This window comes from Rhinolophus hipposideros, assembly GCF_964194185.1.
Source record: "Rhinolophus hipposideros genome assembly, chromosome: 2".
In the NCBI taxonomy this organism is placed as follows: domain Eukaryota; kingdom Metazoa; phylum Chordata; class Mammalia; order Chiroptera; family Rhinolophidae; genus Rhinolophus; species Rhinolophus hipposideros.
The window spans coordinates 77495892-77640070 of NC_138048.1; the positions used below are offsets into that span (position 1 = coordinate 77495892).

Genomic DNA, 144179 nt, shown 5'->3' on the forward strand with positions numbered 1-144179 from the left:
AATAATTGAATGTGGAACGGAGATATGGAAGAGGGAAAATAAGTTTTTAGAGTGGGGCAACTTAATATTTGAACTGATAGAAAATTACAGGAGGAGGGACTACTGTGAGAGGACAAAATTTATTTTGATTTTTTAAACCAGGTATTTATTAAAGCATTTACCATGGGTATTCTAAATTCCTATCTGGGTGTATATCTCTGAATTAAGATTTATATAAAAATCATAGAACACAGAAGTGCCATAAAAACTTGAAGACTAGAAAAGATGAGAGATGTATATGGTCAAAGCTAAATTAAACAAATAAATTTAAAGACCGTTACTAGAAAAGACTCTTCCAAATCTACATTTAGATACCCTCTGTATGCTAACTCAAATGCATAATCTTATCTTAAAATAAATATATGTTTTTTTGATATCAGAGTTTGGTATATTTTATTTGGTATTTGCGGAAGGAACTTGAAGATCATATAGTTTGAATTTTTTTTAAAGCTTCCTAAGTATATACAGCATATATACACATAATACATATTATTTTTTGCAATATTTTATATTTACACTTTCACATATTTATATTTCCATGTTTTCATACATATTTATATTTATAATCATTCCACAGTTTTGTTATAAGAAAACTGTTGGAAATCGGGAGACAATAGTTAGAGTAGGGAGAACTGGATTGTCTGACTTTGAGAATAATTACTTATTTTCTCTAAGTTTAAAGTTCCTAATGAGTAAAATGTGAATAACAGCATCTCCTTTATATAATGGGTATATGTGAGAATTAAGAAACATAGTGCTAATGTGAGGTTTGTTTGCCTTGAAAAATGCTCCAAAATGAGAGAGCAAGACACATCTGCTTGGAGATCTTTTATTTTCTTTATGTTTCCATCTTTGTACTACAATAATGCAGATTCTGAATCCACTCCTTTTATTTAAAATTGAATGTGTTGTTTGCATTGTTCCAATGTATATTATTTTGTATTATATATTTATTTCTTTATTTTAATTGCTTATTAAATTTATTAGGGTGATACTGATTAATAAAATTAAATAAGTTTCACATATACAATTCTATAATACATCATCTATATTTTGCATTGTCTGTTCACCACCCAGAGTCAGTTCTTCTCCCATCACCATATATTTGACACCGTTTCCCCTTCTCCTTCCCCCCCATCCCTCTTACCCTTTGGTAACCACTACTGTCTTTGTGTATGCGTTTTTTGTTTGTTTGTTTGTTTGTTTTTCTTTGTTGCTTTCAGTTTTATATCCTACAATGAAGGAAGTCATGGTTCTCGACTTTTTCTCTCTGATTTATTTCACTTAGCATAAGCTGTTTGCAGCTCTTGTATTGTGTTGCTTGTGTCATACTGCATGTGTTGTGCTTAGTTAAAAATAAAGGAATGAATTTTATGATAATGATGGTGGCTTTTTGTCCCTATATATATTTACATTTCAACCATATATTTCTTTCTTTCTTTCTTTAGATGGCAAGGAGGAAATTTAGTGGATTAGAAATCTCCCTGATTGTCCTCTTTTCTATAGTTACTATAATAGCTATTGCCCTAGTTGCTGTTTTAGCGACTAGGACACCTGCTGTTGATGGTAAGTAATGTTAAAAATACTTAAACATTAGAGTGAAGTTAAGATAAAGTTTAGGCCAAGATAGTTATGGATTTGGAAAAGTAATCTATATGAGATGAAATATGAAGAAAGATCTTGGGTAAGTTTCATAATTACTCAAAACAGTTTTTATCCATAATATTCTAGTGGTTTCAATGAAGAGCCTTTGTAATTAAGAATTTATGTGCTTTGGCAAAAATTGTCTTCCTCACATTATGCTTCTTGAGAAATAGCAAAGAGACAAAAGGATCAAGCTGTTAATGGAAGGTGGAATAAACTTACTGTTACTAGTGAGGTTCTTCTAATTAGTAGGAAGACCTAAGTTTTAGCTCTGGCCTTCAGAAACTTGCAAAACTGAGGGGTTGGGGGTGGGGGGAGATGGTTCAGTGGGCTGGGTTTGGGGGAATAACCTCTTTGTTTTAGGCTCAAGTTTCTTTTCTTCTCTTTTCTTTTCTTTTTTTTTTTTTAAAGAAAGAGGCTGTATGAGAAAAAAAGGAGGGAGCTGGGAGGTGAAACAAGACTTGCGGTGGTTATCTTTTTTTCTAAATTATTCTGTCCTAATTTAGAGTCCATGCATACTACTCTGGTTCACCTAATCTACTTTCTCTTTTTTTCATCAATCTCTCTTGACTACCACAGTTAGGATTTTCTACAGTTGTTAGTCTTTTGTTTTACCTTTTTCCAGGAAACCAAAAGCTCACTACATTGTGAAGCAATCAATTTTATCTTATCCATATCTGATTGCTAGAAAGTTACTCTTTATTATATAGAGTTAGGACTTACTTTTCTTTTATTCCCTGTTTGCTCTTCTTTACACTTCTATGTTCTCCTTTCATTCTTTTTCCATCCATGTTTCTTCATCTTCTTTCTTCATCTATAAACACAAATTGTAAGTATGGTGGGAATGTACATTTTGTTACCTTTGGAATATACCTCAAGGTTTTCTGTGATTATATTTTGTTTTTCTGAAGAAAGAGTCAACAGGGCTCTGCATAATCAATTTTTAAATATCATTCAAATCTTTTCCTTTTGTGGACTAGGATTTGAATTTGTGCATTCTATTTTAATGCCAAATTTATTTTTATTTTCATTATATATATAAGTTCATGTATTATTTTAATGTAAAATATTCATTACTTGAAAAATACAAAAAAGATAATTTGGTACCATGTATATGTCATCGACTTTTTTCTTTTCTAGAAAGTAATGATTCTACTCCAACTCCAACTACTACTCGTACAACCACTGTGTATCCTGGTTCAGGAAAATGTCCGAGTGAGCTAAATGATCCTATCAATGAGAGAATAAACTGCATTCCAGAACAATTTCCAACACAGGTCTGCATCAAGTCTAATTTTTTCTTTCTTTTATGAACATATATATATATATATAATAATAATTATATATATAATTATAATTATATATATATATTATATATTACATATATATTATATTAATTATATATAATTATATTAATATAATTGCTCAATATTAGATCAGGTCCATATTTTTAAAGATGCAACCATCAAGTAGTCTGCATTTCTTCTTATTATAGTTCTGTATAAACAGATAAAACATAATAAAAATTATTGAACTTGCTTTTCTGTATCTATGTTCAATTGAAATTAAAAAGTTAATATTTTCCATACTTGACAAGCTCTTGTTAATTTTATAAACCTTCCTAAAATTTTATCCTCAAAATATTGACTTCTGAAAAAAAATAAAAAGTATAACCCATGACAATATAGAACATTTGAGAGAGAATATCTATACTTCATTTGAGTATTTGAAATGATAGCATTAAGAAGTATCTATAAAAAAAATAAAGTAATGCAGATTATTTTTGAAAATTATTTTTTTATAATTTAACCACTTGAAACAAGAAGTTGAAATAAAGTTGAAATAAACCAAAATTATTAATATATGAATATAAACAATGGGGATATACATTAAATACATATATATATTTATTTGTTTATGTATGTATGTATGTATGTATGCATGTTTGAATGGTGTCCTACAGAAATTTACGTCTACTTGGAGTCTCAAATGGGATCTTATTTAGAAATAGGGTCTTTGCATATGTAATTAGTTAAATGAGGTCATACTGATTAGGGTGGGCCCTAAATCCAATGGCTGGTGTCCTTATAATAGGAGGGATGACACACAGAGAACCACAGGGAAGAAGGCCATGTGAAGATGGAGGTAGAGATTGGAATAATGTATGTTCAAATCAAGGACTGCTCAGGATTGCCAGTAGCCATCAGAAACTAGGAACAGACAAGGAAGAAACCTTCACTAGAGCCTCAGAGAGAGCACAGTTGTGCAAACCCCTTGAATTAGGACTTCTAGATTGCAGAACTGTGAGGGAATAAATTTGTGTTGACTCAAACCATTCTGTTCACAGCTGTCATGAGAGCTGTAGGAAACTAGTACAGTATGTTTGGAGGAATTTCCTGTAACTCCATTTTACTACTTACATATATGTATACAATATACATTATAATCATACCTTGCTAAAATTATACATATATATGTATATATTCATGTATATGATTAAATATATGTAGTAGTATATATATGTATTATATATATGTATATATATAAATGTATGTAGTAGTATATATATGTACATGTATATATATATACTACATATATATAATTTTAGCAAGGTAGGATTATAATTTGCTTATCTCTGGTTTTTAAAACTTAGCACTTTTACACCTTTACAAATCAGTGTATCTATGTCTAATTCTACCTCTCATTTTGTACCAACACTAAAAAATATAAAGACTATTGTGAATGACAATTTTTATACAATTATCTCTTTGTATTGCTGGGAATATTTCTATAAGTTATATAATTAGAGATAAAATTACCTGACTAAAAGTCACAAATACTTTAGATTCCAAAAGGTCAGGTTTAATTATATTTCCATTCAGAAAATATGTTTGTGTGTGTGTGTTCACACGCACACATGCATGTGTATCTGATGCCATTTTAATTTGATATTAAATAGGAGAGATGTTAACATGTATAAGTCAGCTACTAAAAGTGGAGGTTGTCACTTTTTTTCCAAGGCAAATAGCCATTAAAATAAAAACTATAGGTTTTCAAAGTAGGAAGTGGTCGCAGTATTAAGTGTAAATATTAAGTAGATTTTTAATTACACCCATGTTAACACATAACGTCATAATATGGCTCAACTTTTTATATAACCGTATACAATTTGTCTTCTATTTCACACAATCTTTCCATATGGATCATAAAATTACTGACAATTCAGTCTTTTGCTTCATTCATTGCATGAAATGGCAGCAACTGGTTGGAACAACTGGCACATACACTAGTTTAAATAAGTATATATTGAACTAATAATTAGCTGGAAATAAATACTTTAAACAGTTTATGTAGGGCCATATATTCTCCTTTATAGCCTCATGTGCAGCTTGATACATAATTTGTACACATAAATATTTCAATTCTTGATACATAATTTGTACACATAAATATTTCAGTTTCTTTTGTATTGACTGTATGACAACAGAATAGATTATAATTACCCAGAGGGCAGGAATTTTTAAAATACATGAGCTTACAATAATGTACACTGGTATGTGAATTTGATAAATCACAATTCAGAGCATCAGTCTTTGATAGGGTGTAATTAATTCAATCCATCAAATATCTATTTATCCTAAGTGAAATAAGTGATATTTTAACATATTATGTACATGAAGAAATAATCTTATTTTTAAAAATTAAAATAGATGTTCGAATGCATGAATGTTTAAAAAGTAGAGACTGACACATATGATAATAGTATTAATCATATGATTCCTTTTTAAATGTTTTATCAGGCCATCTGTGCAATGCGAGGTTGCTGCTGGAGGCCATGGAATAACTCTGGTATTCCTTGGTGCTTCTTCGTAGATAACCATGGCTATAATGCTGAGAAAATTACAGTAAAAAATACTGGTGAGAATTGTTCTGTTGTGGTGATCCAATATAATATATTTAAATAGAATGAAAGAATCATGTGTTAAATTTTTCTTTTAAAAATATCTTAAATAGAATCAAATGGAAAGTATGTATACAAAAATATTCAGATTGTTTATATTAAGGACTTATTTTTTCATGATTGTATCTTCCAAATCAAAAAGGCCATTATATGTGATAAAGGCAATAAAATTATAAAATTAAGAAATATATTTAATAATTATTAATATTTATAAATAAAGGCATCACTAATATAATTTTTTCCCTTTCTTTAAGGACTTGAAGCCAAACTAAACAGGATACCTTCACCTACTCTATTTGGAAATGACATTAACACTGTTCTCTTCACAACTCAAAATCAGACACCCAATCGTTTGCGGTTCAAGGTTTGTTTTTTGAGATTTCTATAAAACACTTAATAATAAAAGGCACTTTATGAGCACACCTTTCACCCTACCTAGACATTTTCTTTCTCAAGAAATACTTATTCCAAAGCAAAGGACTAACGACTCGTTACTCGACTTCTCTGAACCTGTTTACTCATATGTATGAAATAATTTATCTGGCTGTTATTTTAGGAGAATTGAATAATAAGTTCAATATAAAACATTTGATACAGTATCATGAGAAGAATAAACACTCAATAAACTTTAGTAATTTTTATTATTTCAGCTACAGACTATGGTTAAGGATTAGTTTAGAATTTAATTTGAGAAGTGTTAGTTGTGCTGTATAAATGTGACATTCACCAGTTCTTTTCATTAGTATCACTTATACTCGCGATTTTAAACAAACTAATTTCTGTGGGGTTTTGTTACAAGTAGTTTACTAGTATGGTCTTTTGGATGTGGAAGTGAAAACAACACCGTATTCTTCGTACATTATGTTTTTAGTGACAATTTCACAGGAATTAAAAGATTTTAATTAAAATAGAATTGAAAATTTTTGTGGAACTTCTAAGGCAGTGAACACTGAAAAGCAGCAAGGATAATTAAATTCACAAAAACCTAGTGTTCAAGAATCAATATTTTGTAATTTTATCATTATTTTTTTACATCAGTCAATAAAAATATTTATACAGTCCTGTATAACCAACTAATTCTATTTATTCCTTAACAATTTATACAGTTAATTCTGTGCACAGCTATTTAATGTATTAAAATTAAGTTTATGACTAGATTAATAACTTATCTATAAAATTATTAAATGTATTACTTGCTATTAGGAACTTGCATTTAATACTTAATTCAGAATTGGACAATTAAATAACAGTTTTGAATCAAGTGTATGCCAATTTGTTTAAATCTTTGCAGATCACTGATCCAAACAATAGAAGATACGAAGTTCCTCATCAGTTTGTAAAAGAATTTAATGGTCCCACAGCTTCTGATACACTGTATGATGTGCAAGTTACAGAAAATCCATTTAGCCTCAAAGTTATTAGAAAAAGCAATAAGATAACTTTGTAAGTAATTATCTTACTTTACATTTATGTAAGTTTAAATAGCTATTTGATTTTATTCTATTATCATTTAATTAGAAGAATCTTAATTTTAAGCCATTTTCAGAAAATAACTTTCTCCCCCATAGAGGGCAGGTGGACATCTTTGTAAAGATATAATGGTAAAGGGGTTTTATTTCCTGTGGATGAAAGGTGCAAGAATGTTAAGGAAAATAATGGACATCGTGGCCAACTAAAGCTGAAAGTGGAGAGCGTCACTGATACAATTTTAGCCTTTCCTATATTTTTGTGCACCTAGAACACCTATTGTGTCCTTTCCCAATTATTTATCATGTACAGTAGGATCAATTTGTAGGATCAGATAGTTATTATTCAGAGAGGAGATAATTTTCAAAGTAATGTTAAAGGACTTTCCTTATTTGTGTGTGTTAAATTAAATATAGCCTTGAATGCTTTCACTATGAATGTATTATAAGAAATATTTGTGGAAAGGAATTTAGTATTTTTAATATAAATTATCTTGCATCTCCGAGAGAGGTTAACTTATCAGTTGTCAAGAGCAAACCTCAGCAATGAATTTTCTTAAATATATTTTCATAATTTGCAATTGACTATATTAAATCACAAAACTATTAGATGTTATTTAACATTTCACATAGTATAATATATGCATATATTTGATATGCATAAAATATATATAAACTTTTTCTTTTTGGGAAAATGATTTTGAACTTAATTTTAGTACATATGTTAGAGATGTGGAAGCCAGTATAATACTGTATTTTAAAACCCTGTCGCTGGAGCAAGGCAGAACTGGGTTTGAAATCTAGCTCTGCTGCCTACCAGTTTGTCAGCTTCGAAAACATGAATTGATTTTCCCAATTTGTGTCATTTGTGAAATGGGATTGATAAAAGTAGTTATGCTTTAGGATTGTGATGAAGATTAATGAGAGAATGTGCATGTTAAGGATTATATTGGTGATGATGAAGCAGATTTTGTTGATGGAATTAACAAGTTCTTGTGATGGTGTAATTCATGTGTTCCTAAGAAGTGATCGCAGCTAAAGATTAACATTTAAAATGAGCTATTCTGGATGACAGCATAGACTCTTATGTAATAGAATATTTTATATATTGCTAGATCATTTGTTTATTTCTTTCATGATACAGGTTTGACACCAGTATCGGTCCCCTGGTGTACTCTGATCAGTATTTACAGATCTCAGCCAGACTTTCCACTGAGTATATTTATGGTCTTGGGGAACATATTCATAAGAGATTTCGTCATGATTTATATTGGAAAACGTGGCCAATTTTTACCCGGGACCAACTTCCTGGTGACGTAAGGAACTGTATTTCTTGTTATAAATAAAACCATTATGTTGGAGCAATTGGTAATTTTAGCCTATTTGCAACCTTCCCGTAATACCTAATCCAGAAGCTTATTTACTGTAGGGGTGAGGATTGATAGCAAAGTCCTAAATTAGCTCAGTAAGTGACCAATGAATTTTATGAATGTTTCAGTAGATGTTACCAGTTAATGAATATTTTCTTTTGATTTTGATTTTTATGTTTTATTTCCTTTTCTTCTACTCTTATACTTCAACCTATCCATAACTAGTCATTGTATTAGAATAAGTCAAAACTCTTACCATGTCATACATGTCTTTGTGTGATATGGTATCTGCCTATCTATGAGACATCATATCAGGCATCTATGCACATTTCTTTCTCTTCCATAACATATGATAATCTTCTATAAGTTCACATATTTGCACAAAGGGTTGGTTCTCTTTGTAAGTGCTAAACACTGAAGTTCTTTATCACTTAGACAATGTCACTGAGTATTCATTTGAGGTTTCACCTCCTAAGAACTCTCAAACTCTCTCATGTAGAATTAGTATTTACTGTCTAACCATTTATCCATATTTTAGCATGAAAGTCATCGCAGTGTGATTTGTGTATGCATTTGTCAATACTTCTGGAATATGAGATCCTTCAGGACAAAGACGATACCATTTAAAAATTTATTTTTTATTAACTCATGATTGCTTTGACTTAAATGCTAGTGATTTAAAAAATGTCAATGCTAACTGTTTCATTCCCAAAAATGAATAAGTGAGTTGATCTTATATTTATGTATGTATGTATGTATGTATGTATGTATGTATGTATTTATTTATTTATTTATTTACTTATTTATTTTAAGAAGGGTACAGTTTGCAGTGGACCATGTGGGGATCAAATCAGCAACCATGGTGCTACAAGCACCACTCTCTAACCAACTGAGCTAACCAGCCATCCCAGAGTTGGTTTTAAAAGAACTCATTTGGTACAGAGCCACTAATAAATTCTCCCAATCTTTGATGCTGTTTATTACAACATCACTATCTGTAATTAACACCTAATTATTACCAGGCTGAGAACTTCATAGCTATTTTCCACACATTCTTTCCTTTGAACCTCCATATCCAATCAGGAAGAAGTCTTATTTCTTTTACCTTATAAGTGTATTTCCAGTTTGTCTCACCATTTCATCTACTCATCAGCTCTCAACAAATGATATGCAAAAGTTCTGTGAGGGTGGACATCACTGGGATTTCCCTACAGTGCCTTGGGTAGACATGGAGCAGAGTGGCTAAATATGCCATTACCATATTATGAATAGCTTATTAAAACTAATTTAATCATAATAAAACATAAGCACAAGTAAGTAATCTACTAATAGTATAATGTATAGATTTTATATCTTACTATATTACAGTTAAAATGTTAGATTTTTCTGCTACACTGTTTCGTATGAGAAAATTAGTATAGAGATGTAAGAGGTAAATTACAGACACAATTGGAATTTGTAAAGTATAATTTAAACATATAATATTTTTATTTTAAATAGACTTAAAAATTTAATTTTCTAATGTTTGCCTTATAGAATAATAATAATTTATATGGCCATCAAACGTTTTTCATGGGCATTGAAGATACTTCTGGAAAGTCATTTGGTGTCTTCTTAATGAACAGCAATGCAATGGGTAAGAGTAATTTATTTAATAATATATTTAAGTAAGATTTATCTTGAAATGTTATAATTACTCTTTTTATTCCAATCATAGACATTGTGTATCATTGTTAGTGATTTAGTATGTGAAATTATTATAAGCAGGTTTTATTGTATAGTTAGTGAGACAATGGATTTTTGCATATCATCGGTCTGTTTTGGGGAGAGTAGACTATGTTGTGATATTCAGGCACTTTTCTTTCCCTTCAGAGCAGCATTGAAACACAGCCATGCAAATGAGTATTCCCATTCCCACAGCCTTGTTTGTTAAAATAATTTAGATTGCTACTACAAATAAAAAAAAAGAAAGGTCTATATGGGGATAGAAAGAATGAAGAAATTTTTTTTTTAGTTTGTAATATTTCAAGTAATATAGAATCTATGGGTTTTTTGTTTGTTTGTTTGTTTGTTTTTATGTGAGTGCAATACCTATTTAAAATCAGTGAGAACAAAATCCACAGAGTTAATAATATTTCAGCAAGAACAATAATATTATATGGTATCAAAGCGATTACTTTAGAAAGAAATATAGAAAAATCAGATTTTTACATAGAGAAAAATCAAATTTTATGTTTTTTTCTCAGAAATTAACATGTGATAATAGGATCTTTCAAAGACTCTTTTATTAAACTAATTAAAATGCAATTTTAGAAATAAATACTTTTGTTGTGAAATGATTTATCCTCTGTCCCTTGCTATGCAATTTTCAGGGAAGCTATAGCCAACATCCATAAAAAGAATCTGGGATATCTTGTCATAAACCTCATATATATTGTCATTTTATTCTTCTCTTGTATTCTTCCTATATTTAGTATCTTATTTCCTCATAATTATTTAAAAACAATGTAAAATTATGTGGTTGATACAAAGTACTTTAAACAGATACTGCAATTATTTTATCACTATGTATCTTTTTACTATACACATATGCTTTCCCAATTTTTATTTGTAGAAATTTTCATCCAGCCTACTCCAATAGTAACTTACAGAATTACTGGTGGCATTCTGGACTTTTACATCTTTTTAGGAGATACACCAGAACAAGTAGTTCAACAGTATCAAGAGGTGTGTTTCAAATGTATTTTATAAAATATATTTTGTAGATCTATTTTATAAAATTCTCTTCTCCCATAACTTTGTTTCATCTAACATGTCGGCATATTTAAATGATTTTATTTAAGATATCCGGGGCCTGCTCGCTACATATATTTTTAAACCTTACCGTTTTTAAGATACGAGTAAGCGGGTTTTATTTGTTTTTTCTGTACAGTGAAGCCTATGCTTATTTAAATATCTATATTTCTGATATAAAATTGTTTCTTGCGTCTAGGCAGTTGAGTTCAGGAGTTCGATTTCTTTATAAGAAAGTATCTGACATTCAATACTGAAGACAGGCAATGGATGTAGATATCATATATCCCTATGATAAAAATCCTAGAGGCAACCAAATTTTGAGGAAGGCTAGTGGAACTTACTGCTAATGCACAGTAGGTAAACAAACACCGGGGAAATCGTTCTGACACTCAGGCTAAGAAGGGCAGATTTTGAAACAGTCTGGAGTCTAACATCTTAAGGTTACTATTTAAGCGACTTCCACTTCCCTATTAAATAACATCCTCGTGTACCTGAGCACACAGAATGGACCTTAGAGGGGAGAGGAACCCAGGGCTTACATTGAGCCTGATTCCGAAAGTTTTTCCGTATAATTGTTCTCCTGTAACTGCTGGCATATATAATCCCTGGTGCTAGCATTGAAAAATAAATCATTTTTGTTGGTATTAGATTTAAGCTGATGCCTATTTTTAAAATCTTGTTCTATTGATATGTATTTTGACATGTAATTTCCGTTTCCTAAAATGATGTCAAAGGAGAAGTAATTACTATGAAAAACTATCTTTAATTAGGATCCAAAAGCCTAAAATGAGAGTGGCTAGGGTTGTACACAATAGAATAATTTACACGGTCTCACAATTCCCAAGTTTATAAATGTAAATTTCAGAAAAGAACACAAAATTTACAGTCTCTATATGAAATTGTAACTCCACTGCTAGGCTGTCCTATATATAGACTTATGCTTTGCTATTTTAACAACAAAACAGGACAACTCATTTTTTGAAAAAAATTAACATTGTATTTGTGAAATATTTGTTGGGATAGTTGTCTGTTACATGCTGAGAAAAGTCTGTGATTGGTAATAGTTGATTATGAGTCATACCTGACATGTGAATAAAGCGTTCATATAGTATAGTAACACTTTATTTAGCTTACACAATTTTATGGGTAGACTACCAGAAATTTGAATATAAGCAACAACATAAAACATTGGTGTAGAATATAGCACTATTAATCACTGCTACATTTAAATTAGGCTCAAATTATGTAGAGAGTAGGCAAAAGAAATTTTGTTTCTTGTTTGAAGAAAAATAAATTGTCCTCTCTGTATAAACTAACCTATTAGTGGTCTCAATGTGTTAAAATTTAAAACATAGTTAATTTGAATATCCAGATAGTTTTAAAGAAAATGTCTACATATGAATTGTAAAATAAATAATATATAAATTAATATAATATATAATAAATATTTTATAAACTTTTATGAAATACAACTTATCTCACATATAATACCACACACACATACACTTACAAAGAAATTTCAATCACATGTCCAATTTTTAAAGGGATTTCACAGACCATTAAAATGTTTATGAAGAGTTTTAAAACACTGATTTTTAAAAAAGTTTTATTTAACGTTATCTTTAAAAATAAATTTAATGCTTAAATTGAATAGAATACAATAATCCAATGTGAGTATTTAAAAAAAATTGCATAGTAGTTTTTAAACATACATGATGGAAAAAACATGGAATACACACACACACAGTGTCAAAAAATGTATGTACATTTTAAGAAATTGAAACACTATTTAAATTGTAATCCTCAATATATACAGATAACAACAGATGAATACAAGTCACGTTTGACTTTACGGCAAACTACTGCTTAAGCAACATTGACCAAAGTGTCCACTTGTATACATTTTTGTGGCATTCTTGGTATATGCCTAAACTAAAGAATATCCATCATGCCAAATAAGATTATTTGTCTTAATGTAACATAATACTCAGCTTTTAGGGAAAAAAGTTAATATCAGTTGCACACATATTTCCATGTGCAAAATGCAAAATCATGTCCTTTGCTGGGATGAGACTCTGGTACTGTGTTGCGGGCCTACCCTGAGCCTGCTTCGGCCACTGAGAAGTAGGAGAAGGGGCTTCATTTGGCCCCTTGGAGAGAAGTCAAGGCCTACGTGTGATAAGTACCTTATAAAATTACTGAGTGGGAACCTTGTAGAACGTATACTTTATTACAACATTGTATACTTTCAAATATCTTTTTTCTTGCATGATGGTCATTCAGTTCATTCATTTTGTTGCTACAGAAGTGGAAGCATTGTTGGACAGTTGTCCTTTTCTCGTTTCTTTGATGCTATTCTTTTATTCTCTTCTTTTACTTTCCGTGATAAGTAATATATCCCTTTGCAAATGCTGCTTTCTTAAGGGATAACTTTCTAATTCTTCAACATAAAATAAAGAAGAATGACAAAATATAAACTTAGTGTTTAATAACAGAATTCTAACAGAATACACAGGACACATTTTCTAATGATAAAACTCTAAATATTTGTTTGAGATATATAATTAAACTGAAATCAATGGTAGAGATATAATAAGAAGCATATTAATATTAGTTTTTAATGTTCTGTATTGAAACTTAATAAATGTGCATTTACTTCAAGCTCGTTGGACGACCAGCAATGCCAGCATACTGGAGTCTTGGATTCCAACTGAGTCGCTGGAATTACAAGACACTTGATGTAGTAAAAGAAGTGGTAAAAAGAAATCGGGATGCTGGCATACCATTTGTAAGTTGGGTAAAGTGTTTGTGGGAATGTATACCAAGTTAAATATTGTCGCATAATAATAAATGTAGGAAACCATCAGGAATATATATACACATATTCATATATATACACACACATATATATACACACACACACACATATATATATATATATATATATATATATAATTATGCTGCTTTTTAATGATTAAGTACATTTTATAACAATACAGAATGTCCAGATGTACATGAAATTTTGAGAACTGATTATGAGTTACATTATGACAGAATACATGTTTAACTGAATAAAATCATATTTAGTTTTTTAGATTATTTTTAGAGCTTATATACTTTTCAATAAATACAAACTTAATATATTTTACATAACGTGTAGGATTTTGTTTTCTGTACAATGTGTGTCATATGTCATAATATATAATTATCATCATTGAAATAAATGGCAGTATTCATATAATGTTTTGTACTTTAGAATTAGAAAAACTAGTTTTATAAATAGTATCATTGCATATTTAGTGAAATAAGAGGAATCTAAGTTTATTTTTTAAATCATTATCTTTTAATACAAATTCATTGTACTTAAAGGTGGAAGTTATTAGAGTTATTTCAGTACTACTTATTGAAATATATTCTGCTACATTTTAGGATACACAGGTCACTGATATTGACTATATGGAAGACAAGAAAGACTTTACTTATGATAATGTTGCCTTTAAAGGGCTCCCTGAATTTGTTGAAGATTTGCATGATCATGGACAGAAATATGTCATCATCCTGGTAATGACTGATTATATATTAAAAAAATTTTACTATTTATACTTAGACTATAAGTTAATAGCTTTTCTATGTTTTTTTTTTTTTTTTTCTTCTTCTTTCTATTAAGTAAGTTATATGCCATTCAGTCAACTCTGACTCCTGGTGACCTTAAGAATGAGGGATTTCACAATGTCCTGGACTCAAGTCCTGATCAGCTCCTGTAGACTCATGTCTGTGGCTTCTTTTATGCCCGTAGGAGGACAGCTTCAGTTCTGTCATTTTTGCCTTCAGTGGTTCAGGCTGAATTTACTCTGGAACCCACCTGTTTATCTTTCTAGAAGGCCTGGTGGTTGTAGATCTTTTCTCCAACACCATATTTCAAATGAAACTTTTTTTTTTTTCTTTTCTATTAGCCTTTTTCACTGTTTAACTTTTTATATTTGCACAAAGTAATTGGGAATACGAGGATGTGGACGATCTTGGTCTAGGTCTCTAATGCACCTTTGCTCTTGGTGATCTTTCCTAATTCTTCTATTATTAGGACCCTGGAATTGCCATAAGTAATCGTGCCAATGGAGCAGCATATGAAACCTATACCAGGGGAAATGCACAACATGTGTGGGTAAATGAGTCAGATGGAACTACAGCTCTTATTGGAGAGGTAAATTATAGTGCTTATTAAAGTTGTGTTGATAAGATTGTCTATTGTGCTACAATAACGTTTTTGAGTGCGTGTATTCACTTTCAAATTGGAATTTTCTATTTTAATTGTGTAGAGAAATTTCAGACAGAAGAAATAGTTCATGTATCTCTAAAACAGTTTTTATAAGAATACAGATAACCTTTTAGTGCTATACACAGTTAAAATTAAAGCTAAGAAAATATGATAAATAAGTTAGATTATTACAAAGTTATGCTAATTTTATGTACAATAATGCATATATAAATGGAGTACATTATCCTGTGCAATAAGTTTTATGGTTTAAATTTAATCCTTATAATAAAATATTAAGAAAGATATGATTAAAATTTTTTATGTACAGGTGAAAAGTGAATTTCAGAGAGTTGAAGTAACTTTCCTAATATCACAAAGTTAATCAGATACCTAGCTTCCAAATGCAAAATTTTAACCAAGGTAAATATTCTTTTGGAGACAATTTTGTAAGACATATCAAAAATGATAATGTCTATATACATTGACTTGGTAATTCCACTTCTGTAATTTAGCAAAAGGAATAAAACAAGAAAAAGTATGAATTTATGGAAACATGTTTATTATGGAGTTATTTAAAATACTGACGAATACCCTAACCAGCACTTTTTTTTCTCACTTATCAAAGTTAAAATTTCTGTTGAAAGTTATTCTAATAATTATGAGCTCCATCAGGAAACAAAACTGATTATCCTCTCCATAAAGCCAATTAATAAGTCAAAGAATACATTTTGCTAAGATCTGCTCTGTTGGGTATGGGAAGATCAGGTGGCCAATATGCATAATTGGGATATGAAACTATTATCTATCCCAATTTATCTGAAATTTAATTCCTCTTGACTAATGTCATTATTTTAAGTAACATGTAAGTAAAATAATTTGAAGAAGCATGAATCATAAAGAGGCAGCATAATATGTGTAGTGTTTAATAGAATAGACTCCAACATGAGATTGCCTGGGTTTGGATTCCTTCTCTCCCACTGATTAGTGCTGTGACCTTGAACAAGTTATTTAACTTTCCTGTTTATCACTTCTCTCACTTGTAAAATAGTTTTGATTATAGTACCTACCTCATATGTAAAGTGATGATAAAAATAGTACTTATCTCCTAAAGTTCTAGTGAAGAATAAATGAATTAATAGTTATAAAAATGCTTGGAACAGTGCCCAGCACATAATAAATTTCATGTTTGCATTTGTTAAATTAAAAAATAAATATGCAAGGAGTTTTTCACTTGAAATTTTGGAAGCAGTTACCTTTGGAAATTAACCAATGTAGTTTCTTTTATCATACAATAAATATATTACATGCTTGTTTTTTAACCTAACCTATTAAGATGCTAGAAATAAATTTAGTTGAAGACAATATAACAGCCTCATCCCATGGTTTTCTATTTTTCCCTTCATAAATGCTACATGTTCTTCCTCTTTCTTTCTTTACTTTACTCTCCCCTATATGCATTGTAAAATAGTCCTGAGATTATTGTAAACATAGATGGTACATGGATCGTATATACCTAAAGAAGTATAACATTATAACTTTACTATTTTTTATTATTATTCTCCAATCAATTATTTTGAATTCTTATCTATCTATCTATCTATCTATCTATCTATCTATCTATCTATCTATCTATCTATCTTCAGTTTATGTATATATGTGAGTGATCTGTTCTTCTAGGTATGGCCAGGATTGACAGTATACCCAGATTTCACTAATCCAAATTGCATTGATTGGTGGGCAAATGAATGCAGCATTTTCCATAAAGAAGTGAAATATGATGGACTTTGGATTGTAAGTAGCTATTTAAACTAGTGACTTTGAACATTGAAAATAGAATTATTTTTTCAATTAAATAATTATTAAGTTGATGTGTATAATGTACTGAACACAAAATTAAGATCTCTTGTAATATTTTTCTGGAATGTATAAATATCATACCTGTAATGTTCATGGATTAGACAAGAATAAAAACTAAAAACTGCAAATTGAGATTTTTCTTTTCAGTAATAGAATAAATTCATAGAATACATTTCATTTCTATTACTAAGGTGTTATATCTTTATAACTAATAATTTGTTTGGAAAACATTTACCAGGATTTGAGGATAATCCTATAGTAGTGCAACTCCAGAAACGTTTATTAAAGTCTACAGTAGTCAAGCAATTGCAGCAACATGAACCAGAAGAAACCCCCACTCTTCAGAAACTTATTCTAAGTTATAGAATAGAACAAATCACACTGGGCAATATGTCAAGTGTTTTATCTCAATATAAATAACAACAACAATAACAACTCAAATCCTAGATTACTATACATTTATTAAATGAAAACACTAATGTTTAAAAATTTCCTTAAAGTTTTATATTTGTAAGTATGGATGGACTGCTGCTAGGTTTATTTTACAGAATAATCCTATATGGTAGTCAGTGATTCAGTGTTTTTTTTGTTTTGTTTGTTTGTTATGGAAAATATAACCCCATGAATGAAACTACTTGGTGATCCTGGAATTCTATATTACAGAAAAAAATTAACATGCATGGAAAAAGAAAACATCAAGTATTTTTTTCAAGGGTGTTATAACTGTACAGAAATTTGGAAGGAGTGATAATGGATACCCAAGAAATAGCTATATTGTCTCAGGGTGTTTGTGTACACAATATCTGTATTTTCCTGAAGTGCTTATTATGCATCCAGTCATTATTTTATTTACATATTTATCTATGTGTTTGTTTGTTTGTTTACTTATTCATTCATTCATTCATTCCAACGATTGTTTAGTTGACTAGTCTTTATTTTGCATCATTAATATATGAGGCAGGTTGTGGGGAATAAAAAAGATAGCAAATTTATATTTTCTGCTGACAACATGAAATTGAATAAAAGGTTAGCATAATCTTCAGAATTCCTATGATGGTAATAAATAAGATAGAGAGGCTTTAGTTATTTGACCAAAAAACAAAACAAAACAACAAAAAAAACAAACTAGTGAGATCACAGTTATAATACCTAGCTGCTGGTAGAAACAAAATAATTGCACTATGCTCTTGAGTTTTGTTTTCAGTCTAGCTCTGATTTCAATTGTATCATTTAATTTAAATTAAAAGCTCTTCATTCCTTTTTGTCTCGCTTATGAAACAATTTGAGTCAATTAGAGCGGAGTTAGGAGTATAAATGACAATTTAGAAAGTGAAAGAGAATCTGACTGTGCTAGATAAAGAGAGTACTCCATTTCCAACATCCTTTAAGGTTGATATACCTGATTTATATCCAAAGAGAGGGAGGGAATGGGAGGAGAAAGAGCATCGGAGAAAGGAAGAGAAGTTATTCTGATGTTAATGCAGAAGGATTTTGACTAATACTTAAAAACAAAACAAAACAAATATGATAATTACTATGATTGCAGAGCTTTCTAAATATCACTGAATTAATCATACTGTGCATAAGCAGTGGAAACCTCTTGCCTGAATAATTGCCAGATCCTACTACTGTTTCTTTAATCCTTTCCCTTCCTTCAGATTATTTTTTTTCTGATAGAATGAATATACAGTAAAAATAAGTGTTGTGATTTAACTGATGGAAGTTTATTTTTATGTCAAATTTTAAAATAGTTTTATAATTTGCTAGATTTCTAATTTAGATCCCACGTTTTTTTTTTTAAAAATTAAGTTTAAATATTAAAATCACTTTGAAAAATTATGTGAGCTAAATTGTCATAGAAAAATATTGAATATAATAGTCTAGGTAATTTTAATAAAATAACCCTAGTGTATACTTTAGAATAACTACATAACTTTGCTTCATTGTGGCTATTAAGGAAACATTTGGGAAATGGAAACATTTATTTTTAAAAATTAGTATCACAATGAAAAATGTATTCTTTTCAGTACCCTTTATTTCTCACATTAATTCCATCTGAGCATGTGTGGATGGGAGAACAGAAGAGTAATAAAGAGAATATACATCTGAGGAAAACAAAATTTATAAGAGGCTTGACTGGGCATGATTCTTTTGTGAAAGCAAAGACAACAGAGGTGTTGGAAATAACGGCTTAAACATTTATAGAAATCCTTAGATGCAATTAACAGAGAAAGACAAAAATACATATTTCTTGAGCATGTATAATGTGATGTATTATTTTATATCCATTATCTTTTTTAGTCCAAAGATTTTGCTTATATGGTTATGGTCACCTAGTAAGTGGCAAGATAAGAGTGGGGCCTAAGTTTTCATGGCAAGAAAATCACTAAACACAGTACCCCACAAATCTGTCCCCAAGAGATGTTTAGGTCACTGGTTCTCATACTGTGGTCCCCCAGCCCTAAGGTTCCCTGAGACTCTTCCAGGGATTCAGTCAGGTCATAACTATTTTCATTAAAATACTACACTACTCTTTGCCTTTTTTCGCTTTTATTCTCTCGTGTGAGTATAGAACTTGTGGTCTAGGCAGAGTGCTGTGCCTGGCTTCAAGTAATGTACATCATTATTTGAAACTTGAACTAGATAAATGTCAGCCTACATTTATCTAGTTTCAAGTTTCAAGTAATGATATACATTATTACTTGAAACTTGAAACTAGATAAATGTCAGACTAAATGAACAAACTTTGTTGAATAAATAAATGTGCACAATGGTAGACTGACAGTGAGAAGACTTGTATAACTAGTTAGAAAAGACAGTTGCTTAACACTTATAATTAATGTTTTATATGTATAAGTACAACTAAGTAAAATAAATACATTTATTTGATTGTATACAATCCCTGAATGTACAATATCTCTGTTATTTGCTCTACATTCATGAAAAAGCAAATAATATTATTTATTTTTATATAATGACTTGTCCATTCCCAAGGTAGAATCAAGTAGTGAGTATAGTTAACCAAGTTTGTGTTTAGGTCAGTAGCTTATATTGTCTTCTAAGACTAAAACAATGTCATGTTAGCCTTAGACAAAACAAACAAACAAACAAACAAAAAAACTTGCAAACAACTGGAGAGTTTCTGTTCATGTGATTTTGTAACTACTTAAAATCTGCTGTTCTTCATTTTATATCTACTCAGGACATGAATGAAGTTTCTAGCTTTATTCAAGGTTCAAAGAAAGGATGCAATGACAACAAACTGAATTATCCACCTTTCACTCCTGGTAAATTTCATCTGGTTATCTACTTACCATTAACTGAGAATAATTTCCCTCATTGACTCCTAAAGTCTAGCATATATTTCTAAATCACAAAGTTTGATATAATTTTGAGACTTTGAAATCAATATTTTTGTTTGTTTTACTTTAGGCCAAAATATGCCTAAGGAAAGGAGCATGATTTTAAATTTTGGCATAGCATATTAATTTATTTTTAACCACTGATAATTTGCCAATGATTAAATAATTAAAAGGAACAAAAAAAGTTTGAAATCATAATTTAAGTGATCAATTTTTTTCATGAACATTTTGCTGTAAGTTTACACAATATTAGAATGTACCTGATGTGAATAGTTAGAATCCATATATTCTAAAAAACATGTATTTCATCATTAAAGTGGGTAAAAAAAATACACACACATACACACAAAACCCATAAAGAAGTGTTCTAAGGGGAATACGTCTCTATAAGGACATCTGAAGAAACATGACAATAATACCACATATGCCTGCAAATTAAAGCACAATAAAAATTTAAAAACAAATATTTGAATGGTTTGTAATTGTGTGACAGGCATACATGTGTAGACTTAGATCATATTTAAGAAAACTATTATATAAAGCTTTAAAATGGGTTTATAGCTATTTGATGTACAATGCAAATGTGTATTTGCACATATATACCTGTAAAGACTATTATTTTCCCTTTGGATTTATTTATCACTGAAGTTAGGAAGCAGAGTATTTATTAAGTAAGTGCAAATATAATGGTTAATCAACAGGAGTGGAGGGTAGAGACTTAGTTGGAATTTAGCTTAAATTGTCATCTTCTGTTTTTTGTTTTTTTTTTTAACTGAGTATGGTAGTACATAACACATCATTGATGGATTTCAAAATTTTAAATGGCAAAATGTCTTTTGTTGTGAAGTTTAAAATGGCAAATAATTTCTTAAATAATATTTCTTATATCATTTCTCTAAGATATTCTTGACAAGCTCATGTATTCTAAAACAATTTGCATGGATTCTGTGCAACACTGGGGGAAGCAGTATGATGTACACAGCCTCTATGGGTACAGCATGGCTATAGCCACAGAACAGTAAGTGCAATTTCATTAAGAAATCTCTTTCATATTTATTGTCTAGAAATATATTTGATAATTTACTAATTTGTTTGAAAATAGCAACAGTAAATAAATAAAGATAATATTCATGGTAAAAAATAGCATGTTAAAAGCATTATTTTAGTAATATTCATGAAATTGGAACTTAGCTATACAGAACAAGATTATGTATGTATTTAACTGTAATTCATGTTTAATTCACAGATGTAAATCACCCTGTAAATTTTGATTTAGTTTGCTATCTCTGAATATAATTTTGTTCTAAGCATAATCTTCACAATCAGCCTGAGAGAACATTCTTCTAGAACAAGTCTTGAACTATATATTTTCAAAAGCAGAGGTTTCAATTAAAATGCAGTTTTCTAGGTAGTATCTCCCAAAGTAATTTTCTAATGCAATGTGTTACTTGTGTATAAAAAAGAAAATTATACTAAACAAAGGATGGGGACCATCGTATTTTAAGTGTCTACTATTTTGCAAGTATTGTATAAAGACCTATAATGTAATAATCAATAAAACTCAGATCCTGATCTCAGTAAGTTATTAATTTTCACATAATTAAACAAGTACAAATAATTTTTTAAAATTCAAACACACATTTGTCTCATCACCAATCATACCATAATATCAAAACTTTTATATACTGACTTCAACTATTTGTTTACTTCACATTTTAAACTCAGTAGAGCATTGTATATTACATTGTATAAGTAAATACATGCTCATTCTAGAAAGAAAAAGCAACACTATAGTTCAATATCATAAAGGTAATAATACAGAAAAAGCACCTGAGAATAATATTGTATTTTTACTAAGGTAGTCTGAATAATTTTGTACACTAAATTAAACTTTTGTAACTTTTCCTGATTATTTCTCATTTATGGAAAAAAAAAGGTCAATAATACTCAGATATCAATAGAGGTGAGATGAAAATCCTAGTAATTGTGGATGGTGAACTTCTAGAAAAAAGCAAAATGAAAGTATTTCTCAAATATGTAAGTTTTATCTCAACATTGCTTGATATTTGAAAATGCAGATATTAATATATAATTAGCATCATTGTGCCACAAAAATGTGTATTGGGTAAAGTTCAGATTACTACATTTTATATTTCAAAACATTTCTATGAGTTTAAACCGTGTATTTTAAAAACAATGTTGAGTTGATACAAAACACACCTGTTTATTTAATTTGGTAAAGAATTAATTCAAAGTATGAATCACTTCTAAAAGATTTCCTTTGTGTTTGCTAAGAATATATTTAAATAAGTAAATAGTGATAGCTAAAGACAAAGTTGGTATAAACGACTGATAAAATAGCTGCCAATATTATGGCTTGGCAATATATGCATTTAAAATTAAGATTTTTTAATTTCTAAGTATCAGTGTTATTTTAAAATAAATCTTATTTATTGATTTTATTTTATCTTTAGAGCTATACAAAAAGTTTTCCCGAATAAGAGAAGCTTTATTCTCACCCGATCAACTTTTGCTGGATCTGGGAGGCATGCTGCCCATTGGTTAGGAGACAATACTGCTTCATGGGAGCAAATGGAATGGTCTATTACAGGAATGCTGGAGTTCGGTTTGTTCGGAATGCCTTTGGTAAGCAGTTTCACCCAATGCTATTTGTGAAATCTGCGAACTACATTTAATTTTGTAATATTATCTTAATGATTTTCAATAAAATTATTTAAAATATGTTACAGAAAATTTAATCTTTATTCTGAAGTAATTTATGAGAAAAATAGGAATATGGGCAATGTCTATAACATTCAAGCATTTATAGTGAGAAAATGGAATAAACAAAATTCAATCAAATCAAAATAATTCATGAAATAAATATCAATATAAATAAGGCATAGAAGAAGCTTGTGTAATAAATATAAGGCACAAGATAAGATGGTAGGAAAAAATCCAAATATATTGGTAATAAAAGTCAATGCCAAAGGGCTACAACTATTTAATATATGAAATTGTTAGATTAGGTTAAAAAATAAAGCTTTTTTTCTCTATTTAAAAAAGGAAATGACAGAAACATTTTCAAATTTTAAAAATGGAGAATATTTATACTAGGCAATTCTAAACATAAGATATTTGGTAAGTCTATATAAAGCAAACAAAAAAAAATAGTTCAGTGTTAATATTCAACACTAAAAAGGACTACTACATAACAAAATAAATGTAAAAGATTTAGGAAATGTAAAATATTAGGAAAAAGTAATATTAGGAAAATGTAAAAAGATTTATGAAATGTAAAATATTAGGAAATTACAGTAGTTTAAATTAGTAGTTTAGGAAATGTAAAATATTAGGAAATTACAGTAGTTTACTTTTTCTTGTATTTTACTGAACAAAATGAAAACCAACAAAAGAAAAGAAAAAGAAAGAAAAAGAAAAGAAAAGAAAAAAGCTAACACACACACAAATTCAGAGTCTTGAATTTGGAAATTAAAAACATTATCAAAATTTAATGAGTCAAAAAATAAACTGAATGGAAATAGGGGATTACCCTTAAAACTGAATGCTAATAATTGTATTTCACATCAAATCTGTGGGATATCAGCTAAGTTGATATTTAGAGTTAAACTTACAGCCTTAAATACTTAGGTTAAAAACAAAGAAAGGCTGAATATTAATGAATGAAGTGCATGAATTAAGACCATAGAAAAAGAAAAACAGAATAAGCCTAACAAAAGAAGTAGATAATAAAAGTAAGAGAAGAAATTAATAAAATAAAAGGAAAGTCTCTAGAGAAAAAAAATTAGAAGTGCAAAGGCGACACTAAAAATTTGCATGACGTAGACAAATTTATGGCAAGATTTGTACAAAAGGGAAGAAAAAATAACCAATGTTATAATGTATTTTAAGATTAAGATGTTATTTATTACAGCAACCGATTAAATAATAACCAGGGGTAAATGTTAAAACTGAATGTTTGGACATTTTTGAGAAAATTCTAAATAACTAAATAATGATATACCATGTACGTGGAGAAGGCTCAATATATTTGAAATATACATTCTTCCCAAACTATTATTCCAATTCAGTGACATTCTAATTTAAACTATACAGGGAATTTGGGTAACATATGATATTATTCTAAACTTCATGTGAAAGACAACCAATTTGAAGAAGTAGAGAAGAGCATGGCGATTTGCCCTACGAGATAAACCATAATCTAACACAATAATACCTGACTGTAGCTATTCAAATAGATTAATGTGGAAAAATAAAGACACAAGCCCATGCATTAATAAAAAATTATTAAATAATAACACTATCACTGTAGATCAGTGAGGAAAGTACCAACTATTCATATGGGCAATTGATTATATGTTGGAAAAATAAAACAAAATTGATTCATGTCTCACACCATACACAAAAATCAATCCCAGATTGATCAAACACCTATATGTGAAAAATAGTCTTCAAATGTTTTAGAAGAAAATATAAGTGGGTAACTTTATGACATGAGGTTAGGGGTATAATTTCTTAAACAGAACACAGAAGGCACAAGTAATTAAGAAACATACAAATTTGACTACAACAAATTGAAAACTTCTGTTCATCAAAAGAGTTTTTTTTTTTCCCCCCAGCAAGAATATAGTGGTGTGACTCACCCCCCCAAAAAAGAAAAATGTGTTTTTTTTTTAAGTTAGAAAGTTACCCACTAACTGGGAAATGACATTTTCAATTTGTATAGCCAATAAATGATTAATATTTAATTTAAAATGCCTATTATGAATCTGTAAAAAGTAAAACTAATAGAAAAAGTAACACCAGATATAAACAGGTAGTTCTATAGAAAGAGAGATCCATTTAGACTTAATAAAAATATGAAAAAGTTCTTAACTTCCCCAGTAATCAGAGAAATGCAAGTAGAAACTTTGGTAAGATATATTTCATATATATGTATATATACATATGTATATATATATATATATATAGTGATAAAAATTAAAAGTTTGAAAATATCAGGAATTGGCCAGAAAAAGGAGTGATGGGAAATTTCATGTGCCCACTGTGCCTACAAATGTTTACAACCAGTTTTGATTAAACAATGTACATTTCCAATAAACCAGGAAATAATCATATATATATGTATATATATATACATATTTATCATGATATCAAGTACGTTTTTTAGATATTAAAAAAACTGTATGTAAATTTCATAGAATCATTTTTTTTATAGTCATGGGATCCTATACAATAGAGAATTAGTAGAGCCATATTAACATAATTAAATCTCACAAGAATAATTATTTGAAAAAAACGAAAAACTGTGATGCATACAACATGCCATTTGTATAAATTAATAAATGTGAAAAAATTATATATTGTTTATAGATACATATTTGCTATTTAGAAAAACAAAGAAATGTTTGCAAACAGTAAATACTAAATAAAGGATAATAGTTTTTCTGGAGGGTTCATGAAGAAAGAGGTATGCAATTTTATATGGGTATACTTTGCTCCTATAGTAACATGCTATAAATGGAAAAAAACAAATCATGGGAAGTGAGTTTGGGAGTAAGAAGCAACACATTTTAATATTATAATTTCACTTTATACATTGAATTAATGATTAGATCTTAAGAGATAATAAATACAAAAGGCTAAGAAAGGGTGTAAAGAGACAATTCTGAAGAAAAGAGAGTAAAATAATGCAATTAGAGGCAAGTATGTAACAAAAATGGAAAATATAGAAACAAGGTTATACAAGAGTTTATAAAGGCAGTAAAACAAAAGAAGGTAAGTAATACAAAATTCATTGAGGCAAAAAATGTAATTCTCTGGGCAAATTTCACAATCTTTATACTATAAATAATATAAATATTTGTTATTTAGGTAGGAGCAGATATCTGTGGATTTGTGGCTGAAACCACAGAAGAGCTTTGCCGAAGATGGATGCAACTTGGGGCATTCTATCCGTTTTCCAGAAACCATAATGCTGAAGGATATGAGGTATCTGACTGTTGTTTTCCTTCTTGTGAAATAAAATATTCTATTTTTAGCAATGTACTTAAATTTATATCTATAGAAGATATGGTCTGAAATTTTGTAGCATAATTGATGAAGAGTTAGAAGTCCTTTTCTGAAGGTGTGCCTATAAATATTTTGTATATAAAAATGGTCAAATGAGGAAATCATGAAACCTAATGCAGTCATAAAATCTTTTATTTAAACCTAAAGCATATGTAAATGTGTTAAAATCACAATATTTTAAATTAAAGCCAAAGACTTTTGAGTCTGGATTCTAACAATGTTCCAGGTAATTTTTATTTCATAAAATATGTACTACACTCTTGAGAATTTCCAGGTTTTTAATTTAATTTAATTTAATTTTTTCATTAAAGAAACAAAAAAATATTCGACCCACTTGCAAAGCAGTTTAAATCCAGAATCTTTCTATAATAAGCAAAACTGAATGACACGTTGGGAAAAAAATAAAACTACCACTTTTAAAACATGCATCTTAACTGATGGGAGCAGAAGTATAGGGACATACTGATTTGTTCTACCAGCCCGTAGAATTCATGCTGTGGGCTCCCATGAGTTATTTTTCAGAGAGAATGGGGAAATTAGGTAAAACCATCAAGACAATTAAGCACATGTTAGTTAAGAGATCCTTCACTGTTCACATATTGGTTACATATAGAGCTTTAATTGTGTTTGGGAAGAGAGACAACTACTCAGAACTCAACCTGAAAGGAGACAATATAGAACGGAAGTAAATGGAGATTAGTCAATTTCTAATCTACCTCAGTTGTGTTTTCACGAAGTTTGTATTTATGGGAGATCCTGATATGAATTACATTGTGCTTTGTGTTTATTTGTGTACTTCAAAAGTAGATGCCAAAGAAGACATGTTAGAGATTTATTGGTGAAATACTTATGAAGGATAAAGGGGGAAGGCCAGCAGGAGAAAGTGAAGTGAACCTCCGGATCATAATTCAGGTCTGAACCTGAGGAGATGAAGGCAAGGAAGGAGGTTTGATAGGCAGTCACATATTACCTCATAGAATTCCCGATTCTGAGGAAATTTCAGTCAGCCCAGTGGGAAGTCATGTGTCTCCCAGAAATGGGCCTGAATAATATGCCCACTATTATTAATTAGCTGTTCCTAGCTAATTGATTAGCTAGGAGCAGCCACAGGGAAATACGGCTTCAGGGTAAACATGATGGTGAATCCAGGGAGATGGTAGTTGGTACTCTCAGTTATTTCTGTTCTGCAAAGCAGAAGATCTAAGCAGGTTTTGCTCACATCACTGTCTGTTGGCTGAGAGTCAGCTGACCTAGCTTAGGTTCAGCGGGGAGTCTGTCCTTCAAGTTGCCAATCTGCAGGCTGTCCAGGCAGCTGTGTTCCTTGTGTCGCTTGACTAGCAGACTACCTGAACTTATTCTTCTAAAGGTAATGGGAAGGCACAAGGCAGCAAGTCCTCAGGCAAGAACATTTTAAGCCTTTCCTTGAATGCTTCACATGTACGAAGACTTCAATGGCCAGAGTATGTCACTCAGCTGAGTACAAAGTTAAGCAGTACAGAAGTATCCTACACCTGGAGTTATGGTAGGGGCTGCTACTTAGCAAAGGTGTGGGACAAGGAACCATGGGGATTTGAGCCAATAGTTCAATCTACTACAAATAATATTAGTGAAAAAATTCTTTGTTCAAATGTTATCTTCTCTAAGTGCATTTATTTAAATAATTAATATCCACTTTATAATAAAGTTTAATTAAAACACATATCCAAATAAAAAAGCATAAAAACTTGAAATAGTCATCCGCTTTGATGATGAAATAGGAGTAATTTCAACTCTTTATAACAAGCTAAATTGTATATAATCTGATTTTCAAAAATAGGTTAAATGTTTCTATTTCATTTTTCACTCATATTTTAGCTTTCTCATTTCAATTTATCTTTTTGTCCCATAGCATCAAGATCCAGCATTTTTCGGACAGAATTCTCTTTTGGTTAATTCATCAAAGCACTATTTGAATATTCGCTATACTTTATTACCTTTCCTCTATACTCTGTTTTATAAAGCTCACATGTTTGGAGAAACAGTAGCAAGGCCATTTCTTCATGAGTGAGTACTATGTTCAATAATTTTAATATCTTTCAGATTATGCTTGCACATATATTAAAAAAATAATGGAGATAAATCAAGATGTTATGTAGATTTCTGCTCCTTGTTTTTACATTCATATAAATGATTTGATGAACTGTAGAATGACATAGCAAATATAATTAATTTAGTCATTTTGACGAGATTAAACTACAATGTGAGACTTGAATAGAACTCATAAGGTAAAAGGTGTAAACAATATGTTAGGGGAATAATATCAGTAAGCAAGATTAAATATAGAGTTATTGAAAGCATATTGTGTATATATTGTAAAAATCATCTAAATATAGACCAAGAGGATAGTATATGGACAGCACAATGAATTGTGCTTGTTTTTGTATATCTTGACCAAAGCAGAACCTTTCCTCAAGAAATGTCTAATGACCCTTTCAAAATTAAGTCAAAATGGGAGTTTATAACCAAAAGGGTTTAAAGGGAAGAAAGTAGAATATGAAACGTATTCATATATCTTTATGAACCCTTCATACATGAAAAAATTAATTAAACAGAATAGTTGTTTATGACAGATAAAAAGTAAACTTATCCTATATAATAGATTTTTTTTGAGTCTTGGGTGAACTATTTAACTACCCCCTCCTTTCTGCCTTTTCTCCTTTTCTTTATCCTTTCTTCCTTCTCCAGTGTGAGAGGAACCATAAAGATATAAAACATACAGATTCAAAATGACATATCAAACAAGTAAAATTAAAGCTAATAATCATATCCAGGGAGAAAAACCTGAAAAGATAAACAAAGAATTTAGATAAACTTATTTTTTTAAATCTTTATACTATGAACATTGTCATTCTTAGGTTTTATCAGGATGAGAATAGCTGGATTGAGGACACTCAGTTCTTATGGGGCCCCTCATTACTTATTACTCCTGTCTTGAAACAGGTAGGTTTTGAAATTTAATGAATTTATCACTTAACGGGAAGTTTGTATATCCAAATCCACACTAAATTATAAAACATCTTCATAATAGATGTTACTCCATAGACTGTTTCAACCTGATCAATGTTGAATTGAATGATAAAATCTAGAAGAACATTTGAAAACTTACAAATAAATCAAGTAGATTTATGCTTTTCAAATATATAATGTGTAACTAAGAAAAAGAAACTTGTATAAATGTATTATTCTGAAAAATAAAACTTTATTCATGGAGTTGAATTCAAATCTTATAGTAATAACAATAAACTTTCATTTAAGTAGACATAGACATTGACATTTTACTACATTGCATGTAAAGGGGAACTTAAAAAGTAGTTGGTCATTTGAAAATATTGGAACTATAGGAGAGTGCGATGTTTGGTTTTACCTATTATTAAACAGTCCTTATGTCCATGCAAATATACAGAAACGTGTTCACTTTCACAATTACCATGTAGATTATAATAATACAAATGCATCAATGCATTATTTTAGTTGCCACCTAAATTAATTTCATCTTTGTTTTCCTCATATTTTATATTATGATGTTATCTAAAACTCATATAATAGTCTTTCAGTTACTATTTATAGGAAATATTGGAGTTTAACAATACAAAAGAAATTTTTACCCTTGACTATGAAAACCCGGCTTAGTATTTGATGTAATTATTTTTTGTTCAGTTTTTAGGTAAAAATAAGTATTTGTATATGAACATATATAAATTATATATGATATGTGCATAAATTATCTTGCTTTATCATAGGGAGCAACTACAGTGAGTGCATACATTCCTGATGCTACATGGTATGATTTTGAAACTGTAAGTATCCTTAATATATTAGTAGACTCACCAGTATTATAGTCCCAAACATCTTTACATGGAAACTTAACTCCAAACAAATACCATATCTACTTACAGTATTTCTGTTATTATAAAAAGAAGAAAAATTCCAAATTTGAATGTGTAACAATTTGTACATTTTGCTGCTCATGAGCAAGTATATGTTTTGTATACTTGTATATGCATACAAGTATGATTAATATCATGTTGTATTCTTTACATAAACAGATATGTTACTCATTTTCAAAATGTGAAAATAAAAGTTCTAGAGTAATTTTAGGAAGGAGTGGTGGTATTTTAATACTTTTCCTCAGATGAATTGAGCTTGAGCTAATTTTAAACATTTGTATTTATACAGTACAAACATTTGGGAAAGATTTTTATTTCAACCTTGACAAGGCTACATAACAGCATTCATATACACAACCTATTTTTTTAATTGACCAAGACCTTTTGAGAAGTGTTGATTTTAAAAGACATTACTGTGTTTGTCACTTGTATTTGCTAATAGACCCTTTATTTTTTATAGAAACTGATTTTTTAAAATCCTTTCTAAAGACATGGTTAACTTTAAAACAAAACAAAGAATAAAAAATAGAGCTAATTAAGAATATTAGTTATTGTAGAAAGGAAATAGCTTTTTCCTTTTTTTTTTTTTGTTTGTTTGTTTATGTTTTTGTTTTTGGAGAAAATGAACTTATTTTCTCCCTTCTTTGTTCAGTAAAGTGAAAACAAAGATGAATTTCCTTTAAAAGTTAGAAAACAACATATTAATATTGATTTAGATGACATGAATTATTTAGATAACATGAATTACTCATAATAAAATAATTTCTATGTATAAATTTTAATCTTTGTACAATGGGGTTTAAAGTCTTCACTAACAATAAAAAATATTTTTAACTTCCAAATACCAGGGTGAAAAAAGGCCATGGAAAAAACAACGTGTCAATATGTATCTTCCAGAAGACAAAATAGGATTACATCTCAGAGGAGGTTATATTATCCCCATTCAACAACCTGCTGTGACTACAACTGCAAGGTAAAATGGAAAATCATTAACTAAAATCTGAAATATAATTCAAGTTTTAATATTTCATATTTTTATTAATCAAAGATTAATGTTTATTCACCAGAAGATATTTAACATGTGGAGGAAATTCTTAAATGTAACCATCAAGGTCATATGAAGAAGAATCAAATGATGTATATTAATACAAAGTTATTTTAAAAATAAACATAATTATGTTAGAATTGTATTTCCTGTGCTAAAAATGTACGGACATTCTCCATAGAATATCTATAAAGTCAAAGACTGATTCTTAATAAAACTATGAAATATTAAAGTAACATATAATTGATAAAAGTGTCAATTGTTAAATATTTAGATTTTTAGTACCTAAACGTCACAAGGTTTTACTTTCTTCTAAAATGTTTTACTTTTAGGTTGACAAATGAGGTGGATATTTCTGTTTAGACAAACAAAAGATAGAAACTAAACTGTTCAGTAAAAATGAATTCCAGAAATACTTAGAAAAAACGAAGAAATTTGAAAATACTGATGCTCCATCTTGCAGAGTTTATTCTGGGTACGGGGCACAGAAGTCATCATATTGAGCACACATATTTCCCCATATACCTGAGCAGATAGTCAGACACTATTCCTTGCTCTGCTATATTTCCTTCATAACATTAAGAATATATGGAATTACAGTATTTACTTTTTCTTGTATGTAGTGTGTTTACTCCCCTAGACTATAAACTCTATGAAGGCAGCGGGTTGACTTTTCAATGCTTAAGTGCCCAGGCCAATAATAATTTGGGGAACGTAATCAATAATGTAAAGATTTTGTAGGGTGTCTGATGGACACGTGTCCCATTTGGGAGACCACCTCAGGGAAGATGTAGATGCTTGATCAATGTACTGTACACCTGAAGCTGAACAATAATGAATGCCAACTATAATTATATATATAATATGATATATATAATATGAATATATATAATATGAATATATATATATATATATATATATATATATATATATATATATATATATATATATATATATATATATATATAATGTGATGGCTCGGTGCGATGTCGGAGGAATAGTGGATGGGGGGGTGGGGGGAGGGGCGTCCACAGTGTGAGGGATATAAATGATGAATGTCTAAGTATTGCTTTGTCTTGTGCACCTGAAACTAATAAAAAAAGTAAGATACTAATAACTTATATACTATAATTCTCTAGCTCTATAATAAACTTAAGAAAGTAAAGATTTTTAGAATGAATTCCAGCACATTAAGTCTTAAGACAGAGTTATCTGCTTTGAAATAAACTGAATCCTACCTCAAAGAAATACTTAAGCAATGAATGACAGCATTCCTTTAGGAAAAAAAAAAAAAACACACAGCAATAAACATTTTCTCAAATTAAAAAAAAAAAAAAAGGAAAAAAGAGTAATAGTGTCCCAAAATAGCCTCCCTATTTTCTCTGAATATTTGTTGAAGGAACAAGTTAATGAGTGAGTGGATGTGTGTTAGTAATTTAATTATTTAGGCATTATAGAATTGATTATGTTAATACCGTAACTCTTTCATGACTATTTTCTCAGAAAAATTGGTTATACTCTAGAACAGTATTAAACAAGAGAAACATACCCTTTGGTGAATGCAAACTGGAAGGAATATATTCTGCATATATCAGTTGCCTGAACTGTAAAGCCTCAGGGCTACTATTAAGGTTTAAAAACCTAAAGTAATATATAACTAAGAAAAATTTTTGTAGTGATTACATCTCATTTCATATGAATTTGCTTCATTTCTAAGATTATTAGTGATTCATTAAGCACTTAAATTTTTTATATTATACTTTTCATTATTTTATATATAAGTTGTACCCTTGACACGTTGTAATTTAGGATTAATTGATATGTGGCAAATACACATTGAATTGAGCATTCATAAGATACATTTATTTTTTTTGTTTGAATTCATATATTATACTGTTCAAAATTGCTGGTGTAGCCCACAAGAAATACTGTATTATATTTATTATATTTATTTTATTTATTATAGCTATTTGTTTTATTTATTTTCTAAGTATATAAATTATTTTTCTCATTGAAAAATTATTAATAAGTATAGACATAGATTTTATTATCTTAATAACATGTTCTCATGTGAATGAAGAACTACAAATCTGTTAAGTTGAAATGGACTTATTTATAGGATATTTCACTATTGCAAATTTATTTTTAATCATATATGTACACAAACTTACTTAACAGTCGAAAGAACCCTCTAGGACTTATAGTTGCATTAGCTGAAGATAACACAGCAAAAGGAGACTTCTTCTGGGATGATGGAGAAACTAAAGGTAAGTCTTAAAGGGATAAACTTTCAAATGTTCATTCTGATGTTGGGATATTTTGCCTTTACTGCTATAAAGTTGCATGCATTTAAAACATGTCCTAAATATTAATTTTGATTTCCTATTTTTTATCTGTTTTATGAATTGAGGTTCTTTTATGAAATTTAATATTTTATTTAAATTATATATTTAATTACCATATGTAGTTTTATCTATTGGTCCATTGTAAAAGTCTTTGATGAGTGTAGATAAATTCTGAAATTATTTTTAATTAAAATAGTTAATAAATTCTCAGATGTACAAATTATATTTTCAACCTTCTTAAATTATTGTAGTGGTTAAAAATACAATTTTATTATGCTAAAAATTAAACCAACATTAAAACTGTAGTTAATAATGAAAAATTATTTGATAAATTTGACAATCTGGAAGATAAATGTTATATAAATGTTTTAAAATTTATTGCAATTGTCTTTAATCTTATTTCATGAGCCCAAACTTGAAAATTCAGTAAACCAAGGGAATTAAAAAAAGACGCTTTTTGCTAATATCTAATTATGCCATAGTAAATTTATCTGTTTAGATTTAGTCAATTACTCTTACCCTCATAAATTTGTGAAGTATTAATATCCTATTTCTTTTAATAGAGGGCTCTGAGGTATGTTTTTTAATCTATGTACATATAAAAATTATAGTTTAGCTTCTATTTTAATTCACTACTTCTCATATTTATTCAAGAATATCCTATATGCCTATAAATGTATATGAAACATCTAAATATCTCTAAATAAGATCAAGAAGAAGTCTTTTTATTGGTATATACTCTTATAATTTGAAAATGTAGAGTCTATGGAAAATATTCTTTTTCTTTAAGTTTTATCTGTGAAAATAAATTACTAAATTATCTGCTCCACCTAGAGTCTTCCCCTGTCAGTTGATTGTAATTTTATCTTTACTTGTACAAGATGTCAAAAATGTTGAGTTGACTTCTCTCTCACAACTTAGGGTTTTTTTCTTGATTCTGCGTTGATCTGGGTTTTCTCATTAGCTCCATAACTATCCTCACTATCTTTCATTTTAATTACTACAGTAGCTATCTAACGGATCTATATAGGTCTATAGTTCTTGTCAATCCCTTTTACATTCTACTTGTAATCCAGCAGATAGAGTCATTCTTTCAAAAGATGATTCAAATCGTCACATTTCTGCTCAAAACCATCTAATGAGTCTCCATTTCACTCAATTAGGAGCCGCAGTCTTTACTAAGTTCTAGAGCACTGACCATGATTTGCACATTTGTGCACGAGCATGCCCATGCACACGCATAAACACACACACACACACACACACACACACACACACACACACACACACACACACAGTTATTCCCTGCTGCTCTTTATTTGTCATCTACTCCAGCACTTCTTGGTCTTTGTAAAATACCTTGGAGCCTAAGCACACTAGAATGAACTCTCTCGTAAGAAAAGTTTCCGAGCATTTACTACATAAAAATTCTGTAAAAAGTGAGCACCAGCAGAATTACCTTATGTGTCATCATCATTAAAGGATGTTGTAGAGACAATACTATTAATAGCGTATGGGACTTGATTATATCGTTATTCTTATTTCTCAAATAATATAAATATTCCCAAATGTATTTCTTTTTCTACTTGTAAAAATCGATACTGATAATTTAGTTCTATATAAGAAGATGGTTAAAACTATGGAGACATGATTTAATCAGTTGTCTAATATGTGGCACCTATATAGTTATACGATTTGAAAAGTTAAATCAAAATTTTCTAAATAATTTGTAAGTAAACGTGCAAATAAAATGACCTCCAATTGGGTTCTGATTCTAATTTTATTTCCTAGGATTAAAATTTTAATTAAGTTCATGTTATTAAAAGTATTTTATGTAAATCCTAAGATTCCCTTTATATTTTCATTGTTTCTTCCAAATTATTTTGGTCATAATCTTAAAACTTGTTAAAGAAACACGTTGATAAAAAACTTGTTACGTGCACGGTGCAGAAAATCGTTACTTATTTCATTTTTTCATTAAAGTTTATTTCAATCTTTAACACGTCTTCAGATTCACTCTTTTTTCAAATAATGAAAAAAATTAAAAGATGCAAAATAAAATTAGTGTGCCATGTCTTCCCAAAAATGTTACATGGTTTACTAGAAAGAGATAAAATGTTGTTCAAATAATAAATTTACAATTATATATATTTTACAAGTTTTGTTTTCTCTGAATTTCCAGAAATATTTTAGCAGTCTTTGGAAAATTAAACTAGGCAAATATGCATTCATTACTTTCACTCCCTGGGAAAATATAAAACCAAGATAATTTTGTTTAGAGGTAATTAAAAACCTTAATTTAAAAGAAGAATCTTTTAAATTTGCTTTATTAATAAATAACATATGTTTTTTCAAATTTCTCGTGTTGTACAACTGAAAATAGAGTAGAGAACTTAATGTTATATTTTAATCTGACAACTTTATGTTTTTTGTTTTTTTTCTATTTCAGATACCATACAAAATGGCAACTACATTTTATATACATTTTCAGTTTCTAATGTAAGCATTCTTTTTGGATGCATAGTTAAATATATACCTTTTTAATGTCTGAGTTATGCCTTTATTGTGGATTATTTTTTTGGGAAAGATGTTACTTTCAGATTTCAATGCAAATAAATAAATTATTAAATTATAAATAAAACTGTTTCCTTAAATTTTTATATTTAAATGTATAGATCAGTTAGTGATGATAAAATTAATGCAGATAATTTTTCAAACTTCTTAAAGTGATATGTCTGGTTTTAGCAAGATGCCCTAGGAAAATAATCTCAATTTATTTGAAAATGTTTGAATGCATCAGTCAGCAATGATTGTCATAGATTTGGGGTGAGAATAAAAAAATCTATACTCAAGGTTAAATTTTGAATAATTAATAGCGATGTTTTTTGTAGATGTTGGATTTCTTCATATATTCTCTTTTTGCCAAAGCTAAGTTATTCTTCATCAACATTAGGGCTAGAATGAGAAGGCTGTATATGAGTTGCATCTTTAGTAAATTAGGTAACTGTTGATAATAAATCTTATGACATGTATACAAAAAAATTGAGAAGAGTTACTAATAAGTGTTTTTATATATGCTACTTGGATGTTGAGAGCTGGTGGGAATGGTATGATTGATGATTGCTTCTTTTCTTATTTCATACTTGCATTATTATTTCAGGTTTGTATACAAAGACCTTCTACTTAATATATAACATGATACACTTTTTTTTTTCTCAGAACAAGTTAGATATCATATGTACACATTCATCATACCAGGAAGGAGTCACTTTAGCATTTGAGACTGTGAAAATCCTTGGGATTACAGATACTGTTACTGAAGTTACAGTGATGGTAGATAATCAACCAATGCAAGCTCATGACAATTTCACTTATACTGCTTCCAGCCAGGTAAATACAATCTTTAAAAACATTTAGCTGTCATATACTGTCACATTTAACCTGACATAACCAGGCTTTGGGTTTTGTGACTTTTTTTCTTCATGATATATCTGTTTGTTTTTTTTTTTTCATTTTCTTTCCCTTTTGCTAATAATATTCCATTTTATGTCATTCAAATTTATATTTAGAGGTCAACATTAGGGAGACTCCTTGTTACTTCTTCCTCTCTGCTGAATGGTATCCTTGAGATGACATATATGTCTTATATTTTTTTATACTATTCTCCTACCTCGAACTTTTAATTTACTCATCTTTAGTATACAACAAAGATTCTAAATGTTTTAGCTTCTCATTTAAGACTATTAAATATATTGATTTAATCCATGATTAAATCCAAGAATTACTTAATCCTTAAATTATTCTTCCTTATCCTTTTATGAACTCTCATTGTCCTCAATATATCTTGTACTTTTTTCTTCAAAATTTTGTTTATACCCTCACCTTCTAATACAAGGCATGTTTTATCTTGTAATTTTTGTCTTTTTTAACAAGTGTACTAGAAAGGAGAAAGGAGTCAGAGAGTTGGGCTCAAATTCCAACCCCGCAGTCTGTGCATTTAAACATACTAAATTAATTTCTCATTATCTAAGTTTCCTCATCCACAAAATGTGACATTTAAATCATAATGTTTCTTTTGGTAATAAATTATTGTATTTAAAATGTTAAACTGTAATAATTTAAAACATTGATGTGATTTTTATTCGCATTTACTTTTCTACACTTTATATAATACTAAATTATTAGTAAAACCATAAATAAATTCAAAGTTAGTTTGGGTATATAATCTTTTTTGAAGTATTTTTTTGTCTAACTCCTATGACCCAGAATTTTTCTGTTATTAATTTTTATAAAAAATATATATTGGTTAATTATTTTTTATTTAGTAAATGTACTATAATTAATATATTCCTAGGGCTATAGAAATTAATATAAATTAAATAATACAGGTTTATTGAGAACTGCATGATTTTAACAAAGACTATAAAGAGGACATAATACAAAAAAAAATTATTTGGTTTTGCCATCTCAATTTATATCAGTGTTTGTTTTTATGCTAATGTAAGTATTTGTACAGGCACTAATCCATATACCTTCTTAATTCTGCTGTGCTTAGACTAATCTTTATGATTTTCATTTCTGAGTGCTGAGTTATGAAAATAAGTTGATATCAAAAACTAAGCAATGCAAATGTAACTCTGGGATAAATTTTACTCATGTTATTTCCATATATATAAACAATAACCAAACAAACGTTTGTAATATCCCAATAATAGAAATAATTGTGCACTAGAATATATATGTGTATATATATAGAGAGAATATATAGAATATATACAGAATATATATGTATATATACATATATACATATGTATATACACACACACATACATATATATACATATAATATGTTTCTCTATATATACACACACATATATTTGTACACACAAACACACACACACATGTGCGAGGTCTGATAATTAAGTTCAGGAATTCATCCTAGAAAAAGTGCTACATACCTCATTGCTGAATATCACTACAGTCACCTTCAAAGTACTCCCCTTGGGAAGCTATGCACTAATACCAGCTCCTAGTCCACGCTTCAAAGCAATTTTCTGGAATGGCCATCAGAGCTGTTGCCATATTACCCTCGATGTCCTGAATGTTATCAAAATGTCTTCGTTTCAATATTTCCTTTATCTTTGGGTAAAGAAAGAAGTCATTGGGGGCCAGATCAGGTGAGTAGGGAGGGTGTTCCAATACAGTTATTTGTTTACTGTATAAAAACTCCCTCACAGACAATGCCCTGTGAGCTGGTACATTGTCGTGATGCAAGAGCCATGAATTGTTGGTGAAAAGTTTAGGTCATCTAACTTTTTCACACAGCCTTTTCAGCACTTCCAAATAGTAAACTTGGTTAACTGTCCAGTTGGTACAAATTCATAATGAATAATCCCTCTGATATTAAAAAAGATTAGCAACATCATTGCAACAAGTTCACAAGCTTAATTGTCAGACCTATATATATCCATGTGTACATGCATATATATAAAGCTATTCTCCCATTTTTTTTTTTAGCTAGTAATGTATTATCTATCACCCCTCTCACTTGTTTCTCAAATATTTTAAGCAGTGGATAAACTTAGGGACAAAATTAAAGAAATACATATTCCACTCCTCTGACTCTGGGAGCCTCCATACCAATCAAGTTGGTCAACTTTTTCTTCCCTGTTTTTTCCTTGAGGGACCTTACATTTACTTAATACCTAGTATACCCCAGGTATTATACTAGGTGTTTTAAATTTCACATATCATTCATTTTTTATGCAACTCCTTTTAGTAGGGGTCCCCATTTACAGGAGTAGAAAATTGAGGATAAGCAATTTTCCCAGACTCATGAACATTAAATGACAGAACTGTGAATTGAACTCATGTCTAGATTTAAAGAAAATGCTTTTCATCTGTGGTTTACAATTCTCATCGTTTTTCTGTCTTGAGGTTCTGTTCATTTCAGTGTCATGACGTATTTTCTCCTTTCTATTATGTTCTTTAAGTATTATATTAAAACTGTTTATGAACTTGATTTGAAGAATTGGTATGGTTGCCATATTTCATAGATATTTAATATTTTTTAATTGTACAATGGTCAGAAATATTCTTTAATGCTTTCTTTGTCTTCAAAGAGTCTCCTAATTTACAGTCTCAAGTTTAACCTGGGAAAAAACTTTACCATTCAATGGAAACAAAATTTCTCAGAAAACGAAAGGTTTAATTGTTACCCAGATACAGACTCTGTAACTAAGGAAAACTGTGAAGAACGTGGCTGTAAATGGGACAAGGTAATAAGAATTTTAATTGTGATTCATGATATGCCTTTCACATAAGCATTTCAATTAAACTCTACATATTATAATTTTTATTCTACAGTATATATTCCAAATTTATCTAGATAAGCATTTAGAATTTGAAATTAGGACTTCTGATATAAAAATTTGTATCTTAATTAATGCTACAAAAACATAGCTTACTAAATGCCAGACTAAATGAAACTGTAAGTTGCTTTTCAGGCACTTTGGATAGTGTAAATTTATTTAATAAAATAGTACTATATTTATTGCACTGTATTAAATGTTGGTTATAGCTAACTAGCCTAATTAAACAAGATATTGCTGGTAGGGAACAGTCTTTCAAAGCATCATCTCAAGTTACTGAAAGTTCTAAAACTGATTGATGGGCTATATCTGTTTTACTAAGAGGTGATAACTTCTAACCAATTATTTGGGTCATCCTTTCAACAGAATGATGAAGGCTATAGATGGCAGAAGTTATTATAGGAAGGGATATAAGAAGAGTTCCGTCTTGCTATGCTTATGTTTCAAATTCTCAGCTTTTGCTTCCATCACTGGGTTTTCTCAGCAGAAGCATTTATTTTGAATAACCAGGAAATTAAATGCATGTGTGATATGACTGGAAAGAGTTAAGACACATCTACTAGCAACTTCCCAGGAATGCTTACATTTATATAAGGAAATATGTAATTGCTCCCAGAGACACTACCACCATTTTTCTCCAGTGAAATTGCCACCAGAGAAACTGTCCCCATTTCTCTCCAATGTTGATAATGCAGCATAATCTTCACCATTATGAAAGTTTATGGAAAAATTGAAGAAAGGAAGTGAGGAGGCAAAAACGATTCTGAAATCAATAGAAGACAAATAGCAAAGTATTTTTTCCATGTCTCCAATATCTTCTCTTTAAAACTCAGCTCTTCCTTCAAATCATATCCACCCCCCATTTCATTTAGTGCATACTCACTTCCATTATCAAATCAAATCTAAAGGATGAGTGCTAAAGCAGAAATAACTTCTGCTAAGAAAATGTTAAACTTTTACTTTTCCCAGAACTATTCTTAATTTTAACACCTTACAGATTCTTAGGTCGAGTAAGTGAAGCTTTTTTTTTTTAAATTAAAGTTTATCGGGGTGACAATTGTTAGTAAAGTTACATAGATTTCAGGTGTACAATTCTGTATGACATCATCTATAAATCCCAAGTGAAGCTTTAACATATGATGTTAGACATAAGAAGTCCATTAAATATGAAAATTTAAGGTATAGATAAGCTTCCCTATGTTTCTTTAGACTATGCTATTTATTCATTGATTCATTGAACAAATACTTATTGAGACCTCTTATTTTCTAGGCACTGTTCTAGGTGAATAAATCAACAAAAACCCTCTTCCCTGATAGAGCTTATATTCTAATGTGGGAAAACAAACTGTTGTAGTGCTGTAGTATTCCTATCAGTCAAGAATTGCTTGAAGCTGGCAGCATCAGAAATCTAAAATCTGATTTAGTTAATCAAAATATGTTTTTTGTTTTGTTTTGTTTTTTAACAAATAAAAATCTCAGGGATATTATACTGGACACTCAGTGTCATCAGTGTCTTATATCTATCATTTGTTTTCATCCTCAAGGATGTTTTATGGTTTCTACCATTATATATGCATTTCAGTCCCAGAAGGTGGAAGGACAATGGGTATCCTCATTAATCAGCTTATAACATTTTCCTTTAAGGCAGTTTTTGGTGTCATAGACAACTTCCTCAAAAGCTGGGAAATGTAGATGGGCACATTGCTTCTCTCAACAGTGTAATTTAAAGAATAAAAATGGAGAATGGCCTATGGTAGGGCAAGTAGCCCTCACTGCCACAGTTTATCATTCTTTTTCATAGATCCTATCTTCTACCGCTATATAAACCAAATAGTTGTGATCTTTGGCCACACTTCCTATTTCAAGTACTGGTCAGGATGTTATTGACCAATGTAAGGAACAGGCATGAAATAAGAAATTATATAGTTTTATTATAAGTAAAAGAAAAGAACTTTAACTACATGCCCTTGTGGGGTTTTCGTAGAGCTATTTAACACACAAAAGGCAGTAGTCATTATGAAGAGTAGGAACATGCACGAGGTCAAAATTTATGAGTAATATGCTTAATTGCTGTGAACCCTACATAATTATTCTATTTTTTTCATTGAAATGCTATGACATTTTATCCTTCTGCTCTATCTTTAGAGTCAAAATATAAATATTCTATATAACATTTAAGAGTATGGTATTTTGGGTTGCATAATAGATAGTTTATGCTGTTATTGAAATTTCATTGTATTAAACAATAAAATTTGTAATCACACAATACAACCTGTAACTAAATATGTTTACCTTATTTTTTTTAGAATCAAATATTACAATGCTTACAATTTCTTGCTTTAAACATGTATTACATTTTTAGATTCCTGGATCCAAAGCACCTGAGTGTTACTTTCCTAGGAATGACAACTCTTATTTAGTCCAGTCAACTCAGTATTCACCAATTGGTGTAACAGCTGACCTCCAGCTGAATACTGCAAACCTCCGAATAAAACGACCTTCTACACCTATCTCAACTCTTCGTGTGGAGGTGAAATATCATAAAAATGACATGCTACAGTTTAAGGTATGTTTAATATGAAATATAATATACATGACTTATCTCTCAAGATGAGAGATTTTGAAAAGGTGATTGGATTTTTAATGTAATTTAAGGATTAATTGGGTTGATGACACTTTGATTCTATAAAAATAAAGCTTTTTTTCTTTTACACGATCATGTCCTACATAGTCAGGTGCACAATAAATAAAGCTTCTCATTTTTGCTAACTTGTGAACATGTAGTAATTTTTAAAAAGATATTTAAATTGTTGCTAACTAGGTAAAAAATATAGAATGGACTATGTTGGTTGCCCCCTTAAAATAAACAAACAGAAAACAAAACAGGATGCTTACTATTTCCATATTTTTAAAATAGTGATCTAAATTTTCTGGCCAAAGCATTAACACATACAAAAGAAAAAACAATGTCTTTTACAGTAACACTAACCGATGTTTTGTTTTATTCAAGAGCTCCAAGGGAATCCATTAAAAAAAAAAAAAAAAAAAACTATTACAAATAATAAGATCAGCAGAATGACTAGATATAAAATAATATCTGTAAAAAATGTTTTACTGTATACTATCATTCACCATTTAGAAGCTGAAATGATAGCAAATTTCATTAGCAAAAGTGAATAAGAAATAACCAATCAAACAACCAATAAAATATAAAATATCATAGGAGTAAGTTGACTGTCTATAAGAAAAATTAACTATTAAAAAGTGTTGATAGACATTAAATAAGTACTAAAAAATCCTAAATAAGACTTAAATTTTAAAAAGTTAACTCATGTTAGACCAGTTTATGCTTTTGAATAATTTCCATAGAAATCTCAGTGGAATATTTTTTGAGACTTCATAAAATAACCTAGAAGTTCATCTTTAAAAATAAACATATGAGAATGGCAATAGTTAAAACTTCAAAAAAAAAAGAGATGGTGATAAAATTTACAAAATTGAAACAGTAGTCCTGTAGTTAGAATTACCTGACAGTTTCTTTAAAAAGAATGGCATAAAAAAATATGTGTGTTTGTGTGCGTGTGTGTGTATATATAAAGTAAATCACAAGTGAAAAATAGCTGCATATTTATCTTGTATCTGGCTAGTAAATGTCTTTCAAACCACATATTTTCTACATAAAAATTAAACATGTTTCAAATGAATGAACACTATAAATAATTAAAAGGTAAACAAAAAGTGTATAAATATCTGACACCTGTATCATAAATGGCAAGCAATTTCAAGTGATACAAACAAGAAAAATATTAAAATCCTATAAGCAGACAGTTAACCGAAGAATAAATTAAAAATGGAAATAAAAGTATTAAAATGTGCTCATTAAAAATCAAAATAACAAAAAACAAATTCAAAGAATGGGGAATCGGATTGTTGAATAATTATGTAGAAAAAGGTTCATCCTCATCATCAAGTAAACAGATAACAATTTGTAAAGAAAATGCTTTTAGTGTAACATAAAACAGTATTAGAGTACATATTTTAGTGAGAATATTAATTGATACATTAACTCTGGAAAACAGTTTGCAAGTAGCTATCAAGGGCCGTACAAATGTTAGTGCACTCTGATCTAATACTAACACTGTTAAGAAATGTTCTGAGGAAATAAAGACATGAATAAACATAAATTAACATTAGTATTCTTCGTAGGGTCATACAGATGACAAAATATTGAAACATCATATGGAAAAATGAATTACAAAATATTTTAAAAAGATAAAATGCAATACATACTTTGATCCCATTACCAAAGTATGTATGTATGTGGAATTCAATAGAGGTATATAGGCCATAGAAACAGAATTAAGAATTACATAAACAAAAATTCGAAATATTCTTATTTAAACCATTATCCAAATTATTTAATGATATTTACATATGTCAGCAATAAGAGCAAAATGTTTTCATCCTTTCTCTGTAATAGATTTATGATCCCCATAATAAGAGATATGAAGTTCCAGTACCATTAAACATCCCAACTACACCAACAAGTTCTTATGAAAGTAGACTTTATGATGTTGAAATCAAGGAAAATCCTTTTGGTATCCGGATTCGACGGAGAAGCACGGGACGAGTTATGTAAGTGTTTGAATTATTTGATATGAACAATATTTTGATTTTAGACTAAGAGGGGAAAAGTACGATGGTTATTTTCACAGCTTTCACTGTGCTAGAGTATCATCACACTAAAAATGGTCTCAGTTGTCTTAAATAACTTGGTCTATTTGAAAGTTTTTAAGCAAAACAATTAACAGCACATCATAGGACTGCCATTAAGGATTGTCTAAAATTCCATTTACACTTTGGATATGATTAATTTTATTATTAAATATCAAACTTATTTTTGTAATCAAGTTGAGAATCAAACCAAGACTCCTCTTGAAAAGCAGGATGAGTGTTTGCAAAATGAGTAATTGGAAATGTGTTATGTACCTATTTTATTAGTATTGTTGAAATAGGGTTTATTGGTCCTAGAATCTGATAGAGTTAACACTACCTCTGCCAGGTATCGATGAAAGGAAATTGTTGCATACTTCTAGATATAGGTATTTTTATGCCATACTGAATAAATTTAAGCAAAAGTTATATTTATTTTTGTGAAATGCTCTACACACTATAGTATATTAAAAGATACTTTTATGTAATTTAATCTTCCTATGTTATCCTTTAGAAGATGTGGTCAGGAGGTTTTCAGGAATTGTCAGGAACATTACCCTTGAAACTTATATAATTTTACTGACCAATGTCACCCCAGTAAATTTAATAAAGATAAAAAAATATGAAAGCATTTATTATTCTCTTTAATCAGTTGGAATTGGAACTCCATTAAATTGAAGAATCTTAAAAAAAATCTTTAAAAAAATCTTAATCTTCAAAAAAAAGGATGGTGACAAATGAAGAAAAATATGTTTGTATTTTTTTTTAGAAGTTTTGTTGTTTGACAGTATTTTTGTTCCAAAGAATAATAAGCTCAGTCATTTTGTAAAAAAAAATTCTGGTACAAAGATATACTTATTGTTATTTGGGAATCATTATTCTTTAGTAAACACTATTCCAAATAGTTAATATAAAAATTTAAATATGTACCAAATTCTTTGTAATATTTATGTTTCCTTATGTTGCTAACTTTATTTTTTTCCCTCCTGTTTTATGTTCTTGCAAGTATCTAGAAAAATAATACATTCTCTATAACACATTTCTTCTGGATTTTTGTGTAAATACTGATTTTCTTATAAATACAAAATAAAAGAAGAAGAAAATTTTCGGGAGTATTAAATAAGGAGAGTTTGAAATTCAAATACCCATTATGCTTTAGAGTTTATTTTAATATTGATTTATTTTTATTCTATATGTGGAAAATAGCTTACTGTGATTATCTCCAGGGAACAGGAAAATGGATAACTTTCAGTTTCTAGGACATATATTACTTCCAGGTCATACATTATTTATAACTTCATATTAATTTTATTTTTAAAAGGAATGTGTATCTAAATGTAAACATATGTAATCATATTAATCACATTATAATTCATTATAATAATGCTGAATATTTGAAACATATTTTAGATATTCCTTAACTTAGCCAAAACAAAAATGTATTAGAGTCATTACCTATTTCCATTTGGCATCTTGGTACAACTAAGGTACATAGGGAAAATATCCCTGATTTTTAGATCACCCAAGAAAGAATTACCATTGTTATTTGTGATACTACTTTGTAAATGTTTACAGAAGTAGAATTATTTTCTTGTGTTTTCAGTTGGGATTCTCACCTACCTGGATTTACTTTTAATGACCAGTTCATTCAAATATCTACTCGCCTGCCATCAGAATATATATATGGTTTTGGGGAAGTGGAGCACACAGCATTTAAGAGAGACTTAAACTGGCATACTTGGGGAATGTTCACAAGAGACCAACCCCCTGGTGTAGGTATCGATATTTAACTACCTCATGAGGAAACTAAGACCATGATTATGATCCCAGTCAGCATGTCGGCCTGTACTTTAGTACAAAAGTAATGATAAAGGGGCTAATGATCTCCAGAGCTGTTATAGTGATTTTCTGAAAAACACACAAAATACTTACCTTTTTTTTTTTTTTTTTTTTTTTTAATTTTTTAAAATAAAGTTTTATTAGAACACAGATACACTCATTCATTTCTGTAATAACTATGGCAAAATACTTACCTTTAATAACTAGTGAAAGTAGAGGGTTGGATCAATAACATTGAGTGCAGCGAGAAATCATGTAGTTACCCAATTCCTTACCTTCTCAACTACGTAGAAAGGACATTCAGATTCAGTCAGTATTTCCTGCCAAATCCATGTTTATGCTCAGCTTTTAGAAAATAACTGACTAGGATTTTCCTAAGTTTTTTTCCACTTTTTCAATAATGATTTGATGCTTTTTCCTTCATGTCACCCAACTGTAGTGCATTTTTATGAGTCCATACTGCAGATTACATCTTTAGAAAATGTTTTTATGGCTAATGTCACTTTTCTAAATGAGCATCTTATTAATGGAATACACTTCATGAATATTTAATGCACTGCACAACTAATATTAACTATCATTATTTTAGACATATCATGAAAAAATACGTTTTAATAAACATACTGGCTTATTTCCACTTCCCACATGTGTTGCATACTTAAAGGATATATGAAGTATGAAATTATAAAATGTTTATACTATTGCACCCACTTTATATTGTTAGGTGCTCAAACAACTTTTATTTATATCACAATAGTTCAAACTTAGGTTATAAAAGTGTGTGTTTTTTTCATTTATAACAGTTTGATAAAATATGTTTTACCACAGTTTATCTTTAAAACCCTTTAACATTAGTATTGGTATTATTAGGTCAATATAATCTTTATTCTCAATATGTAAATTTTCCTTCACATGCTATTAATTTACTGGAACTCATTGTTGGCCAAAGATGACAATATGATTGGGGATCATCAACTTACAAGTTTTGTTACCTTTGGCAAGTCAGTTCATGACCCTGAGTGTAGGGTTTTTTTATTCTAAAAAAATAAAAAGATATAGCTAAAAAAGAAATTAAGCACTTTATAAATATGAACTATAAGTTATATATAGTATATAAATATACTATATATATTTATATATAGTATATAAATATACTATATATATTTATATATAGTATAAATATTTATATGTTTATATTTTATATATTTGTTTTTATATAGTTATAAATATTTATATATTTACATATAATGTATCCATATACTATATATACTATATACAATAAATATATATAGTATATATATAGTAAATATAAATGTTATTTTAAATATTATAAGTTATGATATAAACTTAGATATTACCACATCAAGTAATTAAGATGTTGAGCATCTTAATCACTTTAATTATTTTTAGGAAATTATGTTATTGAAAAAGAAGTTCCGATTTGTAAAATAAATTAGGACACATAAAATGTAGAAAGAAATCCAACTACTCTAATACCAATGGTTTTACATGAGTTATGAGGCAACATTTGTGCGTGTTAGAGCATGCCAATATTATTGGCATTCTCTAAAGCAGTGATAGTTCAAATAATGGAAAAATTAATTTCTAGTGGAAATATGTTTAATTAAAACAGTTTGTGTGTGCATAGAAGGAATATTTAAATTTCTAGGGTTAATCTTATAGTGAATTTAAATATCACATTGAGAAAATTCACATGCTATTAATATCTAAATATATATTATGTTTAATTTCTTTTTATTTTAGTATAAACTTAATTCCTATGGATTTCATCCCTATTACATGGCTCTGGAAGATGAGAGCCATGCTCATGGAGTTCTCTTACTTAACAGCAATGCAATGGGTAAAACAATCATTTGTTTAATTTCTCATAGTTTATATAAAAATAATATTTTATACATAGATAAAAATGTAACCATATTTTGGATTTCTAGATGTTACGTTTCAGCCAACTCCTGCTCTCACTTACCGTATAATTGGAGGAATCTTGGACTTTTATATGTTTCTGGGCCCAACTCCAGAAGTTGCAACACAGCAATACCATGAAGTATGATGAAATTTGTTTTTTAAAAAGCATACAGTTTTCTTTATAATGTAAATGATTCTCTTCACAAATAAATTTTTCTTGTTGTTTTCAAAGGTAATTGGCCGACCAGTCATGCCACCTTATTGGGCTTTGGGATTTCAATTATGTCGTTATGGGTACAGAAATACTTCAGAAGTTCAGCAATTATATGATGATATGGTGTCTGCTCAGATCCCTTATGTATGTATATCAACTTTTAAGACTGTGTTACCTATCATTTATAAAAGTAGAATGAAATAACTAAACACTTATATACTTTAGAATTATTTTTAGCATTTGGCAATAATTAAGGCTTAGTTTTTTAGTAGTACTTGATGAATTGGATAGATTTTTATAAAATGTCTTTATCTGATTGATAAAGTAAAAAGGATAATACCATTTTTTTTCTTCTTTCTCTCTAATTCCATGACCTGGAGTTGTACTAAACAAGTCACTGTGCACTTGCATTTCTCTCATAAACTTTGGGTCGCTTAGGTAGTCAGACATATTCTCCATATTCTCTTTAGGTGAGAGTGAGGGTCCCCAGAACCTGTTTGATCAACTGATGTGACCAATTACAGAAAAAGAATTGGGGGTGAAACGGTGATTTTTGCCCTGGAAGAGCTGGCAGTTGTGATATTAGAATACAGACTTAGAGTGCTTAAAGAATATCCTCTTTTCTCAATGTTTGGGAAAATATTCCTAAGTATCCAGAAATAATCGACCCTGTTATTTTATTTTTTAGTGATTTTGAGGAATCCCAGAGATTCTCCTGGTTAACACTTAAGCATTGAAATAGAGAATGCTTGGAGTATATAAAACTCATTCTAAGAAGAAGGAGAAGGACCACATTATAAGACCTTAGTATATGGAGTAGAATCCAATATGTGGTTTCTGAATGTATTATTATGTATTATTATGAATGTATTATTATGATATTAACTGTATAGTTTGATGATATAGAAATATGCATGTCAAATTTTTTTATAAAAAGGGAAGTTTTCCACTTTTTTTTATAACAAGGGATATCCACTATATTAGCCAAATATTTCACAACACCTAGAAGAATAATTGAGCTAATGTCTATTAACAGAAATTAATTGACAAATTTGTTATTTAGGCCTAAATTAAAATTTTAATAACATTTGAATGTTTATTAGTTTAAGCATATTTGTAAATACCTATTTCTAAGCAATATTTTGCTTATTTAAGCTTGGGTATTATTCTAAAAATGAGTTTGGTGGATAATAAATGAAAAAGCTTAAAATAATTAATAGACATACTAATAATTCTCTCTTCCCCTTTTGCAATATGACAATTATTTAAAATTATTCTGTATGTGCTTTGTTTCCAGAAATAGAGCAATACCCGTTTCCGTGTAATGTACAAAATTCCAATTTAACGTAATTTCATAGCCTCATAATTCCTTTAATCCTATCTTACTGTTTCCTTTGGGAATTATATAACAAAAGATACTGATTTGAAAGAATTTTTACTTCTAAATCAAAATTTTTAAATGAGCTATTAAGAAAACAAAACATTTATATGAACTTAAAATATTTTGCCTGTTTACATGCTACTTTTATTCCTTGAGAACTGCATTACTTGATTAATTCTCTTTAGGATCGAGTGAAGAGGCATTGAAACTTTCATATTGCTAATACTTGAAAAGTATGATAGAATGTTACTCACTTGCTTTTGTGTTTCTTACCCCACTACCACAATTCTCATATTTTTCAGGATGTTCAATACACAGACATTGATTACATGGAAAGGCAACTAGACTTTACAATTGGGGAAAGATTCCATGACCTTCCTCAGTTTGTTGACAAAATAAGAGGTGAAGGAATGAGATACATTATTATCCTGGTCAGTATTTATATTTTATATTATCTGAGTCTTACTATCTTGAATTTATTAAATTTACTCTCCTAGAATGAGGGTACTGGAAGGCATTTAAAAATAGGAAGTACATAACTTTAGATTCTACTCTCAAATCTAAAAGCTTTCTTATTTTAACACATTATTTTATTTATGTGAGTTGCCACCAGGGTACCTTTATACTTGAGATATCTTTAGAGATCTAAGGCTAAAGCTGGGAGTCAAAGACAAGCTAGATTTTAGTGATCACCAAAGCTGTAAACTGGCCTTAATTTAGAGAAGCTATCACAAAGTGATGATGGATTTTCTATTCCTATACAATTTTCAAACCATTCTCTAGGACTGCTTCTTATGCTCATCATGTTTAAAAATTTGCCTTCAAGTTGGTGATTGGGTGGGGAAAATATTTTATCAATATCTCAGAGGAAGCAAGCTTCCCAGCCAGAAATACCACTGTAGAAATAAAACAAAAATGTTAGTAATCTTGCTTGAAATCAGAGTAAAATACATTTTCAAAAGTTCTTAAAATTTTCTTCTAAAGTATTTAGAAGTCCAGCTAGAACACCAAAATTTATATCATCAGTCCATTTCTCTGTCTGTGTGAGCATAATATAATGATAATGTAGTAATGGAAATTTATAATGCTCCATAAAATCTACCAAGAGGCTCTACTTTTATTTCATAGCTACCTGGTTTGTATTTCATTTCAATTTTAGGATCCAGCAATTTCAGGAAATGAAACGAAGCCTTACCCTACATTTTCAAGAGGACAAGAGAAAGATGTCTTTGTCAAATGGCCTAACACCAGTGATATTTGTTGGGCAAAGGTACTGAATTGACCTTGAAATGAAATACAAATAAATATGCTATTTCATTGAAAGTTTCTATTGAATAAAAAAAACTGTTAAAAACATATTGAGAGGGAGTGATATATTATACAAAATGTGAAAGTTTCATAACTGATGAAGAAATAATATATACTCTTTAAGTTCAATCCAAATTATTAGAAACAGAGAAAGAATTCATACAAGTTGTATGTCCAAATACTATTTGTTTCATCTTTAAAATGTATTTTATTGTATTTCTTATTTCATTATAAAACTACCATTAATAAGATGGTGATTCATTATTCTATTCTATACTGCAATAGTCATTTAAATGATTGTACTTCTCTTAAAAACATCATTAATAAAATAAACAATGTTTTTAAGGGCTATACTTATATTCTTGATTTGAACAAGGAATATAATTCATTGCATTGCATTTAATAAATAATATTCAGACCTGGGTATATTAATATATTATAGGAAATATCCTGATTTGGCTTGCATTTAAAAAGAGTAAATGAAAAATATTCACTAGTCATAACTAAAAGGAAGAAAAAAAATCTGTAATGGGAGACAAAATTAAATGCAATGTGGGATGCTTTTTGGATCTTGGACCAAAAATAGGACATTAGTGATAAAAGTAGTAAAACTCAAACAAGGCCTGTAGATTAGTTAATAGTATTGTATTGATGTTATTTTTTTGTGTGTGATAATTGTACAGTAGTTATAAATATGTTAATATTAAGGAAGCAGGGTAAAGAACATACAAAAACTCTAGGTATAATTTTTGCAGCTTTACTGTAAGTTTGAAAATAACTTCAAAATAAAAAGGTTAAAATAGAATAGAAAAAATCCTATGATAAACGTAGTGAAAGATCATATTTTAAGAAACATGCAATTAGAGAGTATGATTTTGACCATAGAAGGATTTTTTTCCTTCCTATTTTTTTGTCATTCTATATTTCTATACATTTTCTTAGATTTCTACCCCTTATTCCATTCCTTCACTATTCCCTATTAGCAACAAATCCTTTGTAGGTAATTATTTGTTTGGTAATTATTCACATTTTTACATGGGACTCTCTGATTTCTATAGCATAGATTTAAATTCCTAGATTTTCAGAATGATTGAATTTGGGCTCTGTTTTGTGTGTTTGTGGTTGCTGTGGAGGAAAACATTGGTATGCAGGGAGGCAGGGGTAGAAGTGGGGTGGGAAAATAGGAGTGAAGGAAAATAAAATTTGATGTTAACTGTGAAAATCAAAAAGATATTTGCCTCAGTATGGCATTGTCCAATTCAGATCTTTAATAGCTTTCAAATTAAAATATATTTATTGTTTTTAGATTTTAATAATTGTAGAAACAATTGTAGAAACAATATACTACATTAAATTAAATTAATTTATGGTTTTTATATTATTCTTGACCAGACCTTTGGTTATATGTATTGGGTTCAAAATCATAACCTACAAGAAAGGTTGTCTTTTTTTGTTCTTATTTGCCTTATTAAAGAAAAAAAAATATGGAAAATAGGAATGGTTTGCAAATAGCACATATGCCAAAACAAAAACTGGAAAAAAAATAACTGAAAGAACTAGTGATCTGTGATCTTGAGTCAATAATATGCCTCTAAAACTCTATTGTAATTTATTTACAACCCAGTCACATCATACTGAATTTATTTTAAACTGTTTTCCAATTTCTTCTTTCTTTATAGGTTTGGCCAGATTTACCTAATGTAACAATAGATGAAAATCTGTCTGAAGATGAAGCTGTTAATGTAAGTTTTACATTCATGAACTATACAATGAAAAGAAAGTCAGCACTTGGATTTAATTATCACTTTGACCAATTATTCAATGTGAATGATTTTCCTTAAAAAAGTTGATGGCTGATTTTTTAATGATCATATCAGACTATATTTAGATTAAGTGTTTTCCCTGTATACCAACATATGTCAGTCACTCTATTAAGCAGTTTTACACTTTATCTTGTTTAATGTAAGCAAGGATTTTTTTTTGTTGTGGTAAAAACACTTAACCTGACATATACCCACTTAAGTTTTTAAGTTTACAATACAGCATTCCTGACCCCTGTGACAGTGATGTACATCAGATAATTAGAACCTAATTGTGATTTTATGACTATTGAATAGCAACTCCCTATTGCCCCCAGACCCCAGCCTCTGATAACCACCATTCCACTCTTTGGTTCTGTGAATTTGACTATTTTACATACCTCACATGAGTGGAACCAGGTAGTATTTATCCTTCTGTGACTGGCTTGTTTTGCTCAACATAATATCCGTGTCATCACATATTTCAGGATTTCCTTCTTTTGTAAGACTGAATAGTATTCCATTACATGTATATACTACATTTTTTTTAAATCAGTTCATCCATTCATAGACATTTAAGTTATTTTAACGCCTTCACTCTTGTGAATAGTACAGCAATAAGGATGGGAGTTTGATATCTCTTTGAGATCCTGATTTCAAGTGTTTTCCAATAAATGCCCCAAAATGAGATTGTTGTATCATATGGTAGTTTCATTTTTTAAGTTTTTGAGGAATCTCCATACATTACCGATACTTGTCTTTTATATTTTGGATAATAGCCAGCCTAGCAGGTGTGAGGTGATTTCACCTTGCATTGTGATTTTGACTTGCATTTCCCTGATGATAAGTGAAGTTGAACATCTCTTCATCGACTTGGCCATTTATTTGTATGTGTTCTTTAGAAACATACTTAATCAAATCTTTGCCCATTTTTAAGTGTGTTATTGTGTGTGTGTATGCATGTGTGTGCATGTGTGTGTCTGAGTTCCTTATATACTTTGGCAATTCACTCTTTATCTGCTATATTTGTGCAAATATTTTCTCCCATTCTGTAGGTTCCATTTTCACTTTATTGTTTCCTTTGCTGTGTAGAAACATTTTAGTTAGATGTAGTGACAATTGCCTATTTTTTGCTTTTTGTTTCACATCCATGAAATGTTTGCTAAGACCAGTGTCATGAAGTTTTTCATCTATGTTTTCTCTTAAAAATTTTGCTGTTGCAAATGTTACATTTAAGGCTTTCGTCCATTATTAGCTCATTTTTTTGTTTATAGTGTAAGATAGGGGTCTAATTTCATTCTTCTGCAGGTGAATATCCAGTTTTCTCATCACCGTCATTTAAGAGACCATCCTTTTCCCTTTGCATATTCTTGGCTCCCTTGTTGAAGATCAGTTAAGTCTGTATTTGTTGATTTATTTCTGTGTTCTCTATTCTGTGCCATTGATCTGTATGACTATTTGTATGCTGAACCTACTGTTTTAATTACTATAGCTTTGGAATATATTTTGAAATGAGAAAATGTGATAACTCCAGCTTTTTTCTATTTTTTCAAGATTATTTTGGCTATTTAGGGTTTTTTTGTGTGGTTCCAAATTAATTGTAGCATTGTCGTTTTTTTCTATTTCTGTAAATGATGCCATTGGAATTTTGATAGAGATTGCTATGAATCTATAGATTGCTTTGGGTCGTGTGGACATTTTAAAAATATTATTTTTTTCGATCCATGAACAGGGATATCTGTTCTATTTGTTTGTGTCTTTCTCAATATCCTTTAGCAACATTTTGTAGTTTTCAGTATATAAATTATTCACTTCTTTACTTAAGTTAATTCCTAAGTATTTTTGCTATTATAAATGCAATTGTTTTCCTAATTTCCGTTTTAGATAGTTCATCATTAGTGTATAGAAATACTACTGATTTTTGCATGTTTATTTTTATCCTGCATCTTTACTGAATTTGTTTATTAGTTCTAACAGTTTGTGTGTGTGTGTGTGTGTGTGTGTGTGTGTGTGTGTGTGTACTTTAGAGTTTTCTACATAGAAGAGTATGTCATCCACAAACAGAGACACTTCTTCCTTTCTAATGTGGATTTTTTATTTTTTTTTCTGTTTTGTGCCTAGTTGTTCTGGCTAGGATTGTTAGTACTTTGTTAAATAGAAGTGGCAAGAGTGAGCATCCTTGCCTTGTTTCTGATATTATAGGAAAAACTTTTTTCCTGAATCAGTATGATATTAGATGTAGTTGTTTAATATATAGCCCTCATTGTGTTATGGTAATTTCCTTCTATTCCTAGTTTGAGAGTTTTTATCATGAAAGGATGTTGAATTTTGTCTAACACCTTTCTGCAATGTTTGTTGAGCTCATATGTAATTTTTATTCTTTATTATGTTTATGTGGTATATCACATTATTTGATTTTTATATGTTAAAATCACAGATACATGTCTTGTATATGTTATGTCTTTTATATGTTAAAATCACAGATACATGTCTTGTATCACAGAAACAAATCCCCCTTGTTCATGGAGTATGATCCTTTTAATATACTATTGAATATGGTTTTCTAGTATTTTATTGAGGATGTTTGCATTTATAGTCATCGGGGATATTGTTCTATATTTGTTTGTTTGTTTGTTTTTGTTTCTGGTTTTGTTCTGTGCGTGTGTGTGTGTGTGTGTGTGTGTGTGGTATCTTTGACTTTGGAATCAGGGTGATCCTGGCCTCTTAAAATGAGTTTGAAAGTATTCTCTTCACATCAGTTTTTTTCTGGGTGAATTCGAGAAGAATCGACATTAATTCTTTCTTAAATGTTCGGTAGAATTAACCAGTGAATCCCTCTGGTCCTGGACTTTTTTCTGTTGGGAAATTTTTGATTATCAGTTCAATGTCCTTACAAGTAATTGGTATGTTCATTTTTTCTATTTATTCATGATTCAGTCTGGTTAAGTTATAATATTAGGAATTTATCTATTTGTTTTTCTAGTTTACCCAATTTATTAGTATATAATTGTTCATACCGCATTTCCCTGAAAATAAGACATAGCCAGACCATCATCTCTAATGCTTCTTTTGGAGTAAAAATTAATATAAGACTTGGTATTATATTATATTTATTATATTATTATATTTTATTAATTGACTAGGTCTTATATTAAAATAAAACCAGGTCTTATATTAATTTTTGCTCCCAAAAACCTATTAGAGCTGATGATCTGGCTGGATCTTATTTTAGGGGAAACAGGGTAGTAGTCTTTTATGATCCTTTTTATTTCTGTGGCATTATATGGAGTTTCTCATCTTCCATATCTGATTCAATTTACTTGACTTTTCTCTCTCTCTCTCTCTCTCTCTCTCTCTCTCTCTCTCTCTCTCTCTCTCTCATTTTTAGGTAGTGTGGCTAGCAGTTTGTCAATTTTGTATATGCTGTCTTCACAAAACTCTGTTTAAAATTGAGGACACACATACACTGAAAGTGAAAGGGTAAAGAAAAAGAGATCCCATACAAATGACAACGAAAAGAGAGCAGGAGTGGCTATACTTATCTCATAAAATAGATTTTAAGTCAAAAACTCTCACAGGAGACATTACATACTGATAAATGGATCAAGTCTTCAGGAAGATATAACAAGTATAAATATATATGCACCTAATAGCACGGAACCTAAATGTATAAAGCAAACATTGACAGGACTGGATTGAGAAGTACACAGTAATAAAATAATAGGAGGAGACTTCAGCATTTCACTTTCAATAATGAATAGAACATACAGACAGAAAATCAATAAAGAAGCAATGTACTTAAACAACTCTACAGACCATATGAACTTAATAGATTTATACAGAACATTCTACCAAACAGCAGCAGAATACACATTCTTCTTAAGAGCACATGGAACATTCTCCAGGCTATATCACATTATATCACAAAACAAGTGGTAGCAAATTTAACAATGTTGAAATCACACCAAGTATGTTTTCTGGCAATGATGGTATAAAACTGAAATCTATATCAGAGGAAAAACCTGAAAATTCACAAATATGAGGAAATTAAACAACACAATTTTGAACAACTAATAGGTTAAAGAGAAATTAAAAGAGAAATTGGAAAATGTGTTGAGATAAGCAAAATTAAAATATAGCATACTAAAACATAGGGGATGCAGCAAAAGGAATACTAAGAGGAAAATTTATAATAATAAATGTCTTTATTAAAGAAGAAGAAAGATCTCAAATAAACAACCTAAGTCAGTATCTCCAAGAACTATGAAAAGAAGAATAAACTAAGCCCTAAGCTTGAAGAAAGGAAATGATAAAGATTAGACCAGAAATTAATGAAATAAAAAGTAACAATAGAAAAAAAAATAAATGAAACTCATAGTTAGCAATTTTTTAGGTAGATCACATTATAATAATTAAATCATATAAGTTCATGTAAAAATTCAAGTTCAGTGTGAAAAATTTCAATACCATTTTTACTTAAAACTTACCAAATTATTTCTAAAGTAGAGTCAAAAGATTACGGAATCTGATAAAGGTTTTTGAGGAAAAAAGTCAGAGTTTTATCTTAGTTGGAGTTCTATTCATTAATCTTGGGTAATATTAGCAACACATGATCTCTTTATATAGATTTTAGAGTGCAGCTTCAATTTACAGTGGTGTATGTAGAATCACCTGGGATACTCTTCCATAAAAGGTATAAACATGTTGGATCACATGTACCTGATGAAACTTCTGGATATAACCAATTATTTCTATTAAAACAATAAAAGCAACCAACTGAAAACAAACAAACAAAAAATAGTAAAATAAATGAGTTGTGGAAATAGCAGAACAATGGAAATTACAAAACAAAATGTGGTATTTCCTTTTTTACTATTTCTCATTATGATCTATAGGAGATCCTAGCATTGAAAATATTCATTGACTGTAACTTCACTGAGCCTTTTTTCCTTATGAGTAAAATATAATTTGGGGCAAAATGACTAAATGAAGTCCCTTTTAACTCTGAAAATACCCATGATATATGTTTTGCAAATCCTTATATCTCCTATTCTCTGCATTTTCTATATGCACAATGCCCTATACTGTTCATGGAGAAGACTGTTCTGGCAGTTACTACATAGTCCTAAAATGTGACAGAAAACATGCAGGTGATGCTATGTGTTTTAGGCAGTTGATTTACCTGCAAAAGGTCAATCCTCTGCTAACACACAGACTCTGACCTTGGAATTTATATGGGTAGGTTGGCAAGTAGGGAATTTTCTTGGTAGATAAAAGAGTAAATCATCTCTTGTCTGATGGGGTTGGGAGGATTAGATGTGAGAGAGAAAAATAAAAAGTTGAGATGGTGGAACAATATATTGGATCTGGAAGTGCAGAATGCCAGGTAAACACAAATTTTTTTTATCAGAAAAACAGGCTAAACCACCATGCTCCACAAAGGTAAAGCCGCAGAATAGGTCTGTAAAGATGAAGAGGAAAAAACTTCCCCATCACTATAAGAAACACTGAAAATATATTTCTATGTGTTTTGAACTGTTTCTTTACAATTTATATAGAATCCCAAGGCTGCTCTCTTCTGTATTTTTACTCTCCATTGCTGCTGGTCTGGTTGAGAGAAATTGCATTCATTTATGTAATCAAAGTTGATACAGGTTGCCTTCATTATCACTTGTGCACAACTTATGAATCTGACAGATAAATGTCTGACTTAGACACACATGGTCTCTCTTATAATTTTTTTTCTTTTTTTTTTATTTAATGAGGTAAGGGTATAACTTTATTTTCCCAGATGGATAGATGTTTCCGTGTGAACTAAATTTAGAATCTCTAATGATTTTATATACGTCGGTTTGAATCTTATGTTTTTTAGGCTTCCAGAGCTCATGTAGCTTTTCCAGATTTCTTCAGGAATTCCACAGCAGAGTGGTGGGAAAGGGAAATTATAGATTTCTACAATAACCAGATGAAGTTTGATGGCTTGTGGATTGTAAGTCAACTTTTACTAATGTATATTCTAAGTTATTAATTGTGTATTGATCATACAAAGTTCTTACTGGATTCTAATAGTGTCAGTAAAGTATTCCTTGTGAAAATCAGCTCATTTCCTTTTTCCATAAAGCTTTCTTTTGCAAAGGACTGCTAACGTACAGTTTTACGTAATTGAATGCTATTTCCTGAATATTGAAGTAGAATATATTCACCTTGACCAAGGAACCAAAATAACCTTTTTTTCTAACTATTTATAAGTATTTATAAACATTTATTTTATTTTCATTCAGTGTAGATATAAATCTCACACTCAACTCTGTCTTTGGTGTAAGAAATTATAATCTACATTTTTGGCAAAATTATCTCTCAAACAATTTCTAATTATAGGTGTAAATTTAAAAAGTGGGTAATAAGATTTTTAATAATATAATTTTGAGATAGCATAAAAAAAGAGTTTACCACAAGTAAATAATTTAATACAGGATATTTTATATTATACTTCTCTAGATTTTTGGAGGTGACATTTCTTTGTTGATTTTTTATGCATTATATGCATTAATTTACTCTTTTTTCTTTTTTTTAATTAAAGTTTATTGTGGTGACAATTGTTGGTAGAGTTACATAGGTTTCAGGTGTACAATTCTGTAATACATCATCTACATATCACATTGTGTGTTCACTACCCAGAGTCAGTTCTCCTTCCATCACCATATATTTGATCCCTTTTACCCTCATCTACCACCCACCTACCTCTATCCTCTGGTAACCACTAAACTACTGTTAAAGAAACCTTTATAAAGGTGCTATTATGTGCAAGCCTTGAAGATATAAAATTATATAAAGCACAGATTTTTTAATTAATGGGAAATACAGGTTTGTTTGATTATAAAATTACGTACTATAAGGGATTCTATTAAAACTATCTCCAGAAATCAAAATTTGACCAGAAAAGATAATATTTTTTCAGGTAGACTAATCACCTTTCAAAAGTAGCTCATTTATTTATTTATTTAGATGATGGTCCCTTTATGTGAAGTTACTACTATCCTGAAATATGTGCTCAATAGAGATACTCTTTAAAGTTTTCTGTATTTGTAAACTATATCTTGTCGTTTTAAAAACTACAAACCATTTTTTTTAAGAAATTGATACAAGGCTGGTTTTGAGGCATGAGTGTTGGAGGGAAGATGTGGGAAAACGTTCATTATTATAATTTAAGTTTGTGTGTAGAAAACTCAGAAAAAAATCATTTTTATATGTATATTATGTCTACAGAGGAAAAATAGGACATTTTATATTTGTCAAAAGAAGACATGAATTGCAAAATGATAAACACTGAGCTAAGCTAAATTCTTTAGTATCATTGATATGCCTTATATTTTTGCTTTTGAGAAAAGTGAATAATAATTATTATTATTCAAATATGCTGCTTTAATTTATTGACAATGAATTAGTTCTTTTGAGAATATATATTCTAAATTTGTTTCTGTTCTCTTTCTCTCTCTTTTAAGGATATGAATGAACCATCAAGTTTTGTACATGGAACAACTACTAATCAATGCAGAAATAAAGAGCTAAATTATCCACCTTATTTCCCAGGTACAATATTATCGTTTGCCTTTGATGTTATCATATTATTATCATTATTTATTTATTAATTAGGTTTATATACCTTATGATGTATGGAACAAGGTTTACGTTCCCAGTTCTCACTACCCAACTACATACTGTACCACATTTCAATCCATTACCAATATTATTTAATTGATTTGGGAAGAAAAATTAAGAAACATGTTTTATCTATATGAACACATTTCTAAATTTGTTTGAAACTATTTGATTTTCTTAAGAATATTCCCAGATCTGAAAATATTCACTATTCTTTATGACAAAAATAGAAAGCTTTTATGAATTTCTTTTATAAATGTTTCTTTACTAGGAAAAAAAATGAAAGAATACAAATTATTTTGGTTGTCCCTGACCTGGGAGAGAAATGTCCAGTCATTCAGTGTTTATCTTCATACTGTCATGTAGGCAGTAAAAATATAAACTATTAACATAAAATGATGGCCAATCTTTGAAAAATGCACCTTAAACTGTGAAAAAGTGAATCAAAAGGTAGTGTCAGTATAGCAATTGCCTGGCTATTAACTTCAGTGCTTTAGGTTACCTAATTATTTTTTTAAATCTGTTTAAACAGTATTTCTCATCTAAATGAATAAAAACTCCTATTGTTGATTTTTAGTAGTACATTTATTTTTCTTGTTTTTATTAATTCATGTCAATTAGTAACATTTTTTGTTACCTAATATAGTAAAAATTTTTACATATTTTTCAGTCACAATTGTAACTATGATCAATGACAATTATAGACTATTTTTCATTTGTAATTAGCAAAGACAAAGTGTACAGATGGTTAAAAAGTTAATAATGTTTTAAATCAAAAGTTAATGTTTTTGCCAAAAGACTATAGTTACATTTTATACACTTTAATGTAGATAAATTTATAATATGTTAATATTTTTCATTGGTTCTCCTTAGAACTCACAAAAAGATTTGAGGGATTACATTTCCGAACTATGTGTATGGAAACCGAGCAGATTCTAAGTGATGGATCATCAGTTTTGCATTACAATGTTCACAATCTATATGGATGGTCACAAATGAAACCTACTTATGAGTAAGCAGTATTCATAATTATCCTTTCTGACTCTCTCTTATCTTTTAGGTATTAGATTTAATGTTACCTACTTTGAGTGTCCTCTGCCAATCTTCGTAGCACTTTCCTTTCCAATGTTCTCTATAACTTATTTTGTCCTTCATGATACTTAAAATAATTGTGTTCTCGTTTCTCTCTCTCTCTCTCTCTCTCTCTCTCTCTCTCTCTCTCTCTCTCTCTCTCTCATCTGTATCACTGCTTTGAATTTCCATCCCATTTCCTAAAGAATACTGAACCATTTTATATTGTTCCCCACCTCGTACTCAGCTCATAGTAGCACAGTGCCTAACGAATAGTAGGTGCTCAATGAATAGTCTTGAATGAATAAATGAGTAAAAATATATAATTTCGTATAATTAATTAAGACATTAAAGCTTGGCTAAATCAATTATTTAAGTCCATTATTAGCAAATTAGAGTATGTGTGTATGATGTTGAGCTTCTCCAATTTTAATGACCTAATTAAACAAACTTATTTAAGGCCAAATGATAATGGAACACAGGCCATTTTTTGAATAAGAAATCTTTTTAATCACTGTCCAATAAAACTTTCTGCTATTATAGAAATGCTCTATAATTTTGGGTTGTCTAATATGGTAGCTACTAACCAAGAATATAATGACCAAAATGTGGAGGCAGCTTGGGTGTTTGTCAATGGAAGAATAGATAAAGAGGAGACAGTACATATATACAATGGAATATTGCTTGGTCATGGAAGGGAATGAGTCCTTGACATTTGTGGTGGGATGGATAGATCTGGAGGGTATGGTGCTGAGTAGAGTATGCCATACAGAGAAAGACAGATGTAGTATGATTTTGCTTATATGTGGAATCCAAAGAACAAAATTCACAAACAAACAAAGCATAAACAAACTCATAGATACAGAGAACATTTAATGATTTCCAGATGGGATGGGAGGGAGTTAGGGGTGGGTGAAAAAGAGGACAGGATTAAAAATTACAAATTGGTTGTTGAACAGTAGTCATGGGGATGTAGGGTATAGCATAAGGAATATAATTAATAATATTGTAATAATTATGTATAGTGTCAGATGGATACTAGATTTATCAGAGTGGTAGTTGGGAAGGGTTTGGGGGGAAGGGTGAAAAAGGTACACATTAAGAAGTACACATTGGTAGTTATAAAATAGTCATGGGAATATAAAGTAAAGCATAGAGAATATAGTCAATTTAATGGTAATAACTATGTATAGTGCCCAGTGAGTACTAAACTAGTCAGGGAACACTTCTCAAATTACATAAATGTCTAATCACTATGCTGTACACCTGATATTTATATGGAATAATATTGAATGCCAATTGTAACTGAAAAATTTAAAAAGGAGGGAAAAGTGAAGGGGAAAAAAGGTTCAAATTTCCAGGTATAAGACAAATAATTCAGGGGGATATAATATACAACATAGAGAATATAGTTAATACTATTGTGATAGCATGGTATGGTGTCAGATGGTTGCTAGATTTATCATGGGGATCACTTCTTTAGGTATGTATATATGTGTGTGTGTGTGTGTGTGTGTGTGTGTGTGTGTGTGTGTGTGTGTGTTGAATAATTATGGTGTATACCTCAAACTAGTATAATTACTATGTTACCTATATTTTAATAAAAAAATTAAAACAAAACAAACAAAAATGCCCAATAAGACTACTTCTGTAACACAGCATTAAGATTCTATAATCTAAATTTTCCAAAGTCAACAGGCAACAAAGGACAAACGGTCTTATGGTTGAAAGCGTTTATTAAAATTCAACTAAGTTTGTTGTGACTAAACTATTTGTAAATTTGGAATGTGTCAGAAATATTTAGAAAATCTGTAATTTTGAATTATATTTTAGTGATGACAAGTGATATCTCAAATAAGAAATATTCTTTGAAGGGTTATAGATGATATGTTTCTAAGGCAAGAAGTTAGATTTCTCTTTGAGAAAATTATTTTGGAAATGCTTCATGCAGAATTATTCTCAACCAAAAATCTAACAAGGCATGTCAGTTATTAATTTAAAGCCTCAGTAAAAATTTTGCAAAAGTAAGACATACAAAGAAAACAACCATTTAAAAATATGTATTTCTTGCATACAGACACAAAAAGAATTTGTGACAACTCTATCTTTGTAAATAATTTTATAATAGTTAAATAAATTTAATTTTGTTTACAAATTAACTAAATTTAGAATATATTTTCATGTATATTTTAAAATTCATAGTTGATTTTTGAAAATTCTCTGTATATATGAACTCATTGTTTGTTAAATGCCAGGAGATATATGTGACACATATCAAATATACTAATGTTCCTAAATCAACTGGATCTTTTATTTATAGAAAATAAAGAAATAAATATGATTATCTTCTATGACCTTTTTAAAGAGAGACGTACATGAAAGTAGGAAATTTTAAGCTAGTAAATATAATATTATTCCTGTTATTAACATTTCAATATATCATCTCATGTCTGTTTAAAACATTTTTAGTTTCCTGTAGTTTTGATTTGAGCTGTTCATTAATTCAAAAATTTCTCCAAAGAGTGAGGAAGGGAGAAAAAAAAAAAAAAAAGACCTGATTTGTAAAATCCATTCCCTTCATCTGCCTTTGAATAGATTCCATTATTGAAATAGAACATTTACTTTTATTTTTAAGACCAGAAAATCCTTGCTCTCTTTAAACTTGCCTCTATAACAGGAAGTATAATAGTAAAGATTCTCTTGAGAGTAATGCTAAGATTAAGTGTTGACAAGTTATAATTGAGAAGGGTTGGAGCAATCAATAGAGCCTAGACCTTTATTCAGGAGAACACATTTAAGTAGAATAAAATGAGTTCATTGAAAAAACTCACAAAATGATTAGTAAGTTGATTTGATAATACCATTATTTATTAACTTGTATTCATTGAACAAATAAATGTAAGTCACTTAGGTATGTTAATCTGGACGAAAAGAACGATATCCTTCATGCCTGTGAGGATTTTATAGTATACCGTGTTTCCCCGAAAATAAGCCCTAGCATGATTTTTCTGGATGACATCCCCTGAGCTTAAGTCCTAATGCATCTTTTGGAGCAAAAATTAATTTGGAACAAAAATTAACGTGGTCTCATTTTCGGAGAAACACGGTAATGAGAGAAGATTTATATAAAAATCTGTTGTAATAAGAGACAACATAGATACCATAAATTAAATCCTTTATTTAAATGAAGTGTTCATAACTAGACATATCTGAAGAAAATGTAAAGACTCATGGATTCTTCTTCATTTATATTAGTGCATTGAAGAAGGCAACTGGCAAAAGAGGAATTGTTATTTCTCGTTCCACATATCCTACTGGCGGTCAGTGGGGGGGGCATTGGCTTGGAGACAACTACGCAAAATGGGACAATTTGGAAAAATCGATCATCGGTATGTGAAAGTCACCATTTTTCATTATTCTTTTGAGTTTTCTATTAGGTATTCACTTTTGCTGGTTTTAGTTTATATACTTCAGAAGTCTATCTCAGAAATATGCTTTCGACATCGTATTTTTTGACTAGTAGAACAATGACAAGGCAATGGGTCAGAAAGCAGAATCTGGGATGCTGTGTAGAAACTAATGATATCCAAATATTTTATTTTAAGAAAATAATTTCATCCCTGTTTATCTCAGTTTCCTGGTAGGAAAGGACAGGAGCTGGAAAAGATAATATCTAGAGCTAAGAATAAAAATGGGTAGAAATTCTAGATTCTAGGAAATAAGAATCACTCATTGATGCTAAATAACGAAACACTTCAAACTAAAATTTTTAAGTTTTCTGGCAATGGTTGGATAAATAGTGAATGAGACCTAATTTTAAAGGGGAAATTGATACTTTTCTGTTGCATATCCAGTCTTAAAAATGCTTTACTATTTATATTAGGATTTGAGTAAAACAATCAATTTTTAGAAATAATCCTTTAAATGAAGAGCTGGGATATCATATGCATTCTATTTTAATGAAGTGATCATTCCTCAGTGGATTTTACTTATTAAGGATAATTCCATTTTTTTCAAATGATAAGACCTATCAGTAAACGATTACAGAGATGGTCTTTTATTATAAAACATGAAACCAAGGAAATCACTACCACTTTCTTCTCCTACTATAAGGTGTTCATAACGATTTTGTTCTATAAATATGTCATCTTGCAAGTTTCAAGAAAGCATAGAGTGTCTTATTTTTATAAATGTCCTTAACACTATAAAGTAAAAACATATGAGTATTATAAGAATAAATGGTAGAAATGCATATTAATAATCTGAAAAAATGTTTCATTGAATTAAAGGTATATTAGAAATAGAACATCTTCATAAATAAAAAAATATTAAAACATATGAAATAGCTTTCTAAGATTTCTTTCCCTATTTTATTTTTTAGGTATGATGGAATTTAGTCTCTTTGGAATATCATATGTAAGTAGCTCTATTCCTTGTATCTTCACAACTTGTAAATATTAAGAAACAAACAAAATTAACTAAATATAACAATGCATTTTAGACTGGAGCAGATATCTGTGGTTTCTTCAACAACTCAGAATATCAGCTCTGTGCCCGCTGGATGCAACTTGGAGCATTTTATCCATACTCAAGAAATCACAACGTTGCACATACTAGGGTATGTAATTGCTGCATTTACTCTCCTCCCTTTCACCCCACTAACCATAGAAGTTTTAGAATAGAATTCACCTTCCCTGACTGATATCCAGATAAATGCTTTTAACCTCTGTATATTTACTGAGGACCCCCTAAGCCCATCATTTTGAGAATTTGGGCTTAGGGGTCCTTATTTATACTTTTGGGTTCAAGACTAAGTTGGAATACTTACTGCTGTTCTATATAATTTTGGAGCAGCTAGGGGGAAAAAAAATTGCCTCTGGAACTTTTTTCCAAACTGGAACGAAATAAGATAATCAGCTGCAAACTACATAAATGGAAATGAAAGTCATTTGAAATACTAGTATCGATGCATGCAATAGGGAGATTTAAAAGACAAATGTTAAAACAATGAGTTTAGAAATTGAGGGAGGAAAAGGAAAAAGGGAATCATGAGAAGTTATTTCTTTGTAGTAACACAGCTATACACTTTATTAAATTGTCTGGAGGAAATTTTGAGTAAAAGGGGAGACAATATTAAAAATTACAGAAAAATGCAAACAATTGGACCTGATATTTCATTAAGCTTTAAGTTTTATGATACTGACTTTCAGTGAAGCACAGAAAAATTATCAAAAGCACATCATGGAAGGCTTGTAGACAGAGCTAGTCTTTAAAGGGTGAATTCTAGCCCTAATAACTGAATGGTAGAGCTCAAATGTGTTTAAGATCTTTATGCCACTCTTGGGAAATTTTAGACAGAAAAGAAGAGAGGATTTATTTTAGAAATTGCAAATGAAAATCTATATAAAGTAGGAAGGCAGCATGGGGCCATATTTTGGAAGAATTTGAAAGTTGGCAATAGAGATGTAACTTGATGGAATAGGAATATTTTAAGAGGAAAATTTGTTGTCAGTATTACAATTTAGAAAGCTATAATGTTGGGAGAGTGGGACAGGTATCAATAGAAGCCTGAACAGGGATTCATTCAATAAGTATTCATTGAGAATCTACTAGTTAATATTTTTACAAAACCCCTGTCCTACCGATGCATATAATATAGGAAGGATAAAGATAATATATAAGTATGTGTAATATATAAGTATGTGTATATATATTTATATAAAATGTCTTAAGTGACAGAAATTTATGGAGTTTCTGTTTTAGAAGGAGTCCTCAGGGAAGTCCTCTTGGATAAAGTGACGTTAGCATTAGAGCAGAGATTTGAGTGGGAGAGAGAAACCAAAGTAAATGTATGGGGAAAGAGAATTCCACTTGGTGTGGGGAACAAGTGAAAGACCCAAGATGGGAATGTGCCTGGAGTTTTTGAGAAAATGAAATGGAGGAGGGAAAGACTAACGAAGTATTTCTAAATAAAAATCTAAAGAACAGAAGCCTCAATTCAAGTTTAATTATGAGGTAATGTAATTGAATTTAGGAACTTTAGAGTTAAGTATATGCTATGTATCAACATTTTAAAACCTTAATGATATCAGTGAAGTCAATAACAACAGATCTGATCTTTGCCTTTTTCTTCTTATTTGACTTTGAAACTAGTAACAATAAGATCAGATATAGCTTAATAGTACTTGGAACATTTAATTTTTAAGATTATGCCTAGCCTAACACTACATCTACCAGTAATACAGTCATCACGTAAGCACTCTTACTCCTGAAATCTAGAAAAGTTGGAATCTTAGGGTTCTATTCCTGTTGATATCAATAAAAAACATTTCCCTGGAGTTACGTGGCAGCCTTATTTGTTCCCCTGGAACAAATTAAAACATAAAATACTAATCACTTTAACTATGAATTATTTTTAACTACTTAGTGCAACAACATTTTTTTAACAGGATTTTATTCTCTTCAGTATCAATTTTAGTCTTTTTATCTGGAGTGTATATTCTAGGACAGACTGGGGCATGTTCTTTTCTCTTGCCCAATGTTCATTAGGTCTCCTTCTATACTATTAATTCTTTGTTACCATAATTTATTCATTTTTTTCATGAGAACACACAATGTAATGTACAGGGTTACCATGATGGGCTCTGCATGTCTCTGTTTATTTCAATCCACTTTTGTGTAGCATTTCATTTCTCTCCTAGACTTTTTGCCCCTACACTGAGTATCATCATAGTTGACAATGTATTTGTCACCTATTCAAATGTGAACTGCTTTTTGCATGTAATCACTTAAACTAAATTAAGCCATGGGTTTAGCTTACATATTTTTTTAATTAATGTGTTAATATTATTCTCTCTCTCTCCCTCTCTCCATTCTATTAAATAGAAAGATTGTTGCATAAGATTTTTCTGAAGATAGTTTACAGCACATGACAGTGAATTAATATTATTTCTTACTTTGTATTCTCCAAATACATAACTGAAAATTATGATTTAAACTAAGAAAAAGTTTATGTCTATTTCAACTTGCTTTGTTTCAGAGACAAGATCCTGTTTCCTGGAATCAAACTTTTTCTGAAATGTCAAAGAACGTTCTTAATATTAGATATACTTTATTGCCTTACTTCTATACACAGATGCATGAAATTCATGCTCATGGTGGCACTGTTATTCGACCTCTTTTGCATGAGTAAGTACATTTTTTTTCAACACAGATAGCTTACGTTTAATTTATTCAATAATGTCTATTATACAATATACATGATTTTATTTTATTTATATTTACAATACACAATATTTTTAATTGGAAATTTTCGTTATTTTAATATACAAGGTATGATCAAGAGATATAGTGGATGTTTAAATTTAAAAAATGTATTATAGCAGAAGACACATTGCCATTAATAACTCAAAATACTCCTCCTCACTTTGAACAGATATATCCCTTCGTTCTTACCACTTTCTGAAGCAGTCTGGAAGTCCTCTTTCGTGAGTGTCTTTACTTCAGCCTCCATCAGGACAGTGCTCCATGTCACATATTGCTTCTGGCAATTTCTGTCAAACACAAAAATTTTGTCTGTCCTCATCCACTTTATTCACCGGATCAGGCACCATGCAACTTCTGGCTCTTCCCCAAAGTCAAAATGACCGTGAAATGTAAACGTTTTTAATTGATGCAGGACATCAAGGCAGCCAGAACAGCACAGCTAAGGACATATATGAAAGAGGACTTCCAGAACTGCTTCAGAAAGTGGCAAGAATGATGGGCTAAGTGTATTCGAAGTGAGGAAGAGTATTTTGAGGGTAATTAACGGCAATGTGTCTTTATTGTAATTTTTTTTATTTAAACATTCACCATATTTTTCAATCGTACCTCATACCATTTGGGCTAACTAACATTTTCATAAATAAATATTCTAATAAACATACTAACATATGCCATTAAAATGAAACACAGTAATCAGTTATTAAAAAGTAATTATTCTCCTTAGGAATTACTACTGTATACCAGGTATTTTTCTAGATGATTTACATAGAGTATTTTTGAAAAGTTTTCAACATAGTAATATTATCTCCATGTTATGATTTAATTAACTGAAGTTTACAACAATTAAGCAAATCTACCATATATAAATTCCTAACTGAAGACCTTTTCACCTCTTCCTGGATGTGTGCTAATGGGGTACTCTAGAAAAGTTCTAACATTCTCCGTAGAAAATTGTTTTGGATTTACTTTTTAAAGCTCAAGCAGACATATAGCCAAATCTTAAAATTCTGTTGTATGGAAAATAGTTGCAAAAGTTGTATCCTATTTTATGTTTAAGACAAGTACAAGCTGATTCTTATTGTGGATGTTAAAAAAAAAAAAAAACAAAACAAAGCACGATTCAAACAAAAATACAACACCACCAAAAAAAACCACACTTTGAAATAATCATAGTAAACCTACCTTTTTGTGTACTCTGTATTACCAGAGTAATTAAATAAAGTGACTTGTTGTATTGCACTATTGGTAAACCAGTAAAAAGTACACAGCATATATTTACTCAAATGAAATAGTAGTACCCAAAGTAAAATTACCAATGTAATAAATTGATCAGTATTCCTTCTGTTCTAATAATAGGATTAAAGATTCAGCTTTCTAAAAAAAGAGATTTAAAAAGAAAACTTATTCCTAGGTTGAAATTATCCTCTTTAGTTGCTTTATTAAACCATAATTTCATCTTTATTTCTGGTAACATTTCATTAATCTCTTACCTCTTTCATTTCCAGACACTCCACCTTTGTTATCTCCCTGTAAAATTCCTAGAACAGTTAGATTGTAGCTCTGGACTGAGACCTAAACTAGAAACCTTATTGTTAACTATGCAGACTCTTGTTCTATTGAGAATGCCTGGGGGAAATTCATGGAAGAGTAGACCCAGCAGTATGTCTTGGCATTAATCGTAGTTTATAGTAAACAAACCAACACAAAAACAAAAGAACAAACACAGATATTCCATTTTAATTGGAGAAAAAATGCAGACATTTAATAGTGTCTAGTCTCAAACCATAAAAAATAATTTATTTTTTCCTGCCATTTATATCTCAAACTCAGAAATCTATTAACATATGGAAGAACATTTAAGGATGTGTAAGTCTACTATTCATGAGCTGTAATTTAAGTAGGAGAGGGAAACTTTTTTTTTTTTTGGTAGAATTTTTATTATTTATTATTGAGGTAACATTAGCAAACTCTTTTTAAAGTTACTGAATCAACGTGTTTACAGCATGCTTGTCTCACATTTCTCTTCCAGGGTGTTTATAATTTTTATTTTCTACTTTGTTGGTCTTCTACAAATCACAGTTAATATTTGTGCCTCTATGAGTTCTCTTCAGAAATGATTTCTCATTCATTTGGTCTTACACGTTTATTACAATTGTCTGCATTTTGTTGGGGAGTTTACTCAGAGAGCATTGTACTGCACAGTGAATTACAAATCATAGAATTGTTTTTGATTTTTTTTGTAGATTGATTTTCATTTCAATCCACAAAAGTCCATATTCCAAAATATGGTTTAAATGCTTATTTTATGGTATTCAGAAGAGATAAAGTGCTTTTTAAAAAAATTATTTGTAAATATTTTGTCAAGGTTCTATAATGAGAAGCCAACCTGGAATATATTCAAACAGTTCTTGTGGGGCCCGGCATTTTTGGTTACTCCTGTATTGGAACCTGTAAGTTCAACCACATATTTTTGTTCACAAAATAATTTTTCCCTAACTTATGTTTTTAATGACTATATCTTTAAATTCCAGGATACTAACTTTGTAGAAGGCTACGTCCCTAATACTCGGTGGTTTGATTACCATACGGTAAGTAATTAAGGAATTCCGGGGAATTAACTAAACAGAAATGGGTAACAATTTGATCCAAACTTTTTCATTAATGACATATTTGGTTTATTTCTCACTTAAAAAGAGTAAGATTTTTTTTTTTTTGCTAATTATAGCTGCACAAATCAACACACAGTGAAAGATAATTAATTTATTCTGCCATAGTTTGTTATGTAGTCATTGATTTACTTCACCAAGTAGGCATGGAAAGTACACATTGTAAAGCAAAAGGTCATTACCCTTTATTGGATATACAAAGTAATCATTAAAGATAATGCAGTCCTTCCAATAATAATGTATGTGGCAAGTCAGGAATAGCTTTCATGACCTTTCCAAAACCCACACATTTTCTGGAATGTAAGCACCACAAAAACAAGTAGTGGTAAATTACTTTCAAAGCTATCAATAAACTAAGGACTAAGTATATGCTTTGAACAACATGATTTTCTGAACAAACGTTTGTGTCTGTTTTAAAATTGAAAGTGTGTCATTTAATTTTATAAATATGTCCCGTCAAGTATCAATATTGCTGATGATTATACTTCTTGCTGCTTTTGTTCCTCCTTCCAACCCTTTCATTTCCAGGGCCAAGATATTGGTGTGAGAGGAGACTTTAATACATTTGAAGCTCCTTTAGATAAAATAAACCTACATGTCCGTGGTGGTTACATCCTACCATGTCAAGAGCCTGCTCAAAACACATTTCACAGGTAAGTGAAGTGTTTACAGAGCTTAGATTAAGTTTTAAGGTATATCACCTACAGTTGTCAAGTACTAAAAAGAATCTGTGATTCTACCCTACTTCCAAGCTTACAAGTTAGCCTGCCAGTTTCATGGATGCTGTATCAAAAGAAATGAACTTTCTTTCACATGGCATATCCAAAATTGTGACTTTTATGTTTGCTTCAGTTTTCCCTGTCCCTCAAGTCCCATGAGGGTGACATGGAGTTTCCAAGGCAGATTCTACACATCCAGGAGGTTTGTGTCAACAGCTATGGAACTCCAAGCTTAGGGAAACTCAGTTTTTTATAGTGGGCTATCAGCAAACTTGTCCATTCTTTGCTTTGAAGGGAGACATTATCTTTATTATACTAGACGATTTTTTTAAATTAATTAAGGAAACACTGCTCTGTCTTCCAATACTGTTTAATTTAAAAACATCCTTTGAAGGATAGTTCAGAAGAAAAACTGTCAGTGCTTCTGTATGTAAGATATACAGAAACTTGAGAGACTCATGGAAATTTATCTTCAAACATGATATTCCTTCTTATAGTAAGAAAGTTTAATGGACTAATATGCCAACTAAAACTCAATGACCTCTGTTTAAATATGCAAAGGTATTGATTAATGAATTTCTTATATTTTGAGTGATTGCCTTACCTAAGTCCTCATTGCTTTCTCTGCCTCTGACATATGGAGAGAAGTATTATTTACTTTATGAAAACAATTTTTAAATGAACATTTTTAAAACTTTACGCACATATTGCTTAGAGGACTTCTCTTTCCTTCCATCTTTTCTGCTCCCCCTTTTCTGCCTGTCTCTATCAGTCCTGTGAAATATCCCCTGCCTCACTTTAGTCTATGAAAATGTATCCATTTGTATCATTACTCCTTCACTCTGCTAAATCCACTGCTACCCACCGAAGAACCAAACATGTTCCTTAGTAGCCTTGTCTTATATAAAGATGGCTGATAACTCAAATTTTCTATCCATTACCATTCATAACTGATTATCTGTTTAAGACCCTCTCTTCTTTGCCCCAGAATACTCTATCTGATATTCTCTTCTCTCTCTTTCAGCAATATCTCCGATCAATCAGGGATACTGGGTCCACTATGTCTCCTGTGACTGATGTAAGAGTGAATCTCTTATACCAGCCACAGAGTCTCCATTTCCACTCCCTAAATTCCTGGCTTAGGCATTCAGATTCTAGAAGACTTAGTCTCTCTTCCTCTTCTCTTCTTATGCTGTATCCACTCTCTTGGTGATATTTAGGCTGACAACCTTAGTTAGCGTCAATAGTCTCTTTCTTTTTTCTGGAACTCTGCAGATCCATGTCTGTCAATATTCTACCCTGGTATCAATTAAAGATGAGGAAAATTGGAGGGGACCATTCATAGGTTGTTCCTTGAAGAATCCTTTTGTTATGAGAGAGGAGTGTGTGTGTGTGTGTGTGTGTGTGTGTGTGTGTGTGTGTGTGTGTGTCTGTAGGAGGTAAAGGAAATAGGATATTGGATTTAGCTGTATATAACAGAAGGTGCCAAAAAATGTATACACATTTTAGGAAAGGAACACTGTATTCAAATTGTAATACTCAATATATACTGATAAGAAAAGGTGAACACAAGCCACGTTTGACTTCTACAATTACAAGAAGTGCTCAAAGTGGTTACCATAAGCATCCAGATACTTCTGATTATGGTGAATTACTACTTGAGCAACGTTGACCAAAGTGGCCACTTGTATACATTTTTTGGCACCCCCATTATGTGTGTGTGTGTGTGTGTGTGTGTGGTAGAATGCAAGTTGTGAAATTGTTTTTAATTTCAGGTTTTAAATATGTTGGAAAATTGTAGATTAAACCAGATTTTTAATGTTGCTAATAAGGTATACTTATCTTTTACCCTAGTAAACTGAACTGAAATGCACACACACACACACACACACACACACACACACATATATATATTCATGCTAAAATATGCGAACATCTTTACATGAAAAATACAAGTTGCTATGAAGATATAAAGTATATATTCTGGATATTGTAGGAGACTTCCAAAGTAGCACATACAGCCGTCACCATTTGTGATTAGAAAAGGCAAATACTTAAGCATAATTTGTCTAAGAAATCCTTCCTTAGCAATATGAAGCTGTCAAACCACCTCACTTGTACAGTGAGCATGAAATCAGATATTTAGTTCCCAGACAAGTCTATATAGTCATAGGCTTGAGAGATATCACCCATTCCAAAGATAGGACTTACAACTTGCTGATCACTCTCCATATTCTTACTAACAATTGCCAATGATAATTCTGTGGCTTACATATGGAAATGTGAGGAAGGCTTAGACATGAGAGATAAAAAACGCTGTTAAAATAGTTTCATTTTTAATGGTTAAGGATTAACAGAAATAATAAATATATGAATAAACTTCATATGGTTTTAGTTATTACAAATGAGGCCACTTCTGATTTATTATAGTAGGTGAACCCTTGAGATCAAAGGACATACATGATATTTTTATTAAATATAGCAAGGATTTTCTGGTTTATATCATTCCATTAAATCATGAGAAAAAGGAAAGGGCTTTATTTTTTTGTCTAAAACAGTTTACCATCTCCTTAATTGATATTCTTACTTGTGTTCCCTCATATACTTACATAGATGTCATATCATAACAAGACATATGCTATTCTGTAAACGTCAATAAAATGATATTTCTCCCTTATAGTCGACAAAATTACATGAAGCTCATTGTTGCTGCAGATGACAAACAGATGGCACAAGGAACTCTGTTCTGGGATGATGGAGAGACTATAGGTGAGTGTTCCATTTAGCAGATAAATGTAATTGATAACATACATATTATAACATTACTTTTATGTTACCTATTATTGTACTTTGGAAGCTAAATAAAAATCTAATAATATTATTTAAAGCTAAAACAGTTTAATAAATAGTTGAAACTTTAAAAATAGTATTACAAATATTGAAAGACTTTCTTCTTATTCTAAATATTGTTAATCTCTAGGGTAAATGTCTGGTTAACTGGGAGAGTTGGGTAGGGTAGGATTGTATATTGATAATTTTTGTACTCCCAGAAGCTAGCCCAGTGTTGTTCATATAATAGACATTCAATATGTGCGTGGTCAACTAGGCTGAAAGCCTATGTTTCCTGCATGCATAGTGACCCATAACAATGCCTCTAAAGCATACGATAGTCCAGAAACAAAACTCAGGTTTGTTTGACTACTAAATGTGTATCGCTTTTGCACCATTGTGTGTTTGGTTTTTTGTTTTTAATATATAGCATTTTTGATTAAAAAATTCAGGATTTAAAATTAATTCTATATTTACTATTTACTCCATGGTTGTTCCTGAAGACCAGACTGAACAGCTAAACTTTTAGCAGCATGTGCTATGCTGACCCTTGTTATTAGAATCACCTAAGGTAATTTGTAAAGAAGGCAGACTCTAAGGCCCATCCAAATTCCATTAATTTGGGAAGAGGTCCAGGACTCTGTCTTTGAGTAAAATGTCCCAAAGTGGTTATTATGCTATTAAGTAAATACTGGTGGAGGATTAGGTTTGCAGTGCCAGCTCTGCTAGATGAGAGTTTTGAACATTCTCTTGATACAAACCTTAGTCATAAAACTAACATCTGTGTGAAATTGAAGTTCTCATGGGGCAGTTCAGTGCAATTTAAATAAATTATGCACATATGAGAAACTTTTAATTAATAGCCAAGGCATGTATCTTTCATGTTTTCAAGTAAATCATAGTTAAATGGTCTGCAACCATAACAAATAAGAATCTATTAGTAAATAAAGTATATCAGGAAGTTGACATAAAAATCACATGGTAGTAATAAGCAAGACTCTTAAACAAACAAACAAAAAAAACCTCTTCCTAGCAATCTGTGATTTAGAAGTAGAAAAATCAGTTCGTTATAATGCTATGGTTTTAGAGCTCTCACCTTCATTATTAACACATTAGCTGAGATCCTACTGAGTTTGCAGCCTTTCTTTTCTACCCGGGCCCAGCAAAATGGACTTTGAATTTTCTACAGTTTCCCAGTACTGGAAAGTTGAGGTATGCACAATTTGCATCCTTGTCTTGGGACCCTTGAATCTTACTATGGAACAAATTGAGTAAATTCATTCTAACAGCAAGGAAGACAAAGCTTATTTTAGAATTATTTACTCCAGGTCTTCCTAATAAACTATATGGATGAAGGGACTTGGTATGGCCTTTACCCCATTGAAGTTTCATGCTACATTTTTTTTCTTTTTATTACTGGAAAAAAAAACAACATAATTCAGATATTTCTCTATGTCTTCATCCAACAAACCAAATGGTTCTAGACAATTATATCTACTTTTTTTATTATATTTTATAATCTCACTACATTTGTTATAATTCAATATAAAGATTTCAAAAAATCCCCTGTAATTTCTTCAGTAAACAGCAACAATATACAAGACATGCTTAGTTTATAGATGTCTTATATTAGAATCTCCAAAATTTTTTTTGGTCACAGCAAGCTTGCTAATCTAGTTGCTAACTACACTCAAATTTTATGGAATATTATTATTTGCTGACATAGTCTTCTTTTTAAGAAAATCAAAGATAAATCAAAATAAACTTATTTTGAAACTTGTGTACATTAAGTAAATTTTTAACCATTATAGCTAGTAAATTCATATAGCTTAGTAAAACGTTAATTTGTCCTTCTTATATGAATGAAATAGACATATGTGTACCCTTTACTAAAATCATATATGGTATCTTTCCCTTATTGATGAAAAACAACAAAACTGCTCATAATCTCCTAATAGCTGCCATTTTTGCCATAATGTTTAACTTATTATTCTATACTTTAAAAATGGTCCTTAAGAACTGAGCTTATAATTCTATATTTAAAATTTAAGACTAAATTTTATGTGCACATTAAATAAAGCATGCACAGCTGTCCTTGGTTTGCAGCATAGCTTCTCCCAGGCACCTCCAAATCCAGCACAGGTAGCTATCAACCACACATCACTTCGGAGCTCTTTCCAGGTGGGCCCAGGTAGTGGCTGACCTAGGCCTGCACTAGAGCCCACCAAGAGGCCTCAGGACCAACATATTCCATGGCACCACCAACACCAGAGCACCACCCAATTAACTTCATAAATGACAAACCCAAAGGCTGCACTCGGCAAGCACCAGAGCACCACTAAAGTAAATCCTGCTCCATGGAAACAGACCCTGCACAACAGCTGCTTCACTGTAGTCATGGCTAGTCCTTACAGGCAGTCAGCCTGAGGATCAATCCCACCCACTGACATTCCAACAGCAGTCAAGGTCAACTACAACAGGACGGCACAAACAACACACACAAGTGACAACCCTGGAACCTCCGGCTCAGATGACCAGGTAGTCTGCACCACTGGACCCCAGGACACATACTACATAAGACTACCCTGCCAAAACATGGAGATGTATTATTTCTAATATATAGAAACAAGTACAGGGAGGCAGCCATAATAAGGAAACAAAGAGACATGTCTCAGATGAAAAACAAGACAAAACAAAAAACAGGACAGAATTCTAGAAAAAGAACTAAAAAGAGAAAGAAAAAAGCAAAACAACAAAAAATGGAGGGATGCAATCTACCAGATACAGAGTTCAAAATATTGGTTATAAGGAAGCTCAATGAACTTAGGGGAAGAATAGATGAACTCAGTGAGAACTTACACAAAGAGATAGAAACCATAAAAAAAGAATATATTACATGAAATCAACAGATTAGATGAAGCAGAGAATCAATCAATGATTTGGAAGACAAAGTAGTGGAAAAAACTCAATCTGGACAGAAAAAATAAGCCCCCAAAATTAGGATTGTTAAGGGACCTCTGGGATAACAATAAGTGTAACAACATTTGCATCACATGGGTACCAGAAGGAGAAGAGAAAGACCAAGGAATTGAAAACATATTTAAAGAAATAATAACTGAAAACTTTTCTAACCTGGAGAATGATATAGATATGTAAGTCCATGTAGTGCAGAGTCCCAAACAAGATGAACCCAAGGAGGCCACACCAAGGTACATGGTCATTAAACTGCCAAAGATTAAAGGCAAAGAGAGAATCTTAAAAGTAGCAAGAGAAAAGAATTTTGTTATGTACAAGGGAGCTCCCATAAGACTGTCAGCTGATTTCTCAACAAAAACTTTACAGCTAGAAGGGACTGGCATGAAATAAAGTGATGAAAAGCAAGGATTTACACCAAGATTACTCTATCCAGCAAAGCTTTCATTTAGAGTTGAAGGACAGATAATGAGCTTTGCAGACAAAAATAAGCTAAAGTTCATCACCACCAAACCAGTATTTCGAGGAATCTTAGAACGACTTATTTAAGATGGAAAAAAATAGGCAAAAAATATGAATAGTAAAATGGCAATAACTGTATACCTATCAATAATTACTTTAAATCTAAAGGGATTGATACTCCAATCAAAAGACATGGGATGGCTAAATGGAGAAGAAAGCAAGACCCTTAACATATACTGCCTACAAGAGACTCACTTCAGATTGAAAGGCACACACAGATTGAAAGGAAAGGGACGGAAAAAGATATTTCATGAAAATGCAAATACATAAAAAAAACAGTAATAAAGCTGGGATAGCAATACTTACATTAGACAAAATAGACGTTAAAACAAAGACTAACAAGAGACAAAGGCGTTTCATATACAATAGCCTAGGAAGCAACCTAAGTGTCCATCAGTAAATAATTGGATAAAGAGGGGGTGGTATACACACACACACACACACACACACACACACACACACACACAATGGAATATTACTGGGCCATTAAAAATGTACTATTTATAACAGTATGGATGGACCTAGAAGGTATTATACTCAGTGAAATAAGTCAGTAAGAGAAAGACAGATACTGTATGATTTCACTTACATGTGGAATCTAAAAAACAAAATAAATTAACAGTCAAAACAGAAACAAACTCATAGATAAAGAGAAAAAACTGATGGTAGCCAAATGGGGTAGGGGGTTAGGGAAATGGGTGAAAAAGGTAAAGGCATTAAGAAGTACACACGGGCAGTTACAAAATAGTCATGGGGATATAAAGTAGTATAGCATAGGGAATATAGTCGATAATATTGTAAAAACTATGTAGGATGCCACTTGGGTACTATACTTATTGGGGGCTCACTTACTAAGTTATATAAATATCTAACCACTGTGCTGTATACCTGAAACTAATATAATGTTGAATATCAACTGTAATTGAAAGAAACAGTTAAAAAAATCCATAATGCATTAGTATAAAAAGAAAAAAAACGTTTTAGACAGAATATTATTTAATTTCGGTATAAGCAAATTTAATCTCAAATTAAGCAATTTTTCATGGGATTACTGAGTAAAATGGTGGCATGTATAAGTTGAAAAGGGAATTAAAATGCATTTTTTTTAATGTATCCTAACACTTGTTTCGATCATGCATTTGACTCTACTTTTGCCTTTCTGTCATATATTCATTTGGTTTTACATAGGAACACAATGTCAGAAGTGAAGGAAAACTGGACTTGATTCCAGACCTTGATAATGCAGATGTTCCCTGACTTAATAATGGTTCCATTTAGGATTTTTTCGACTGTGCAATGGTGCAAAAGCGATACACATTCAGTGGAAACCACACTTTGAATATTGATGATTTCCTGGGTTAGTGATAGGCTGCACGATTCCCTCCTGATGCTGGGCAGCAGCAGCGAGCCACAGCATCATGACGGTGAACAGCCGATTCTCTGTTGCATACTGTGTTGCCAGTATTTTTGTAATATTGTGTTTTGTGTTTTCTGTATTCAATAAATTCCAATATTTAACACTTTATTGCAAAAATAAGCTTTGTGTTGGATGATTTTGCCCAATTGTAGGCTAACATAAGTATTCTGAGCATATTTAAGGTAGGCTAGGCTAAGCTGTGATATTTATAGTTTAGGTGTATTAAATGCATTTTCTTTTTCTTTTTCTTTTTCTTTTTCTTTTTTTTTGCATTTTCGACTTACTATATTTTCAACTTCTGATGGGTCTATTAGGACACAACCTCATCATAAGTCAAGGAACATCTGTAATTAGTTGTTTCACTTTTGGCTACTTATTTAATCTCTCGAGACTCACTTTCCTTTCCTTTTCTATGCAGTTGGAGTAATAATAATACATATTTCAGAGTAGTGTGATAAAGTACTTAAAGTTTGACAAATAATAAGCACTTAATACATTATCGCTGTGAGATTGTTTTGTAAACTAATTTTAAATATAGTAAGATTATATTTTATATAAAGATATGGATATAAACACTATGCTTTATCAGTTTTAATACGGGTGACCTGTCATAATCTCTAAATTGCATATTTTTCTCAAATCACATTGAAATATGTTGCCAACATGTTCATTTTCCTTTATAAGCATTATTTCATTGTCTACTGTGTCCTTCTAGAACGCTCTCTGGTGTTTCATTTTTCGTGTTTGAACAAGTTAAATACACTTAGAGAAAAATTAGATATGCATTGTTTGTTTTGGTACCCTTTATAATGGGAAAGAGCAGTAAAGTATACTAATATTTATTATTGTTCTTCTTTGGAAATATAAATATGTCACTTATGTTTTTTCTCTACAGACACCTATGAGAGAGACTTATATTTCTTGGTACAATTTAATTTAAACAAGGTATGTATTAATATCAGATCATTTATATGCTATTGTGTTAAATAATAGTTGAAGTTTATGCCATGTTTTATGTTTGTTTTGTATTTACATATTTTATATTTAGTTTTAAAATAACTCATGAATAAACAATTTGATGCACTATGAAATATTTTGCTTATCAGATATGTATATATACACACATATATATATATAATTTTTTTAAAGATTTAATTACTTTTTTAAATGAAGGATTTAAAGTATTTATTTGTCTTTGTAGACCACTTTGACAAGCACTATATTGAAATATACTGCCCTAAACACAAATGAAATGAGGCTTGGATTCATCCATATATGGGGAATAGAAACAAATTCTGTTAATAAGGTTAATCTCATATATGATGGAAAGGAAGAATCACTTAAATTTACTCCAGAACCAGACAAGAAGGTAAGTGACATTAGAAAATATTTTTTAATGGAGCTATTCAAACTGTCTACATAGATACATTTTATTTCTCATCACTAAAGAAAAGTAGTCAACTATAACCTTTCTCGTTTATTTTCATTAAACTTTCATATCTATTTCCATATTATCATCTTTGGTAATCTCTCATACAAAGCAAGCTAATGGCACCCATTTTAAAATTGTCTTGACATAATTAAAGCAAGATTAAATTTACCTTCAACCTCTAATCATTGTCATCTCTATATGGTAAAGTGCCTCAAAATTTATTTACTTTTTAATAAAGTGTCTGCATTTCAACTATTATTATATCTTAGATAAAATATATTTGAAAAGCCTTGCAACATTAATAGATTTGTCTATTAGCACTCATGAATAATTTGATATACAGGTGTATGAGGATATAATTCACAGATTAAACAAGGAATCAGAATTCTTATGTTAAAGTCCCATGGCTGCCAGTAATTACTTTTTTCTTTGAACTAATAATTTTAGGTATTCTTTTTCTTTCCAAGTAAATAATAATATGCAAGTAAACAATCTCTTAAACTCCATCCAATCCTAAATTCTGTGAATCTATGTACTGTAAAGGTAGATTTCAAAAAACGTGTTCTAGAAACCAGCTGTTATAATTGTTTGGTCCAAGTTTAAGGCTACGTCTCCACTGCTAAAACTGTATGAGTGTGTGCGCACTTACTTGTTTGTGTTTAAAATTGAATGGAAACAACTAGCTATTAATCAAACAATCACTGAAAATGAATTTAACTTACACAGTAGCTATTTGTTAGCCTGACTTCAGCTAAAAATGTAACAATTGTGTCTTGGACACTGTCTTAGGTCCTTATAGACTTTATGGGATGTGATAGTTGAACATCACCTGAGGGGTCATTTTATCCAATTGAAACTTAACATCTGTCCTATTGTTACTGCTGTTTTATAGTCAAGTGGGATTTCCCCTTTAATGTGGAACTGTCTTAATTATTACTTTGACATTAAAATACTTTTATTTCTTTAAATGATATCAAGGTTGGGATATTAGAGTTTTGTATATTTAATGCCCTTCCTTGCTAAAATAAATGTTGATAACTAGAGCCACATCCTCATTTTTCTTCTCTTTAAAATTTTACTGGTTTTTAAAATTCCAGTATAAGTGAATCACTGATTTAGTCCAGTGATCTCATGGCAGACCAGAAACAGTCTTTGAAAAGAAAAATTAATTCCCCAGGATTAGTCAAGGGTTACAAATCACAATTAGAAATCAGTTTTGTTGAACTACCTGTATTCAGCAGATTGAAAAAGCATGTTTGCCTTATATATTTTCTTACTCTTTATTTGCTACTACAATGGTAAAAACTAAAGCTCATAATTTTTACTAAAAATAAACTGAATACAGTCAGTTGAACAGTGTTAAATATTTTAACATATCAAGTATTATTGCAAATTCAGTTTGACCAAATACTTGGTATAAAAACACACCATTTATAAATAAAAGTTCATTCCACTGCTTGCAAACACATTCACAAAGAATTTTAAGTATTAAGATAAAAATTTTTATAATGTTTTATTACCTCAGTGAGTCCAAAATAACATATTAACTTTACTAACAGTGGAGTGGCTCCTTCTAAGTATATTTAAATAAAACAAATTTTTATGAGAAGCTACTGTTTTCCAATTTTATAGATATATGAGAATAGGAGAAAGTGGTCAGTTTCTCTACCTGATTGTCCTTCTCTATGGGTGTTGGAATTATATGCAAAGGATGATTTAATTGCTCTGTCAGTACAAGTTTTAAAACATTTTCCTAGCAGCAGTTGTACTTACTTGCCTTTTGTCCTGGTATTAAAAGCTTTGTGATGATCTTACTATTTTTCACATATATATATATATATATATATATATATATATATATATATATATATATATATATGAAAAAAATGGTTAGATTTTGGTATAAGATGAATCAGTTTCAAACCAAACTAATGGATATTAAGAAAATCATTGAAGTTTAACCTTTCAAACTCTTCTATAAAATGTGGAAAATAAGTAATAAGATGCTGTGTTTCAGTGAAGAATACATTTTATAAAGCTCCTAGGAGAGTGTCTGGTACTCAGTAAGTAGTGAAGGCATGTTAATTTTCTTTATCTTGCATATTTGATTGAATCCAAACTTTCTGAGCTAAGGCACAGAGAATATTGGAGAAAAAGAAGCAATGGTAAGGTCTAATGAGATCATCACATAAAACTATTACAGGTGATTGACTGCAGCTTCTCAGTTGGTCACCTCCAAAAATATTTCCTATATGGTCTGATTGAAATTCTGTCCAGTGAGAGAAAGTGACACATCCAAAGTTGGTATCATTGATAACAAATTCAGCATCCCATAATCTTTTGACATTGACATAAAGAGAAACATATTTCTAATCTAAATTTGTGTGTGTATGACTGGATAATATTTCAAAGTGGGAAGTATAGAGATTTATACAATGCAATTATGATTAACTCCATATGTAGGACTCATGGAGAAAGTAAACAACAAATCAATATAATTGTTAATAGTCTTAGTTGTTCACTGTCTTTTGAGAACCATTCCACTTCTCTAGGATTTATTTTCATCATCTGTATAATGGGTTAATTGGGTGAGATTATCGCTAAAATAGTTGTGAACTCTGCAAGAAAAACAGAGTATATCTTGTTTACTTAGAGAACATTTATTTATGGAAACAGTCTTTATTGAAAATTGTTTCTGATTAAATAATTAATTGCCATTTTACTTATTTTTAGATTTTAAATATTGATCTGACATTGATAAATGTTACTCTCGATAAACCAATAGAGATCAACTGGTCATGAAGATTACCATCAATCCTGTTGCCAAAAGGAAATTAACATCTGGATTTAAGTTTCACCATACTTATAATGTTTTCTCTACATTGGTTTTATAATTGTATAAAATATGATTTTCATGACATCTATCTAAAGTTATTGCATAGTGTACATCAAAATGAATACTAATTTTATTATATTATTGTGGTCTGGATTCATTTTCTTAAACATATATAGTAGGGTTAAATAGTTCGAATTACCCTTGTTAAGTATCAGATAAAAGTGTAAATTAGTTACTAAATATATGTGAAACTAAGATATAATTAAAACAAGTGATTTTTTTAATTAAGTGAAATTTTTGTGTAATTGTATGCAATATTTTCTTCAGTTTAGTAGATTTGTTATGTACCAATAGTTATCATCAGATTTAATTATTTCTTAGTATGCATATTTAATTAGGAAGCAGAAAATAAGATGTATATAAGCATACAACATAAATTTTCTCTTTATTTTCTAAAATGAAATTGTGTTATTTTGCGTTACTATAACATTATGCTGTAATTACCATAGACTGAGTGGCTTAAACAACAGACATTTATTTTTCACAATTCTGGAGGCTGGAAAGTTCAAGATCAAGGAGCTGACACATTGGGTATCTGGTGAAGGCCCTCTTCCTGGTTTACAGATGGCCATATTCTTATTGTGTCTTCATATGGTGGAGAGCAGAGAGAAAGGGCATGAGCTTTCTGGTGTCTCTCTTATAAGGGCACTAATGCCATTCATAAGGGCTCCATCTTCATGACCTAATTAATTCCCAAAGGTGTCATTTCCAATCCAAATACTATTACATTGGGGATTAGAATTTTAAACATGAATTTTGGAGGTATGCAAACATTCAGTCCACAGCAGAAATCCAATTTTCCTTTCTAGCTTTGCTTTATATATAGGAAAAAATAATATTATTCTCTATTCTGTGTTAGTTGTATAATCATCTTCATTCATTCATTCAGATTGGAGGACTCTTGAAATCATGGTCTAAAATTGCATTCATTGGTAATTCTTTTAATACTTAGGTTGTTTTGAATTTACTTAATCAACTTATATCTGTAATTTGATATAATTATTTTCTAACTAAATAATTAAATATTGTTACAATGGAATATTTAAGATAATTTATAACTCAGAATATAAAAACCAGGGGGAAAATAATAATGATAATAATGACATAGTAATGATAATAATTAAATTTACTTTCAAGAAATAGTATAGCAATTGAGGGCAACTGACAAACAGACTAAATTATAAAACTAGGTGCTAGAAAGGAATCCATAGTCACTACAGGTGGGATTTTTAAATGAGTGCAGCCATGTTTGGAGGGCAATCATTCAGTATTCAGTGAAAATATTTTTTTATATTCCCTGTGACTCAAAGTTCCACCCAAGAAATGCTCTCACAGAGGTGCACAAAGAAGTATGCACAAGCACATGCAGTTTTTATCGTTGAGAAAGAAAAAGAGTAACCATTGACCCCTTTCAGCTTGGAGTTGGTGTCTAAAGCTTAGGCAATAACTTTTTGTTGTTGAAAATAAACATTTTCACGGAACGCCAACATCAGACAATTTCACCCTGTAACCACAATGGAGCAAGACAAAAACAAGACAACTCTTAATCATTTTTGAGAACAGAAAACAATGAAAACATTATCCAGATCCCAAGAATACCAAACACCTGTTTCTCTGGGCTAATATGAGTGACTTTTTTTTTTTTTTAATCAATTGCAGCTTTAGTCCTATTCCATTTATTCCACCCCCTGGGGGACATTATTAATATAATCAATCATCAAATTTGTAATTATAAAATAGTCATGGGGATGTAAAGTATAGCATGGGAATATAGTCAGTAATATAATAACTGTGTGGTGTCAGAGGGGTACTCAATTTATTGGGGTGATCACTTCATATCTAATCACTATGCTGTGCACTTGAAACATAATATTGTATGTCAACTGTAATTTAAAAATTTTTAAAAATGTATATTTAAAAAATATATAATCAATCATAAATTTGCCCGGATTTCTGAAGGAACCCAATATAGAGCAAAGCCATTCCTCAATGAAACTTCCCTCAATTCACATGACACAAGTCCAAATCTTATAATAAGACCTCCCTAGCAGTCTGTCACTGAGACACTGAGTTTGTTCTCCCTCCTTGTAATGAGTCGATAAATTTAATTTTTTTGATTAAAGTTATACCTCTAGTGTTTTTTTGGGGTGATAGGTATCAATTTTGACTATGGTAGCAAAGAAGCAGAGATAGTGTCTCACCTGGTAGAGCTCCTCATGATTATACCCTTTATGGAGTCTAAGTCACTTTGTTACAATAAATTTTGGTCCCCATGATGAAAGTTAGCTTTAAACATAAAACGAGATGCTGCAATGTGGTTATTACTACACGCAATTATATTTAGTTTTCAGTGTCATATTTCACATATAAGAGTGTGAAGGCTTCTAGATATACATTTTAAGAAGGAATGGTAAGTTATTTTTATCTTACCATGTAAACAATAGATTCTTATACTTATCTCTCCTAAAGAACCTAAGACAACCTGTGCCTCTGTTCTATACTACTGCTATTTCACCTTATAATATCTATTATAGACACACTAATTTTCCCTTGTCTGGGCAAGGAAACACTGACTTGCCTCAGGGAACTCAGTCCATTAAAACAATTTATCCCAAATTAGTTTTCTATTGTTGTATAACAAATTATCAAAACAAATTAGCAGCTTAAAACCATTCAGATTAATTATTTCACAGTTTGCAAGAGTCAGGAGGCAGGACACTGCTCAGCTATCTCCTCTACTGGGAGTTTCACAAGACTGCATTCAAGGAGTTAGTTGGGTTATGTTCTCATCTTGAGAATAGATTGGGGCAGAATGTCCTTCCAAGTACACTTTGGTTGTGGGCAGAATTAATTTCCTTACATCAGTAGGACTGAGGAACTGCCTTCTTGCTGGGTGTTAGGCCCTCACTTCTGAGAGCCCCACCTGTAATTTCTTACCATGTATGCTTTCTTAATATGGCTACTTAGTCAAGGCAGCAAGAAGAATCTCTGAAGCGAGTCTGGTAGTGGGATGGAATTACATATAAGATAACTTTAATTTATTGGGGTGACAATTGTGAAATTACATAGATTTCACGTGTACAATTCTGTATTATATCATCTATATATCCCATTGTGTGTTCACCATCCAGAGTCAGTTCTTCCATCACCATATATTTGATGCCCCTTATTCTCATCTCCCTCCCCCCACCCCCCTTACCCTCTAGTAACCACTAAACTATTGTCTGTGTCTATGAGGATCTTGAGAGTATAATGCTAAGTGAAATACGTCAGACAGAAAAAGAAGAGAGCCCTATGATTTCACTGATAAGTGGTATATAAACCAAAAACAACAAAAGAACAAGACAAACAAATGAGAAACAAAAACACATATAAGATAACTTAATAATAGGAGTTGCATCCCATCAACTTTTCCATATTCTGTTAATTAGAATGATTGACAGGTACTGCCTACACATAAAGAGGGGAAATTACACAAAGGCATGGATACCAGGAGGTGATGATTTATGGGAGCTATCTTAAATTCTGTTTGAAACACCACCAACGTCTAGTTGCAGTTAAAAGAAAATTATTTCTTTTGGTAATATAATAGAATCTCCCCATTTTTCTTCTTGGATAGATTGGAGCCACCTGGGAAGTATACTGACTTTTTTCCCCATCTATGTGTAGTATCTATCTTATTTGGAAAAGAAAGACTATTATTTCCTACACTGGATTCAAATGCAAGTTAGACCCTAATCATACTATAACAATTTCATTATTCTTGAAAAGGATAAATCAAATATATGTATGTGATAGAATACTATGCATCAGTTTGAAAGAAAAAACAAGATTCTACATACTGCAATGGGTAGAACTTAGAATCACCATCTTAAGTAAAATAAAAAAAAAACAATCCTGCTCAAAACATTTATGTAAATATTTTTTTTTGAAATTCATTCATGCAAAATAAAAGATACATTTTTTTCACAGAATCACATATAGGTGAGAAATATCAGGAAGCTGAACTGGAAGGATTTAAATACGTGAGAGTAGATGACTGACTGCAGATAAGAATGGAATTGGGGGTGGGAAATAAAATGGAGAGCATGAATAAATATGAAATATATGTCTTGCACACACAAAAAATTATACCATAGCATGAAGTACAGAATGTGATAGAATCATTTTTTCTGTTTGTAAGATTAAGGGGGAAAAGAGAGTTCAATATGTAACTGATGAGGTAATGGTAAGTCTGGTTAAAAATACTGTCCAAGTAATGTAAGGAAATAAGGACTGAATCTGAGATTGTTTGGCCCTCATAGCAGAAGCTAATATCCACTTTATTGCTTCAGTGTAAATCACATCATATCATTCCCCCTACATAAATATTGACCATGGTCTTTCATTGCAATAAAAAAAAATAACTAATTTCTGCCCATATAACTTTTTATGGTCTGTTTCCTTAATTATTTGTTTTATTAAGAATGTTTTCAGCTCCAGAGAACAAAATGCCTATCACTGGCTCAAGTAGTTATCTCATATAAGAAGTCAAGAAGTAGGGTTGGCTAATTTCATGACTCTACAATATACCGTGGACCCATTTTTTTCCATCTTTCAGGTCCCATCTTTAGGTTGGTGTAAAAATGGCTGCACCTGTCTTAGGCTCCTTGTCCAAATACAATAAAGTCTAGAGCAGCCCTACCAAAAGGAAATAACAATGTGACCCACAGATTCATGGCACATATATAATTTTAAGTGCTTTAATATCCACATAAAAAGACATAGAAAGTAAAATGTGACAGATGGAATTAATAAGTATGTATGTTATTTAACTTAATTGAATGGCAGATATTTTGTCCTGTTCAAAATGACCATAAAGACAATTGGTCCATGCCACAAAGATCCTTGATATTTGGTTCTGTCTAAAATGTCCATAGAGACATCTGGTCAACTTTTCTGCAAGATTTTAACCCCAACCCATCTACCTGACTGGTAATGCGCCATTACCAGTTAGGCTTATAAGGCAAAACGAGTTATTATTGGCAATACAGCCACCCAACAAAATTATTGAACTAAGAAAACATGATAGCACTTTTTATGTATTAATGCTGCAACCGAAACTACAAATAAGCATTATAAATAAGCTATTTGAACCCAGCAACATTTTTGAAGTGTGGACGTTTTCAACAGGAACAAATTGCAAGTACCTTTTGGTGTGGACCAAATATGTCCTTGGACATTTTGAACAGGACCACATGTCCTGCAGGGATCTTAATATATCCAAAATTTTACTTTTAGCCTGTAATCGATAGAAAAGTTATTAATGAAATATTTTTCATTATTTTATTTTATTCTTTGTGATCCAATGTGCTCTTTTCATTTTGCAGCACATCCCAAGTGAGACTAAGCATATTTCCAGTATTCAGTAGGTACTGGTGAATACCATATTGGGCAGTGTAGATAGAGGTAGAAGAAAACTTGGTGTATCATTATTTTATTTTTCCTGTAGCTTTCTCATAGGAGCAAGCATTTTTTTTTTTTCCTCAGATGCTACCTCACTAGCTTTCCTTATACCTTATGGGACAAAACTAAGTCATATGTTTAAGTGTATATGGGAGAATTAATCTTACCCAAATTAGGTAGGACTTTTCTCACCATTTAGTTCAGGTCAGCAGTTAATTGCGTGGAAAATTGGAGTAAAAAGAAAGATTGGTAAATTTACATAGATTTCAGGTGTACAATTCTGTATTACATCGTCTATGTAAATTTGCTAACAATTGTCACCCCAATAAAATTAATTAAAAAAAATAAATAAATAAAAAGTGACATCACCAAAAAAAAAAAAAAAAGAAAGATTGGTTGGTGTATGGGTAAATAACATTGTGTCCTATAATACGTGTTGAACCCCAACTTCCACCTTTCTCTGTCATGCATGATGCTTTCTCATTGAATATGCCAGGATTCTTCCATTGAAAGTCTTTCTATTTCCTTTTCAGTTTTATGAAGAATATCTGCATAGACTGTTTCTTTTTCTTTTCAGATTGTGAAATTCTTAAAAAAATCTGTTTTAAATAGCCACACTCCATCCTCCCTTTCTATCCATTACTCCATTATATTTTTATTGCAGTTAACACTCTTTGAAAGTTATTTATATGTTTATTTATATTTTGACTTGTTTCACTAGAGTATGGACTTCATGAGAGATGTGTGTGTGTGTGTGTGTGTGTGTGAGCGTGTGTGTGTGTGTGTGCGAGTGCATGCTTATTCCCCTCCTTATTACTAAAGGCTAGAACTATTCTTAGCACAGAGAGGTCCTCAATATGTACTTGTCAGATTAACAAAAGTATGAATGAATGATTCATATCATATAAAATAAAGTGGCATCAAATGACAGTTGAGTTTTGATCCATGCAACTATTTTTATGGATCTTAATGTTGCAATTTTGGAAATAGTGGCTAAAATGGATAGCATTTGAGGCTGCTTGAACAAACCACTATTAAACTGATAAAATAACTCCCTGCCAGAAATAAGTATTCACAAAAGATTCTAAAAACCACAGACCAAATTATGTCTGGACCTGACAAAGTGTTACAATCAGTATAACAACTGATGAACAAGTATTTACTGAGTACCAACTACACATAAAAACATATGCAATTTCTTGTACACCAGAAGCTAAACATTAATGAATGCCAACTATAATTTTATATATATAATGTGATGGTTCAGTGTGAGGTCGGAGGGATAGTGGATGGGGGGAGGGGGGTTCACAGTGTGAGGGATATAAATGATGAACGTCTAAGTATTACCTTGTCTTGTACACCTGAAACTAATAAATAAAAAAAAAAAAACATATGCAATTTCATTGTTGACATTTGGAGCTAAATATAAGGTAGAGAGAGAAGCTTAACTTGTGTTGACAATCCTTTGTTTAACAGGATGCCAATATATATTACCAACACTGAAAAAAAGAGTTCAAATTGAGGGTTCTGCAATTAAAAACTGGCTTGCTGATAAGTAATATACTTAAATATGATGCCTTATTGACCTAAAATAAATTTACTTATTTTATGTTCTCTCCAGGGAGATAGCATGCTATAGATTCCACAATATTTAGAATAGTATAGACTGATAGTTTAGAAATGTTGCCTCCTCAAGAACCCTAACATTTCTGCAGAACCTCCTCTGGATAAATGAAGAGAGAGATGTTAACAGATGAGGTCTGCTACTCTATTCTCATTTTATCTGTATGAGTAATAACTCTGTTTTATGTGACTTATGAATTTGGCTACCCAATGAGCATACTATTTTGGGTCAAACAGACTTGAATTTGAATTCTGCTTTCAATATTTAATGGTGTGATATGTAGTGAATGATATATAATGCATGATCTTTGCTATACTCTTTGTCCATAAGTAGTGACTAATGCTGTACTTCAAAATATACATATAAATTACATGTACATGGCAGTCACTATATTTTCTAGTGACTTACAGAATCAATATGGAAGATCTGATTTTAGGACTAAGAAAATTAATTTGATAATGGTTACATCAAGGAGACCATGCAGTAATCCAAAATAAAATGATCCATATGTCAATAAATCTTATGTATTTTCTAGTCTAAATCTCTCTCCATTTTATTATCTACTCTCTATTCTTGTTCAGATTCCTGTTATTTCTAACCCAAAAACACTTTTTAGAACTTCCTGAATATTTATTCTTGTTTCCGCTCTCATCTCTCCTATCTTTCCCAGTTGCTACATAATACAATAAATAGGTAAGCTGCAAATCTTATCATTTTATTTTCTTGATTACATGTCTTCAATGATAATCCTTATATAAAACCCAAAAATCTTACCATCATACACAAAGCTTTAACTGAATGGAAAAAACAACAACAACAAAACAAACAAAAAAACACACGTGTAAAGTTCTACTGAAGAACATGATAAAAATGGAATATTTTTGAAAGATATACCTTATTTTGATAAAGATTTTTAATTTTAACTTAATCTCCCACACTCATTTTGTTTCTTCCTCCCCTCACTACCAAGAATATTGCTTCTTCCCGCCTTATTTCTCAACAAACTCCTGTTTATCATATTATAGTTAAGCTTCACTTGTCAAATTAATGTGCATGATTTTCTTACTCTTTGAAGCAGAATTAATTCTGTCTCCCTCCATGTTCCCATAGTATTACCTCTATTAAATTAACTCGAAGTTAAAATTGTTTACTTATGTCTTCCACCTACATTATGAGCTTTCGCAGTCAAAGAGCAGGGAATACCTTCCTTTCTCCAATGTCCAACATCTCAGTATATTGTAGTAAGTGCTAATAAGTGTGCTGACTACGTAAATAAAATATGAAGTTCAAAATTTTGTGAAGCTCTTAATGGTTTAATGGTAGAGAAGATGAATAAATCATCCATTAAAGGTCATTCTTGTGGCTATAATAAAAAAAGAAGAAAATAAGATATAAAGGATAAAATACAGATGTTTTACGTTTTTTCTGGATCCAGAAAACTGCCAGTAAAAAGACAAAGGCAAAAAAAAAAGTGCAATCTTGTGCCTTGTTCTCCCAACTACAGTACTGAAGAAGCAAGAGTGAAGAAAATAACTTTTTTTCTTTTTTTTTTTTCCTATGAGGTGAGGAAAATAGAATGAAAATATTTCTGACTCCCTACCCATTAGGAATGTTAAGAGGAAACTGATTTTTAATATAGGAGCAACACTAGAGATGGGAAGCTGTAGACATGTGAAGAATAGATCTAGCTTGCATTCCTGAAACTCTTTCAGTTCCTGGGTGGTGAGAACTCTCTTGTTGTGCCCAGTAAAACAATTCAAAGGAGGCTCAACTCTGGGCTTCTAAACAGAGATCACAGTGCAGAAAACCAATGAAACAACCATATCGATGAGAGGCAAAAACACAGAGAAGATTCTTGTATCAGCAAAAGCAGAAGGGCCTCCAGGACTGAAACTGAAGGAAGAAAAAAATTGTGTATCAACAAGCAAGCGATTCTCACCTTTAATGACCACTATTTGCTTACGTCTAGAGAGTATAAAGAGTCATGCATAATAAATCTCTTACTTTCTCAGATGAACTTTGTGTATTTTTTACAAGTTAAACAAACAAAGGAGACTGGCAGAATATTAATATCAATTTGAGTTTATTGATTTTTGTTCTCTGCAAATGTTAATTCATTTTATAACAGTTTTATTGCAATATCACTCAGATAACATAAAGTTCATGATTTTATTGTGTACAAGTCAGTAGTGTTTAGTACAGTCACAGAATTGTGCAACTATCACCAGTATCTAATTCTAGATTGTTTTGATCATTGTTCCAAATACTCCATACCCATTATGGAGGAGCCACACCTCATTTTCCTTTTAATCCCTGGCAACCACAAATCTAATTTCTGTCTCTATAGATTTGTCCATCCTACACATTTTGTATTAATGGAATCATACAGTACGTAATCTTTTGTGACTGAATTCTTTCACTAGCACAATGTTTTCAGAATTCATTTATGTTGTAACGTATCAATAAATCATTCCTTTTTGTTGCTGAATAATATTTTGTTACATGGATATACCACATTTATTTCTCTATCCTTCAATTGCTAGACATTTGAATTAGTTTCACGTTTTGGTTATTATGAATAATGCTACTGTAATAAGTTTGTACAAATTTGTGTACAAATTATGTTTTCATTTCTCTCAGGTATATTCCTAAACTGGAATTTCTAGATCATATCACTCTACATTTAGCATTCTGAGAAACTTCAAAACTGTTTTCCAAAGTGGTTGTACATTCCCACCAGCAGCATGTGAGGGTTTCAACTTCTGCACATCCTCACTAACACTTTATATCGTCTTTCTTTTTTATTATAGCCATCCTAGAGAGTGTGAAATAAAGACAAGCCACAGACTGAGAGAATATATTTTGAAATCATGTATCTGGTGTAGAAAGTTTATCCAAATACATATATACTCTGAAAACACAATAATAAAAAATAAACTAACTAAAAAAGGGGCAAGAGACTTTAGTAACATTTCACAGAAGAATGTATACAGATGACAAATAAACCCTTGAAAAGACGCCCGGCATCATAAATAATTGCAGAAATGGAATTCAAACCACAGTGGGATAACACTACACACTTACTAAAATGGCTAAAATAAAATTGGAAACTGACAATATCAAATGCTGACAAAAAGGCCAAGCAGCTGCAACTCTCAAACATTGCTGGTGGAAAGTCATACTGGGACAGCCACATTGGAAACCAATTTGAAGTTCTTAAAAATTAAGTATTCACTTATCACATGACCGAGTAATCTCACTCCCATGTATTTATCCAAGTTAAAGACTTCTATTCACAGGGAAACCTCCATGCAAATATTACAGTAGCGTTATTCATAATAGCCCAAACCTGAAAACCAAATGTTTATTATCTGGGGAACAGATAAATAAACAACTTTATTCCCACAAAAAGAAATAAACTAGAGAGAACTGTGAAACCATAGAAGAAACTCTTAATTCATTATACTATGTATAGGAAGCCAACTGAAAGGCCCCATACTCTAATTTTATTTATTTGAAATCCAGTAAAAGCAAAACTTTGAAACTGAAGACAAATCATGGTTGTCAGCCTTGAGTACAAAGGGGCACAGAGAAATATTTTGGAACGATGGAATTGTTCTGTGTCTTTGTTGACAGTTACACAGATGTATGCATTTTTCAAAACTTGCAGACTATACACTTAAAAGGGTAAATTTTACCATAAGAGTTAAAGAAACCACAAACAGAAGTAAATGCACAATATGATTCCAAGTATATAAAGATCAAAAAACAGGTTAAACCAATTGATGGTGATAGAAGCAGTGATAAAGTGCTAACCTTTATGAAGGTACTGACTGGAGGGGCATAAACTTGGTTTCTGGGTGCCAGTCATCTTATTTTTCTTGATCAGCTTATTAGATCCAAAGGTGAATTCATTTTGTGAGAAATTATTGTTCTATGCTTAACTTATTATTTGTATGTATTTCTACATGTATATTTAAATAGTTTATTTAAATTTGAGGGATTTATTAGATGAGATAAATAGAAACTTTGATGGATTTGATTTAGTCTTTGATTCCGTCTTTGATGGATTTGATTTAGTTCCTGCATTTTCTTTCTTGAATTCACTGTCTTACTATCATTGTATGATCCCTAATTCTGCATAACCATAACCATAATATCTTGGACAAAGATTATTTTATAACATCAGCTGTAGAACACAGATACAGATATACTTACACTTGTTCCTGAAGCTATATGACACTATATAGTAAAATCTTGACAGCTTTCTTTCTATAAATTATTTGCTCCAACTATATTGGTATTTTCAGCTTATTGTCTCCTGCTAGTTTCTTTCTTCATTCTATATTGATGATCTTATTCATTTTCTTGGTTTCAATATCCTCTCAATGAGATCAACTATCATCTCTGTCTTTCTGAAATATTTTCCTGCTCAATACCAAACTCATGTATCAATCTGTCTTTGGGATACATTTTTTAATACAGCTTTATAAAATAATGTAGTCACATGGCTCAAAATAAAGAAAAGCATATAAGTTGTGAAATTGCTCTCTCAAATAACTAGTACTAACTACTAATTTGCCTTCGATGCAGTGTATTAACTTATTACAAATCATTGGTTATTTGTAACATATAGAAACAAATCTATTCATATACTATTTTCTACCACCACCACCCTTTAAGTTACACGAATGATCAGATTGGTATTTTAGTCTTCTGAAACTCACACAATTAGAAATTGAACATATAACATTTGTAACTATTTTGTCCTTAACAAAATAAGGACCAAAAGGTGTTCACAGGTTACAAATCACATATGTCCCCACATATCTTCCAAAGAGCATCCCCTATTAACTTTCTTAATAAAAGAAAGTTCAAATTCAGTTTGCACTCAGTTCCAACTCAGATGCTTGAAAACCTTGATGTCATTTTTCATTTGTTCAGTCTCTTCTGCCTCATTGTTCCAGCCTAGTCCATATTTTTTTCACCGTAGTACCTGCCAATTATGTCCCATCTTTTCTTTAAAATAAGTATCACCTAATTAAAATCCTCATCACCTAAAGGCAATATCATTAAAATGCTTTTTAAGTAAACTCTCTGCCTTCAATCCCCCCTTCCTGTAATCTATCCTGATCACTGTCTCCAGTGAAATTGTTCTCAAACTTCACTTTCATGATTTCTTGTTTCCTTATTTGTATGCTTAAAAGTTTTTTCATTTATTTCCAACAGAATTCAAGTCTAATATTGTTAGCTTATCATGAGACTCTTTCTGCAATCTAAGGGGAAACTATGAACACAGTGAGTTAAGGACAGTGAGTGTGAAGTTGGAATTCCTGTTTCTGAATCCATATTACATGATACAAGATGAATGGCCACAGGTTATACTAATAGCTGTTTTAACTAGTTATTTTGTGTAAGATACTTTACAAATATTATCTTAATTTTTATTCACTAACATGTAATGAGTATGTAATATCATTATCTCCATTTCATAAAAGAGAAAAGTAAGGAACCCCAAATTAAATAAGTTGCCCCAGGTCATACATATCTCTAGCAAATACTGAAGATGAAATGACTCTAGATACCCCATTATTTACTGATACACTATACAGCCACAATTAAGCTTACTAATCCTCATTTTCCTCATCTATACAAAGGAGATGAGGAAGTAACCTATTTCATCAGTTTAATAGCAGCATGAAAGCACTTTGTACCAGGCACATGTTGATTGTGTACTGAAAGCTTTCTCTATATATCTGAATCTGTTCAGTGTTTCATGACCTTTACTTAGAAAATGCTCAGTGTTCATCACATTTTAAGACATTCATGTAACTTTTGAAACGAATTAAAACATATTTCCATCTTTTTTCAATTATTGTATACATTTTTCATTTGATAATCATTCATATAATGGCTTGGTCAATTAATTCACGTAGTTTACTGATATTTATATCATAAATTTAAATCCAGTAATTCAAATATTTATGTCTTCTATCTACTACCAGATAAAAACTTCTTTTGACAGAATTGTCTTACTGCTTTTTTTTCAATCACTGGTGTTCTCGTATTTGTTTTTTGCAACAAAAGGGATAATTAATATAGGAGTAAAACTGACTGCTTTTGTCACGATTCATCAACTTTTACTTATTTACCTGTGTTCAGAATTTCTTTATATTTACTCTGTTTCATGTGAATATATATCATCTATTCAGAATTCTTACTTTCAAATGTTTCTCTAGGTTTCTCTTTTTTATAAAAAATAATTATTTTAATTAGTTTGTCTGTGAAAAATGCAACTGCATTAAATTTTTGAAAACACCTAATAGACTCACAGCAAAATTTCCTACTTGTTCAAATGCAATGAAGAAAAAAACCAACCATATTTGAAAGAAATAAATAAGTTTTTTTAAGGTGTTTATTTATCCAACAAAAATTCCTTATAAAAATGGCAATAAGATTTTTTTTAGAAATTTTTAAAATATTTTTTATTAAAAATATAGCTAACATACAATATTATATTAGTTTCAGGAGTACTCCATATTTATTCAACTTTCATATACCTGAATAAGTGATCACCATATAAGTCTAGCAACCATCTGACACTGTACCATGCTATCACAATATTACTGACTATATTCCTTATGTTGTACATTACATCCCCATGACTTATTTGTTTTATAATTGGTACTTCTTAATCCCTTTCCCCTTTTTCACCCACACCCCAAACCCCCCTCCCATGTGGCAACCATTAAAATGCTTCTGTGTCTATGAGTTTTTTTTGTTCTGTTTCTTTATTTTGTTTTTTAGATTTCACATATAAACAAAATCACATTGCATCTGTCTTTCTGTCTTACACTTCACTCAGCCAATACCCTTCAAGTCCACCCATTCTGGCACAGATGGCAAGAACCCATTCCCTTCCATGGCTGTGCTATTCCATTGTATATATGTACCATCTCCTCTTTAACCATTCTTCCATTGACAGACAACCAGGGTATTCCACATCTTGGACATTTTAATGAACATATTGATGCAACGAATGTGCTGCAATGAACATATTGATATACACATCCCCTCAAAGGAGCATTGTGTGTTTCTTCAGATAACTACGCAGAAGTGGGATTATTGGGTCCTTTTTGGTCTCTTGTTACAGTCTTTGTTTTAATGTCTATTTTGTCTGGTATAAGTATTGCTACCCCAGCATTTTTTTGTGTTTTTTGTTTGTTTGAATTTTCATGAAATATCTTTTTCCATCCCTTTACTTTCTCTCTGTGTGTGCCTTTTAATCTAAAGTGAGTCTTGTAGGCAGCGTGTGTAAAGATTTTGTTTTCTTATCTATTCAACCCTCCTATGTCTTTTGCTTGGAGCATTTAATCCATATACATTTAAAGTAATTGTTGATAAGTATGTAGCTATTGCCATTTTATTGTTCAAAATTTTGACATTTTTTTTATTTTTTGCATCTAAAAGAAATCCTTTTATCATTCCTTGTAATACTGTATTTTTGTTTGTTTGTTTGTTTTTTTCCTTGTCTGGGATGTTTTGTATCTGTCCTTTAATTTTAGATGACAGCCTTGCTAGCTAGAGTAGTCTTTGTTATAGTTGCTTTCTTTTCATCACGTTGAATATTTTGTGCCACTCCCTTCTGGCCTGCAAAGTTTTTGTTGAGAAATCTGCCGATAATCTTATGGGGGATCCCTTGTAAGTAACTAGTTGCCTTTCTCTTGCTGCTTTTAGGGTTCTCTCTTTCTCTTTAATATTCACCATTTTAATTATAATATATCTTGCTGTGGGTCTGTTTTGGTTAATCTTGTTTGGAACTCTCTGCACTTCCTAGACTTATATGTTTATTTCCTTCACCAGGATATGAAAGTTTTCAGTAATTATTTTTTCAAATAGGTTCTCAATCCCTTGCTTTTTCTCTTCTCCTTCTGAAACCCTATGATGTGAATGTTGGTTATACTTGATGTTGTCCCAGAGGTCTCTTAAACCATCTTCATTTTTTTTGGATTTTTTTTTCTCTTCTGATTGGGTGTTTTCTGCTACTTTGTCTTCCAAATTGTTGATTAGATCCTCAGCTTAATCTAGTTTGCTGGTGAGTCCTTCTAGTTCATTCTTCAACTCAGTTATTGTATACTTCACTTCGGACTGGTTCTTTTTGTATGGTTTCTATATCCTTTTTATTACTTGCTATTTCTTTGTTGAAGTTCTCACTAAGTTCCTTGAGCATCCTTATAACCATGGTTTTGAACTCTGTTTCTGGTAGGTTGCTTGCCTCTATTTTGTTTAGTTCTTTTTCTGGAGTTTTCTCCTTTTCTTTCATTTGAGATGCATTTCTTTGTTTCCTCATTTTGGCTGCCTCTCTGTGTTTGTTTCTATGTATTAGGTAAATCTTCTATGTCTCCCAGTCTTGGCCAGGTGGACTTATATAGTAGGTGCCCTATGGTGCCCTGGCACAGTCTCCCTGGTCACCTGCTTCAGCTGCTTCAAGAGTGTCTCTTGCACGGGTTGCGTGTGCCTTCCTGTTTTAGTTGAGCTTAGATTGCTTTCGCCGTGTCAGTTGGTGGGATTGACCCTCATGCTAACAGGCTGTGGAGTTTGGCTACGTCCATAGCTTACGGGCTGCAGTGCAGGAGTCTTGCCCCACTGCGTGGGATTTGCTCCAGCAGGCTCTAGTGCCTGTTGAGACTGCCCTTTGTGTGTGCTGCTTGCGGGACTAAGTGGGCAGTGTTCTGCTGTGGTCTGAAGCCAACATCCAAGTATGTTGGTTCTGGAGCTTCTTGGGAGGGGCTGTGATCACCCAGGTCACCCACTGCCTCTGACCGGCTAGGGACTACCTGGTATGAGCTACAAAACAATCCGTTGTTGTTTGCTGCCTCTGCTAAAGTTAGAGGCACATTGGAATGGCCACACTGTGAACCAAGGACTTCTGCCACCCATACCAGGCCTGTGGAAGTGCCTCAAAAAGCCAGAATACCCTGAGGCTTGCTGCCCTCTGCCAGCTCCCTTAAGGTTCAGCCACTGAGAAAGTCTAGTGTGGTATGAAAGTTTGCAGGGTCTCAGAGCGTCACTAGAGTGTGAGTAGTTGTGGTCACCAGGTTAAAGTAGATTTTGATTTGGTGCCAGTGCTGAGCCTAGAGAAACTCAGCAAATCCTCAGAGCATACCAAGGCCAGCTGCTGCCCACCTGGGATCTGTGGAACTCTGATAGTTTTCCAAGGAAGAGTGTAATGTGGGTGGGGCTGGCTGATCTCAGAGAAATTGCCTCCAGCTTTGGGGGAGTTGGAAGGGGCAGATTCCAATTGAGTCAGTAGTGCAGAGCTGCAGAGCTCACCAGGCCAATGAGATTCAGATTTGGCTGTGAGGGGGTGGGCTCAACATAGGAAAGATGGCGTCTACCTGCCAGCTGCACAGAAGGAAGACATCACATAGGGAAAATGGCAACTGTGTTCCAGCCCTCGCCTCGAAGTCACATACCTCTGTTGGCCCCTGTATGCTTCTGACACTCCCTGAGTCACTGTCCCTCCATAGAAGCCCAAGGTAAGTGCCTGGGAGGGAGTGAGCGGTTTAAGATGTGTGCGGGCTCTTTCAGAGATTGTCTCTGTTTTCCTCATCTGTTGTTCCACGTGGATGGTCGGGGTTCCCACTGTTTTTTTACAGCCAGATATTGTGGAGGCTCTTCTTTCTGGCACCAGTTCTCCAGGCTGAGGAGGTTGGTGTGAGGCTGGAGTCCTTTGTTTCTCTGTGGGGAACCTCCGCTGCAGTGATAACCATCCTGAATCTCAATTGCTGCGCTGAGGTTTAGAGCGAGCCTGTTTTACATCTCCTGCCCTCCTACCATTTTTGATGCAGCTTCTTTATATTCTTAGTTATAAAACTTTTGTTCAGCTAGATTTCAGATGATTCTCCAGGTTGATTGTTCTATAATTTAGTTGTAATTTTAATGTGTTCATGGAAGGAAGTAGGCACTTTGTTTATCTACTCCCCATCTCAGATCCCTAGTTTACTATTCTAGCAATAAGATTTTTAAATGCTAAAAGTATAATTTTAATCTCTAGTGCTATTAAGTTGCTCAGCGTTACTTTATATTTTGATGGTTAGAAATAGTTTCAGATATAGTAACTTCCACTGCTAAGCTTTATTCATTAAATATTTTGTACATTCCTCTGTGTAACATGACTATTCTGAAAACAAAAACATGCACATAAATGTCTAAGAAGTAAATTTCTAATATTAACTTATATAACAGAATATAGTAGACCTTTAATTTAGGTTTCTATAATTATACTGTAGGGTTAATATGTGTGAATAGAAATTTCTTTATACGTAATTTACTTCTGGTGACTAAATCTGCTATGAGTTTTTCTAAACATAATCTGCTAACATGGTACTAAATTTAGTGAAATTGGCCATCCAGGAAAGTTCTGAGGATTTTACTCATTTTTCTTATTGAACTCTGATAAATCTTAGGATGATTGTCACATGTGGTCCTCTGTGAACTGCAGAAAATTAGGCAGAAGGAAAATAATTTAGAGTTATTTCCAAGTTTCTGAGACACTTGATTTTGAACATTTTCAAAAGGGATTTACATACTTCTAATGTAATAGCTTTGGCAGTCAACTTTGAGTATATATATATATATATATATATATATATATATATATATATAATGTATATATTTGTTTTAGACTGTAGGTTCTTTCAGATTGCAAGAGATTGACTCAAGCAATAGGCTTTATTGTATATAAAGGTGAGTAAAATGCACAAGTAAGTCAAAGAGCATAGGAAAAAAGAAAGGAGTGCAGGTAAGGTCATTAGAGAATTAGCAGCTTTAATAGTCTGCCCTCGCCCCTCCTTTTTTTGTTTTTCTTTAATGACTAGCTTTCTATAGAAACTACCAATGCTTTTTCTCTTCCAACTTTTGCTTCTGCTTACTTGTGACTTCTGTGTTCCATCTAGTCTCTAGATTTCTTGGTTTCAGTCCCAAAGAGATATGGTGTTACCTATTGTTTTGTTCATCTATTGCTATATATATATATATATATATATATATATATATATATATATATATATATATATATATATAAAATCACCCCCAAATTTTATATTCTAAAAACAATGATTTTATTATCTTTCATAGTTTCATGAGCCTGTGTTGGTTGTGTCATGTAGTGAGTCAGGTGGAGGTTGGGATTAGAGTCATGTGAAGGTTTGATTGGCTGAAAATTCAAGATGACATGTTCACTTACATTTGGCATCTCACTGCTTATCTTTATGGACTCTCTCTACAGTTGAATTGTTTGAACTATTTATATGGAAGCTCAGAGTCCCAAGAGGCAGAAATTCATAAAAATTAGTGAAAACAATCATAGACGAACCCTAATTTAAGGAGTGAAGGTATATGCTCTCTCCATGGAGGACTGGCAAATTGATGGTAACATCATTGTAGACAAACAGCAATATCTGTGAATTTTATATTCTTTCCCCCTGGCTTCTCTTTTTCTACCTTTTGCCTCATTGTTGATACTGAGAATCTTCATTGCCTTCTCAGTATTATTATCACTTGGATTTATATTTAGAGAAATTATCTTTTTTATATATTAGCAAGTTCCACTATTAACAAATTAATGTGACATATATCTATATGTAGTGATATAGAGATCATCCTCCTGAATAATTTGATGCTAAAAATATTAGAACAGTACAAAGTATAAAAACAAAAGAATCAATAATGTTGAAATTAATTCTGAGCTATAGAAATATTGTGCACATTTCTGTTTTCCAATAAATTTGCCCTCCATCTACAACCTAAAAAGAATTCATATCTTACGTATTTTTGTCTGATTATTAGGTCATTGAAATAACAAATTTTTATTTAACTTAAATAGAAACAATTGCTCGACCAATTAGGAAAAAAATAGGATTTTTAATAATTAAAAAAGAGAAAATGGCTTTTTTTCATAGTTTTGAGAAAGTTATGTTGGGTGAGGAGAAATTCAAGAATAAGGGAGGAGTAAACTCATGGGTACCATGCTCTCCACAAGGAACACTATGTTTAACCTAGTCTATCTCAAGTTTTGTTTTGTTTTGCTTTTTAATTACGTCAAGGGTCTGAGAGCAGCTGCACACAGAGGATTCTCCCTGAGAGAACTTTTGCTTCAACTAAGTAGGAAATGTGAGATTTATTTTTTGAGCAGTTAGAAGACTGCAGATGAGACTCAGGTGTTTTTGTCATTACATTTTTTTTTTTTTTTATAGATGACTGTGTCAAATTTAATAATGGTGCATAACACTAGAGAAAATAAAATATTTCATTAGGCCATACTATGTTTTAGTTTTCAAGATACATCTCTTTTATTCCAAAAGTTGATTAAAGATGATGAGCTAATCATTAAACAAACCCTCTCACAGTCTCTCTTTAGAGTATGTGTAGTATCTCATGGTGACTGAGTATTATGGTTTGCAGTTATTCATATATTTTTCCTAATTTTTATATCCTACAAAATACATCTTTTGTCTTTTCTGAAAATTTAAATATTTTTCTCCTTATATATTTTTTTATTGAAATTGTTCTTTTTATTCAAAACTCAAGGTTTGGATAAACTGAAGTGTGTTCTTTTACAATTCTCTTCCTTCTGCTTTTTGTCTCTTTTTATAACTCCTTGTCATATTCTTAGGTATTTCAGTAATTCTAAACAATTTTCTGTATAGCTGTATATAAGTTTGCTCCTTTTTAAACTTCATATATCATGCAAAACTTGAAATTATCTGCCTTTAAATAAGATAATTATTCCCTTAATTAATCAGCACTTTCACATTTTGTTACTGATTTATATTCATGTCATATGTCTAGTTGAGCTTTTCCTTCTATGAAATATTATGTTATTCATGTTCTTTAATGTTACCTTAGTAAATGTTTTAAGCCTCTTTGATGTAATTTTCTGTTTACTATGGATATGAATATTGGTTTACTTTTCATATGAATATTCACAGTATGTAGTGGACACTTACACCATTTTACTTTAAAAATGAGACTACAATAAAATAGATTAACCAGAAAAGAAAATGCATATTACTGTACTTTGTACTCATCAATTAGTATTTCATTTCTTAGTAGTAAGTTTAGAAAAAAGTATTATAGATCACTTAGGTCAAATATATACTTGAAACACATGAATATAATATATTATGTATAAAATAGCAATATATGATAATTACTTGGGGAAATAATTATCTAGTAGTAATATAAAATTAGCATTTATCACTGTTATCCTCAAATTTCACCTGATGTATTTAGTTAAAATGTGAAACAATATCAAAACATAGAGATTGTAGTTATGCACATCCTGAGAATTTGGAAGTAAGATTGTCTCTAAAATTAACATACAATGGCTCAGAGCAGAAATATGTAAATTAACCTTAGACACAGTCCCTGAAGTTTCACTACATGCTGTTCCCTGCTACAGATTTTTACTTCTCCACCTCCTAGTCCTTCTCTGAGCCTTAACACATTTCAGCTTTACAGTCAGTAAATGCTTATGCCCTGATCCTCAATTTCTCCATATTCCCCAAACAACACATTTTGTTGTCCTTAGTTGAAGCCTGGGCAGTCCTTGATGCCATTGCTTCTCTGGCTGTTTATTATATCAAAGTTCAGCATCTTAAGCTCCAGGCCAGAGCTCTACCATGGGCTTCAACCTGTGTATTCAACTTCCTTCTTTTCAGTTCTTGGGACATCTCACTAAAACGTCGAATGTGAGCTTTTCAAAACTGAATTTCTGATCTTGCCCAGTGCCCCAACTCCACTTTAATTGCCAAACTAGCTCTCTATCCATTCCTTTTTATTTCAGAATATGACCCCACCATTTACCCAGTAGTTCATGCCAAAATTTTGGAGGACGTTTTTGACAGTGGTTTCTCCATTATACCCCAGATCTAATGTGTCACCATACTCTGTCAATTCTAGGTCCTCAATCTGTTTTTCTGCCATTCTTCTCTCCTGCTACCTTCATAGTACAAACCAATGTTACGGCTCCTAGGGAACACCATGGTAGTCCATTAATTCTCTATTTTCCTCAGTTTCCTCAATTTTCAATTCCTCTATTCTCTTTACGGAAGTCAAAGTGTTTTTTAACAAAAACAGAAATACCGCCACACTTACCTATCAATGTCTTCCTTTTACTCTTAGGGTAGGAATAAGACCTTAACATGAATTCAAGGCCTTCTTGATCTGGTGTAGACCTACTTCTTCACATTTACTTGGTGTCATACTCTCCTTTACTCTCTGCTTCAATTACTTTCATTTTGTGTGTGTGTCACATAAAATGCCAGGCTTCCTCCCACTTGAGACATTTGAATATAGTCTTCCCATTGGACACTTATTCTCCTGGTAAGAGCACATGTAGCTCCCTCACCCACTTCAGGTCTTTGCCCATTGTCACCTCCTCAGTGAGGTTGTCTCTGACCACAACGCTGCACGTGCTATCACCCTTCCATGATTCATCTTCATCACTTATTACCATAAGACACACACACACACACACACACACACACACACACACACACACACACATATTAGTTAAAAATTAGTCTGTTATCTGTCTCTCCACTCTGAGAATGAGAGCAGGGCATTTATCCCTAACTCGTGAAAGAGTGCCTAGTCACTGACTAGGCACTTAATGAATATTGTTTGCAGATTAATTACTCTTATTTAGCTCTCCTGACAATACTTGAAATTTATATTATTACTTCTATGTTTAACATGAGGATGCTTACTGTTATGGGCAGGCAGCAAGAAAGTGACAGAGCAGGGATTAGAATCTCAGCTGTTTGGCTACAAATTGTTTGGTTTGATTCTCTCTCATGCACTTGAATGAACAGGGGATGGCAGAAAAGAAAGTGTTTCCTCTAATAGAATGGTTATTATTTTACATGAACTTTCCTGGGGCACTCCATTTCCTGGTTTCTATCTATTTTAAATGATGTACCTTATAGGGAAACAGAAGTCAGTATATTTACCTTGGCATTGATGGATTTCTTCATTTAATTAGTTATGCACGTGGTAAAATTTAGCTGTTCCGAGGAGCATTCTCACCCCTGGATTATCAAAATACAGTAAACATTTTCATTAGACACACTGAAAATATGGATGCTTCTTTTTTCAGTTCAACTCATCCTAATAGGTGTAAATTGGTTTAAAATTGGATTCAGAAATGTGTTTTATCTCTTCAGAAATTGTTAACTTTTAAAATAGACTTTTCCTTAAAAGAAACAAAATTGTCCTTGCTAGGAGCAATGTTATAAAGTCAAAAGTTTGGAAACTGCATGCTGCATTTTATATTTATGGTAGTGAAATCACCACAAATACTCAAATGCTGCCACAAATATCATCACAAAAACTACCATTGCAAATGCATTATTTATTTGGGAAAACTTGGTATGTTTGCTCAAACACAAGATCACAGCAATCAGAAAATCATCCAGTTAAAGGCTATTGATCTGAAACTTAATTTTTGGCAATATCCAATTGTAGTAGGCAGAATAATGTCTCCCACCCCCCTCAGAAATGACCATGTACTAATCCCTGGCACCTATGAATATGTCAGGTTACATGGCAAAGGAAAATTAAGGTTGCAGAAGAAATTAAAGTTTCTAATCAACTGACCCTGAGGTGAGAAGATTATCCTGGATAATCTGAGCAATCTTGATGTACAACCACAAGGATCCTTATAAGTGGAAAAGGGAGGCAGGAGAGAGTCAATATTAGAATGAGGTGATTGGTCATTACTGGCTTTGAAAACAGAAGCCAGAGACAAGACATAAATGCAACATGTAGAAGCTGAAAAAAGCAAGAAAGCAGATTCTCACATGAAGCCTCCAGAAAGAATGCAGCTCTGCTGGCACCTTGATTTTAGCTGGTGAGACTCCTTTAAGATTTCCAACCTCCAGAACTAGAAGATAATGAGTTTGTGTCATTTTAAGCCACTAAGTTTGTGACATTTTGTAACAGCAGCAATAGAAAACTAATACACCTATATTTAAGAGATACCTCAAATGTCGTTCAAAACTGTTGTTTTGATACACAGATCTTTGGAATCTTTAAGATTCTTGATCACTACAGGCAAAACCCACATCTACTCTCTGAAGATGTCCATAACTGTCAAATAATAACTTTTATTAGTTGAAATAATAACTTTTCTTCTGAATTCTATGTCAACACAAGTTCCTCTAAGAAGCAGGAGCACTTTGGCAAGAAAGTCTGGGAGGATTTACAAGCCTAACATCCCTGTGATAAGAATTTAGAATGACAGGTGTGTTACTGAATATCAACAAGCATTATTGGGTACATGAGCTGTATGGGTTTGGACAAACTATGTAATCATTTTCATTTGTAAAAAGCGATAATAATAGTATCTACCTTATATATTTGTATGGATTAAAGGAAATGATCTTTTGAAGTAATTTAAAGAAAGTGTGATACACAGGAACACCTTCATATAGCTTAGCTATTCTTGTCTTAATTTCAGAAGAAAATATTAAAATAATCGTATACAAAAGAGTCATGTGGGCATGGATTTAAATCCTTATTATTGTATCACTTACTAGTTGTATGCGTTTACTAAATTATTTAATCATCTAAGTCTTCCTTTCTTCAACTATAAACTATAAACACATTTACCTATGAGATAATAAATGGCTGGCACATTAAAGTGATCAATAGGGAGCCGAGGCCGGCCGGCGACTGCCACTGTGCGCCCAGGACGGAGCGGAGACTTGTGGAAGAGACTTAAACTGACCCTTGAACTGAGAAGTAGTGTAAGATTATAGAGGGGCATCTGTGCTCAGGCGCTGGGAAGATTGGCAGCTAGCTTTGACCTTCGGAAGAGGCTGGGAGGAGGGGATTTTCTCTGGACGAGGAGAGAGGAGACTCCCACACCCCCAGCCACCACCTTTTCGGGCCTGCGGGAGGAGTGTGACGTGGCTGGCCTGGGAGAGAGAAGACCCCTCCATCCCCAGCCCCCACCCTTTCTGGCTGGCCTGAGGAGGGGCAAGGGCAACCACGGAAGCACTCCCTGAGTTCAGCATTAAGCGGCAGACACAGCTCCTGGCTTTCAGCAGCTTAGAGATCTCCCGCCCGCCCCCTCCCACACACCCACGGAAGGAGAGCCCTAAGACTCAGGAGTACTGAGCACAGGGCTAGTGGAGCTACTCTCAGCGTGCATTTGTGCAGGAAAGGACAGAAACTGCACGGTCTCTCTGAAAACTGTCATCCAGACCTCTCAGCCCCTCGCATTTAAATCTACACTCCCAAATTCACTCTGGGCACCAGGTGACCAGCAATGCCTGCGCAATAGGCAGGGAACTCTTTGGCACAGTGGAGGACAACCTGGAGATTACTTGGTGGGTTTAAGCCAAGACTGGTGCTGCTTTCTGTTTTGCTTTGCTTGGTGTTTTTTTGTTTGTTTTTTTTTTTTTTTCTTCTGCTTGTGATTTGCTTTGTTCTGCCTTTATTTCTTTGATATCTTTGCCTATGTTAAGTGGGGATTGTCGGTTATATTTTACATGTGAATGTACTTGATTTGTTTCCTTTGTTGTTGTTGTTATTGTACTTGGTAACTTGATTTGTGCTGAAACTGCCCTAACAGGGCCCAGCTTAAGAGGCACAAGATTCAACATATCCAGAAGCCAACTCTAGACCAAACCAGAGTACTACCGGGTTTGACCTACAAGTCACACACCCAGAGGGAATTCTCTGAAGGTACAAGAGCCCATAGAGGCCAAACCTCATTTAATTGGCCAACCTTCACCCAGCAGAACACCCTGTGGTGGGCAGAGACAAGTTTCACAACTAGACGGCCTAGGAGTTAAACCCACCTACTCACAAGCAAAAAGCAATTAAAGTTCTTCTTGAACAGGACAATATACTAAACACACGAACCACCTGTGGAGCACATGCAGAGGAGAAGCACAAAGTAGTCCAAGTCAAATATAAAGGACACATACTACATAAGATAACCCAGCAAGAACTAAGAGTTCTAGGGGATCTTCTAATACATCAAAGCAAACACAGAGAGTCAGTCAGAATGGAGAGACAAAGAAACATGTCCCAAATAAAAGAACAGAAGAAACCTCCACAACTGGAACCAAATGAAGCAGAGGTAACCAACCTGTCAGAGACAGAGTTCAGAGACAGACTTCAGAGCACTGGTGATAAGAATGTTTAAGGAGTTTAGAGAAGACATAAAGAAGGATATAGACATCATAAAGAACAACCAGTTAGAGCTAAAAAAGGATGTAGAAATCTTAACGAACAACCAGCTAGAACTAAAGAACACAATTAACGAAATTAAGAACTCACTTGAAGGAATGACCAGCAGGTTAGATGAAGCAGAGGATCGAATCAGCGACTTAGAAGACAAGTTGGCAGAGATCACCCAAACAGAACAGAAAGAAAACAGAATAAAAAACAATGAAGATGGTTTAAGAGACTTCTGGGATAACATCAAGCGCAACAACATGCACATCATAGGAACACCAGAATGTGAAGAGAGGAAGCAAGGGACTGAGAACATATTTGAAGTAATAATGTCCGAAAACTTCCCTAACCTGATAAAGGAAACAAACATACAAGCCCAGGAAGTGCAGAGAGTTCCAACCAGGATAAATCCAAACAGGTCCACACCAACACACATTATAGTTAAAATGGCAAAGCTTAAAGACAAAGAGAGAATCTTAAAAGCAGCAAGAGAAAGGCAGAAGGTTACGTACAAGGGAACTCCCATAAGGCTATCAAATGACTTTTCTACAGAAACTTTGAAGGCCAGGAGGGAATGGCAGGAGATACTCAAAGTGGTGGAACACAAAGGCCTACAACCTACATTGCTTTATCCAGCAAGGCTATCATTTAAAGTTGATGGAGAGATAAAGAGCTTCCCAGAAAAAAACAAACTGAAAGAATTTATTACAACCAAGCCAGCATTGCAAGAAATACTAAAAGGACTTCTGTAAATAGAAGAAAGATGAAAACAATTTACTAAAAATTTAAAAATGGCAATAACTATGTATCTATCAATAATCACTTTAAATGTAAACGGATTAAATGCTCCAATCAAGAGACATAGGGTGGCTGAGTGGATAAGGAAGCAAGACCCTTGTATATGCTGTATACAGGAGACTCATCTCAGATCAAAAGACACACACAGGCTGAAAGTGAAAGGTTGGAGTAACATATTTCATGTAAATGGAAGCAAGAAAAAAGCTGGAGTTGCAATACTTATATCTGACAAAATAGACTTAAATGAAGAACATATTAAGAGACAAAGGTGGGCATTATATAATAATAAAGGGATCAATCCGACAAGAGGACATAACCTTAGTAAACATCTATGCACCTAACATAGGCGCACCTAAATATATAAAACAGGTACTGATGGACGTAAAGACAGAGATGAACAGCAACACTATCACAGTAGGGGACTTCAACACACCTCTGACAACAAGGGACAGGTCCTCCAGACAGAAAATCAATATGGAAACAACAGCCTTAAATGATACTTTGGAGCAGTTGGATTTAATTGATATTTTCAGAGCATTTCACCCCAATGCTGCAGAATACACTTTCTTCTCAAGTGCACATGGAACATTTTCTAAGATAGATCATATGTTAGGACACAAAACAAGCCTTGATAAATTTAAGAAAATTGAAATCATACCAATTGTCTTCTCTGACCACAGTGCTATGAAATTAGAAATGAACTACAGGGAAAAAAACACGAGGAAGACACACCAATTCATGGAAGCTGAATAACATGTTACTAAATAATGAATGGGTCAAGCAGCAGATCAAAGAAGAAATCAAAAGATATCTCGAGACAAATGAGAATGAGAACACGACGACCCAAAATCTATGGGATCCTGCGAAAGCATTCCTTGGAGGGAAGTTCATAGCACTGCAGGCTTACCTAAAGAAACAAGAAACATCACTAATTGAGAGTTTATCTTCACACTTAAGGGATCTCGGAAGAGAACAGCAAAATAAGCCCAAAGGGAGCACAAGGAAGGAGATAATAAGGTTAGAGCAGAAATAAATGAAATAGAAACCAGAAAAACAATACAAAAGATCAATGAATCCAAGAGTTGGTTCTTAGAGAAGATAAACAAAATTGACAAACCTTTAGCCAGACTCATTAAAAAAAGGAGAGAGAGGACCCAAATTAATAAAATCAGAAATGAAAGAGAAGTGACAACAGACACCACAGAAGTACAAAAAATTTTAAGAAATTACTATGAACAACTATATGCCAACAAATTTGACAATCTGGAAGAAATGGACAATTTTCTAGAGGCTCACAACCTTCCAAGGCTCACTCAAGAAGAAACAGAAAGCCTGAACAGTCTGATTACCACCAGGGAAATTGAATCAGTAATCAACAATCTCCCAACAAACAAAAGCCCTGGACCAGATGGCTTTACAGGTGAATTTTTCAAAACGTTCAAAAAAGAACTATCACCTATTCTCCTCAAGCTCTTGCAAAAAAATCCAGAAGGAAGGAAGACTCCCAAACACTTTTTACGAAGCCACTATCACCCTGATCCCAAAAGCAGACAAAGATACCACAAAAAAAACTACAGGCCGATATCTCTAATGAACATAGATGCAAAAATTCTCAACAAAATATTAGCGAACAGAATTCAGCAATACATTAAAAAGATCATACACCATGATCAAGTGGAATTCATCCCTGGTATGCAGGGGTGGTTCAACATCCGCAAATCAATTAATGTGATATAGCACATTAACAAAATGAAAAATAAAAATCACATGATCATATCAATAGATGCAGAAAAAGCATTTGATAAAATACAGCAACCTTTTATGATATAAACCCTTAAGAAAGTGGGAATAGAGGGATCATATCTTAACATAATAAAAGCCATATATGACAAACCCACATCTACCATCGTACTCAATGGGGAAATGCTAAAACCATTCCCCCTAAGATCAGGAACAAGACAAGTTTGCCCACTTTCTCCACTTCTATTCAACATAGTGCTGGAAGTTCTAGCCACAGCAATCAGACAAGAGAAAGAAATAAAAGGCATCCAAATTGGTAAGGAGGAAGTAAAATTATCACTATATGCAGATGATATGATACTATATATAGAGAACCCTAAAGACTCCACCAAGAAACTATTAGAACTGATAGATGAATTTAGTAAAGTAGCAGGATATAAAATTAATATTTGGAAATCAGTTGCATTTGTATATACCAATGATAAAATATCAGAAGAAGAAATTAAAAAAAAAACAATTCCATTTACAATTGCTCCAAAGACTATAAAATATCTGGGAATAAATCTAACCAAAGACGTAAAAGATCTGTACTCAGAAAATTAAACGACACTGAAGAAAGAAATGAAAGAAGACATAAATAGATGGAAACACATTCCATGTTCATGGATAGGAAAAATTAATATAGTTAAAATGTCCATACTGCCTAAGGCAATATACATATTCAACGCAATTCCTATCAAACAACCAATGACATTTTTCACAGAAATAGAACATATAATCCTGAAATTTATATGGGACCATAAAAGACCCCGGATAGCCTCAGCAATCTTGAGAAATAAGAACAAAGTGGGAGGTATAACGATACCTGATTTCAAACTATACTACAAGGCTACAGTAATCAAAATAGCATGGTACTGGCATAAAAATAGACACATAGATAAATGGAACAGAATAGAGAGTCCAGAAGTAAATCCATGCCTATATGCCCATCTAATCTACGACAATTGGAAGCAAGAATGTACAATGGGGTAAAGACAGTCTGTTCAATAAGTGCTGTTGGGAAATCTGGACAGACACATGCAAGAAAATGAAGCTGGACCACCTACTTACACCATATACAAAAATAAATTCAAAATGGCTTAAAGACTTAAATGTAAGATCTGAAACCATAAAATATGTAGAAGAAAATATCGGAAGAAACTTCATGGACATTACCCGGAGTAACATTTTCACTGATATATCCCCTCGCGCGAGGGAAGTAAGAGAAAAAATAAACATGTGGAATTACATCAAACTAAAAAGTTTTTTCACAGCTAAGGAAACCATCAATAAAACAGAAAGGGATCCTACTGAATGGGAAAAGATATTTGCCAATGATATCTCTGATAAGGGATTAATATCACAAATCTATAAAAAACTTACTCAACTCAACTCCAAAAAAACAAACAACCCAATTAAAAAATGGGCAGAGGACTTGAGGAGACATTTTTCTAAAAAGGACATACAGAAGGCAAGAAGACATATGAAGAAATGCTCAACCTCACTAACCATCAGAGAAATGCAAATAAAAACCACAATGAGATACCACCTCACTCCAGTCAAAATGGCTATCATCAATAAATCAACAAACAACAAATGCTGGCGTGGATGTGGAGAAAAGGGAACGCTAGTGCACTGTTGGTGGGATTGCAGATTAGTGCAGCCACTATGGAAAACAGTATGGAGGTATCTCAGGAATCTGAAAATGGAACTACCCTATGATCCAGTAATTCCACTCCTAGGCATCTACCCGGAGAAATCCAAAACTACAATTCAAAAATCTGTATGCACTCCTATTTTTATTGCAGCACTTTACACAATAGCCAACATATGGAAACAACCGAAATGCCCATCGGTAGATGACTGGATTAAGAAGCTGTGGTACATGTATACAATGGAGTATTACGCAGCCATAAAGAAGAAAGAAATCTTATCATTTGCAACAACATGGATGGATCTAGAGAACATTATGTTAAGTGAAATAAGTCAGAAAGAGAAAGACAAGTACCATATGATCTCACTTATATGCGGAATCTAAAGAAAAGAATATGTGAATGAACTAATCAGAGACAGTTTTGAGGACACAAAGAAAAAAACCGAGAGTTGTTAGATGGGCGGGGGCGGGGGGTGGTTGGGGATAAGGGGAAAGGTGAAGGGATTAGGAAGCAGCTGGTAACCACAAGATGGCCTCAGGTTTTTCTGAAAATTAATTTGGGGAACTTATTCAATAATGTTGTAAAGATTTTGTTGGGTATCCGATGGACATGCGTCCTATTTGGGAGACCACCTCAGAGATAATGTGGATGCCTGATCATAGCATTGTACACCAGAAGCTAAACATTAATGAATGCCAACTATAATTTTATATATATAATGTGATGGCTGGGTGTGAGGTCGGAGGGATAATGGATGGGGGGAGGGAGGTTCACAGTGTGAGGGATATAAATGATGAACGTCTAAGTATTACCTTGTCTTCTACACCTGAAACTAATAAAAAAAATAATTGATGTTTATATAAAAATAAAGGAAAAAGGACAAATTAAAAAAAAAAGAATGCAACTGAAAGGTTTTATGGAATTTTATTTCAGGTATTTATTTTTGTATATCTAGCTTTAATTTCAAGAAGTTGATTTGAATTATTTAAAGAAGGCTATAACTCTGACTTTTCAGACTGCTTGAGAAAAATAAATCAGTCTTGGTGACTTGATAAAAATAATTCTCCTGAGTTTGTAAGACTGCTGGACATGTTCTGTACGTGGCTGAATCAACAAGGCAGCACTAACTTGTGACTTCACAGACTGGTTTTACTGAATCACTATGGCACCGTGGCCAACTTTCTTCTTAGTAGAGATCTCAGAAATGTGCATTTAAATTTTAGCATGATAACCTTTCAGATAAATTTATTGTCGTGTTTGAAAATAGAGTCTGCTAGCTCTGAGATTAATAATATCTGGATGTTTTGAATTTTATAAACCACTTTGACATAGTTGCGCTACATTTAACTTTGCAGGAATCAAAATTTCAGGGGTATAAAGAATTGCAGCACAAAGTAGATCAATCTTCAAGAGCTAAGCTGCAAAAAAGAAGAGCAGCTGTGGAGAAGAGCTGGCTCTGCAGATATCTATGTGATTTTCTTGTGTGACTCCATAACTGGGAAGATAGTGGTGCCACCAACTGAGATATTGGAATGATGAAACAGGGAAACGGGGGGAAATTCCAGAACATAAAGGGGGAATTGCTAGAGAGATAAGTCAACAGGCATTTTCTAAAACGAGCAAATTTATTTATTTATTTATTTATTTATTTAGTTAGTTAGTTAGTTAGTTAGTTAGTTAGTCAGTTATTTTAATGTGTAAGGAAGGAGGGGATCGGGTAGAAAATGATCAGGCGTCTGGTCCTACCATTAGAAATAGTGAAGTTAAATATTCAAACCCAGCTCTTTTCTGGTTCAAAAGTTATTCTCTTACCCAGTATACTGGTTAAAATTAAATGTGTAAATGAAATCACCTCTAAGTTGCGCATAACATTAAAAAAAACAATGGGCTAAGATTAAAATTCTGTGAAAGATCAGCCTTTAATACTTGAGAGAGTAAAAGAAACTGTTGAAGATCATTTAGGGTTGGTAGAGATGAAATTAAAAAGCAGAGTGATCTCCTAAAGTCAAAGGAAGTAAAAAAAAATCCCAAGTTGAAAAACACAAACAAACAAACCAAAAACATCAGAGAGGAGCAGTAAACAAGAAAATAGAGCATTTGATCCAATCTCAAAAATAAAATGGTGTAGTATGGTTAAAAAAAAAAAAAAAGTGAATCAAGAACCCAGAGATCAGTCCGGTTCAAGTTGTATCACTAATTGCTCTGAGCCACGCCATTGTCCAACCCCGAGTAAGAAGTTTGCAGACAAAACCACTCTGGCCATCCTCACCCAAATTCGTAATAAACCAGGAAGACCTCAACACCTGTCTTTAGGGAAAGTAGACACTTTAATTTCATTAAGGAATAGAATTGCTAAAATTCATGAGTAGCTAACTACCTTGACTTCAAATTAAAGCTTTTTATAGCCAATCTCAGATTGCTAACATCTTATTTTACATTATGTAGCTAATTTATTTCAATATAAACATACCATTTACACTCTAATTCTTATTCATACCAATTAAAAAAAAATAAAAACATGTAAAGAAATTCTAATGAAGAAAAATAAAATATAAATGAAATATTCCAGAGCTAGACTCTATTTTCTTTGTTTGTTTGTTTGTTTGTGCTATTTCTTTCCTCTAGCTATGTTTGATCTCGTTAGATTTGATTTTGTACTTAACACAGAGCAAATGCTTACTAGAAATAGATATAGGTCAGAAATGCTTATAATAAAATGTCAGTAGTATTGAGTAAACAGTCATGTTCGCAAACACTGTGGAATAATTAGATTGCTCATTAATATTGAAAAATGATTGAGAATCAAAAGAATTATCCCATGGGGGTGTTGGTATTTTAATATCCTCTATTATGTGAGTGAGGTTAGGTTTTACAATAAAAATAACTTGTAAATATTGATTATATTATTTCATTCTTATATGCAAGACAATGTTACATAGTGCTGAATTAGATATATAGGCTCTATTTCTTAAAATATTTAAGGCAAAATGATTATTTTCCTGTTTTTATTCTGTAATAAAGTGTGATTATCTTTTAACATTTGATCCTAAAACATAAGAATGATTGTCTAACCTCATGTATCTATACAAATTTTATGAAAGTTAAGATTTCTATGCATGATAGTAAACAGAAACCATCAGTACTAGGCTTTTAGCTTCTTTATGGTTAATAATCTTAGGAAAGAGAATGTAATTTATTTTTTTTCATGGCATCTGTAGAGTTTTGGGAGATGATTCATTTATTCCACTTAGGTCAACCATCCCTGAATCAATCAGTGTGACCAGGTAGATAGGATTTTCTGACTGGCTGATCTTTCTCAGATGGCCAGGCCACTTCTTGGGAACCCAGGACCATGAGATTGACAGCTTGACTAGGTGAAAAAATGAAGTTCTCAAATAGAGAGGATGTTTAGGAGACAAAAACTAGCAGATATTCACCATACTATACAGATGCGGGTGTCTAGAAACTGGCTTTGATAGAATGCAAAGTACATACTGTGATAGATGAGCAATGAGTATTTCGATTCAATGTGGAAGAACTAAGAAAAGGCTTGAAATTCAAGCAGTTTTAGATTCAAAAAAAGAAATACAACCATCAAGAAGAAGGAGAAGAAGAAAAAAATGCCAACACTTTCTAGACTGGTATTCTGCACATTTTTATAAATTGTATTTATTCTGTACCAAAAGTAAGAGTACTACAGTAACAGTAAAACTGGTTTACCTGAGTCATGTTGTTCTAGATTTGCCTATGAATTGAGACCAAAGGCTGCAGGATAAACTCAAGTTTTACTAACTTCCTTGATCCTGTCTTTCATGTTGATTTTGGAATGTTTGCTATGTCTTTACCTTTTGGTATTGCTAGAATTTAGCAAGTTTATATACTGAAAAATTAGGGAACAGTCCTATGCTTTACTCAAAATAAATGTAAAATGAAAAAACATTGAGATATGTAATATGCATAGCTTAAAATTAGTTTTTGTGTCTTACTACTTGAAAAATTTGAAGAAAAAAGGATTTATATATATATATATATATGTATATATATATTACATATATATATACATATATATATATATACTTTTATTTCAGTAATTTATATAGTCTGTTCATTACTGTAGAAGATATTCAGAAATGTTTTTGACAATAGAAAAAATATGAAACAATATATTTGGTGAGAAAGGGTATGGAAGGACTAATAGCATCTATACACATTTATGGTACAAAGTACAAGGTCGCAGCAGGAAAAATTAAATATAACCACAAATGGAATTCTCTTAAAAACTAATAAAACATGGCATTTGCAGATAGTAGTAATTACCTACAGCTTTAATGATAGGAAACCAATAAAGTGTTGGGAAGATAAGTGGTAGAGTGCTCTGATAAAGAATGGGACATATAAAAAAAAAGCTTAAAGTATTCAAGTGTTGTTTAAAAGGTTAGATAAAATGAATCAGGAATGTGAATCACAGATTTAGGCCCAGTTCACTAACTTACAGTGTGACTTGTGTCAAATAATTTCACATATTAATTTAACTTTGGGAAAAAAAAAAAAAAAAAAAAAAAAAAACTAGGAAAGTGAAATAATAGGGGTGATTTAGAACCCACCCACGTATTAAAATTGTTTGGTGATGGAATCTAGGTTGACAGAAAATAACAAAAAAGCAAACAGACAAAAAATATAACCCAGTAGAGGAGGGATACTATCAAAATTTAATAAGCAACAGTTAGGTCCAGGAGTTTGGAAACATGTTACATGAATTTCCATGTATCACATCAATTGTGATATTGTGATTCAGGTATAAAAAGAGAATGATTGCTAGCCATTCAGCATATATTTTGTGTAAAAGGCACTCAACCTCTATTAAGGATTAGGGATTTATGATTCAGCCATAAAAGTAATTCATGAAAAATAAACCAAAAATTCAAGGGCAATTCTTCCTAGAACCATTGAGAATGTTAACTTATTTTCTTGAATCTTGTGATCAATTTGATATTCAGAAAGTAGCTATAAGTAACTCTGGACTTTTTTATATGTGAATTATTTATAGCTTACTTCTATGTATGCTCCACCAATTCTTCCCCAATAATTTCCTGACACCAAAGGATAAATTATTTACCTTATTTTTATCATGATATGATCAACTTCAGAGCATGCACTGAATAGATTAATTATAATTCTTGGAATAGCACAAGCTCTCTGTAGTATTCTTGAACTGCCTAACATTTTCAATTAGGGAGTCCATAGCATTATTGCATTTAAAATGAAAAATTGAGAGTGGACTACCTGGGTCTAATGTTTAAAATTTCAAGACATTCAAAATAATCATGTTGTCTTTTTTACCAGACTAAGCAACTATAAACATCTTTCTATTGACATCTTTGAATTTAATACTGTACAAATTATACTAAAATTCTGAAGTGTACTTATTATGGTAAAGTGGCTATTAAGAATTTCAGGAGGAATGTGTTCTCCTCAGAGTGTTCCTGTGTTCTGTTCCTGATTTTATAAAGCTCTTTATTCTTGTATACCAACATTGTTCTTGCTGGGAAAGGAAGATACATTCAAAATAAAAATAAAAACAGAAACAGTGGGAAAGAAAAATAAATACATGAGAATGTACAGGTGGCCAATAACAGAAACATTAATAAAAAAAGAAAAAAATCCAGGTGCTGGGTGGCACCAATAAACATGAGTCATTAAATAATTTTCTGCTCATCTCCTGAAAAAAAGTCCTCTGACTTTCTCTTGTTCATAAGAAATGTCTGTGGGAAGTGGCAAGTAAAATAAAGTTGTTGGTAGCACCCAATAGCCCCAGATAGGCCAAAAAAAAAATAAAATATGTAAAAGCAGCATCTAAAATAGCTAGTTTAAACAGAGGAATTGCATAGCATGTACTTTAATCCTAAACAGTAATTTTGAAAATTTATAGACACACAAGAACAGGACAAATAAAGGAGACAGCACCAGGTGAAAGGTATGAAAACATTTTTTGGAAGTTGTGAAGTATATAAACAAATTATTACAGACTTAGCAGACTGAAAAAAGCATAAATTCATTATTGGATATTCGAATAGAATTGTATTTCTCAACAACAATGAATGCTAAAAGACAATGGAAAAATGTATTACAAATTCTGGAAGAAAATTATTTTATAGAATTTAAGATTTGCCAATCCAAAATTATATGCTAAGGTAGGAAAAGAAAATGTTCAGACACATATGGATTCACAAAGTTACCTATTGTATTAATTTTCTAGGCCCTATGACAAGTTACCAAAACACTCAGCAGTTTACAACAAAACATGTTAATTATTCCAGTTTCTGTGAATCAGAAGTCCAAGCACAGCTGAGGTACATCTTCTCAGGGTCTCACAAGTTTGCAATTAAGGTGTTGGCCAGGGATTAATTCTCCTTTGGAAGCTGAGCTAGGAAAGGATCCACATCTCCAGTTACATGGTTGTTGACAGCAGCGACAGAGAACGACACTCCAGCAAGACAGATGCTTCAACCGTAGTATATAATAATGTACATCCTATCCTATATATTTTCTGTAGTCCATTGGTTAGGAGTTGGTAACAGGTCCACCCAAGTCAAGAGGAGATTCCTCAAAGTTATAGATTCCAAGAGGTGAGGATCCTGGGGAGCCGCCCTAGAGGAAGTTTGCCACATTTATAATACCATGTCTATTTTCCTGGAAGAAGTGAAGGGTTTGCTCCATAAAACAAGGGAATAAAGAGAAATGTCATGGAAACAAGGGATACAACACAGAAAATAGGCAAAGAGAATTCCCAGTAAGACCAGGACAGCAGCTATACATCTGGTCTATTGAGAAACCAGGTTAGACCAACGTGTAAATAGAGCACCAGTTTGGACATTGTAAAAAAAAAAAATAAAAGAAATTGCCTGATGCATTCAACAATGCTACAAAAATTATTGAATGGGCTTCAGTAGTTCTGTTGGAGAGTTTGAGAAGAATGCATAGTAGATACTTAATAAAGTAAGAAACTCAAGAGGAAAAAAACAAGCATGACTAATTTGAGAAAAAAATGAGAATACATTTTATTGCAGGATGTTAGGATAAAAAGGAAATTTAAGTCATGTAGAGATCTAGTTTCGGCAGTGAGCTTTACGTATTTGTTGAGGAAAACACTGTTGATTGTTACATTCCAGGTATTGCTTAGTGTTAGATATAAAGCAGGATTTGGGGGTGTGGGAGTCAAATCCCTGTCTTCAGAAAACTTACATTCTAATAAGGAAACACAGAAAATAAATAAACATAAAAATTAGTATAAAATAAAAGATGAGGTAGTGACAGTGTTATGAAAAAAATTAAAGCAGGGTATGGAGCAAAGAATGACAGATTGGAGGTAAAGTGGGAAGGACTAATATTGAGATAACCAAGAGCTTATCACTAAGCAGATAAGATAAAGGTAAGTGAAGGGATAAAATGTTGAAATCTCATCTTCCCTAACAGATAATTTGTAAGGTCCATAGAACTATTTCAAATATAAAAAAACAAAAACAAAAACCCAGTTCCTAAAATGTATTTTATTGTTCTTTTCTGGCGTATTTGAAAGCCTAATCAGACAGAATCAATTTAATCAGTTTTAGGTACTTTGATCAGAAGCATCTTTGCCGTAGACATCTTTGTCACAAGCATTTTTACCACATAACTAATTGATCATAAGTCAATTTTGCTGTAAAAAATAAAATAAGTGGTTGACAGTTTGAGTTTCTTTGGTTTTGTTTGTTTGGTTTCATTCCTCCATGAAGTTCTCATAGTTACTCCCATTTTTATATAGATATAAATCTTAGCCAGACCTCATAATGCTCTATATGGTGATGTGGCAGTGGTTATGGTGGTGGTTTTAAAATACTGTGTCTTCAATGTAATGATTTGCCCCAATAGTTGGTTTCTTACTTTGAAACACACTACATTAGGAGGAGAAAGAGAAGCCAAGAGCTGTCTTTGAGGGCACAGAGAAGAACCCACAAGTACTTAGATATAATCCATGAAATGAAATCAGTTATTTGTGCAGTTTTGCCATGAATCTACACACATTTTCAATAGTCTTTTTAATTTTATTCATTTTTTTGTGTTTCATTATGTTCTTTTTAATGTGTCTTTTTTTTATTTGTTGTGATTTTATATTTTTTTAAAGCAAAACTGCCACATTGCTCATTAGTTGTGTGGTGAAAATATTTGCAGCAACAGTGTTTAAAGCAAAGATATCTATGGCAAAAAGGCTACAATTAAAATAGCAGATACAAGTCTACCAACTTCAGTTAGTCACACTGTCTTCAGATGAACCCTGATAAAATACATTGGTAGCTTCTGATAGTTGATAGTATCCATTCCTTACTAGAATAACACGCACAAAGTGTGAATAAATACATGGGCTCCAAAATTAATAATTCCTGTGTTCTTTGCTTCCAATACATAGCACACATCCTTCCGAATGTACTGGGGAAAAATATGTATATATGTATATTTATAATTTGAAGTCAATTAGAGATGAAAGAATACATCCAAAATTATTGTGTATATTATTGAAAACTCAGTATATTAATAATGTATGGAAGCTCATAGGTGTAACATATTTTCAGTGGTCTGACTTGGGCTTACTTATGTAGTTTTCCTTAATGCCTTAGTGTTACAATATCAGTGGAATAATAATCTGAGACCTTTAATCTGAAACTAAATTGTGCTCAGCAATTAGTAGAGTGGGAAGATGAAGTATTCTAAGAAAAGATAAAGATTTAATTCAGCAAATGACTTAATATATATATAAAGTTAATATATATTATATATAAAGTTATTAATTAATATATGTTATAATATATAATTTTATATATTAATATAGTTATTAATTATATAATAGTTATATAGTCATTAATATATAATTAAGTTATATATAATATAATATAATATAATATTAATATATAATATATTATATATTAAGTTATTAATATATATATTAACTATACATATTTATATATATAGTTTCTTTTTATAGTAAAGACCAGGTACTGTCTGTTAAAAGTAATAAGAAAGAACCTAACTTTTTGATTAAGCCATAATATTAGGGTTGGTTGGATTTTGATTGATAGAGATGTTGCATCTTGTTTATTAAGAAAAGAGAATAATCCTTGGATTGTTGAATTGGGAATTTAAATTCAAGGCACATAGAGTAATTATTAAAATGACCTAGAAAAAAGTTATTAAATTAACTAATAAGAACTTCTCTTTAACCCATAGTCTGTTGTGATTATAAAGTTGACATATCAAGAGATTAAATATCAAACATTTTTGTCTTTTGAAAACTTATTAAATATTTTCTCAATTCTGTACAACTCCTAATGATACTAATTGTGATAAGATACAGTAACTTCCTTCATGGAGCTTCAGTGTAGTGGAATACCAAGGGTGGAATGACTATAAAATAGTATTGTAGATTTGCAGAAATATATGATGAATACAATGTTATGGGAACCAGATGCATACGAGTAGTGCATTACTATACCTCTCAGAATAGATCTTCTGAAATATGCCTTAGTGAATAAAAATTAGCCTATACAGAATTCAATTATAAGAAAAAAATCCCATGGAAGTAGTTGTGTCTATTTCAAGGGTGCTGAGAAGACCATTTATTACTACATAACATTGTGCCTTCCATGTGGATCATTGGAAAACTTATCTCTGTTTGTATACATGTATTTCTTCTGCACAGTTAATATATTTTTATTTCTGTGAAAAGTCATGTTGTTACAAAATTGTCCTTTCACAAATTGGCTGGTAAAAGGAAAGGTTGTACAAAATATATACCTAATGAAAGGAAGAGGCATAGAACTCTGTAAATTTTAGTTATATCTGACTCTGCTTTGTCTAATCCTTATTTTCCTTCTTTATTACAATTTTTATTTATGCTATTTTGTGTATTTTATATTTACAAGGTGTGATCAAAAGCTATGATGAATGTTTAAATTAAAAAAAAAAAAACTATTACAGTAAAAGACACATTGCCATTAACACCCCACAAAATACTCCCCCTTGCTTTGGACACACTTATCCCATCAATCTTGACTATACGAAGCAGTTCTAGAAGTCCTCTTTTGTGAGTGTCTTTAATTACGCTGTCTTGGCTGCCTCGGTGTCCCAAATCAATTCAAAATATTTACCTTTCATGGTCATGTTGAGGTTGGAGAAGAGCCCAAAATCTCACGGTGCTAGATCTGGTGAATAAGGTGGATGAGGACACATTGTGATGTTTTTATTTGACAGAAATTGCCATACCAGAAGTGATGTGTGACATGGGGCCTTTATTTTGTGTTGTGATCACAAAATACAGTAAATGCTGCTGCAGAGTGCCATCCAGTGGAAAGGGAGGGATCTTCAATATGGAAAGTGGTGCACTGAACTTTAGTTTCAACTTGTTTGGTGCAGTAGGGTGTGAGCTACAGTTGAGAGAAGGTGTGTTTTAAAGTGTGCCATAAATCATCTTCCATCATGACAATGCTTTGTGTCACACATCGCTTCTGGTATAAGTCAATTTCTGTTAAATAAAAACATTATGGTTTGTCCTTATCCACTTTATTCACCAGATCTGGCACCATGCGCCTTCTGGCTCTTCCCCAAAATCAAAATGATTCAGGACATCGAAGCACCCATGACAGCCCAACTAAAGACACTCACAAAAGAGGACTTCCAGAACTGCTTCAGAAAGTTGACCGCCATATATTTCACCCCGTTTACACTTTTCTACTATTCCGTCTCCCCCTTTACCCTCCGGTAACCACTGAACTATCGTCTATGTCTATGAGTTGTGTTTTTTCTCTTTTTTTTGTCTTTTATTTGTTTGTCTTGTTTCTTTGTTGCTTTCAGTTTTATATTCCACGTATCAGTGAAATCATGTGGTTCTCAATTTTTTCTGTCTGGCTTATTTTGCTTAGCATCTATCCATGTTGTCACAAATGGCACTATTTCATCTTTTCTTATGATAGAGTAGTATCCCATCGTGTATACATCTTCTGTAACTATTTGCTGCTGGGCACATGGTGAGGACACATTTTTATGTCAATCGAGTTAATTGATTAACTACTTAATGCAGGAGACCATTCAGGATGTAATCATGCTTCTTTGTCAACATTGTAGACTCTGGCTGAGATGGTAGTTTTCCACATATATAGAAATTTACTGATTGGGACCATATACTAAATGTGAATTGCTAAATGAACGCAGGCACCACCAAGTGTTGAACTGTGATTATGAAAGTATCTATGTTCTCTGTATAGATCTTGAAAGATAAATTTTAAAAGGGAAATAGATCAATCTGCCTTTAGTCATTAAACACTAATTCACATTATGTGAGAAAATGTCAGGTCTATCTAGCTAGCTTGTGATGATGTGGTGAAAAATATATATCTCGTTATTTGAATTTTTCAACGATTGAGATTCCAAATAAAGAAAGATTACTCCATTTTCTCCCAGTTCACTCTAAAGTGATGTTGAATTGACAACTTAATTTTATCATACAATGTTTTTTTATTTTATATATATATAAAATTATAGTTGGCATTCATTATTGTTTAGCTTCAGGTGTACAGTACATTGATCAAGCTTCTACATCTTCCCTGAGGTGGTCTCCCAAATGGGACCTGTGTCCATCAGATACCCTACAAAATCTTTACATTATTGATTACGTTCCCCAAATTATTTTTCATAAACCCTGAGGCCATTTTGTGGTTTTCTTAGTAAAATATTTCCTTTCTTTTTCTTTTTCTTAAATTTTATTGGGAAATATTGGGGGACAGTGTGTTTCTCTAGAGCCCATCAGCTATAACTAGTTGTCCTGCTATCTAGTTATGGAGGGTGCATCTCAGCTCCAAGTCCAGTCTCCATTTTTAATCTTTAGTTGCAGGGGGCTCAGCCCATGATCCCATGCGGGAATTGAACCCGCAACCTTGTTGTTGAGAGCTGGCACTCTAAACAACTGAGCCATCCGGTCGCCCCCTTTCTTTATCTTAAAGACATTTTTCCTACATGGACTTCATTTATTTATTTGCAATCCCAAAATGAGATCTTTAAGCATTTTTTTGTTTTTGAAAGGAAAGCATGAAAAAGCATTTTATATGTTTTTACTATAGTTGCTTTAGTAAATCAACTGCTAAAACATAAATTTAAAAAATGAGTAGGTGGAGGTAAAAACCACAAAGAAATCAACAATTAAGCTTTCTAGACTGATTTCTTTATGGTAGCCTTATTTAATACCATGATAAATTTTAGTTTTTTTAATAAAAATGTTAATATTTTTTTACTGATAGATTTGGTAACAGCAATATGCATAACTATGCCAACTATTATTAGATAAGGATACTTGTTCACTTGACCATTATTCTGGCAGCCTTAGTTCAGAGTGACAAAATGTTAGAAAAACCCTACTCTGTGAGGTAAGCTTATCACTTTTATTTTGTGTTTTAAAGTTCTAAAACACATTATTTCTGCATTTCTTAATTCATATTAATGGAGTAATAGAAGTGTGAGCCCACTCAACATGGGTCAAATCTTATTTATAAATTACCATTGTTGTGCTAACTTCATAGAGTAGTAGGAATAATCTGCACTTTCCAAGATGTAAAAATGGTTTTAAAAATACTTCTCAAACAAAATATATTTTCTGAAATAATTAAGACATATATTACTGATTAGTATTTCATTAAATCACTATGAATTTATTGACTTCACTCTTCTTTTGTGTCTATATTATGAATAACAAGTACACAAAACAAATTTTAGAGGGAAATTAAATAAATTGTTATAATTAATATTATAATTAAATTATAACATTTTATTGCAAAACAGATTGGTATAGTATAGCAATTCTCAACTGGGGGTAGTTTTGTTCCCAGGGGACTTTTTAGTGCTGAGGTTGAGAAACCCTGGTTCAGAACATAATTTTTCTTGGAATTTTACAGAGGGCTAACAAATAAGCAAGGTGATGCTATTTCATTACTGCCAGAAATAGTATTTTCAGAACAATTAGTTGAAATACACAGGTAAACTTTTAAGAAGATATTACTTTACTTTTAAAAGAATTATAATTATTATAAAAATCTCAAGGTTTGGTAAACTTTGGCTGAAGTTTCATAGTAACTCCTTAAAATTTCTGTCAGTGATTTATTGAGGTTTTTTTTTTTTTCATAGGCAAGGGAACAATTGGTAAGGCCTTTAAAATTTTTCTGGTTGTTATTATTGTCCCCATACTCTAAGGCATAAAACTTTGTGACTTCGTCCCTTTACTTTTCTTTCCATAAGTTGAAAATGATCCAAAGTTGTTTTGAAGGAAATATTTTCTTGTTCTGCACGATGAAAGATTTTACTTTCTTCTCAGTAGACTTACTAGACTTAGATTCATTGTATAGCTTATCATAGCCTCCTCATTTTCATAAGAGGTATCATTCCAAGGTCTAGCTAATTTGAGCCTTCAAAACATAATATGCACTGCAGGGACAATAACATATCTGTCCTCATATGAGGGAAATAAAACTTAGGAAGAAATAGTTGAAGCATATACATTCTCTCTGTTCTTCTACACTGTAAAACTAAATTAAGCCATTCCATAAAAAGCTGCACAGCTAGAACTATGTTTTTGGGTACTCACAGAATTAATTTTTTAAATATTTTGGTATTGCACCATCAACCTAAATAAAGATAAAATAGAAAACAGCCCTATGAACCTCATTGCTTTATTAATTCCTAGCTTTGAAAATATTCTTTACAGTGCTCTCTTTTTTGGAGACCACGGAGGGCAAAATATCTTTGCTCTTAGTTTCAGAAATAGCTGTGGTTCTTCTGGGAAGAAGTTTTTATTTATTTATTTATTTATTTATTTATTTTTTATTTTTATTTTTTTTTTCCTATTGTGGATACTGTTAATCATGCACGTCTCTGTTATGGTTCTCAGCAAACACAGGATTGGACTAGTGGAACAATCCTCAACACAGAAGATTTTGTGTTTAAAAACTCTTTAATTTTTTTACTCTTTTTTCCTACATTTATTTTCTCTTTGCTCCAGTGCCCTACTTTAAACATTAAAATTAATAATCAGCTTTAATGGTATTTAGCTTAAAATATATCTATGATTATTGGTTTTGCATTTTTCAGGAAACAATTGTTTCGATACGTATAGCACATGATATTAAATTCTAAGTAGCGCCAGCATTCTTCCCTTGTTGAGGGAGGTTATCAAGAACAAAGCTAGTTGATCTGTGAGCTAAACCTGGGCAACTGGGACCAGAAAGCTAAACCCTCTCTCCTGTCCTTGGAATGCGTGCTTCACTGGACTTCTTACTAGAAGCTGTCCAAGGATACAGACTTAAGATAGTAACGAGGACATGAGACTATCTGGACTGTATATATGACTAAACCCAGTTAAAGTTGCCTGTGTGTGTAACTTAACCTTATTAAGTCTTCATGAAACAGTCTCAGGGAAGTACGCATTATGAAAAGGGCTATCATGTTTTTTGTTCCACTGTTGCACTATTTTTACTGCTAAATATTTAAAACAACATTAAAACCCATCTGTGGGGGCTACTGTTTCTCTCTTTCAAAATAATAAGGTTAAACATTATGGGCCTCACTGTGCTATATTGTAACCACAATGATTGGTTACTACAGGGAGGTTTCCAGATGGTAGGGGATAGGTTATAAGTGATTGTCTCATGCTATCATTAGGAGGGTGACTTAAATTTCTTTCATGATTATCAGAGGCATTTACAAGAAATGGCCTAAGTTAAATTTTGTGAATGTTCATGAAATAAGCTAGATTTAGATTTGCTTATATGGCTTAAATTGTTTTGTCTGCTTAAGGAATTATAATTCCAGGGTTCATTTTCATTTAATTCTACCAACACTGTTCAGATATATTGTCATGAAACGTGGAAGCTAAAAACATAACTCATTTGATTTATAGAAATTGTTCACAACATAATTTAATTGGCAGAACATTTTTTTGTGGTCAAAAACACTGAGAAATAAATTATGGAACATATATTGCTAAGCAAATTACAAAAAGTAGAAGTTAAGTCAAGATGCTATCAAAATTTACATAGATTTACATGGTAAATAAAATTAAATAATCCCATTTATTATCAGAAAACAAAATAAGAGACCAAATGTTTCTTATTACTTGTTTTGAAATAATGCAATGTAATATATCAAGATTTTTTTTTTTTTAATCTTGAAGACAGAGTGGGAGAAAAGACAGAACACAGTTTTATATACTTATCCACACATTTCACCACGCTACCCCCACAACAGACACATGTAATGATGTGTTAGATAGTAGATGAATTTAATTTGAAATATCGGGGATAAAAAGAAATACTTGCCAGATGTTTAAAATGATAACCTCCCATGTCTGATATATTTTTTCATCTTTAGAAGACTTTAAAAGTACTAAAAAATATTACTTTTAATCTTTGTGATTTATCTTTATTTCAATTTGAATGTAGTATCAGTGCATATTTATATAAATTCCTCTCCTGTGAAATTATTGTGCTGTATTTGATAAAGGTCTTATTGCTTATTACATTATAGTTTGTAAATATGTGAACGTATCACAGGTGTGTTTGCATGAGAATCTGACTCTAAATGTATTTCTCCTGAAAAGCAAGTGATTTGCAAAGATTAATCACTAGCAGTTTAATTGATTATTATTTACTTATGTAACAAAGAATAATAAATACAGATATTTTAGTTCAGACTTTTATAAAAAATTACAGAAAAGTTTCAAGTTCTAATTTTATATGTAGTGTATTATGATATCCAATCATTTGTTTATCATTTATTGCATGCCATATACCATGTCAGCACATCTATCTTCAGTTAATACTTATCCTAACCATTTAAGGTAGGGAAAATGGTAACCCTTTTTCAGATGTGGTGATGGAGCCTCAGATATTCTAAGTTACTTATTTGCTGATATGGAAGATTTGCACTTCAAGTCCTTGGCTCTCTGACAAAATTGTATCATTTAATCCACCAAACCCTACTGAATTTCATGATGAGGCACATTTTGTGGAACACAGCAATGATAATTTTTATTGGCATGGAGTAAAGGAAGTGCTATGTGAAAATTTGAGATTGACATAATGGAAACTGGCAAATAATGCAATTCTTTGTGATGCTTTAACGGGCAGTGTGTGAACAGCACGGCTGCTGTTGGCATCCACTGAATAAGTCTTTCCATTTCTGGTGCTTTTTTGCAGACGGCCATGGCTATAAAGTTGACAAAAAGATAACAAATGCGGGTGAGACAGACTTTTCCTTACAAATGACATTCTCTTTAATTATATAGTTTTATAGTGGTGCTTACACACTCTCAGCCTCTCTCTCTGTTTTCTCAATCTCTTTCAAGTGCTAGAAGCCAAATTTAGCAGGAAACATTCACCTACTCTGGAAATGATATTAACAGTGTAGTTCTCACAACACAGAGACACCTGATTGTTTCCAGTTTAAGATTTGGTTTTCCAAGTATCCACATTAAATTATGTTTTTTTTATATGTACGAATTATTTATAACAGACTGTTTTATACTCTTTGGTATTAACAGTTATTTCAAATTAGGAGTTTATGGACTCCACTTAATTGAATCATAAAAATTTGGAAATTAAAAGAACCATGTGGGTAATCAATTTTAGTTTTCAAATTTATCTTTTTTTGGCAATCCCTAACAATTTGAGGATGTGATAACAGATGTGGATTCCTCCCCCACCAAAAAAAAAAAAAAAAAAAAAAAAAAAAGCACATAGAAACTGAATTTTGCAGAATGTTTTAGAGATGTTACTCAAATGCATCTATGAAATATCCACTGGATAACCATTGATCTAGTTAAATCAAACTAATTTTAAGGATTTACAGTTCCAGATGATGTATACATGATACAGAATTAGCATCAAGATTCAAAATAAACATCTATATTTTATTCCTAGAGTATTTTGCTCTTCTACCACAAATAATTATACTACTACTACCAATAATTACTTAACAAATAGAATATCATTATACTTGCATAAACTTCACAAAACTTTCAAATAATTACATATCCATCTTACTGGTCATTTTATGTCTAAACAGTTATAGGAGTTATCCCATTCATATCTACTTGATGCTTTCAAGACGGTGAGAATAAAAAATAAAATAAAACAACATACATTTTTACATATTTAATATACATCTACCATCTGGAAGACAATTAAAAATATTCTGGGATTAAAATTATTTAGGAAAAGTGATCCTTTAATTGTGTATATGTCAAACTGTTACAGCAATCTTTTAAAAATTTTTATTAAATTTATTGGGGTGACATTGGTTAGTAAAATTATATCAGTTTCAAGTGGACATTTCTGTAATACATCATCTATATATCACATTGTGTGTTCATCACCCAGAATCAGTTCTCCTTCATCACCATATATTTGACCCCTGCTGGGACCTGGCCCACAGACAGATGAGCTGGCAAGCAGTCAAGGTCTCCTGACTCTATGGGAACGTTGCTTATCAGTTAGTTCTGTTTGCTGGCCAGCAGTCAAGGTCTCCCAGCTTCTTGGGACACTGTGTACCTACGAGCAGGGCCTGCTAGATGATTTCTCCCATAAAATGTTCTTTGTTTTGCTGTACCTGTATAACCTTGCCTCTCCTCTGCCTGCATGTGGATCACCGCTCCTCTGGTCTGCCACCACTGGAGACTCCCTCATCTGTAAATCTCAAAACACCTTTGTCTCCCACTCAGATACCTGGTGTGTTGTTTTGGCTTGAGGTTTCTCAGGCACAAATCTTGGAACAACTGGGGGTCAGTCCTAACAACCCCCCTTTCCCTCTTCTACATCAATCCTTTTGTTTCTTAAATTTAGCAAGTGAAAATGAACAAATAATACTTGTGTAATGTGAAACTATCTGAATGCCTTCAATACTGTTGTAAATCTATTTTTTCAGGAAAAAAACTGAAAAACAAATATGATTAGTGAAATTGAAAAAGAAGATTAGGATGTTATTTATAAACATCGGTAAATACTTATTAACACAGGTCAGGCAATCGTAATGTCAGCAGCTACAAAATTCTATCAAAAGTAACTGTGCTTTGAAAAGAGAATTTTGATTTGCAAAAATCATGTAAAGCAACATAAATTAAAATTATTTTTATTCTAAAACGTATGGGAAGTATTTAAAAATATTCTAACATATACCTAAAGACTTAAGTTTAGTTTAACTAAAAAATGACACACATTTTAGAAAAATTTTATCTATAGATTTACCAGAAATTTAGACCAAATTTAGTGATTATGTTTCTCTAAAAACTTTAAAAAATACATTTATTATATTTTTAATATGCATTCCTTTGGCTTTAATTTACTAATTGTATACGTTAGGTATATGACACTTTGGTTCTATATTTAATTAATGAACATATGAACATTGGAAAATAGCAAATATCCAACTATAAATAAAAATTATGGTATACATTATATTTTTTATATTATAGATCCTAATAACAAAGACACAGAGTCCTTCATCAATATGTTAAAGAGTTTAGTGGATCAGAAGTTACTGACACCCAGTAATCTGTGGAAATCACTGACAGTATATTCAGTATTAAAGTGATTAGAAAAAGTAACAGCAAAGTTTTGCAAATTGTTTTTAATATGACATTTCTTTAGTTTTAAACATGTATCTGAACTTTATTATCATCACTTAGAAAGCGAATATAGAAAACATATAAGTTATTTCTTTTTCTGGTAGGCAATGTTATTCTAAAAAATGAGATATTTTGCTATTTCCTTAAGAGGATAAGGAAATTTGATGTTTGATATTTTATATAAAATATCAAAATTCTGCGTTATTCTCAATGTTATTTAAGTTTTTTGATAAATATTACTAGGGAAAATATTGAAAAAAAGAAAGTGGATATAGGAGGCTGAGAAAGAGATAACTACAGAATTTTGTGAAAAATATTAGAGATTAATATATCAGAAATTTTATTTGGAAACTATAAAAGATTAAACCTGTATTTTTAAACCATGACTTTTTTTTTTTTTTTTTTTTAAGGAGGCCACAGCTCATAGTGGTTCATTCGGGGATTGAACCGGTAACCTTCATGTTATTAGCACCACACTCACCAACTGAGCTAACTGGCAACCCCTAAACTGTGACTTTTTAAACAATATAAATGTACCCTCTAGAAAGGTGGGTAAGGAGAACAACTTTATCATGACAATAACTATCTAAATTGGCACAGATTATGAAAACAAAACAGTAAGTATAACAACATACTTAATAAACATAAAATAATTTCTTTAAAATTATAAATACATTTGAATATGACATTTCCCAACTCTAAAGCACCATCTAAGGATTTAGCAAGTTAACAAGAAGTCAACACGATTTATTTTTTTCATCACACATTACTTCCAAATTCTCTATTTTCACTTAGCTTGTCTTTAGCCACTATTATTGCATTTGCCTTTTCTTTAAAACTGTTCTCTCAGTTATAAGAATTCACAGCATGGCAATACCTCAGGAGCTATGTACATTTAAAGAGTAGCTTTTCACTTCATTCACTCTACTGAATCTTTCTTTCAGCCTTGTATACTGGAAGTGGTTAACAGAAAAGAAGGTTGTGGTCTTTTTAGATTGTTGCTCAGGTTTAAATGATCTATCACCTCTTCTATTAACACACTTCTACTAGAGTGTAAAGTGGCAGGAAAGGTTTCTCTGGTAAAGTGACATCTGCCTAGTGACCTGTCGAAAGTGAAACATTTGGGCATCTAGAGAAGAGAATTTACAGACAGTGACCAGCAAGAACAAATATGATATTGGGGTAATCATGGCTTGTGTGAATGGTAAATATACCAATCACCATGTGTTGGTAGATGAGGTAAGGAAGAAAGGAAGTTGGGAGGGTTGTGTTAGTTAGTGGAGATCATTTTAAGGGCTTTGACTTTACTCTGACCTTAATGGCTAGGCACTGAATGTTTGTGGGCAGGTAAGTAACATCTGAGAGCTATGAAAGAGAATAATTAGATGGAGCAAGGATGCATGCAGCAGGGTAGATAGGCTAGTAGTAGTATTGCAATAATCAAAGTTGATTGGATAAAGGTGTAATGTGGAGGTTGAAATCAGACTACTCGTATACTTAATAAAGTATAGCTAGAAGGAAGGATTTACTGATAGATGAATATGAATTATAAAACAAAAAAGGGTTCCTGGAGTTTTGTGACCTGAGTAACAGAAACAATGTCAGCCATTAAGTTCTGAAAGACTTGGAATGGAGCAATTTTGGATAGGTGGCTGGATGAGAATAGAAAATCTAAAGTTTGTTTTTGTACAAACTGCATGTCTCAATTGTCTATTTGTGGGGACAAAACCCCAAAAAACAGTTTCCAGGCTCTCGGCCTCACATAGAAAGGTGCTGGCTCGGGTAGTAAATGGCCATCAACTGTGATCAGATGCCAGCAGCTGTGGCTAGTTGGCCGTCAGCTGTAACCCGTAAGCCATTGGCCACTAATATAACGGCTGTGGCTACGCTAGCAGAGAGGGAATGGGGGCTAGCAAGAAGATGGTGGCTGGCAAGCGCGGACTGCTGTTAGGCAGATTATGTAGATCCTGCTTCCTGTGTCTCCAGTCCAGCCGCCAGCAAGAATATATTGGTTTGACTCCCCTATCTATGGCTCCGTGGGTGTTCCTTTTTGGCCTTACCGTGTCCTGCGTTCTTGGGCGGGGAGTGGGAGCTGAGACCCTGCACGACACTATTAAAAGTCAAAGTCGAGATGTGGAGTGGGCAATAGACTGAATCTGGAGACTGGAGGAGGACTAGAGGTATTACCTGGGAATCATCAGAGCATAGAGGATTCTTAAAGCCATAATGTTGTTATGAGATCATGTGAAAAATTGATGCAGCCCTGGGCTGTGTCTTGGAACACTACAACATTTATAGATCACAAAGAGGAAAAGTATTCAGTAAAGAAGACACAGAAGAAACATCATACTTGAATGCAATAAAAGCAAGGAACAAATGAAGTCGCTAAGCTTTTTCTACAATGGCTAGTATTATCATAATTAATGCAATCGTTTATAGAGGCTAAACTATAAACAGAATTCTTGTTTGCGAAATATAAATCGACTGATGAAGGCATAACCATTTCTTAAGAAACCTCAGTCCAGAAACAAAACATATCACTGCAGTACATATTCGGTTGGAAATATCTAGTCATATGACCATTCCTGGATGCAGGAAACTATAGTCACTAGTTGAACAGCTATAACTGAGGACTAGTTCTCACAAGAGCTGGACTTATCTTTGGAGGACAGCTTTTTGCAATTCTGGATTTTTAAATATGTTATATGAAGGAACTTTAGATAAGTTGATAAAGATGAATGAGTGCAGGTGTGTGTATGTAATTGTTTCATTTATTTTATGATTTAGTTTTGACACTAGCATTGGACCTTTAGTTTATTCTGATTAGTGTTACAAACTATACTTTCCAATGATGATTCTCATGACTTTGGAGAACATATTCAGAAATGATAAAAATGCAATGTTTTATTTATGTTTATGTGTGATTTCTTATGTGATAATGCCAACACTTACAGAATGTTTTTCTAATTTAGTTACAATTACTTTGACCTCCTGGAGAAATGTTTATGACATCCTATGAAACAAAAGATATAGCAATGCTGTCAAAATTATGAAAAACCTTCAATTAAAGAATGCTTTGATGCTATGATTGATCTTTACTAGAAACGATTTGAAAGAAATATATGAATTTTTCGTGAATCCAAAACTATGAAATGTGTATATTATGTTGAATATCTTAAATCTCATGTAAATACTATTGATTACTGAAATACATGATTGCCTTTCAGGTTGTTCAGCTCGCTGATATTGAGTACATGGAAGACACAAAAAACTTCCTTTATAATGAATTAAATTCATAGACCTTCCTGAGTTTGCTGAAGATTTGCATAACTAAGGCCAAAAATATGTCAAAATTTTGGAAAGGGTAAAAATTGTATTAATTAAAATTCCTCATTTGAAAATATAATTCATTTTTCTAATGGCTATCTTTTGTAAAGGATGCTCCTATAATTATAGAAAAATGCAGTAATGGAAGAACATATGAACACTATGATAGAGTGACAGAACAAATAGTGTGGATTAATGAGTCTGATGGTGTTACACCTACAATTGAAGACATAACTAATAAAAACTAAGTTTGAACCAATTACTATGCTGTTTAATTTGTTGGAGGAGGAGATTAGATTGAGGGCATATGAGTGTCTCATTCACTTACCTGAATCACATACTCAGAATCTAAGAAATCACTCTACTAAATAGCTACGAGGTGCAGGGTTATTGTGAAACCTGCAATAAATTTGTCCTAAATGTATTAGAAATTAAAATATAAAAGTTAAGGATGATGTTGCTGGAAAAATTATAGTAATTTTCCTGCTGATCCCTTCTTCTAGAAAGTTAGGTCCTCACTTTCTGCACTATATTTTTCTCCATGAACTTTATCTTTGCATCTACTACGACTGTACACAGATTTCTATAGAATCTTTGGAAATTATTTATAGAGGCTGATAATTTGCCAGGTCAGTTTGTCCCTCTTCTTGAGACATATTCCCCATTGTTTACTGCCCTCTTTCCCCTAAGGAACAGAAATGTTTTACAATAGGATATATTTTCTCACTGAAAGTAATTATCTCTCTGAACTAACTTCAGTTCTTCATTTTCCCTTCTCAAACTCCAGCTTCAAAAGGAAACCCCCAAACCTGGTTCTGAGTCTCAGTTTTCTCTCTGGGGTTGAATACAATTTGGCCCCATTCCATCTTCTCACCAATAGCTTAGTGGACAATGTCAGAGCTCTCAGAGTACCTTGATAGGCTGATGGGTACAAGGCACTGAAACAATCTCCAGGCTGCAAAAGGACAAGTTGATGTATCAAGCTCTGAGATATATGTGGGGGCATGTTCTCCAGTTCCCAAAAGGAATTAAAAATCAAATCTTAAAAGATGTATTGTGTTCAAAAGGACTATCTAATGTCATTCAACATAACAGTGTCACCTGCGGTTTTTGTGGGCCACTCTTGCCCATGATTGGATGTGATACTCCCAACAACCTTGGTAATAGCTACTATTGAATCATCATTCTCATTGTATAAATTGAAAAATATAAGTTCAGGGAAGTTGTTTGCTTGAGGTGCTTATAGCAAAATAGAGGTCATACATTTCTGCAGGATTGTTATGAGGCTGTAAAAGATTTATTGTGCATAATGCTTTGAGCTAATATTTGATTTTACCTCATTAGCTTCCTAGAGGAGACCCTAAGTAAAAACAAAAAACAAACAAACAAAAAAAACTGATATTTCTTGAGCACCTTGAAATAGCACTAAGGACTATTGGACCCTTAAGCAGATTAACTTATTTTGTTTCATGATCCTGCAAGTTAGTAAGGCAACATTTTTTATTCTTTATGTATTAGGATACTGAAGGGTGAGTTAAGGCCATTCTCTGCAAGTAACATAAATACATTTGAGTCAGAGAATTGGAAAATTTACTATGTAAAAATGAGAGCAAGAAACCATCTGGATGTCAGAAAGGGCCTGGAAATCCATCAGGATCCACCCTTCATCAATTTGGTGTGTGTGTGTGTGTGTGTGTGTGTGTGTGTGTGTGTGTGGAGAGAGAGAGAGAGAGAGAGAGAGAGAGAGAGAGAGAGAGAGAGAGAGAGAGAGAGAGAGAGAGTTTATTTTCTATACTGAGCTATGGGGGGGAGGGTAAGAAAAAAACAGAAAAATAGGTTACAACCAGAAGGTCTTTATTTACTAAAAATCTATGGATCTCAAACCTAAATGCACAGGACAGTTCAGACAGTCACTTGTGGTTCAAGCAATTGTAGTCAGAGTACCAGTTTCAGGGAATGCACACATCACTGCGTAAGTCATCCCTGTGTGGAAAGGCTGCTGCCCAGGAGTAGTGACCTTAAAGATAACCTAAGGATTACCTTCTACACTGAGCCTCAGGGAAGCTTAACTTGGGAGGAATCATATATATATATATATATATATATATATATATATATATATATATATATATGTGTGTGTGTGTGTGTGTGTGTGTGTGTATATATATATATATATAATATTATATATAATATATATGTATATATATTATATATATATAATATATTATATATATAATATATATATATATATATATATATATATATATATATAATCTGATGTCCCCAGATCTTTTTAGAAACAAAGCCCTTATTCTTTCTACTGTGCATTACAGACTCACCACAGATAAAAAATGCATATACAAATTGACTTCTTTTTTACTAATTTGTTGTGTTGTTTTATAGCTACACTGTCAACTAAAAGGTCACTTCATGTTTTTTGTGTACATGCTAGTCTATTTAGAATTGAACATTGAACAAAATACAAAAACCTCTTTCCTCTTTGATCTTACTGGAGAAATATGTAAAGCCATACACAAACAAATCTGATTTAACCAGAAGGTTTTATTAAGACAAATTGATAATTCCTTAAAACAAAATAACATTATACCTTGCTTCACTATTGCTCTGTAAAAGTCATATATTACGTTAATGAATTACAAATCCAAATTGCACTGTAACCCATCTTATCCCTACAATGGCCTGATAGTGGTGGTAGCATTGCCTTTAAGTGTTATTCAGGGAAACAAATTATTGGAATAAACAGTGTCTAGCTACCCCTCCCACCCTCCATTTTTCCTTTGCATTTCTGTTTTTCTTTATTGTGGTCAAAAACACATAACATGAGATGGACCCTTCTAACAGAAACTGAACACTTCTACACAGTATAGTATTGCTAACTATATGCACATTGCTGTGTAGTAGCCCTGTAGAACGCATTCACTTTGCATGCCTGAAACTCTACACCTATTGAACAGCAACTCCTCATTTCTAACTCCCTTCAGCTGCTGGCAACCACCATTCAACTTTCTGCTTCTATGAGTTTGACTACTTTATCTCATATAAGTGGAATCATATAGTACATGTTCTCTGTGACTGTGACTTATTTCACATACTCTGTGACTTATTTCACATACTATTTAGTTCACCCATACAGTAGCATATGGCAGGATTTCCTTCTTTGTAAGGCTGAGTAATATTCCATTGTATGTCTATAGCACATTTTCTTTATCCATTCAAACATCCATAGGCATTTAGGTTCTTTGAAATTCTTGGCTATTGTGAAAAATGTTGCAAGTCACACAAGAATTCAACTATCTCTGAGATTCTGGTTTTGATTCTTTTGGAGAAATACGCAGAAGTGAGGTTGCTGGATCATGTCTTTATTTCTATATTTAGTTTTTTTTTGAGGAATCTACATACTGTTTTCCATAGCAGCTATGCCAATTTTGCCATTCTACCCACATTCTACATGTATTCCAGTTTCTCCACACTCTCATCAATTCTTGTTATTTTATAAATAGCTCAAATGCCCTGACAGTCACAGCTGCCTTTGTCCTGTACTCTAAGAAAAATGGCGCAACCAAAGGACATACATAGAGATCTCTAGAATCCTCCTTTAGTGCTGTGTCTGGTATTTATGCTCATTAGGCAGTATACATACCATACTGGTTATTAAACAGTTATTAAATTATATATGTATATAAGGCCTGTGTATTGGCGGGCGCTTCAAATGTTCATGTAAGTCCTTTCACTCTTATGTCAGTTTTCTGAAAAGCTCTGTTCCTGTACTCTTCCATCTCTACCCTTCTCATTGCACCTGTGGTTGGTAGAACTGGTACTAGAACCTATTCATTTAAAGATGCTTTTATTTATTAATCTTAGTTAAATTCAATAAAGAAAATAAAGAAAATAAAAATGCAGAAATGTATAACAGCATAGAAGCTAAAGCTACTTATTATCATTATTATTTTTTGGATCTAATACTATTTATATTTCAATTATCCCTGAGGATACTAAAGTTTTATAACAATGTCTGAAAATTAGCAGTGCCTCATTAAGGAATTATAAAACTATGTTTTACATCCTAAGAGAAAGAAGATAAATATTTAATGAATTTTCACATTTTTATCAAAAGTGTTTAAAATAATAACAATTTTTAGGCTTAAATAAATAAATGCTATTAAAAATAAATAGCATGATTGATGTTTCAAGAATGATGGTTAAAATACTATTGCTCTCTTTTGGTAACTAAGTTTAGTTGGGAACTTTTTCTTTCTTTCATTTCTTTGTGTTTTTAAAGGCAATTTTCTTCATAACAAGTAAGATGTATGAAATCAAATAAAGATATTTTAGAATTGTGCTTTTGGGGAGGTTAGAACTGCATAAAGATCTGGTGAACCAAGTAATATAAACTCTTAAAATGTCAGTGACTTATTATTTCATCATGCATTTTTATCTATGAATCTGCATTACTGTGATATCACCTATGGACTACATGTCATTTCAGTGTTTCCCAAACTAGTATGATGGGGAATAACAAAACAAAATCAAGACAAAACAAACATACAAACAAACCAATACACTGTACACACACCACAGATACTGACATGTTATAATAAAACAGTGTTCTATGTTCCAATATATAAATGAAATATTGAAACAAAGAATTATAACATTACAGGGTTATTTCTTAGCCACTTTAATTTAATGCTGCTGTGACAATATGCAAGAGAATCTTCAAGAAACAGGTGCTGTGTGTATCTTCACAAACATATATATTCAAAAAAAAATTTAGGTCATTCCTGTAAATATCTCTGAGAATAGGACTGCTGTTTTACATTAATACATTAGTTACAAGTGTCCTTAGGAATCGAAGTACATTTAAGATTTATGGGTGAAAATTCTCTAAAGCAAAATTTAGTAATAGCTGATGTAAGTTGAAACAATAAATCTACATGATTATTTACAATGCTTGTCAGCCAATAAAAATCTTAGAAAATATTCTTACCTGTGGAGCAGAATCTGAATGTATAAATAAAGGAATTTTTTTTCTTTCTTCCTATTTCCTAGCTCAGTGTCATATAGGTGGGAGGTGATAGAAGAAGATTTAGAAGGGTAAAAGGAAATGGTGAAGTGAATTCTACTGATTGATTTGCATTTTTAAATGAAATAATGTAGAATTCTTATCACAGATTTAAGTTAATAAAATATATTCTTAAATATTTTAAATCAGATGTATACATATTATCATTCTGATATCATTTTTCTAAATAAATGTTTCTTTAGCCTCAAGATCCAGCATATTTTAGAAAAAACTTTTTTTTTGATTAACACATTAAGGCAACATTTACACATTTGCTATACAATGTTGACTTATCTCTATCCTCTATTTTATAAATCCCATGTAAACATGACAGAGTATTAAGGCCACTTCTACATGAGTCAGTCAAGTATTCACAAATTTGTTTCATTTCAAAGTATATTCAGTTAGCTTTTAAACTATCGCTGGGTATATATTGTAACAAATTTAAAATAAATAAAATAAAGCAAATGGTAGCAATTTCTCTAAAGGTTGTCAATGTTATTCCATAAATTGGAAATAAGTAGCCAGTACAATATTACACATTATATACATGCATTTAAATTTTTGTGATTAAATGTCCACCATTGTACTTTGTACAGAACTGTTCCTTTGGTATTGGAGAGATAGGATTTATAATATAACTCACTAAACAAGCAATACTGAATATTACCAACAAATGGAATGATGAATGGAACAATATGATATGGAAGTTCTACTAAACAAGAAAATGTGAAATTTGTAAGTCTTTTAAAACATTCTACGTTCAGACACTAGAAAAAAAAACAGATTAGAAGTTAATATTTAAGAGTAAGAAAAGTTAGGTGGTGAAATTTCAGTGGTCTGGAATATTTTCCCCTACTGAAAAGAAATATAAATTATGTAAATAATGTTATCTTGTCTGTCTCTGGTAAACTATTACTTGAAAATGAACCATACATTGTTTTATAAATATAATAATATTATGATCTGTGAATGAAAATAAAATATAGATATGGAGAAAAATTATTTTACAATCCCTAGGAGATCCATATAGGTTTACTTAAAACAAGAAAATTTAATGATAATAATTTTTACTAATCATATTACGTCAATATTTTGTTTTATCTTAGATTTTCTGATACAAATATCTGACCTGAGGACACTTACTTCTTATGAGGCTTGGAATCTTATCACTTTTGTCCTGAAACAAGTATGAGTATGAGTTTTGGAATATTAATGAATTTTTCCATACAAGAATTCATATATATATATATATGTATATATATATATATATATATATATTTGGCAGGATATATGTATATATTATATATAAATATATATATATATATAATATATACATATATACATACACACACACACACACACACACACACACACACACACACACACATATATATAAAACCTGACAAATTTTCAATAATGACTATTACTAAATAGTTTTAATTTTCTCTGGATTTGTTTACTGTGGATTATGAAATATTATAGCCCCATGATTATGATCATATGTAAAATTTATGCCCAATCTGAAGAAAATGTATATGCTATCAAAATATTTTTAAAGTATCAGGCAATATAGAAAAGTATCGAGAACATCTGTCATCTTTCTATATTGAGATACCAACTTTTCAATTTCTTATTCATTTTGTTCTGTTGTTTTTATTGTTTGATAGTTTTACAGTGATTGGATTGTGCTATCTTACACACACTATCTTAATGTAATTTTTCTTAAAATACTGGGGAATCTTTCCAGGTCAATAATATACTAGTTTAGTTAAAGAAGACCTTCAATTGCCCTTTGGTATTGATATTTTAATACCTAGCCTGAAAATTTATAAAAAGTAGTATAATCTATTCCTACAGAAATAACCCGGAATTTCTGCTAGCTCAATCCTTAACTAAAGCTGTATTGAAAAACATACTATTTAGGGAGGACAACCTGAAGAAAATAATGCTGTCCTTTTTGAGATCAGTGCAACATGATGCTTAGATTCAGCCAGATGACCAGAGAGGGCTACCTCGCCCATGTGTGGTTCAAGTTTGCTGAACTCTGCCTTAGCATAATATTATAAAAAATGACCCCTTGTTGTATTTTCTACAGACCTATCATAAAAACAAACAAAACAACAAAAATTTATAACCATTTTATGAATATAAATGGGAGGAAATGTATTTATGCTGATTACCCAGCTGGTTTTTATTTTATGGGTATAAAGCAATTTAAGTATTAATATGACCTATTTCATAATGGTTAGTTACAAGTCCTAAAGATTTGCTGTCTTCCTTTAGCAAACTTGCTTATAACTGATAATGCAATTTAAATTTTAATTCTACCTGCCCTTATTTTTTTCTTTACCTGATTTTA

General features: G+C 31.6%; 1 protein-coding gene across 1 annotated transcript; it reads left to right on the forward strand.

Annotated features, from left to right (window-relative positions):
• Positions 1 to 1487: 1487 nt before the first annotated feature.
• SI (sucrase-isomaltase) lies at positions 1488 to 85066 on the forward strand (the record flags this gene model as incomplete). The annotated part of the gene is made up of 47 exons (XM_081077091.1): positions 1488 to 1605; positions 2824 to 2960; positions 5484 to 5601; positions 5899 to 6008; positions 6936 to 7087; positions 8255 to 8426; positions 10017 to 10116; positions 11095 to 11207; positions 13939 to 14064; positions 14706 to 14837; positions 15358 to 15477; positions 17209 to 17322; positions 20591 to 20675; positions 21651 to 21768; positions 23225 to 23396; positions 26646 to 26762; positions 28732 to 28886; positions 29738 to 29822; positions 30623 to 30679; positions 31618 to 31742; positions 33993 to 34081; positions 36609 to 36658; positions 37379 to 37549; positions 40282 to 40437; positions 42893 to 43096; positions 45011 to 45165; positions 46847 to 47015; positions 48847 to 48943; positions 49035 to 49147; positions 49241 to 49366; positions 50906 to 51034; positions 51763 to 51873; positions 53591 to 53653; positions 59583 to 59699; positions 61213 to 61300; positions 62243 to 62381; positions 65696 to 65829; positions 66822 to 66856; positions 66942 to 67058; positions 69480 to 69628; positions 72072 to 72156; positions 72238 to 72294; positions 72901 to 73025; positions 75772 to 75860; positions 81728 to 81777; positions 82034 to 82201; positions 84998 to 85066. 47 exons carry the CDS (start codon positions 1488 to 1490, stop codon positions 85064 to 85066), a joined length of 5481 nt encoding a protein of 1826 aa, XP_080933217.1.
• Positions 85067 to 144179: the final 59113 nt, after the last annotated feature.